The 121,935-nt window shown below is 38.8% G+C and overlaps 13 protein-coding genes and 1 long non-coding RNA gene across 15 annotated transcripts; 9 read left to right on the forward strand and 5 right to left on the reverse strand.

Moving 5' to 3' along the window:
- The first annotated feature begins 7,680 nt into the window (after positions 1 to 7,680).
- On the forward strand, positions 7,681 to 11,976 carry LOC148906280 (uncharacterized). Its single transcript, XM_089038165.1, has 5 exons — positions 7,681 to 8,174; positions 8,355 to 8,431; positions 8,614 to 9,669; positions 9,809 to 10,802; positions 10,977 to 11,976. Exons 1-5 carry the CDS (start codon positions 7,946 to 7,948, stop codon positions 11,879 to 11,881), a joined length of 3,261 nt encoding a protein of 1,086 aa, XP_088894291.1. The 5' UTR covers positions 7,681 to 7,945; the 3' UTR covers positions 11,882 to 11,976.
- Positions 11,977 to 13,477: 1,501 nt separating this feature from the next.
- LOC148906281 (uncharacterized) lies at positions 13,478 to 13,855 on the reverse strand. Its single transcript, XM_089037728.1, has one exon. The coding sequence runs from the start codon at positions 13,853 to 13,855 to the stop codon at positions 13,478 to 13,480; it is 378 nt and encodes a 125-aa protein (XP_088893854.1).
- Positions 13,856 to 14,469: 614 nt separating this feature from the next.
- Positions 14,470 to 18,963, forward strand: LOC148906282 (uncharacterized). 2 transcript variants are annotated; one of them, XM_089037544.1, is made up of 6 exons: positions 14,470 to 15,569; positions 15,909 to 15,981; positions 16,210 to 16,257; positions 16,652 to 16,693; positions 17,103 to 18,004; positions 18,312 to 18,963. In XM_089037544.1, exons 1-6 carry the CDS (start codon positions 14,886 to 14,888, stop codon positions 18,468 to 18,470), a joined length of 1,908 nt encoding a protein of 635 aa, XP_088893670.1. In that variant the 5' UTR covers positions 14,470 to 14,885; the 3' UTR covers positions 18,471 to 18,963. The 2 variants fall into 2 exon arrangements, with proteins under 2 accessions (XP_088893670.1, XP_088893669.1); XM_089037543.1 differs by having other exon boundaries at positions 15,909 to 16,257.
- Positions 17,076 to 21,631, reverse strand: LOC148906283 (uncharacterized). Its single transcript, XM_089037545.1, has one exon. The coding sequence runs from the start codon at positions 20,775 to 20,777 to the stop codon at positions 19,275 to 19,277; it is 1,503 nt and encodes a 500-aa protein (XP_088893671.1). The 5' UTR covers positions 20,778 to 21,631; the 3' UTR covers positions 17,076 to 19,274.
- An 840-nt stretch (positions 21,632 to 22,471) lies between these two features.
- Positions 22,472 to 24,915, forward strand: LOC148906284 (uncharacterized). Its single transcript, XR_016121380.1, has 2 exons — positions 22,472 to 22,630; positions 23,440 to 24,915. It is a non-coding gene; the product is annotated as an uncharacterized LOC148906284 (long non-coding RNA).
- Positions 24,916 to 35,227: 10,312 nt separating this feature from the next.
- On the reverse strand, positions 35,228 to 38,520 carry LOC148906285 (uncharacterized). Its single transcript, XM_089037416.1, has 2 exons — positions 37,719 to 38,520; positions 35,228 to 37,011 (listed from the first exon to the last, which is right to left on the reverse strand). Exons 1-2 carry the CDS (start codon positions 38,518 to 38,520, stop codon positions 35,231 to 35,233), a joined length of 2,583 nt encoding a protein of 860 aa, XP_088893542.1. The 3' UTR covers positions 35,228 to 35,230.
- Positions 38,521 to 41,084: 2,564 nt separating this feature from the next.
- Positions 41,085 to 43,482, forward strand: LOC148906286 (uncharacterized). Its single transcript, XM_089038286.1, has 4 exons — positions 41,085 to 41,148; positions 41,516 to 41,622; positions 41,774 to 41,883; positions 42,034 to 43,482. The coding sequence occupies exons 2-4, from the start codon at positions 41,568 to 41,570 to the stop codon at positions 42,367 to 42,369; spliced, it is 501 nt and encodes a 166-aa protein (XP_088894412.1). The 5' UTR covers positions 41,085 to 41,148; positions 41,516 to 41,567; the 3' UTR covers positions 42,370 to 43,482.
- Positions 43,483 to 46,951: 3,469 nt separating this feature from the next.
- On the forward strand, positions 46,952 to 49,606 carry LOC116307921 (uncharacterized). Its single transcript, XM_089037729.1, has 2 exons — positions 46,952 to 47,211; positions 47,341 to 49,606. The coding sequence occupies exons 1-2, from the start codon at positions 46,952 to 46,954 to the stop codon at positions 49,604 to 49,606; spliced, it is 2,526 nt and encodes an 841-aa protein (XP_088893855.1).
- Positions 49,607 to 49,721: 115 nt separating this feature from the next.
- LOC148906287 (uncharacterized) lies at positions 49,722 to 51,270 on the forward strand. Its single transcript, XM_089037730.1, has 2 exons — positions 49,722 to 50,706; positions 50,798 to 51,270. Exons 1-2 carry the CDS (start codon positions 49,722 to 49,724, stop codon positions 51,268 to 51,270), a joined length of 1,458 nt encoding a protein of 485 aa, XP_088893856.1.
- A 100-nt stretch (positions 51,271 to 51,370) lies between these two features.
- On the forward strand, positions 51,371 to 52,078 carry LOC116307920 (uncharacterized). The gene has a single exon (XM_031718245.2). It carries the CDS (start codon positions 51,371 to 51,373, stop codon positions 52,076 to 52,078), a length of 708 nt encoding a protein of 235 aa, XP_031574105.2.
- Positions 52,079 to 62,615: 10,537 nt separating this feature from the next.
- On the forward strand, positions 62,616 to 64,025 carry LOC116307918 (uncharacterized). The gene has a single exon (XM_031718244.1). It carries the CDS (start codon positions 62,616 to 62,618, stop codon positions 64,023 to 64,025), a length of 1,410 nt encoding a protein of 469 aa, XP_031574104.1.
- A 1,610-nt stretch (positions 64,026 to 65,635) lies between these two features.
- LOC116292174 (uncharacterized) lies at positions 65,636 to 70,448 on the reverse strand. Its single transcript, XM_089037733.1, has 5 exons — positions 68,670 to 70,448; positions 68,157 to 68,289; positions 67,464 to 67,604; positions 66,948 to 67,121; positions 65,636 to 66,693 (listed from the first exon to the last, which is right to left on the reverse strand). Exons 1-5 carry the CDS (start codon positions 70,005 to 70,007, stop codon positions 66,434 to 66,436), a joined length of 2,046 nt encoding a protein of 681 aa, XP_088893859.1. The 5' UTR covers positions 70,008 to 70,448; the 3' UTR covers positions 65,636 to 66,433.
- Positions 70,449 to 78,000: 7,552 nt separating this feature from the next.
- On the reverse strand, positions 78,001 to 79,421 carry LOC116289336 (uncharacterized). The gene is made up of 3 exons (XM_089037734.1): positions 79,201 to 79,421; positions 78,773 to 79,027; positions 78,001 to 78,178 (listed from the first exon to the last, which is right to left on the reverse strand). The coding sequence occupies exons 1-3, from the start codon at positions 79,419 to 79,421 to the stop codon at positions 78,001 to 78,003; spliced, it is 654 nt and encodes a 217-aa protein (XP_088893860.1).
- Positions 79,422 to 90,856: 11,435 nt separating this feature from the next.
- LOC148906288 (uncharacterized) lies at positions 90,857 to 94,962 on the forward strand. Its single transcript, XM_089037735.1, has 5 exons — positions 90,857 to 90,890; positions 91,489 to 92,233; positions 93,435 to 93,748; positions 94,372 to 94,836; positions 94,952 to 94,962. Exons 1-5 carry the CDS (start codon positions 90,857 to 90,859, stop codon positions 94,960 to 94,962), a joined length of 1,569 nt encoding a protein of 522 aa, XP_088893861.1.
- Positions 94,963 to 121,935: the final 26,973 nt, after the last annotated feature.

The raw sequence follows: 121,935 nt of genomic DNA on the forward strand, positions 1-121,935 counted from the left end.
AGTTAATTTTCAAGTTGAGAATCAGAGATTGAATACAAGTACTGCATCAACAATTAACACTAGTACTTCTGACTACGAAAAAGATCCCTTATATCTTCAGATGGTAAAATATTTTAAATACAGACAAAAACTAAGAAAGATTGAAAAGACCGACTACAGTTTGTTTTTTCGAACTAAATGTCTTTATTAAAAGCTTCCCCCTTTGTTGCTAGTCAAAATAGTGTTATTTGTTTGCTTTGGTATAAATGTTTAACTGTTTTGGCAAAAAAAAAAGTCTTTTTGGTTTAAATAAGGGACCGTTCATTTTTTATCATGGAGGGGGGGGGGGGGGGCAGTGAAACTACAGCAAGAGCCCATACAAGAAAAACTAGCCCCCCCTCTATATTGCTGTTGACATCTGCTGCCCCCCTCATGTTCTATACCTGAATGGCCCCTGCTTGTGACATTGCTTCTTCTACATGTGCCTGCCCCCTCTCTATAAGCCAGATTCTTTGACATGCCCCCTACCCAAGATTTCCACCGGCTCCCCTCCCTGATAAAAAATGAATGGTCCCTAAGAACTTATTAAAAACTCACTAATTTTTCTCTGAGTGTTGAATGTACAAGAACATTACATTATCAATTCTGGAACAGAAAGAGTGACGTCATGTATGAACACACAGAACAGAACAAGTTTATTGCTCTTAAATATTAATTACATTTGATGACAATATAAAGAAATTTAAATATAATATAAATGCATAATAAATATTTATAATAAAGAGATTACACTTATTTCTATTCATATCATTTGTGCATATGACATTACAGACTGAGAATAGAGATTAGTTGAGATATTTGTTGAGCCTGGAGGACAATAACAGTGACGTTTTCTAGTTGCCCCCCAGCCTCATATTAGAAAAAGATATGCAGAGAAAATTGACAAATATTTATGTTGGTGACTGATATGTACAGGATAAAGAGATTTTTGATTCATTTACAATCCGATATACAAGATACTTAAAAATATATATTAATATCATATGAATAAAGAAAAAGCAGAATAGAACTCTAGTTGAGATAAATCTTATATTGTACACTAGAAATACTTATAATCTCTGATTTGAAAGATAGTGATCTTTTAATTTTCTTTTAAAGGAAAATGTTTTTAAGTTTTTGATATGCATTAGCAGTGTTTTCCAAAGAACAACAACACTAAATGATACAGTTTGCTATCCTATATTTGTTCTCATTTTTGGTTTATATATGTTTTGGTTACATGTATACCTGGTGTTGTATGAATGCAAGGAGACTACTGGTATTCTGGAACAGAAAGAGTGACATCATGTATGTGAAAGATCTTTATGCTGTGAGATTACTGGGATTCTGGAACAGAAAGAGTGACGTCATGTATGTGAAAGATCTTTATGCTGTGAGATTACTGGGATTCTGGAACAGAAAGAGTGAGGTCATGTATGTGAAAGATCTTTATGCTGTGAGATTACTGGTATTCTGGAACAGAAAGAGTGACGTCATGTATGTGAAAGATCTTTATGCTGTGAGAATACTGGTATTCTGGAACAGAAAGAGTGACATCATGTATGTGAAAGATCTTTATGCTGTGAGATTACTGGTATTCTGGAACAGAAAGAGTGAGGTCATGTATGTGAAAGATCTTTATGCTGTGAGATTACTGGTATTCTGGAACAGAAAGAGTGACGTCATGTATGTGAAAGATCTTTATGCTGTGAGATTACTGGTATTCTGGAACAGAAAGAGTGACGTCATGTATGTGAAAGATCTTTATGTTGTGAGATTACTGGTATTCTGGAACAGAAAGAGTGACGTCATGTATGTGAAAGATCTTTATGTTGTGAGATTACTGGTATTCTGGAACAGAAAGAGTGACGTCATGTGTGTGAAAGATCTTTATGCTGTGAGATTACTGGTATTCTGGAACAGAAAGAGTGAGGTCATGTATGTGAAAGATCTTTATGCTGTGAGAATACTGGTATTCTGGAACAGAAAGAGTGAGGTCATGTATGTGAAAGATCTTTATGCTGTGAGATTACTGGTATTCTGGAACAGAAAGAGTGACGTCATGTATGTGAAAGATCTTTATGCTGTGAGATTACTGGTATTCTGGAACAGAAAGAGTGACGTCATGCATGTGAAAGATCTTTATGCTGTGAGAATACTGGTATTCTGGAACAGAAAGAGTGACGTCATGTATGTGAAAGATCTTTATGCTGTGAGATTACTGGTATTCTGAAGCAGAAAGAGTGAGGTCATGTATGTGAAAGATCTTTATGCTGTGAGATTACTGGTATTCTGGAACAGAAAGAGTGACGTCATGTATGTGGCATATCGAATCCTATCTGAAACCCAGTATTTGTTATAGGGATATAATATGTGTCAAATTTAATGCAAATACCAACGATGCTGCACTTTTACTCACATTTGATTGGGACACAAATATTTAAATTTGGACCAAATTTGCTTTCGTGGCAAATGTTTTGTAAAACCCAGCATTTGTTATAGGGATAAAATATTTGTCAAATCTGATGCAAATACCAATGATGCTACACTTTTACTCACAATTGATTGGGACACAAATATTTAAATTTGGACCAAATTTGCTTTCGTGGCAAATGTTTTGTAAAACCCAGCATTTGTTATAGGGATAAAATATTTGTCAAATCTGATGCAAATACCAATGATGCTACACTTTTACTCACAGTTGATTGGGACACAAATATTTAAATTTGGACCAAATTTGCTTTCGTGGCAAATGTTTTGTAAAACCCAGTATTTGTTACAGAAATAAAATGTTTGTCAAATCTGATGCAAATACCAAGAATGCTACACTTTTACTCACATTTGATTGGGATAAAAAAATTACATTTGGACCAAATTTGGCTTGGAAACAAATTTGTGTCAATTTTAGTATAATAGATTTGCACAACATTTGCTCAGGTACGCAAATCCATTTTTCTATGCAGTGGTCTCTACCGTGAGCTGCCATATTTACCCCCTTCAGATAAGACGCCAGGAACTATTAGGAGTGTAAGACCTAGACAGCCCCCGAGACGTTGGCTAACGTTTCGCTCTTGATTCGCTGTATGCAAGTGTTGTTTGAAAATGAATAAATAAACGAATATATTTCATTCACATGTTGTTTATTACTTTTTTCCTTGAAGTTTGATGGGATACATGTTTCTTAAGATGATTATAAGTTCGACTAAAATGTCTAACAATAAATCGATGCACAAAATTGTCGTTTAACCTCTTATTGTTGCTAAAACGACTTACAATAGCTTTCATGCTGACATTTCTGCAGCGGTTGAGTAAATAATACAAACAGTAGTGTCCACACACGTTAGAATCTAGGCTTTGCAAGCATTTCTGGTTGTATCTCCAGTCTATACTGTTGTTCCTCAAGAAATCTTGAAATGTCGGAACGTATTCTTGAGGCGTGAGTCCATACGAATCAAAAAATTCCCCTATTCGATCTTTGGTAAAATAAAAGGCGCACCAATGTGAGCCAGGCTTTCCTTTCGGGTCGACATTAGCCACAACTGCTGCAGGATATCGCACTATCTGTATCGGCAATAAGTCTGATGGAAAAACACCTTGAAACTGTGATCTCGTAAACGGGTCCTCTTTCAAAACAGCAGCAATTTGTCTGGTATTCATTTATCTGCTCCAGTTGTAAGTGACGGTTCTGTTCGAGTCAATTTCGATCATAGAGTCAAACTCGGCATAGATGATGCAGTTGACGGTACTTGGAAGACCCTCAGCAAACTGAAAACCAATGCGCAGATTCCCTTGCTTTACAGGGGAAACGTGAGGACCCGCTGAAAGATCTGGACTCAGGTCAAAGGCATAGAGAGTGTAACCCTTTGAATAATCTTGCCTGGTGATTTCATTTCCTTGGTTGTGGTACAAAGTACCTGTTCCAGAAAACAGACTCATGTATCCCATGAGATACTGTTCTTTTTCAAAGTTCAGTTGTAATGCCTTGATCGGTTGAGCCTCACCATTGACATAAATCCCAACTTGCGTAGCTTTAAAATGTTGAAAATTGAACGGATTCTTGGTGTAAGCTCCATTGAAGGCGGCGTTTTCTACCAAACCCAAAACAATTCGTTTCGGGATCTGTCCTAGGAATACGTCATCTGGGGTGAAAGACATGTTGCCGCTGGGGATGGATAGTACTTTACATTCCACTCTTCGTATGGGATAGAGGGCTGGTGAATGTTGAAGGGCGGCTGCGTGACCAAGAAACGTGTCTGACGTCACTTTGACTTTTCGAACAAACAGACTTGCATGCGAAATGCTCACTTTGTAATCAGCTCCATCAACAGCAGACAAGAGACAAAAGGCATTCTTGCTTCGATTTAATCGTATTCGCATGGTGACTCCATTTAGCAGTAAACGGTCTTGATAAAACAAATCAGAATGTAGAGGTCCTAGCAATTCTACAGCAGAACTGTCTTTGATAAACTTGTATCGGGTATTCAGCCCGGTATTGTAGCCAGTAGCGACAGGATCCGCCAGATCCATCTTTCCAGCAGTGTCTTTGTAAAACAATTCCGCAGAGAGTTGGGATTTCTTAGTATCAGAACCATAAGTCAATAACGTGCTGATCATAGCTCGATAGGGATTGGTATTGGTAGAATCCGAAATGACTTCGTTCAGGCTGACATCGACTTGACTGAAGAGTGATTGGAGAAAAAGATTGACCGGTCCAACTTCATCGGTGGTAGTATCCAAATCTCCACCATTAGCCTTGGTGACCTTAGCTTTAATGTAGATCCATGCCTGTCTCAAATCTGTGTATTCCTCTCCACTTCCTGATATGCTGAATTCAATAGGACCCGAGTCGGTGACTGTTAGACACAGGAAAGTATTCAACCCATTGTCCCTTTTCAATGTTGGTCTGAACGTGGGGTACCACAAAGAGGTCAAGTTCGGACTTGCTACATTCGTGAAATTTTGACTGTGCCATTAAAAAAAGTTGAAGCCTTGCTTCTTAGCTGATGATGTTCTCTGTTTCTTAGCTGGACGTGAAATGGCAGGATTCCTTTGATTTTTCCTTTTTGTAGTCTTTCTTCCTCCACCGGTTTGACCTGATTTCTGGGCTATCACGTCTTTCATCACTGCTCGGCCAACTTCACCCGCTCTTGTCTTTAAGGAATCGCTTACACTTTGACCGCTCATAACATCTTGAGCTACTCCCAAACTCCCTTTCAGGGCCTGACGGCCAAGAGATTTAGCACCAGTGGTCACGTGAGGCATGGCCCAGCGAAAAAGACCTTTAAGCATAGAGCCCAATCCATACCCTTGTTGTAGGGGTGCTCCATGGAAAGCAGCCAGACTTCCTCCTCGTTGTTGAGCCTGGTTAACATAGTAATTTCTGTAATAATCAGCGCTCGAATGTGGCATGGTTAGTTGAAATAAGGAGACGATCTTTTGAAATGCAACGTAACCAACACTTTTCCGGTTTCAAATGGGACTTTGTCGCCTGTATCTTGCCTTATATTCACTTCGATGGTCTCGAACTGTTTCCTGCTGACTGGTAGATACTGTGGGGTTAGAAAGGACCTACTAACCCGTTCGCCATCTTTTCCTTCGACAGGGACTATTCGTATCAGAGGAACTTGAGAGTCTCCAACTACCAGTGGTTGCACCACATCACAGTAGACGTACAGGTTGTGGAATCCAAGATCCAAGTCTGCTTCTCGTTCAGCCGTAGTGGTTTTTGAAATCACATGATCTTCGGAAAATCCCAACATCTTTCCAAAATCCTAGAAGAATACAGAATAGTCATCCCTCACATGGACTGTGACCTTGCGATTGAGCGTTTCATAAGAGAACCATACCTGATCTTTGTACTTAGTCGCCTTGACCAAATCGTTCATCTTGTCGATAATGCTCTTTAAAGAAGAGTAATGACCTTGGGGCACAATAAACACTTCCACATCCAGTGACTTTCCCTTTCGGATATAAAATCGATTCCAAAACTCCCCGCGAACGTTATTCCAGCTATGGGGATACTGAATCTCTGTCAAGCCCACTTCCCAATCACCCATCAACTGTATGGGTTGAGGGAGATGAACTCGAAACTCTGCTAGCGTGTTGGATGGGAATACATCCATACTGCTGTAAGAAGGAAGCCATACATAGAATTGTGTGTTCTCCATGACGGTAATAATCTTAGTGAGTGCTTTAGCATTAGCAGTGGCTATTTATACTGAAACATAACATCGTTTATATTATATACTTTATTAGATATTCAGAAAGTTACAAATCTTTTACATCACTAGCTGGGACCCAAGAATTAAACTTATCTGGATACCCTTTCCACTTAAGAGCGACTGTCTGTAAGGGTCGAGAACCTGATTTCAGCGACCACTTGGTCAAATTCTTCATACTTTGCCTGAAGATACCCTTGGATGGACCATTTACAAAAATCATATTAAAAGGTTCCAGCGGATTTTTATTTTTGAGAAAATCCCAAAAGAGTGAAATGGTCGCCAAGCGCCGGTTTTCGGCTTCGATAATCGTCCCAAGGATACCCCAAGAACAAATGGTCGCTGTGGCTACAAAATTCGCCCAATCGAGCTGAAACTTTTCACAAACCTAGGATAACATTTCAGCTTTTAAACTAGCTATAAAACTTTGCTGTATCTGGAAGGAATTATTTATTATATGTCGAAATACTAACGGTACTGAAAAATTACCGAAAGAAAGGAGCTATGTTTATCGAGCAAAAGCATCTACTGGTACCTAATTTTCTTGGGAATAAAATTGATTTCCTTAAAGATAAGCTATTAAAGTTAAACTGTACCAAATTTGAAGCTCAAAATCGAAGTATTTCTCAAGTTATTGCTTTTCAAAAACATTGTTTATTTCTTACTGGTTTAAGGGTCAAATGTCAACAAACTACAACTTCAAAGATTCCAGTTAATGCCGGAGTCGAATTGAATGCTTTATTACATGCATGGAAATTGCACTATCAAAAGACCGAGTTTTCATAGCTATCCATTTTACATTCTGTTACTTTTTGAATGCTAGCGCTGTTTTTAGATATTTCTTTCAGTTTAGGTAGTTTTTTGCCGAAAGTTCCCGTCGCTGGCACTGAGTAAAATTAAACAAACACGTAAACATTTACCTGAATTAATTGTCCTTCTGGCGTTACAAGATATCCACCTTCCATTGCATTACTTCTTGCCACTTCTGCCATTCTGAATCTTCAACATTGCTATTGTTCTCAGTACCTTTTATTGATCTACTTTGAATATCTTGGAAAGAGCAAAACAATGGCCTTCTTAAAAGTCACAAACAGATGATGCCTATCTACAGTTTGTCGAGCCATCTAACGTAATTTTAAAATAAGTACACATATGAAGCCCTCGTAAATAATACAAGGTATCTTACAAAGGACACCATTAGTGAATGCTTAGTGAAAGCTATAGATTCGCAGTCCCAGAATTCGTTACGTAACGAATGTAGACATTTACGGCCTTATTAATGTGTAACACAATACCTGAATCGTGCTTGTGTGACAAAACAAACTAGGTATCAAATATATGTTTTCCAGTATTTCGTAACCTTTACTAGTAGTATTGTGGGCTGAATTTCGCAATCACATAGCATGAGTTTGTCTTAGACCAGATAATTTCTTAGACCGGATTTTTGCGAGTATCGCACTCTTTTGGAGAAACTTTTTCCGAGGAATGATATTACTGTTTGCGGCCAGAGTACAGAATATCCTGGTCATCTGGATTTCATTCCGCTTGGGTCCTGTACAAGAGACGTACAGGGTCATCTGCGATCACTGCAACTTGCTGCTGACGAGGGGGTCGAGAGTGAGTTAAAACTTTTGCTAACTCGAGCAGGTAAGTAATTATTCCGAAAAGCTCATATTCTTAGGAAATATAATTTACGCTGCATATATCAAATGAATTTTTCAGGTGTTTTCTGTGTGGACGAGCAGCACAAAATACTAAGTATATGCCCGCGTCATAGAGCTGACTTTGGAATCCGGTGGCGGTCGAGAAGAACGAACTGCGCAGCCCCACAAAGTATTGCTACACACACAGCTAATGCGAAGGGGAGTCACCGCATCAACAGCAAGCAGTCTTGGTTGATCTTGAAGACCACAGGCATACTTATTTCCGTCGGATTACGTAAGTACTAATCCGCTTTAGTCATGAGGTTAGGGTTAGGGTTAGTTCCATGATGTGTGATGTAAATACTGTCAGGAAGGTTGGAGGGAGATATTTAGAACTATGCATGTTTCAATGCTCTTCTACTACAACTATGACTAGCTACACTGGTGCTCATTTTGTTCTAAATCTTTTGGACAGCAATATGCACCAAATGTCGAGAACATGTCAACAACAGAATAGTTGATGAAGACAAGACTTCTGCGGCGTCAATTGAGGTACGGAATTGTAATAAAATTCGTCAAATCTGTGTACCATACTAATGTGATTCCATAGGTCGCAGTTTCCGCTATTTGTGGAGGATTTTTGTCTACAAAAATTTTGACTGGGGGTGAAACGGGAAACCAAATAACTCCAATTAGTATATAAATTGATATTTTCCTAACGACTTCTTCTATAGCAGAGTGCAGAAGCAGTGCATTCCAGTGAGGACAGCGACAGCTCTAACAGCTTAAGCAAGACGTTTTCCAAGCTAAAAATATCAAGTCAGCAACATGATGATACTTTCCTCAGCCCTGAGAGTGGGAGTACTACCTCGAGTGATGATGCTGGTGCTCTTTCTCTAGATGAACCACGTGATAAACTGAATCGGTTTCTGGTTTCTCGGGGAGTTGCGCCCATCACACAACCATGGCTGGAGTTGGAGACTGTAAGTGCCACCACCAAGTGGCGTTATACTGCACGCGCGGTGGAGGTTGTCGCTGCGGTCCTTACAACCATCAGTCCAAATAATGCAGGAGCTCTGTGGCAGGAAATTGAATCTTCGACAGCAATATATAAAGCCCTTGGAATAGAAGAAATTTCTAATTCCTCGAGAGAATATCTCCAGGCCCTTGCAGAGGCATATAACAACGCAGAAAGTTGGGAGAGCAGAAGGCAGGTTCTTTCAATCATGACGGGAATTGCTAACTACAAGACAATAACATACTTCATTCCAACACTCTCCAGATACCGCTATACAATTGCTAACCTGCACCACTTGCAGTTCGGACGTGGAGCCCCAATCCAACATCACCCCACAATCCGAATGCGCGTAAACCGAGGACAACTCGATCACTTTTTATCATTTATCACAAGCCCTCACCTTATACAAGACTTACCATTTGGACAGAAACTGCTAACACTATCAACTGGTAGAAAGATCGAAGTGCCAAACGTTATACGAACTGTGGTACCCCAGCGAATAGTAAAGCAATACAAGGCGTACTGCGACGAAACAAGCTTCGAGCCATTCAGCGACCGCACCATGCTAAGAATCTTATCAGAATGTAAAGCATCTGTTCGTAAGTCCCTCCAGGGCCTGGATTACTTTGCCGCAGATGGTGCTCGAGCTTTTGATGATCTTATACAACTAGTACGCCAAGTAAGCGAGCACAGCCAGTTAGGCAAAGATTGGGAACGCCAGCATATCGACGCGCTGAAAACTGCTAAACTGTATCTAAAGAGCGATTTCAAGGTAGTAAAAACTTAACCACGTGTTCCTGTTATTTCAACCTTAAACTTCTTTAGAAGGATAACTGGTCTATTTTAGATGCATCCAAATTCTAAAATCTGTTGTCCAATATATTAATCATTATTATAAATTCCTTTATTAGGTCCACCTTAGTAATGCAGCAGAAGTTGCAGACCACTGTGTCGTGTACGCTCTGAGTGACAACAAAGAGTCCACACTGTGCGAGAAATGTGATCACAATCATGAGGAGATTTGTCACCAGTGTGAGAGTCTGAAGAACGTCTTGGAAGTTATTTCGAACGCGATATCTGAGGCATCTTACCCTAACGAAGACGAAAAGGATGAAGCAATCTACCTTGCTAATACCGCCATGCTTGCCATACAGTCTTGGAAATGTCACCTTCTACGCTCACTACGTCAAGACCAGGCTCGCCTAGATACCATCGACACTCTAGACAGAAACGCAGTTTTCATAGTCAATGACTGGGCTATGAAATTCCTGCCACAGCGATACCGGGAATCTCAGGCAGACTGGTTTGGCAAGCGTGGCATCTCCTGGCACATCTCCGTTGTTTATAGACGCGTGGAGGGGGTGCTTCAGTGGCAAACTTTTGTCCACGTCGTTCAGTCATGCAGCCAGGGGAGCTCACCGGTAATAGCGATCATCCAGCATGTCCTGTCTACACTCAAGAAGGAATATCCTGAAATCAATGATGCTTATTTACGTCAGGACAATGCTGCTTGCTATCACAGCGCTCCCACTATATTGTCATGCCAAAAGATAACAGCTAGCACTGGGGTAACCATCAAACGAGTGGATTTTAGTGACCCACAGGGTGGCAAAGGAGCTGCTGACCGGTTAGCTGCAACGTGTAAAGGTCACATCCGAGCCTTCATAAATGAGGGAAATGATGTCCTCAACTCGAACGACCTGAAGGATGCACTGCTCTCCCATGGTGGGATAAACGGAGTGCGGGTGGTGGCTCTAGAAGCAATTCCCGAGTTCCCAGAAGTTGAGCAGAGCATTCCTGGAGTGACCAAATTCAATAACTTTGAATTTAGCAAAGACTACATCAGGTGTTGGCGTGCGTACAAGATAGGTGTCGGGAAGAAAATCAAGGTGGAGTCATCAAGCGGTAAGTAAAGCAATGCATCGAAGGTAGAGGGGGCTCTTTAATTATCAGTTTTGGAAGGACGCTTTTTTAAACGATTAAATTAAAAATAAATTAAAAGACAGAATAGAATGAAGCATCTGATTCCCCGGGTAGCGCTTTTACACTAAATAATGTGTTTGTATTTTTACAATGAAGGATCTCATATAGCCTGGTTGGATTCGCCGTTTTCCCCAGGAGATTTCCGAGCACTTGGTGGTAAAACAAAGGCACCGCCAGAGACAAGCGTCTTGCAGGAAAGTGAAGAGGTGAACACACAAGGTGTGAGTCCTAATTCTGGAGTGTTCTGCTGTCCGCAAGAAGGGTGCATTCGAGTGTTTCAGAGGGTGTCTGCTCTCGAAAAGCATCTCTCTCTCGAGAAGCGTGTACGACATGTAGAGAAACACACACTTCTCGATCTCGCCAAGATAGGATACAGTTCCAATCTCGACGAAGGCGTGGGAGTGGTGCCTACTATAACCATCCCAAAACAACAAGGTGCATCGTCGAATGATATCCATAAGGGCTGGGCTCTAAGATCTACTAAAAAATCATATCGTTTCAACGGCAAACAAATATCATATATGAAAGCAAAGTTTCGCATCGGTCAAACAACAGGTCGAAAGCTGAACGCCGACTTAGTTGCGCGAGAGATGCGACGAGCTCGTGACGCAGACGGGAATCGTATGTTCAAGCTGTCAGAATTTTTGACGTTGCATCAAATTGCATCATATTTTTCTCGCCTGAGTGCTGCGTCTCGACAACAAGATCCCGATGAGGCTGACCTTCAAGCAGTCCAGGAGGAGATAAACTTTAGTAGTGTAAGGAAACATATTGAAGAAATTGACCAGCCACAACATCCACTTGTCTACGACCAGTACGACTTGTGCACGATGGATACGGAAGACAAGTTAAAAGACCTCAAGGTGCCTATGCTCCAACACATCTGCGAGCAGCTTGATCTTGACGTACCTCAGCGTCCTGTGCGTCGCAAAGCGCCCTACCTTACACTTTTGAAGGACTTCGTTAGCAAGTGCCCTTGTAAAAAGGACACGAACTGCTAGAGGATTTATTGTTCTTAAGTTTAGTTCTTAACAAGAACTATTCTCGTGATAATCAATGCTACTACAAACGTGTACCGATATGATAGGTAGCTGATGTGGGGGGGGGGGGGGGGGCAGTGTCTGTAGCCTCAACTTTGCACCCCTACTGAAGAATAATTCTTTTTATTGGTCTTTAGATTCATTGGGTTCTGTTTAAAAAAAATCAAATATTAGTAGCTGCGGAAACGATGCATAAAAGGCGTAGATCTTCAACAATATTATATGATACCGGCAGTGGACGAACGGAATCTTAATTGTTCTACCTATGTCTTGCATTAATTCAACAGTCTCGTCATGCTAAAATAAAAATTAGTACAAGGCGTTCCTAGAGCGAGTACAGTTTTAAGATTTGCGTGACGAGTCTAAATTTTGTCACTTGCTCCAATTACTTGCGTTTATCATACATGACTCATTATACTGTAAACATCAAGAACAAAGTAAGACAATGATACAAATTCTTATTGAGATTAAAAATGATAATTTTATATAGTTTGTAAACGTATAGTTAGGAACATTTGTCATAGTAGACATCAAGGCTCGCAGCTAGCAGTTGTCATTGATGATCTAATCAATTCTGACAGGTCAAGGTTTATTTCGATTTCCTTGGCTAACGTGCTGATTTCAGAAATAAAATCTCTACTACCAATAAAATTTACTAGAAAAATTATAAAGAACAATAATTATTTTGAAGATTCAGAATGGCAGAAGTGGCAAGAAGTAATGCAATGGAAGGTGGATATCTTGTAACGCCAGAAGGACAATTAATTCAGGTAAATGTTTACGTGTTTGTTTAATTTTACTCAGTGCCAGCGACGGGAACTTTCGGCAAAAAACTACCTAAACTGAAAGAAATATCTAAAAACAGCGCTAGCATTCAAAAAGTAACAGAATGTAAAATGGATAGCTATGAAAACTCGGTCTTTTGATAGTGCAATTTCCATGCATGTAATAAAGCATTCAATTCGACTCCGGCATTAACTGGAATCTTTGAAGTTGTAGTTTGTTGACATTTGACCCTTAAACCAGTAAGAAATAAACAATGTTTTTGAAAAGCAATAACTTGAGAAATACTTCGATTTTGAGCTTCAAATTTGGTACAGTTTAACTTTAATAGCTTATCTTTAAGGAAATCAATTTTATTCCCAAGAAAATTAGGTACCAGTAGATGCTTTTGCTCGATAAACATAGCTCCTTTCTTTCGGTAATTTTTCAGTACCGTTAGTATTTCGACATATAATAAATAATTCCTTCCAGATACAGCAAAGTTTTATAGCTAGTTTAAAAGCTGAAATGTTATCCTAGGTTTGTGAAAAGTTTCAGCTCGATTGGGCGAATTTTGTAGCCACAGCGACCATTTGTTCTTGGGGTATCCTTGGGACGATTATCGAAGCCGAAAACCGGCGCTTGGCGACCATTTCACTCTTTTGGGATTTTCTCAAAAATAAAAATCCGCTGGAACCTTTTAATATGATTTTTGTAAATGGTCCATCCAAGGGTATCTTCAGGCAAAGTATGAAGAATTTGACCAAGTGGTCGCTGAAATCAGGTTCTCGACCCTTACAGACAGTCGCTCTTAACAAAATACTCTAAGTGATTTTTCACTCTTCGTTTTTTCAATATATGCTCTATTTGATAAACATCATCGTCTTTTTGAACACCTTGAAGTTCTTCTTCATAAAACACACCCCCTAAGACTTCTCCTTGTAGGTCTTTTAGACGATAAACTGGTGGTCGCCTTGGGAGCCTTTCCGATATGATAAATATCTCAGTAGTCCAGTTTGGTAAATAACCTTTGTCAAAGATCTTCTTAGCTTTACTGATTCTGACTTGATCGCCAACTCCAAATTTGTAGCGAATAGGTTCTGTAACGGTTTTTCCATACAAGGTGTGCCAAACCACCGATTCATTCTTCCTGTTGACCTCCACGGGTTTCATTCGAATACTGCGGTGAAAGCTATTGTTGTAAGATTCGAGAAGGTCTGGAAGTACGTCAATGTATCTCCAACACTAGGGAAAAAGCTGCGTTTTACCGAATTTTTCATTTTGTAAAACTTGAGCATTATTTGAAATTTTACCGAATTTTACGGAACAGGAAATATTCCTTGCATTTTACACTCATTTTCCCGCACGTCGGAAAACTTTGGATTTTATGTGTTGTCAAAACTATTGGATAATCCCAAATTTTCCCAAAAATTTTCCCAAGCGGGAATATTGGGATTTTTCTAATTTTTCCAGAGTTTTACACCTGGTAAAATTCCGAGTTTGACACGAATTTTCTGGTAGCGTAAAACTAAAGTATTATTGAAAATTTTACCCGAATTTTGGGGCATTTTATCTATTGGACTATTTTACATTATCCCGTGTTTTGGCTTGAACCGGGATTATTTTAAATTTTACTGGGTTTTCCAACAAATGAAATTTTACCTGGTTTTCCTAAAGGGGAGTTGAATTTATAAAATATGTATATTCACCTTCAATTTTCATTGCTTAGACAAGGTATGAAAAACATTTTTTTCCAGTTTTGCATTACAGTAGCGCAGGTATGGCAAGCCGTTACTGCCAAAAGGGATCGAGATTTTTTTAAGGGGGGTTGAAATTTTTTTCTTTGTCCAGATTAACTTTTTAGCGATCGAAATATATATATACACTGTTCAATTTTTTTATTCCAGCCTCAGTTGCTGCTAGCGAGTTTTTCTGCTTATTCTCGCTAGCGAGTTTTATCGAGGTGGAAATTCTCGCTAGCGAGTTTTTGAACCGAATTCTCGCTAGCGAGTTTTATCGAGGTGGAAATTCTCGCTAGCGAGTTTTATCGAGAAGATTTGCTACACAGGAAGCCCAATAATAAGTTCACTGATGACATTTCATGATTCATTTCGTTAAGCACATGGTTCTGTAATTCAAAAAAATCCTTCTTTGCTTTCTTCGCCTATTTCTTACGTGTTTTACCCTGCTGTTTTTGTTGGCTATGAATCCAACTGTGCGTAAATTGCTGGAAAATATTGCGAAACTAAGCGAGGAGCTACAAAAACCAACTTCGGGTTCACAAGCTGTTCAAGAACGGGAGGTTTCTCAAGCGTTCGGGAGGTCATCTTCACAATCTACTTCATCGCCATCATCGCAAACTAGCAATGCCGCGGCTTCGAGTTCTTTGGCTCAGGGATCCACTTTATTGGCGAGTTCCAGTCAAACCCAGAGATTTAGGCTTGGCTATAACTTTATGAGAAATAAAGGCGGTTCAAAATCAAGACAAAAACATAAAGTCCAAGCAAAGAAGGTGTTTTTGAAAGATGTTGTGTTACTTGGGGGGCCAAAAGATAGTGTAGTACCACGGCAAGGCACCAAAGTTCTCTTGATGGAAAACAAACACATAGTTTCAAGTGTGGAGTTTGACAAGAACTGGGATCATTCGACTGTTGTGGATAAGGTTAAAGGCTTGTTTCCCGACAAGCTTGGTGAATTTGATGAGGTAGAGTTATTGATGCCTGTTCATCACAAGCTTATGGTGCCTCAACTTTCTCCTGGTCAAACTTTAAGTGCCCAGCTAATTCAAAAAGTTTTTAAAGACAAGCCCATCTATGTAAGACCTCCGAAGGAATTACTGGAGATTTACGAAGAACCCCCAAGTAAGAAGAAGTACGAGGAAATTGAGGTAAAGTTAAGCTTAATTTAAAGCCATGAAAAGTCATAGAAAAAGGAATTTGTATTTCTGCTTTATTCTTGAGTTCAACATGGCCATCGATGTGAAAAAGCATCTTTATATTAGTAATGGAGAAAAATTCAGCGTTCTAACGCAAATAAAAAGGAGTGGATTTAGCAAAAGCCATGCACAAATATTTTTAGCTGAAAATATTGGTGTATAATACCTAACTTTCTTGATAGGGGGAGGGGTGGGCTCACATAAACTCTGCCCTTGCCAAAATGATTTTTTTCACTTCCCTCTGCACTTAATTACAATTATCTAATGTTTTTTGCCATTTTTGATTACCAGATTCACAGTAGTGGCGATGAAAAAAATGATGATAAAAAAAGTGATGATGAATTTAAGTACTCTGCATTTCAAGGTGTCCTTAATAATTACTGTATTCCATTAGCCATTGTTACTCCTCATAATTGCAATGCATACAAATTTCCCTCTGCAGCTCATGTAGAAAACGAAAATATTTATTATACTTCAACCTTAGCGGTTGCAATCAGTGTGTTTTTAATAAACCTACCTATCTATATATCCATCCATCTATCTATCTATCAATTTATCAAAACCAATTGCAAAGTAATGTTTCTTTCTTCAGATCAAGCTGAATCAGCAAGGCCTATAAGTGAATCTATTGCAGCAAGTGGTACTGTAATTATTTCAAATTTTACTCAAATATCATTCCAGAACCCTTTGAAATAAGTTTAAGTGCAATCCGTTATTTACTTCAGTTGAGATATCCTTGACCAATATTAGGGTTAGTTTATATTTTCCTCAGAACAATCTGGATTGGCTGTTGAGGAATTAAGAAATGTAACTGGTAATGTAACCATTCATGTTAATCCATTTAAATTCATAATGTTAACGCCAGGAATGGTTTCTAATCAGGTTAGACCCTTAGCTAAATAAGTATGAAATGTAATGATCAGTGCTTGCATTGAGAATTTTTGTTAATATTTCACAATTAAAACTTGGGGTTACTTTGTGTTTAAAATAACTTAGCCCAGTACAAGAAATTTACTTTTTGTTCCTTTTCCCAGATCAAGCTACACTGCATAATGATGAAACCGCTGATAAAAATGGTACTGTATGCACTCATTGCAGAAGTATAAAATTTTTAGTCTATTTAACTAACTGGAGCCAGTCGTACAAAGGCTGAATAAAGTTATCCACCAGATAACTTTATCCAAATGTATAGTATTTGTATAGATTTCATCCACTGGAAAAGGATTTTCAAAGAACGAGCAAAGAGCTATAGGTACTACTAAGTTTGGCAGATTTTGGTCCAAGTCCATTAAGTTTCCAGAATAATTTGTCCTTCTTAACAAAGTAAAAACCTAACTGCAGCCTTTTCATATGACGAAAAGATTTTAGTCAAAACGAGAGAGTATATCTATTTACAATCAAAGTTCTTTCATTCCAGGCAAAAAAAAAACTCATGTACTATATAATATTTTTTTTAAAATGACAAGAATGTTTTTTATTCCTCAGATCAAAGTGAACTGCCCAGCAACCAACACACAAATCACTACCATCATGACTCAGAGACCCCTACCCCATTACCTACTGATGTCAGTTTCTATGATGCAATAATAGAGGAAATCAATAAAAAGGAACTCACTGATCCTGTAGAAATCTTAAGACTTCTACAAACACATCTTGTTAAGGGAAGAGATCTAGATGTTGTTGATGTAAGCAATAGCTCAGAAGGTGCCACAAATTACATTTGTGTAGACCGTGAGAACATTCTGAAGACAACCTTTTCAGAACTAGAATCCATTGAGAATTTTTTGCTAACATTTGAAGTAGACTTCATGGGAGAGTTGGCCAAAGATTTTGGTGGGCCCAGAAAAGAGTGGATCCGTCTTGTAAATGCTGCAATGAAAGACAAGTACTTTGACAAGGGTCTGAGAGAGTACCTTTCTGATGAATATTACTATGTAGGGATTATGCTGGGAGTGGCACTCCTGCAAAATGGCCAATTGCCAACTATTATTCCTGAAGACATGATTAACCAGCTGATATACCCAAGCATCAACAAGTGCATTGTCAACCTACAAAAAGGGCTTAACAAGTTTGGATTGGTTAGAATTTTCCAAAGAAAGCCTGTGTTACTTTATCTCCTCAAACCAAGGAGTGAAACGTTGAATGCAAAAATGTTGATTAAGTTGCTATCTCCAGTTTTTGCCCCAGACGGTTCTACTGCACATTCCAAAGAAAAGGAGGTCTATGCAATTTTTGTGAAGTACATCAGGCAAGTTGCAAGTGGTAGACGGGCACCAGTGATGTTGACTTCCATATTGGCCTTCGTCACTGGAGCAGAAGAGGAGCCAGTTCTTGGTTTTGCCAAGCATCCAAGTATCACATTTGCCCATGGATGGACAAACGACCTGGTAATCTGGCCTTTGTTATTTGCTTCTATTATTTGGAGTTCTTAAACACTATTCATACTTTGAAGTGATGAATGGTGCTTGATGACAATTAAGGTGTCCAAAAATTGGAAAAAGAAAGAAATGGGTTGTATTTTTGATGCGTTGATCCCAATAATTCAGCCAAATAATGTTTCCTAAAAATCTTAGCATATGTTGGGGGGATAGGGCAATTTGGTTAGCATAAGGAAATGCATGTCTACTTGAAATCTTTGGGATGATGATGATAAGACAGTGATATCTAATACCATACATTTTTATTATACTTCAGGCATCAGAAAAGTCTGTCTGTTATATACCAACAGCTCACACCTGTACCAACAACTTAGTCCTTCCCAGAGGACCACTTCTCAAAGTTTTACCTTCTGAAGAGAAGCTGTTTGAACTGTATGATCTAGCCTTTGCCAACAACCATTTTGGTGTCATGTGATTATAAAGATATTTATTCATACAAGAGACTTTTTGCTATTCATGCCATAGTTAATACTTTGCTTTTAAGCATTTATCATTATATATTAATGTTGTGTTCAAGTTAATGGAAATATTCCCATGCCTTGGCTAAGTGGCTAAATTGCTTAATGCACTGAGTGTCAATACCTATTAATAGGCTAGAATTGTTTCCCTAATTACATTGTTTTGTTTACATTGAATTTTCGGATCAAGCAGTTCACTTTATTGATTATTACTGTATGTCTAGAAACAAAAACTGTTTTTAAACAGTTCAAAACAACAAGCATTACATTTATAATATCATATAACACTTTGGGGTTTCAGATTAAATTTTATCATTTTGTTGCTGACATATGTTTTGCTGTTTCACCATGTAGCACTAGATTTAAAAAGATTATTTGTTAAGGAAAAGATAGTTGGCAGTACTTAATAATAGTAAGTAATCATTTTGTGGGAATAAATTTTTATATCTATTTAGAGTATCAATCCTTATTTTACAAGCATCAGAAGGCACATGGTTATGAACACAGCCTAAACAAAGAATCATATTCTTTAGGGAATGACACATGGCCTGAATCTTGAAAAACAGTGTAACGCAATGAATAGGGTTTATCCAGATATTCACTTAAGGTTGGACGTGCGTGTGGAGGGAGGAGGAAGGGGAATAAGATCGATAATCATGGTGTTGATAACGTGAATCAAGAATATTATGCTTTGAAGAATTCCAAACCTTGACAAATCATTATTTCTACTAGCCTTCATACTTGTTTTGCACAACGGCATTCTATTCTAAGGTATCAATGAAAGAACGTGTAGCACAAAAATGATTAATTCCAGAGTCACCATCATCAGTTAATGGATTTACAGTTCTTTCTAATTGTGCCATTTCAATCTCTCCAAGACTAAAGAGACACTCAGGGACAGCAACGTTGTTGACATCAGAAATGTCAAGAGGCATTACAGTGTCATAATCAATTCCATAGCTGTCAATATCAAAGTCCAGCACACTGTCACTAGGGTTTGCTATCATTCCAGAATTCCAGAGAGCAAGTGGTGAACAGTGACTTGCTGTTCGCATGCCATGATAATTCCACTGTTCATTAAATTCGTAAAGTGACCTTGAAATACGGGGGAGATAAACATAGTGGAGAGCAAAGATGTCGATTTCATCATTGGAGTTGAGTATTCTGTGTTGTTCCATGTGTCTGAAAATGGCCATATAGTAATGGTTGACAACACGATTGACCTCCCTCCATAGCCTTTCAATCCTTGTATTGTGCACACTCCTGCCAGTAATAAAACTGCCTCTCCCTGTACCGCGACATGCAACCATGAACCTTGCTACATCCCAGTTCTCCACACCACAGTCACCTCTAACTCGACTAGGAATACCATAATTGTCTACACCTTGTTGAAAAAAATGGAGTGCAGTTTCAGCTAAGTTGTTATTTGCACATTTCAGGAAGATGATTGTTCTACTGTAGCCATCTACACAGCCATGAATTACAAAACGCCAACTGATCAATTTATGATTAGTGTCAATGTGCCATAAACAGTTGGGTGCTGGGACATTGTAAACACGACGTTGTATTGAATTGTTCCTCCTGAACGCCCTACCAACAGGATCAAGGTGGTACAATCGCTCTCTAATCTTCCAACGTTGAACGTACACTCCCCTACTCTTTAGACTTCCACGGATATAGCTTTCTCCTGCTCCTGGAGTGAGTGATGCTACTTCTTTAAGGACCTCATCCAACTCTGAGTTTGTAATCTGTGAGAACGTCCGGTTTAAATTAAATTGCTGTACTCGTCGGTACAGTGTTCGTTCACTAATATTCAAGCAACAAGCTATTTGGGACCATGTCATCCCGGTTTCTCTCAGACTCTCCAGCTGTTGCTTTGTTACTACAAATTTTGGGCGCCCCATGGTCTCCTCGGTGGGAAGCTGGTAGGTTGATTCATGGCTTTCCTCTTCTTTCTCGGCTGAGGATAGCCATTTATGGTAAGAAAAGTCATATAGCTCTTTTACCAGCCGGAGATTTTCACTGTCGGTAGTATTGCTATCTTGGTTGTCGTTATTGTTCTTAAACTCCAAATCATAAATAATTCCTGCCAGGATGCCTAAATAGTATTCCAATTCCCTACGGCGATATTCAAGTAGTAGCAGGTCAGTACAACCTTCCAGTTGCTGCAAAACTTTATCAATACCAACGAAAAACTCCTTTAGTTCTTCTTTGTGCGAGAGCGCCGCCATCTTTGATATATCACTCTGACCCAAGCCCTCCATACGCGCCAGTATCAATGTGGTTAAATGTAATTTAGGCTAAGTTAGACTCGAGGTCAATGACATCTCGCAGTAGCGTTGTCCGGACGCATACCGCTATCTCCGCTGTCAACGCATTTATTACCTCACGCGATCGTTGATCGACTCAGCTAGCAAGTTGTTTATAGCATGTCGCAATCTATCCTAGTCGATCTCTGTGGCCTGTATGAGATATGGATCATAGCTATCATTACGAAATTCGATAAGACGCTACACACGTGATCACGCTAGCTTAATGCCAACCACGCGAACCTTTATTCGCCATCGCTATCTATCGCTAGCACTTGCTATACGACGCTATTACGCTATTACGCTATTACGCTATTACGCTACAACACGAGTTTAATTTCCCGCCCGCCATCCCTACCACTGGTACAGGTAAGTAGAGGTAAGTATTCCATTGACTGATCGCGGTCAATGTGACAGGTGTTCGGTGGGTGGTGACAGGGTGACCATGGTTACCGCTAACTTGTGCCTGGCTCCGCCCATCCCACCGAATATGCACCTAACGCCAAGCTCATCATTAACGATGAGTTTAACGTGTCATTGAAGCATGAAGAAAACTCGCTAGCGAGAATTTCCACCTCGATAAAACTCGCTAGCGAGAATTCGGTTCAAAAACTCGCTAGCGAGAATTTCCACCTCGATAAAACTCGCTAGCGAGAATAAGCAGAAAAACTCGCTAGCAGCAACTGAGGCTGGAATAAAAAAATTGAACAGTGTATATATATATTTCGATCGCTAAAAAGTTAATCTGGACAAAGAAAAAAATTTCAACCCCCCTTAAAAAAATCTCGATCCCTTTTGGCAGTAACGGCTTGCCATACGCAGGTGATATATATATTTTTTTTTTTTTCTGTGACGGAGGCTGAACATAGAACTGCGAGTAATAATCGGCCATATTTTCCCTCTTGAAAACGCACGTAAAATGAGCACTTCGTGATGTTAAATAATAATTTCTCACAAAGCAAAATCAAGGCATAAATTATCTTGCGCTAGAAATCAAAGAAAATGCCCAAGATTCGACCAAATAGGTTGATAATTTCGGATTCCTTCTCGATGTTAAATGTCGAGAAATGTACGAGTAATTCAAAGAAGTGGTTTCTTTTCCCTTAAGTTTGCAAAAATAGCGATAATTCATGCAAATTATCCACAAAGATTTATTTAACTTTTCATGTCCGGCCGACGTGAGGTGGATTTGCTCTCTGCTCGTGAAACACCTTGGGCCGGCCGTGCGGTAAAATCAGGGAAAACTAACCCCGATTAATCACCCCCATTTGTTGCGTTTTACCTGCATTATCCTGTTACGGGATAATTCGAATTTTACCGATGTGTAAAACGCGGAGATAACTTCGCATTTTCCGACACATTTTTCATTTGTATTCCAGGGCTGGAAAAATTGTGTAATCTCTTACGTTTTACCATAGGGATTATGCACATAATATACTAATTATCCCGTGCGGTAAAATCAGGGAAAACTAACCCCGATTAATCACCCCCATTTGTTGCGTTTTACCTGCATTATCCTGTTACGGGATAATTCGAATGTTACCGACGTGTAACTCTCGGTATTTCAACTACACAATTCAGGAATTATCCTGTACTGGGGCTCCCTGTGGTACATACCGCTGAAATGATATTCGCGCCAGCGCGCTTGCACTCGTATATTGAACTATTGACGTTTATAGTTACTAGTTTAATTATTTCGAAATATATAAGCTTTAAAGTTGTCCAAGATCGACCATTATGTCAACAGTATCACGTTCAAGATCTTCACAGAGGCTAAATCGAGCTTTTCGACTGAGTCGTGCCAAATGGTAAGCAAATATTCATTGTATAAGCATAGTTAAGATTTGGCCGATGTTTTTCCAACTTTAAACTAACTCAAAACATTGTAGCTCTCGAAAATGATATCTTAAACAAATGGGATGTTATGAAAGCAATACAAAATTACCGTTGATTAATTTTGGGAATGTTTTTTTTGGAGAGAGAAGGGGGGGGGGGGATTAGTGTCTTTTTAGTCAGATCAAAAAAAGAACTATATACCAACAATACCAAAACAATGTTGCTTCAGAAGTGACAATTATGCCCTCCACCACTCCGACCTCTGGTTACTCCCTCCCCACATTGGCCAATATACTCCTATTTTAAAAAATTAATCTTTGTCGCATCAAATATCCCAAGTAACCAGCCAAGAATGCAGAGAATGTTGGTGTAATTTCTAATCAATCAACTCCACAAATCTCTCAAAACATGGCTGCTTCAGTTAATAATATTGATAATATTGTAGAGCTACAAGTGACTTGCGTTTATCATGATCTAAGTTGATTATGAATAGAAGTAGCCACATCCTCTGCAATCTTCGCTTGATGCTCAAGGCTCTAGGTTGTGACAGCAATTTTTGAAATAGGATGTATATTACACATAACAAAATAAATAATGATCACTTTTAAGAAGTATTGTAAGTATATCCAGTCAAAATCAAGCTCTTGATGAGTTAAAATCTTCTCATGAAACAGCATTTGTAGAGAAACAGTAGTCATGGTTTGATACTAAAAACCTATTGTATAAATGCAGTATATTATTTAATCAAAATAATTAATTATTGTTCACTATTTATTTCCAGGCTTAAAACACAGATCTTTGAAACTAAAGGGAGGAAAACTGCATGTGAGGAAATTAAATACATTATTACAGCTTAATATGGAGGAATATCTGAGCAAGAAATTGGTCGGATAGTAAGACTAGCTTTCCCAAATATTAGGAGAGGAAAGCATTCCTCAGGATACAAGTATTTTTACCAAGACCTTTCTCGGAAAACAGCAGTTGAAAATGACTGTGATGCAGCAGACAATTCCATATATTCATCAGACAATATTCTCAAAGAAGAAAATGAAGAGTTGAGAAAGCAAGTTAAGTATCTAAAAGCAACAAATATAAATAAAACATAATCATATTCAAAAAGAACTCAAAAATACCAAGAAAGAACTTCAAAAAGCACAGAAACAATTGCAAGATCAAAAGCATCGTTATTCATGTAGTGATAGAAACAGGCTTAACAAAAATGTGATAACATCTACACCATCATCAAAAACTGTGAGAGATGATTTCACACAAATCCCATGTCAATTGCTTCTTGATATTGAAATTGCTGACTATAAAAAGTCAAAACATATAGGAAGTGGAGCATTTGGTATGTGTCAGCTTAAGCTCTATCGAAACATTGAGGTGTCAGTGAAGTACTTAAAAGAAAGTTCATACCAAGATTTACTTCATGAAGCCAAAGTTACCAAAGTACTTGAGGGACACCCCAACTTACCAATATTGTTGGGCATAAGCCCAAAAACCACAAGTGAAAAATACCTTGTGACTAAGTTTCATGGGAAAAATTTGAAAGGAATTCCATTATGGTATGTATTATTGAAGGGTAAGAGTTGTGATATTGAACTCAAAGATTTTCAGTTAATCTGCTATGGAGTTGCACGTGGACTTTTACATATGCACATAAAAGGTTATTTGCACAACGACTTGAAACAAGACAATGTGGTCATTGATTTTATTGAGGGAAAACCAACTCCTGTCATAATTGACTTTGGAAAAAGTTGTACCTTATCAGCAGGAAGAACTAAAAATATACCACTAGGAGAAAGAGAGATGTACCTTTAAAAGCACAGCCACATTGCTCCAGAACTGGTTGATGGTTATCATGAACAAACATGTTCTTCTGATGTATATTCTTTTGGCATTCTATTGAGCATGATTACCAAATATGTAGGTCCACATGAAAGTGCTGCAGTCATTGGTCTTGTGGCAGATAAGTGCATTAAGCCAATTCCAAGAACTCGTCCTAATATGGACAATGTTGTAGAAGAACTGAAATGATGTATATGACCAAATATATCACTCATCAATGCTTTTAGGCCTGGCCTTCATTTCAGACATATACACCTATTTCAAAAAAGCATTGTCACAACCAAGAGGCTCAAGCAACAAAACAGGACAGCAGAAAATGTCGGTAATTGAGAGTGCTTTATTCATGTTGCACACAAAATTGTAAAAATACTGTTTAAGTGAAAAATAAAACAATTTTATTTACTACCGATATCTGCAGATAAAAATGAATCAAAACAATACAATGCAAGGGCATATCCAGGATTTTTCATAGGGGGGGTCCCTATATACCAAACTTTTACTATGATGTCATAGCAGTCTGGTCAGATTTGCTCTTTTTTATTGCTTTTGTGGCTTACCATATAACCCCTTAAATACGCCCCTGCAATGCCAAGGAAGAATTATATGTGTATGTTCTAATGAACATAAGGAATATGGTAACAACATTATGTGAATATTATACTAATAATCTTCTAGGTGTTTTTGGCTTCTAAAATGAGAATATAACCAAATTGAATTATCAATTGATAAAATACATAAAATTCAGACTAGGGAAATTAGCTGGTCTTTTAAGCCAGTTTTTACTCAACCTTATTTAGACTTAATATCAAAGTGCACCTAACTCCTGATATAATACTTTCAGTATTGATTCTACAGGAGCTGGTGAATAGTTGAATGCATCTTTAACTTATAAAGGTTTATACTTCCAATATGCAAATGACTGTGTTTTAATTGTAATGCTAAACACTGGCCATTATCAGACACCAAATTAACGGTAAACATTGTAGAAACCATGATTATATTGATAAATGATGCTTTTTGAATAATGTTTTTGTGAACCAGCTTAATTTTGTATATTTATGAAGCCTGCAGTGACTTCACAGCCACATGCATATTGGAAGTATAAACCTTAACTACTTAAAGATGCATCACTTAAATGAAGAAATATTTTACCATTCAACTATTCACTTCATGTAGAATCAATAGTGAAAATTAGGGGTTAGGTGCACTTTAAGTTACACAAGGGATTGCTCAGTTTCATGGCTGATGATGGATGCAAGCATTTATTCACGGATTCCTTCTCTTATATAAATATTTGCTCTTGTGTGCTCATAGCTTTCCCCTAGTATGGTGGTGGGATTTTGCCACTGATCAGCTGTAAACCCACCAAAACTATGAGCTATTTTACCTGGAATGTGTCCAATGTCTTGTGGAGTAATCATACAATCTACAATTAATTGCATTTTTTTGAAGTCCTCATCACTGATCAATGGACGATCCCTCCTTGAGCCAGATATTTTTCATCATGTGTTTTGCTGTTCCAAGGTATAAGTTGTGCATTGGATCGATTACAAAAAATCTTATGCTATCAAAATAATTCAGATCATGAAGAACAGAGTATCTTGCACCATGTTCAGAACATTTTGCTTGTTGGCTTGTAGGGGACGTTTCATGCAGAGTGTCGCGAGCTAAATTCTTGTGTTCATCTGAGGTCCTAGAAGGCCACAAGTCACGGTTAAAGCCAGAAAAATTTAAATGTCCATCTTGATAAAATTTTCTTTTACATCTAGAACAACCCTAATTTGCCATGTGGCCCATAAATCCTCCAATAATAGGCACTTAAGGTGGCTGCCTACTTTTGAACGTTCGAATTGAGCCCACGATGAGAGCGCGCTCAAAAACCGCTGAAATATTTTATTGAAGAACCATACGCGTTTTGAGCTTCAACAGGGCAAAACCCTCAAATTTTGCACTGGACTCTATTTTTTAATGGCTCATTCGAAAAAATTCTCAAAAATCTATGTTATTATCAACATTTTGGAAAAAAAGTTTAAATCAGCAACACATGAAAAAATAGATTTTTGTAGGGATTTTTGTTCGACTTTATGAGATTTTTAATAGCACCAAAACTACAAAATATGATAAATCAATTTATCTTTTTGTCTTTTTGTTGAAAATATCCATGTATTATCGTAGAATGATTGACTAGCCTTCATTCGTGCAATCATATAGTCTAGAAATAACTATGATCTTATGGATCTTAATTTTTTTCTAATCACTTCCGGTGATGCAGTTTTTACTCCAAAAGGTCGTGCGTAGGCTTCCATTAAATGCTGGTTATCTCGGAAACAAGCTCGGGACACCCTATTTTTCTTTCCAGATTTGGAATCAGTATTAAATTTCAATTCGGAAAATCGAAGTTTAAAAAAAAGCTTAAATCAATTTTCAAAAGTAGGCAGTCACCTTAACGTAAATCGCATTTGCTTAAAATTAATACGTCATACGTCTTCGACTGACCAATGGGAAAAGCGTATCATAAACAGCACGTGTTACTTGTCAGACAAAATTGTTGTCGTCAGCCAGACAGTTGTCTACAGTCCATGGCAAAGAACAGTACTTGTGAATATTTGGGTTCAGTTGAATACGTCAATTTAGAGAGAGAAAAAGAAATACAGTGGGTACTACAGTACTTGATAGTTAGCTGATTAATCTCCAGGCAAGGTTGTCATTGTCATTACTTTCTCCTTGTTGTAGTGGATCTTACCCATAGCAAATCGAGAGTGGAACCTCTGAATGGGGATGAAACAGCATGGCCCAAAGGCATCAAAATAATCGCACCATATTTCCAAAGAATTCCCGAATGCATGCCTGTTTGGATGTGCTGCGAACCAATTTACTCTGGCTATGTGAAAAAGGTGTGTTTTACTCTCAGGAAAAAATGAGGGATTGCTCGATCTTACTTTAACACGATGACGAAAATAGAACTGTACTTCGCCTGGTCTTGGGTGACCTTCGTCGCGATCGCCTATACTCATTCGACCTTCTGAACCAGCCCAACTAGCTAGGAAATACGAATTTCTGCAACTTCCTGTGACAGAGTCAAAAGACACTATTTTGGACAGTAATTATTTAGTCATAAATCTATATTTTTAATTAGGAATGCCTCGTGTACACATAGGAATGTAATTCTTTAGTTAACTGTTTGCGTGGAAAATGCGTAAGCAAGAAATAATTTCCGTACGTAATTACATTACAGTGAGTCATGCCTAGGTTTGGCGCTTGTTTACGTAAGTTCGTGTTTGGGACATCCTGTTTGCGCCTAGGGCGTGCAACATTGCATAGGATGTGTAAGGTCTTAAGAATGCAGGTTTTTCCATAAAAATAGGCCCAAACTAAGCTTAAATCAGTGTAGTAAAAGTTCTTGAAGACGTTGCACATATCAAGACAAGGAATTCTCTACGATGTAAAGGTATGAATCTTTGAAGCCTTTTACACTTATACCTAGGATAGATTTAGGACAAATCTATGTTAATATCGTTAACTAGTCGTTATATTTTATAGCTTAGATTTTCTACATATTTGTTAAGCATTCGTTTCATGTTGTAGTAATTCTAGTCGCATTAGCGCGTAATTTAGTACAAAGTTATTCACGCAGTAGTAATTTAGTAATCACGCTGAGTGTATCTTGTCTTTTAAACTCTTTAAAACGTTTACTATAGGATCGCTACCGCCTTACTCGCTTGTTTAACCTTTTTACTACGATAAATAGCCTTAACTGCGGGATAAAAGACCTTTTCTTTCCAACCTTTAATTTGTTCGCTACTTAAACTCTACACTCAAGGTCATTGTCGCGACCGCGTGTTCAGTAAACCGTGTAATTCTTAGTTTGTCATAAACAAAGGTTAAAATACTTACCTAAAGCCATAGTTAACCTCTAGTCAATTTTTCCTATTGCTTTTTCCATTGGTTTAGTTCATTTTAAATGGTTTACCGACTTGTACATTAAACTTTGCAACCTAGTAATTTTCACTCGCGTATTGTAAACACTGCTAATCAGTATGCAATATTCAAATTACCTGTGACGTAATTTACGTGTTTCCGTTTCTAGTTATATCTAGCAAAACTGTATTTTATTCATAACTTTTTAGCTATTTAGATAAGCTACAAATTTATTTTATCTCATTGTAAATATTTTTCTTATTTTCATTAGAGATATCCTGTAATCTCGTTCCCGTTTTTTTTCATGTATTGTAAAGTTGTGTGAATTTTTCAATAAATTCTTTTGTCAAAACCACTTGCAATCTGATTCATAGCTGAGCGCCTTGCCGCCGGTTACATTTTTGGTGTCAGAAGTGGGATTGCAAGAAAGTTGACATTAGTAGTTACTGATTATTTACCAACGGGAACGAGACTGAAATCATGGCAGAAGAAGCTGTGGCTGCACTCACAGAGCAATTGGCTGCACTCAAGGCACAGCTGGATGGCATGCAGGCTGAAGGAGGACCCCCTGCCCAACCTGTTTTTGCACCAGTGGTAAAAGTGACAGTGCCAAGGGAGAAGAAGCTGAGGAAGTATGCTGGTGGCAGAGACGACAAAGTGCTTGAAGACTGGATAGCGGATGCACAGAGGTCTGTGGCTGCCCAGAAGTTAACTGGTCAAGAGGCGGTGGATTTCCTGTACCATAGCTTAGAAGGTGCGGCTCGAGATGAAGTTCGACTAAGGCCTGTGGATGACTGGACAGACCCGGAGGGTTTCTTCAGGATTCTGAGAGACGTCTTCGGAGAGAAGCTCACCAAGACCCAGCTTCTCCAGAGGTTTTTCGCCAGAAAACAAGGTGACAGGGAGCCCATCCAGGACTTTGCCCATGCCCTGATGTCAATGGCGGAGCACATAACCAGAGTACACGTAGGAGCCCTGGAAAACAAGGACCAGAACCTCAGAGACACATTCGTTGAGAACTTGCGTGACAACCTGTTGCGCAGGGATCTCAAGCGCTATATCAGAGAACATCCCGAGAAGACCTTCAACGAGGTGAGGCAAGAGGCCTATTGTAGCTCGGAAGACACAGATAGAGGAGCACATCGCCATGCAGCGGCCAAGGAGGTGTTGGTGGAGAGCAACCAAGTAAATGCCATCCAAGAGCTTACAGCAGGACAGAAGGCCCTGGTGGAGAGGCTCATGCAGCAACAAAAATTGCTGGATGAGCAGCAGAAGCTGCTAACCCAACTTACCATGAAGTTAGCAAGCCCATCACCACCACGAAGTCCCCCACGTGGTCCGAGGAGATGTTACAACTGCCACGAGCTTGGACATCTTCGGCCGAACTGCCCAAAGCCCCTGAAAGACAAGGCACCAGCAGCACCACAGAAGGAGTCAAACTCCAGCTCTCCACGGCAGTGAGCCACGCCGTGGAGAGGAACTGTAGTGGCTCTAACTCTCTTTTTCAGAACGAAAAGTTTGTCGGGACAAGTCCCACAGTGGTGGCGAGGATTGGCGGAGTACCTGTGAAAAGCTTAGTGGATACGGGCTCCATGGTTACCCTCATCACCGAGTCGTTCTACAGGGAGAAGCTACAGCCAACCCTAGGAGACCTACACCCTGAAACAAGATTACTGCAGCTGCGAGGAGCTAACGGTTTGGACATCCCTTACATTGGATATATCGTCGCTACAGTAGAGATCGGAGGAGTGGTGGTCCCTGGGTGCGGCATCTTCATCACGAAGGACACAGCAGCCACTACAGTAATGCAGAGGAGGGTACCTGGCCTACTGGGAACCAACGTTCTTGGGCAGGTGCCCCAATACCAACAGATCCTGCAAGATGAAGAGAAGAAGAGTAAACGTAAAACTGGGTTCGTGAAAGTAGCCGGCTCAGACAAAGTCTGGGTCCCTGCTTTCACAGAATCTGATATCTTGGTCACAGGCCCATCATGGGGCACTGATGCTGTGATCGAACCCCTTGGTGTACCAGTAGAAGGAAACCTCACCGTGGCCAGTACTCTCGTGGATACTACCAAGACGTGTTACTATGTCAGAGTTGCCAACCAGACGGCAAAGGACATATGGCTAAAGCCGAGGACGCGGATTGGAATTGTGCGAGAGGGAGAGATGGTCAAGAGAGGAGAGCAGTTGGAGTTCCTACACGAGAATAACATGGTGACAGTGTGCTGTAACCTTAGTGCTGACCCTCAGATGCCACCCCAACGGGAAGCTGTGGGCAAAGTACGTTGGCAAAGGATACAGACACCCCCTCACGGGATTACCCTGGAACATTTCCCCGGGACGGAACTTCAGAGGGAGAAAGCTCTCCAGATGTTCGAAAGAAATGAAGAGGTGTTCGCTTCATGTAAGGAGGACCTTGGCTGTACAAAGACAACATATCATCGCATCTACACAGACGATGATGTGCCTGTCACAGAGCGTTACAGAAGGATTCCTCCAAACCAATACCAGGAGGTGCAACAGCATCTACAAGACTTGCTAGAAAAAGGAGTGATATGTTCAAGTGAGAGTAACTATGCCTCCCCAATAGTGCTTGTACGAAAGAAGTCTGGAGCCTTGAGGATGTGCGTCGACTACCGGAAGCTGAACCAGAAAACCAAGCGTGATCAGTACCCCCTACCAAGGATAGAGGAATCACTGGAGGCACTGCGTGGCGCAAAGTACTTTTCCACCATAGATCTGGCATCAGCCTACAATCAAGTTGAAGTCCATCCTGATGATCAGCACAAGACTGCGTTCACAACGCCCATGGGTTTGTTTCAGTACACTCGGATGCCGTTTGGACTACAGAATGCCCCAGCGACCTTCCAAAGGTTGATGCAAGGAGTCTTCCGAGAGGACATACTTCGCACCCTGATGGTCTACCTGGACGACATCATAGTCTTCTCATCCACCATTGAAGAACATCTTGAGCGGTTGGAAACGGTATTCAGTAAGCTGAAGCATCATGGATTAAAGGTTGAACCAGCCAAGTGTCAACTCTTCAGAGATCGGGTGTCCTACCTGGGGCACGTGGTCTCTGCTGACGGTGTCGAGACAGACCTTGAAAAGACAAAGACAGTTAACGAGTGGCCAGTCCCCCAGACAGTACGCGATGTGCGATCATTCCTTGGTTTCGCGTCATACTACAGAAGATTTGTCCCCAAGTTCGCTCAAATGGCAGGCCCGCTGCACAAGTTAGTTGCTGAGCTTGGGAGCGGAGGAAGTAACAAGACCACCCGGAAGCAGATTGGCGTACTGTGGACAGAAGAGTGCCAAAAGAGCTTCAACAAGTTAAAGAATCTACTAACCTCAGCACCAGTGCTGGCCTACCCGGACTACACCAAGCCCTTCATCCTAGAGACGGATGCGTCCAACGAAGGATTGGGAGCCGTGCTGTCCCAAGAACAGGACGGAAGAGTCAAAGTGATCGCTTATGCCAGCCGAGGCCTGAGAGGTGGAGAGCGAAACATGGAGAACTACTCATCGAGGAAGCTGGAACTACTAGCCTTGAAGTGGGCTGTATGTGAGAAGTTCAGGGAGTACCTGCTGGGATCGAAGTTTGTCGTCTACACAGACAACAACCCGCTGACATACCTACAGTCAAAGAGTAAGCTGAAAGCTGTGGAGCAGAGGTGGGCTGCAGAGTTAGCAAACTTCAACTTCACCATCAAGTATCGCCCTGGACGTCACAATCAGAATGCAGATGCTCTAAGTCGCATCAACCGAGATGAAGAACCAACCACAGTTGAAGTAAGAAGCACCCTAGCCTACTCTACCAATACTACAGACCTACCAGAAGAGGTACGTCAACATTTGATGGTATCAGCAGCGTTCATAAGCAACACAGAGACAAGTGCGCTGGAGGAGCAAGCAACCTCATTCCCAACCACACCTCTCACAGAGATCCAACGACTACAGCAGGAGGACCCATGCATCAGTCGTCTCCTCCACTACCGAAACCTTGGACGTCGGCCAAGTAAAAGGCAAAGCCAACAAGAGACAAGGGATACAAGGAAGTTGCTTAGTCACTGGAACAGGATTGAGGAAAGCCATGGAGTTCTCTACCGCCGTACAGGAGTCGGACAGGGAAGTGAGCTTCGGTTACTGCTACTCCCCACATCAATGAAATCACAAGTACTGAAGGGTGCGCACGATCAATGTGAACATCAAGGACAAGACAGGACAGAACAGCTCTTGAGGAAAAGATGTTGGTGGCCCGGTATGCAAGGAGATGTGAAGCAATGGATCTCAAATTGTGAAAGATGTGTCATTGCCAAAGGATCCTACCTTCCAGTCAAGACGCCGATGGGCAGCCTACTAGCTACTAGGCCATTGGAAGTGCTAGCGATGGATTTTACCTTGCTTGAGCCTGCAACAGATGGAAGAGAAAATGTCCTCGTGTTAACAGATGTGTTCACAAAGTTTACAATTGCTGTACCTACCCGTGATCAGAAAGCTACAACCGTAGTCAAGACCCTGATTAAAGAATGGTTCCTTGTGTATGGAATCCCCCAAAGAATACACTCTGACCAAGGCAAGTCATTTGAGGCAGAACTAGTCAAGGAGTTGTGTGCAGTGTATGGAATTAAGAAGTCAAGGACAACCCCCTATCATCCTCAAGGAAATGGGCAGTGCGAAAGATTCAACCGTACACTACATGAGCTTCTAAGAACTCTACCAGCAGAAAAGAAAAGAAGGTGGCCTGAACACCTGAAAGAGTTATGTTACGCCTATAATGCTACGCCACATGCAACGACTAGATACTCACCCTTCTACCTGATGTTTGGTAGAGATGCAAAGCTACCTCTGGACATTCTACTTCCTGATGATGACAGACAAGTGACAGTAGACAACCAGCAATGGATTACCAAGCACCAGACTCGTCTACGAGAAGCTTATACCACTGTGACACAAAACTTGAAGGAAGCTGCTACCGTCAGAAAGAAGATCCATGACCAGAAGGGCAGAGCACTGGCCGAACCACTACAAGTTGGAGAGCGAGTACTCCTTCGCAACCGTAAAGTCAGAGGAAGAAACAAGATTCAAGATAAATGGGACAACCAAGTGTACAAAATCGTCGAACGAAGAGACAACAATACATATGTCGTTGAAAGAGCTGATGGACATGGAGGAGATAAAGTTGTTAGTCAAGGAGAAATGCAAGTGTGTCCAAGACCAATGCTGGAGATACGAGGACGACACAAGCAAGCTGACAGGTCTAGACAAACATGTACTGCATCGCCAGAATCATCAGATGAAGAAGAAGACATTGGGGAAATGACAATCGCCTTTCAACCAATGACAGAACCAGCTGAACCTGATGATGATGATAATAGTGATGATGCGTCTAAGGAAGAACTGGCTGCACCTGTACTCCGACGTTCCACAAGGACAACGGCAGGCCAACACAGCAACCTCTATAATCTTCCAAGATCCGCACTTCAGCACTGACGAGTCCACCTGCGTATCATTGTTCCTGAATTTGCTCGAGGACGAAGCAAACAAAAAGGAGGGGCAAGTGTGACAGAGTCAAAAGACACTATTTTGGACAGTAATTATTTAGTCATAAATCTATATTTTTAATTAGGAATGCCTCGTGTACACATAGGAATGTAATTCTTTAGTTAACTGTTTGCGTGGAAAATGCGTAAGCAAGAAATAATTTCCGTACGTAATTACATTACAGTGAGTCATGCCTAGGTTTGGCGCTTGTTTACGTAAGTTCGTGTTTGGGACATCCTGTTTGCGCCTAGGGCGTGCAACATTGCATAGGATGTGTAAGGTCTTAAGAATGCAGGTTTTTCCATAAAAATAGGCCCAAACTAAGCTTAAATCAGTGTAGTAAAAGTTCTTGAAGACGTTGCACATATCAAGACAAGGAATTCTCTACGATGTAAAGGTATGAATCTTTGAAGCCTTTTACACTTATACCTAGGATAGATTTAGGACAAATCTATGTTAATATCGTTAACTAGTCGTTATATTTTATAGCTTAGATTTTCTACATATTTGTTAAGCATTCGTTTCATGTTGTAGTAATTCTAGTCGCATTAGCGCGTAATTTAGTACAAAGTTATTCACGCAGTAGTAATTTAGTAATCACGCTGAGTGTATCTTGTCTTTTAAACTCTTTAAAACGTTTACTATAGGATCGCTACCGCCTTACTCGCTTGTTTAACCTTTTTACTACGATAAATAGCCTTAACTGCGGGATAAAAGACCTTTTCTTTCCAACCTTTAATTTGTTCGCTACTTAAACTCTACACTCAAGGTCATTGTCGCGACCGCGTGTTCAGTAAACCGTGTAATTCTTAGTTTGTCATAAACAAAGGTTAAAATACTTACCTAAAGCCATAGTTAACCTCTAGTCAATTTTTCCTATTGCTTTTTCCATTGGTTTAGTTCATTTTAAATGGTTTACCGACTTGTACATTAAACTTTGCAACCTAGTAATTTTCACTCGCGTATTGTAAACACTGCTAATCAGTATGCAATATTCAAATTACCTGTGACGTAATTTACGTATTTCCGTTTCTAGTTATATCTAGCAAAACTGTATTTTATTCATAACTTTTTAGCTATTTAGATAAGCTACAAATTTATTTTATCTCATTGTAAATATTTTTCTTGTTTTCATTAGAGATATCCTGTAATCTCGTTCCCGTTTTTTTTCATGTATTGTAAAGTTGTGTGAATTTTTCAATAAATTCTTTTGTCAAAACCACTTGCAATCTGATTCATAGCTGAGCGCCTTGCCGCCGGTTACATTCCTTTGCTCATAGAACCAAATAATGTGGAGCCAATTTTGACGGATCCAAACTTAGCAACTGTGTAGGGAATATCCAGGATGTCATTTTCAGTAAGTCCCAATAGTTTTGCATAGACGACTTTAAGGTATCTCAAGTCGTCACTGTCTATAGTATGGTCCTTGATAGGAGGCAGTTCTTCCAAGATAGAACTACGGGTCCAGTCGCAACTTTGGAGCTCGGTTACAGGCGTCGTTCTCTCCATTTGAAAAGCACTCTGAGCCACAATTGGATCAAGTGTGGTTTTTAGAGAGCCCACCATCTTACTCTCACTGAAGAACTCTTTGAATTCTTCTTCGTAATCGGAGGGAAAAGTAAAAGATTTGGGCTTGATTTGCGCCAAAAATTTTCTCATCAGCTGCACTTCTAACGATTTGTTGTTGGTTGTGTATGCCCCAAGGACTCCATTATACCTTTCAAAACTGTAACACCAGAACCCATGGAATGGGCCATAGTCCAGCAAGCATTCTCCCAGATGGCCATGCAAATGCATATTTGGTGTTATGAAATTGGACCCATATAAATCTTCTGCCTTTTTAAGGAACTGTATCAAAACATCATCTCCTTCTTCAATTTCCCCTGTTGTGATACATTTCTTGCTCAGTATTTTGCATGCTTTGGCAAACAGTTTCCAGCAATCCAGATGTTTATCTGGAAGTATTCCTTGAAGAGCATTGAGTGAGTATACCACAACCCAGTTTTGCCATTGATCAGCTGTAAATCCACTAAAATTGTTGGCAATTTTACCCGGGATTCTGCCAATATCTTGGGGAACTACCATTGAGTCTACTCTTTCTTGTATAATTTGAAGCTCATTTTGGCCCAAGAGAGGTGCATCTGGGTTGCACCAAACTTTTTTGAATATGTGCTTTGCTGTTCCCAAGTACAGGTTGTGCATCGGGTCTATAACAAAATATCTGATACAGTCAAAGTACTCTAAGTCCTGCAGCACTGAATATCGGGCACCATGCTTGGAGCACACTGATTGTTGCATGGTTGGTGTCACCTCAAACAAAGAATCTTTTGCCAAGACTTTGTGTTCTGCAGAAGTTCTCTTTTGCCACTCTGACCGATCAAATCCTGAAAAATCTAAATTTCCATCTATATAGAAATTTTTCTTGCATCTTGAGCAACCCTGGTTTGCCATGTGTCCCATGAAACCACCAATTTTTCTTATGGCTGGAATGTCACAAGTGACACAAACCAAACCTACTTTTATTGGTTTTTTCAAGAGACTTCCTGCAACTGAGAAGCGAATGTTAGTGTTCCAGAGTTGTTTAAGTTCTTCAACCAATGGTTTAAGGAATGTATTTGCTGTGAGCTTTGGCTCACTTGGTCCTGGAAGAATCCCTGCTATTATGACATTTTCCAGCTTATATCTCTCATGTCTAGGTAAATCCATTACCACAAGATATATAACGCCGACAGATCCAGGAGAATGCTTGTGTGGCTGAAACCAGTCAACATTCAGCATCAGGCCAAGACTGTTTACAGATGACAAGAAACCAGATGTTGCTAGCTCTTTCCACACATTCCCATCATAAATGTCAGTTTTAATATCTATGTTTGCAGGCCTTGCGGTATGCCTCCACTTTTGACATTCTTTCCAAAATCCTGGCTTCTTTAGAAGATCCTGAAGACATCCAATTAAGGATTGATATGGATATACCATTCTTGGATAAAATCTAGTTTTACCTCCACTTCTAACGGTTTTTAGAAGGAACTCTCCACAAGGACCTAAAAATGGTAAGTTTAAGATTTACTAAATTTTATAGTTTTTATTATATTTTTAGAAAACACATTGTTTAAGCATATGTTCGTGCCAGACTGTTGCCAGTTACCAAGAGTGGATTCAGGGAGTTCAAAAGGGGGCTAAAGTCCCCCCCCCCCCCCCCCCCCTTCAGCAGAAAAAAAGATGCTTTTTTATATTGTTTTTCCTTGTGTTGATGGAAGAAAGTCAATTAGCCCCTCCTAAACTCAATTAGCCCCCACTAAGATTTTGGCAGGATCCGCCCTTGGTTACAGTACAGCAGTATAACAGTGTTCAAATCAAAAAGTGACAATTGTAGTAGGGGAACATAATGAGGCTAATTCTCAAAACACCCTAAAAGAAAAATCAAGAAAACACTGCCAAAAACATATGACATGGGTCAACATGGCATGATATCATTAACACATGAATATTATATAAATATATAGATAGATCAAGGTTAGCTATGTTCTGTCCTCTGATAAAACACTCCTGAAGCTGTAGAACATTCAAAGGGTTATTATATAACTTTTTCCATGTGCTTAACAGCTCCAGTCATGTTTTGTCAGAGCAAAGAACATAGCTAACCCTAATCTATTCATTAAATCAGTTCTACATAACAAAACACTACTGTGTTTCCTTCATGAATTATTAATTATGAGTTTTTTAAACTAAGTTTGCAATTTTGGTTTACCTCTTCTACCTCTGTGTGGGTGATCAGGCCATGGTACATAATTGCACCTGGCAGACACACAGTTACCACTTCTAGTTTCAATGCAGTCCTTCAAGTTATAGAGGGACTTGCATTTGGGGCAAACCACAAATTTCTTGAAGGTGTCCTCAGTGACCCCAATGAATTTCTTCAATTTGTACACAGAACCAGGAAAAAGCTTTTCAAGAGTAGATATCGTTGTATCAAATGTCCCAATGAGCCAAAAGAACTTGCAGAGGAACTTTATGAGCACACTGACTGCACTATCAGATATCCCAAAATTGCTTTGCCATGTTGTTATAAATAATGCCAACCATAGAACTAATGCATTTATCTTGGTGCTCAAAGCTGATGTAGATGTTTCCTCTTGTGGGACTTCTGAATGGTCATCTCCTGTATCGTTATTTATATTGTCAGGCTCTAGGTCTTCCATTATATCGTCATCTGATTCCATACAGCTGTCAACATCTTCATCATCCCAAGTCTCAGTTGGTGGTGGTTGTGTCATTTCTTGACTGCCTGCAGGATCCTCTTGAATATCTTCCTCATTATCGTCACTATCAAAAAAGCTGACATCTTCTTCCTCAAACCTCCTTTTTTCAATTAATTCGCTAAACTGTTTTGTGATGTTTGGAGGTAACTCCATATCTATTGTGCCTCCATCAGCTGGTTCACTATCAATTGGTAACCCACATTCCTTCACATGAAACCTTGACCAGGAGTAAGAAAAAGATTTGCCACACTTTGGACATGTTTTTCTACGTCTCTTCTGGGCTCTTTCCATGATTGTTATTGTAAATCAAACCAGCCTGCATTTAACATGAAAAAGTAAATAATGAGACTATATCTAGCTAGATAGGCAGCCTAAGTGACTTACAAATGAATGAACAGCACATTAATAAGGAACTTGAATATTGATGAAATATTAATTTGCTCAGTTGCATTAACTTGCCAATAAAGCAAAAAAAAAAAAAATTATCATGGCCGTTGATTAAATTAAATAATGTATAGTCGGTGGTATTCATCAATGAGGCAGTGTTACTCTACAAGATATACAGTAAAATGAAGATTAATTTCTGGTATTATAACTAAACTTAATAAATAATTATAAAGGAAAGACAATAGGACAAATTATAAAGATATATAATTGCATATGTAGTTAGCATAATTTTAGCCTTGAATATACTTGAATGTATAGTGTCTTATGCCAGATTGGAACTATAGACTGAATCATTTTTTATCCTTCGAATTTTAACTTTTCTCTGATATTCAAGTCTAAAATTAATACTAAAGCAATTATACCCATAAATATAACATAATTATACCCCTCAGGCTCAGTGATTATGGTTAATATTATTTTACCTCGCCACTTGAAGACTCGCAGCTCGCGAAATACTCCACCAATAATCACTCTGCCTTTTATGAATAAAAGCTCTGCTATCCCCAAAATATTGATCTGGACTTTTTTTAAAGCATATTAACACAGATGTAATGTTAGTAGTAGTAGTGGCATAACCATGGAGACATAACATTAATTACATAACTCTGATCTTTGAGTTGAAAATGTGATTTTTTTCTCCTGTAATTAAGTTAATGTTCAATTATTTAATGTCATTTTATTCAAGGGACTGTCGTAATTGAGGAAACCTGTGGCGGTATCCCTTACCTTATGTTTGCATATAAATTAAATTACATAAGTTTATAAATTCTAAAGAAAAATGAAATACTTACCCCCTAAAGAACTCCTGTCGATTCAAATACTAAAAAAAAAGTTCGTTGTATTTATTTTCATTAATTTTGATAGATTAAATAACCAATCAAAATAAAGATTTTATCTGTATTGCGGATGACATTCTGGAATAGCCAATCACACAAGCTGTTATATCAGTTGTTGTGTACATAATTATCCAATCCTGATCCAATTTCGATCCGGTTCTAAACTCGTTTTAACTATTTCAAACCGGTTCTAAACTCTTTTCAAACCAGTTCAGTTCTGATCGAGTTCGTTCTTCAGAAGTTCAGCTTCGTAGACCACTAAAGTTTAGTCTTATTAGAACGCGAAAAATTCGATTCCGTTATTTCTGGTTATTTAGTTGTATTACTAAAATGAATAGAAACGCAGGAGAGTTTCGACAGTTATTGAAATCCATTCAAGAAGTTGGTGGAAAAGTAGACAGTGTAAAGGGAAATGTCGATGTCCTTGATGGAAACGCGGCACTGTTTTCCGATGAAGTCTTCTCGAAAATTAGCGAAATGGAGAATAGGTTAGTCAAAAAGATGGATGATTCTTTGAACGCGATCATGACCCGGCTAGACGCATTAGAAGAGAAGGTAAAGGAAAATTCTGCTTCACGTAGCGGTTCTGGTTTAACGCCTGACAGTTCTCGTAAAAGAAAAATACAGAGAAACCCCGACTTATCGGTAAGTATGCTTAATCTAAGTTAGCTTAATCGACTCAAATTTATCAAATGGCGTAAAATCAAGGCAGATTTATATTTTTTAAATATTTTTGAATTAAAACGTATTTAAGAATGTTTTTTTATTCAGCTCCTAGATGCACTTTTGATCAAAAAAAAAAGAGAGAGAGAAATTTGCAAACCAACTACTTGGATTTTCCCGCGTTTTTTTACCCGCGAAAGTTTTTTTCCTTTGAATTAAAAAGTCACCAAGATTGCTTTTACATTTCTTTCTGTACTTTATGTTTTTTTATTTGCCCTTTTAATATATTTATAAGCGAGAAATTTACAAGGTATTTAACTCGAGTTTCGAATTTCCTCGGTTTTTCCCTTGTGCATGTCTGGTGAAAATGCAAGTTTGAAAGATGCGCCAATTGTGGCAGGTCACGTGACTCTAAAAGCGAAAGTGCACGAAGTCGAATCTCTATTACATTACAATGTTTTGATTTCTCTAAATAATCATTTGAAGTATTTTCCTTCGACATTAAAAAAAAAAAGAAATGTAAGTATTTTAACGCCAACAACATGCAAAAAAGTCATATATGTGTATATATAAACGAAAAAATACATAGAAAATTTACCTGTTCTTTTTTTTTTTTGCAGCATTCAACTGAGTGGTTTGTGAACTTTGATATACATCCCCTATAAGCCTTTTCATAGTTTACGAATCGATTCCACTGCACATGCGATTTTATCCCGAATTTCTCACCTTCTGTCTTAAACCTATTGTTCTTAATTAAACATAAGGTGAGAAATTCGGGATAAATTCGCATGCGCAGTGGAATCGATTCTTAAACTATGAAAAGGCTTATTGGAAGCGTTTAGCCTTTAAATTACTAATTTTGTTTTCGCATTTTTGATTTGACTTTGATTTTTGAATTTAATGACTTTTAAACCTAGCATCATGTGCGCAGCAAGCTAATTTCATTAGATTTGGAATGGGACACCTCAAAGAAGTAAGTAATAATGAAATTTAACGAAAGATTGAAGGAGTATCATTATCAAGGATAAATTATTATCTTTTACTTCTTTTAATTTGGCCCTAACCCAAGGGCTGATCCAGAGGGGGGGGATAAAGGGGGGCTGAAGGCCGACCACCCCCCCCCCCCCTTCAGCAGAAAAAAACGATATTTTTTATATTGTTTTTCGTTGTGTTGACGGTAGAAACTCAATTAGCCCACCCAATACTTACTTAGCCCCCCCCCCCCCCCCCCCCCCCCCTTAAAATTTTGGCTGGATCCACCCTTTAAGCAATCATGGTTTACAATTTAAATGCACTACCTTTAGACTCGACATTGAATAACTTTAAGTTTATATTGATAGAGAAACCGATCCTGTTAACTTGGCTATATCTGAAAAATTGCTAAAGGAGGTGATGGAAGTGGAGACAGTGAGAGGCGATACGTCCATCACTCCCAGAAGAATAAATGGTATGGCCCTGAAAGTTATTCTCTTATTTTGAGGAGAACATAACACATATTATTACATATGTAAAATGTTCACTTACTACCATAGAATTATTAAAGTTTTTTAAATATTGAGAGCGAGATATTTAATTTATTATGATCATACTTCTAACAGATGCTATATCGGCGACTTATCAAACCGCCAGGAAGCGCGGAAAGCGGCAGGAAAGTGGGGCTGACGAGGCTTATAAAAAACGACAAAGAAAAAACCAAAGAATAGATAGAGTAAGTAACAACCGAATTTTATTCGCAAGTAGTAACGTATATTGAAGGGATTTTAGAGGACACTTTTTTTATACTAAGGAATGATTTATCTAAACGAGCTTGAACCTATTTCATCATTCTTTTTCTCTTTTCATTTACCTCTTCTGACAGAAATTAAGACGTCGCCTGGCAGCAGCGACAGAACAGGAAAAGAACGGCGACTTGGGTACCGGACTACATTCTTCCCTCGTTTCATCGGAGGAGTCGGATGATGAAGCCCTGGACCTGAGGCCCATCCCCTGGAGATGTCCCCGGCTCTCAACCTTTTTCCAGTCTCTCGATGATAGGTGGAAGAGTAACCTCACAAGCTATCAGAGGCGGCAGATCGTCGAAAGACAGACTGGGCCGCCTAGCACCAGAGATTATGCTATTGTTCCACAAAGATTGCGTAAGTGGACTATAGGGCCCCATGAAGATGATGTGCTAGCCGAACCCTTTTCCCTATAAAGTGCTACTAGTATATGAAATCGCACGATCTGGAGTACAATTCGGAATTACTAGGCACGAGTGGTGTTTTCAAAGTCTTCAAAATTGAACGAGCCTTTACGAGCCTTTACGAGAATTTAGGCGAGTTCAATTTGATAACTTTCAAAACATCACGAGTATCTATAAATTCCGAATTGTACGTTTTATTTTTTTTGTGTAAAGTATTTTTAAACGATTTTGCGCGAGTTTGTCTCTGTCTTTTGACACAAACACATCCGGTAGGCAGCCAATCAGCGCTCGCGTTATATGTAAATATTTTTTAATTACGTATAAAATACTTGGAATGAGTTCATATACACCCCTTTTTCAAAAAAGGTAATTGGGGAAGGTGCATTCTGCATGTTTTTTACTAATTTTGTATTTTAAGCAATATTTCAAAGCCGACAATGAGGAATGGACAGGATTTGAAGTGCAAGCAATTAGTTGCTTGGAACTAATTGCGCGGACTCTATATCCCGTCCAGTCCGATATTGGAGGCTATAAAATGACACATCATGCTCATTTATTATTGAATTCAGTCCTTTTACAGGATTTTACTAGGTTTCAAGTAACATCATGTGACCCAAATATAGACCATTGATTGACTGGTTTCCTCATGACTTATTATGCATGTGTAAATAATGTCAACACTGTGTATTTCAGGCTTGGTATACAACACATTTTAAAACATGCAAGAAAATCTTCTCCAAATTTTTTTGAAATAGCTGTATAATAGTTCACACTGCATCCGGATTGGCGCGGCATTCTGCATTCTAAAATAAATATTAGAATGGGTAACAAAATTTTTAAAAATGAAATTTTTACTGCACGGTAAAACGTGATTACCTTTCTCGATTTGGGGCATAAATATAGGTTTTGTTGGCTGTGATGCTGGCTGTGATGCTGGCTCTGATTTGAAAGCATGCCTTTTCAGTATTTTAATAAGCAATATATTTGTGATTTTTAGAGACTTTGACTTATTTGTATATTTTGAATACTACAGTTGTGTTGTAATTCCACTAGGGAAAACATTACTTTATTTGATGACATGTAAAAATAAGACGTCATTTTTTAAAATAAAAGACATTAATTCTATGGATAACATATATTGTTTTCCCCAATAATCCTAAAAAGAAAAATCCCGGATAACCAGAATTTTACGTCAATTATACCCTCCTGTAAAAGGCAGGAAATCTCAGAAATTTCCTTAATTATCCTGAAACGAAAAATCCCGGATAACTAGAATTTTACGTCAATTATATCCTCCTGTAAAACGCAAGAAAACTCGGAGTTCTTCTGAATATTCATGAAAAGGAAAATCCTGCAAAATCTTAGTTTTACGTCAATTTTACAAAAGGAAAACGCTGGAAAACGCTACATTTTACCACATTTTACGTAACCGGAAAATTCTGGATAACTCAAATTTTACAACAACTTTACAGCGTCGGTAAAATTCCCGATAATAGGACGTTTACCGGAATTTTACTGTCAGGAAAATTCCCGTAAAACTCGAGTTTTCCTTTTCGTAAAATATCCGATAATTCAGGATTATGTTGCATTTTGTGGTAATTTTACAGGTGGTAAAACGCGACTGTTTTTCCAGTGCAAGTGTTTTTGAAGGTAAAGTATTTCCACATTTTAGTCTTTAATGTACGGTTCCAGCGCTCTATCACCGAAGCTTTCTTATCACTATGTGTGACAAAAAAGTGGACATCATTTTTCTTGAAATAGTTTTGGACAAGACGATTAAGAAACTCTGTTCCTTTGTCGGTCTGAAACTTCTTGGGAATCCTTCCAGCCTTGAAGATCTTAACTAGACCATCCAATATATCTTTCCCCGACTTGGTCTTTAGAGGAATAGCCCAGGCGTACTTGCTAAACATATCGATGCATGTCAGCAGGTACTTGTATCCATCGTTGTATTTACTTAGAGAACTCAAGTCCACTAAATCAGCTTGGAATTGGGAGTCTATTCCACATACGATCACTCTATTGGTAGGAAATCTTCGACGAGCAGGCTGATGTAACGTGTACACTTCTTGTCTCTTTAACCAGTCTCTTATTTGCTTACGATTGATCTTTTTGTATCCCTTTTCTCTCGCGGCACGGAAAACAGCATCCACCCCCGAAAAACTTCCCGCGCTTCGAAGATCGTAGTAGATCTGGTTGAGGACTTTGTCCATCGCAAAACTCTGAGTTTTTGACTACAATCGTTCCTCCACAGCACGCTAAGATGCAGCGTATGCGATTAAATAACCGTTCAATACCGATTTGATAGGATGGTGGAAAACAACCCATGTCTTTACCCCTTGGAGTCAGACAAAAAATGATTCTCGATATGAAAGCAGTAACATTTATTTAATTCTTCATAGCATTTACAAACTCACTGAATAGTTCTGAAGATAGTTCACGAGTATTCTGTTTGACATCACACATGTCATTTACAAAGTTCACAATCGGTCTGTTATATTTATCGGGAAATGACATATCACTTGCTATCATCATTGCTACACTAGAGTTCATGCTTGGTAGGTTGGAAACAAAGGCTTCCCATTCTGAGGACATAGACACATCCACCAGCTTGACAAGATCTGCACACACATCTTGCATCATGTTTAAATCGATCACATTTTTAACATCGTCAAAGTAAAAAGTCCACAAATCATGATCACTGGTCATCAAACATATATGAAGGCGCTGACTTGGCCAATCGTTTTCGCATCCTTCACACTCTTTTGTCACCTTCTTCATCATTTCTCTCCGGCAGAGTTCGACATAAAATAACTCAAGGACGTATCGAATCTTGGCTCTGGCAACCATCTCCACTTCATCACTGACAATCACAACCACGGCATTGTCGACACAAGAGATACTTTGAGCTATCGTACTGGACATCTTGATGTCGATATTCACCATCAACTTGTTCGTGGATATTCCAAAGTGGACAGCGATAAGAATCCCGCACCAAGCAAAAGATCAGAGGAATAATCGTAAGCAGCATGAGCAGCCACCACATGAGAAATGATCGTTGTAGTCGAGTGCTGGGGTTCTTATATATTTCTAAACAATTGTTGATGTCATCGGAGAACGTCACTTAATACATGCCTACGATCTTGACGGTGTCTTTGACTTTCTTTCGTAGATCAGGGGTGTGAGGAGATTGGATCGCTCCGCAACCATGATTCGAGTCCAATTTTTGTGGTACAGGATAATCTAAATGGTGACATGTTCGCCATAATTTTATCATTTACTACTTTAAGGATCACATTCTTTAGGGCCAAGTCAAAATTGACTTCTATCTTTTCATCTTCCGTTAGCATCAGACACTCGCTGTTACTAGTTTTATCTTTATAGCCACAACACTGATTTTCATCAATTTGGTGGATCTGTTTACAATTTTTATCCGTACACTTTTTGTGGAGGAAAAATGCCTTGCGGATGTCTTTTTCGGGACTAGTGAAAATTTCTCCAGTCTTGAGAATCCTGTATTGGTAGCTGGGGCTTGAAAACATGGAAAAATTGCATACCCTGAGAAACAGTTTTCTCACAGTACACCCACCATCAATCTCGGGGATGTAGCAGCATCTTGATTTGGAGTATTGGAAGAATACATCCCACGATATGATAATGGGATGGTTGTCAAACAAAGGATTGATGGTCTGGGATGCCACGTCACTAGCCAGCTCTTGGAGGTAGATTTTCTTGTCAGATACTGAGAAGGCATGGCTCTTAACGTGGTTTATTTCCTGCATCAGTTTTATCATCTTTCCACTGTCGTTATTATCGTACAGTTCGTGGAGGTAGTTTCTCAGGAATGGTTTTAAGTACTCGGGGTTTTCTAAACCATGTTCATACTTCATGAAAGAGTCAAAAGCTTCTAACAATATTGGCAAGGGAAGTTCTCTTTGCATACGAAACCAGGCTTTCTGAAAGGTCTTTTGCCAAAAGGACTCGTCTGCTTTCCAATGGATTAGTTCATCAAGAGTGACCTTTCTTCCCTTGGTTCTTTCAATCTCGTCTATCCTTTCTTTGTTGGCAATGTCCTCACAGCATTGAAAGAATAAAAATCTGAAAAATATCTGTAGCTCCCTGATCATCCCTGTTTCATCCTGGTGTTTTTCAAGTTTTGTGTTTTCCATTTGTTTCACGAGATTTGCTATTGCTTTTTGTCCTGTTCTGCGTTTGAACAGCATAGGGTTAAGAATACGGCCACTTCTCAACTTCATGGTTTAGGTCTCTTGATCGGTAACTACGTGATATCGTAAGGGCAAGGAGGAGAGGAAGAATGATAAAGATTGCTCCTTTCAACATATAATTACTTGCGGTTCAGGCGCAATGCTAATAAATTGTAACGTCATACATTTCAACCTGTTCAGGCGGACCAATAGAAATCTATTTCAATTCAGGCGCAATGCAAATGAGTTCAGGCGCCATCTTGACGTCATTTCCTGCTTATCAAATGGACCAATCAGGACCGCGAACGGTTCAGGCGCAATTCAGGCGCAATTCAGGCGCAAAAACCGGGGTAATTATCGACCTATAACACTACTGACTCTTAACTAGTATGAGACCTGGCGAAAGAACTAGTACATCTCCTTCGAGAGTTAAAGTAACAATTCCAATCTTTAGTGGTGACCCATTACAGTATCCTATCTGGCACAGCTCTTTCAAAGCTCACGTTGATGTAAAGGACTGGGATGCAGATACAAAACTGAATCTTCTCAACCAATACGTTTCTGGAGGACCCAAGCAAGTCGTGGAGCACTACCTACTTATTGGCACTGAGGATGCCTATGTTAAAGCTAAATCGGTGCTGCACGAAAGGTATGGCAACCCAAATGTCGTAAGTTCGGCATTCCTGAGCAAGCTGGAGAAGTGGCCAAAGATAAACCCCAGAGATGCGGGTGGTCTGAGAGAGTTCTCAGACTTCCTTGAATAAGTTGTCGCTGCCAGAGAAAATATTCAGAGTCTCGCAATCCTGGATTTCGTGAAAGAAAATGTGAAGCTGATCGCTAATCTGCCATACCACGTCGAGAGTAAGTGGAGAGAGGTGATAACGACATGGAGAATTAAGAACGGTGAATCTAGTTATCCAACCTTCTTGAAGTTTGCAGATTTCGTCAGAGACACCGCTGACAGGGCCAATATACCGGAGCTAGAGGACTTGTCTAAGTTGACGAGTAAGCCTAAGTTGGTAAAGGGTCCAGGTATACAAGCTCTAGCAACTTCAGCGTCCACCTACAAACAACAGCCGCGAAGAGAGCCGACAAAAGATCAAGTGATCAAGCTCGAGAAGGACCTCAAGAAAGGGACTGCAGAAAGAAAAGACCAAAAGACTTGTTTGTACTGTAGCAAAGAGCATCATCTTAATGACTGTAAAGACTTCCGAGAAAAACCCTTTTCAGTGAGAAAGAACTTTTTCTTTAAAAGAAAACTATGTTTGGGTTGCACCCATGGCAACCATCAAATCAAGGATTGTGAAAACCTGCCAACTTGCAAGCAGTGTAGAGGAGCCCACCTGACCTGTCTGCACCAGGAGGAAAAACCGGAAGATAAAGGAGACAGCAAGTGTACTAGCGTGTGCGGCATCAAGCATCAGTATGGAACTTACAACAGTATGATTGTTCCGGTTTGGGTACGACCTCAAGCGGACCCATCCAAGGAGATTCTTCAATACGCAGTGCTGGATGATCAGTCGAACGTCAGTTTTATCTCCAGAAGTTTGTATAACCGCCTAGGCCTTCAGGGAACTCCTGCAACATTGTGTTTAACGACTATGCAAGACGCCGATGTACCCGAAGAAACCAATCGAGTCAGTGGAGTGGAAGTGCTTGATTATTACAAGGAGCATATTATCAAGCTGCCTACCCTGTACACCTGGAAGAAAATATCAGCCGATACCTCTCAGATCTCTAAACCTGAGGTTGCTCTAGAATGGGACCATCTTGTAAAGATCGCTGAAGATATCATCCCTTACCAACCAGGTGTTGAGATATCTCTACTCATAGGAAGTAACCGTCCGCAAGCCATCCGCCCTCGAGAGATATGTGCGGGAGGTGAGGACGAGCCCTATGGTCAGAGGTCCTTGCTTGGTTGGGGCATAGTTGGTCAAGTCTGTAAGTCAAGACAAGAAATCCAAGGTAAAGTGTGCAACAAGATCTCTCAGATGCGCAGTCACTTCGTAGTGCCTCCTAAGGCGAAAGAAGTTGTTGCAACCGACGTATTGAAAGTGCTGGAGGCCGACTTCCAACAAACAAGTACAAGGTCAAAACCCCTCTCGGTTGAAGACAGAAGGTTCCTGCGACTACTGGAAGATGGGATATGTAAACTTGACAACGGACATTATCAAATGCCACTTCCTCTTAGGACAGAAGGAATTAGTCTTCCTTATAACCGCCCTCTAGCAGAAAGGAGATGGAGACAGCTCAACTCAAGATTTAAGAAGAATCCACAGTTCCTAGAAGACTACAAGGAGTTCATGAAGGACGTCATCCTCTCATGTGCAGAAAAGGTCCCCAAAGAACGTCTCAACGTTCGAGACGGAAGGGTCAACTATGTTCCTCATACAGGCGTGTATAATGCAAGGAAGCCTGGACAGATAAGAGTAGTTTTTGACTGCTCGGCACGTTACGAGGGAGTTTCTCTCAACGATTGTCTGCTCCAAGGCCCAGACCAGCTGAATGGTCTATTGGGTGTGCTATGCCGTTTTCGAGAAGAGAAAGTCGCGTTCACCATGGACATCAAGGGAATGTTCCACCAGTTTTTTGTGTCAGAGCAACACAGGGACCTGCTAAGGTTCCTTTGGTGGGAAGATGCAAATCAAGAGAAAGAAGTCACTGAGTACAGAATGAAGGTGCATTTATTTGGTGCCGCAAGTTCCCCTGGTTGCGCCAATTTCGGCCTAAGGAGAGCAGCAGATGATGGTGAAGAGGAGTTCGGATCTGAGGCAGCAACACTCATTCGAGAAGACTTCTATGTAGACGACTGCCTCAAGTCGACCCCTACAGCACAAGATGCCGTGAAGCTGATTAAGTCATGCCAAGCAGTATGCGCCAAAGCAGGCTTGCGCTTGCACAAGATCACTAGCAACAATAAGGAAGTTCTACAGGCTGTTCCTGCGGAAGATCGTACAAAGAACACTAGAGAAATCGACTTGAAGGTCGACCCTTTACCTATCGAACGAGCTTTGGGTGTAGCGTGGTGTGTGGAAGATGTTTGAACTAAAAGATAGGCCATTTACGCGTCGCGGTGTGTTGTCAACTGTGTGTTCGATCTACGATCCAATTGGCTACGTAGCCCCGGTTATCCTAGAAGGAAAGAAGATTCTTCAACAGATGTGCAGGGATAGGCAAGACTGGGACAGTCCTATTCCAGAATCACTGCGACCATCGTGGGAAAAGTGGCGTACCGAGATAACAGATCTAGAAAGCTTGAAGGTACCAAGATGCTTCAAGCCAGCCGGCTTTGACGAGATAAAGTCAGTAGAAGTCCATCACTTCAGTGATGCTAGCGTAGAGGGATATGGACAGTGCTCATACCTTCGAACTGTTAATCAAGAGAACCATGCTCATTGTTTTTTCATAGTGGGTAAAGCGAGAGTCACGCCGTTAAAGCAAAACACTATTCCGAGACTAGAGTTGGCAGCAGCAACAACATCTGCAAGGATGGGTGAATTCCTGCGTGCTGAGTTGTCTTACCCAAAGCTAGATGAATACTACTGGACTGACAGCAGAGTCGTCCTTGGTTACGTGAAAAATGAAGCACGAAGATTCCATGTTTATGTGGCAAATCGAGTTCAGCAGATTAGAGAGAAGACTGACCCCAACGCTTGGATGTACGTGGAAACGAGTCAGAACCCCGCAGATGACGCCTCACGTGGTTTGACAGCTCGTCAGCTGCTGAACGGTTCACGCTGGTTGACAGGGCCTAAGTTCCTGTGGGAAGACGGTCCCTTTAAAGTTAAGCAAACAGAAGATCACCCGATAAGTGAATCGGATCCCGAGGTAAAGCAAGGAAAGGTTCTCTTAACCAAGACACAAGACCCACCAAGCCACCTGGAACTGAACAGACTGAGTCACATTTCATCATGGTTTAAAGCAAAGAAGGTTGTCGCCTTGTGTCTCCAGCTGTTGGCCAAGATCCAAAGCCGAAGGATAAAGAATGATAATGAGGCCAAAGAAGATGTCTCAAAAGCACTACGAACAACATCGATAACCCCGTTACTTCTTAAAGAAGCGGAGAAAGTGATCATCAGAAGTGTTCAACGTGAATACTTCCCAGAAGAACTCGGAGCCTTGAGTAACCTGAGTAGATGGAGTGGTGAAACAGAGAGGAGTCTTATAAAGAGGAAAAAGACAGTCCTGCGGAAGTCAAAGTTCCATTTATAAGTTAAACCCCTACATCGACCAAGATGGGCTGATCCAGGTTGGAGGTCGTATTGCCTGTGCTGACGTTACTGAAGAAGTGCGCCATCCCATTCTCCTTCCCAGAAAGTGTTATGTGACAACTATACTCATCCGTTACTATCACGAGAAGGTCAACCATATGGGTCGTAATACCACCCATAACGAACTGCGCCAAAGAGGTTATTGGATCGTCGGTGGATCATCAGCTGTAGCGAATATTATTTCTCAGTGCGTGACCTGTCGCAGGCAGCGTCGACCACTTGAGCAACAACAAATGGCAAGCCTTCCCAAAGACAGAGTTGAACAGGCTCTGCCCTTCAGTTACTGCGCAGTGGACTATTTCGGTCCTTTTGTTGTCAAAGAGAGAAGGAGCAAAGGTAAAACGATATGGAGTGCTGTTCACGTGCCTAGCATCAACAGGAGTGCATCTCGAGACTGCAAACAGTTTGGACACGTCTTCATTCATCAACGCCCTTAGACGATTTCTGGCCCGTCGCGGCCCCGTGAGACAGATAAGATGTGATGAAGGAACCAATTTTGTTGGGGCCCGAAATGAGCTCAAGGCAGCACTCGCGGAAATGAACCAAGAGAGAGTAGCAGAGTACCTACTTGGACAAGACTGTGAATGGATTTGCTTTCGAATGAACACCCCACATTCCAGCCACATGGGCGGATCCTGGGAACGCCTAATTGGAACCGTGCGAAGAGCCTTGGAACCCGTTCTCAGAAACCATTCCCAACAGCTGGACGATGAGTCTCTAAGAACTGTCATGACAGAAGTGGAAAACATCGTGAACTCAAGATCCTTGACAGCTCATAATCTGTGTGACTCAGATGCACCAGAGCCCTTGACACCTGGTCACCTTCTGACTATGAAACCTAAGTTACTGATGCCTCCTCCAGGAGAGTTCCAGAAAGCAGATGTTTACAGCAAACAACGTTGGAGGAGAGTACAGTATCTTATCAACGAGTTCTGGTTAAGATGGCGAAGAGAATTCCTGCACACCCTTCAAGAGCGTGAGAAGTGGGTCAATCCAAAACGAGACCTCACTGTGGGAGATATTGTGATTGTGAAGGACGGAGACTTGGCACGAAACAAGTGGCCTCTTGCGAAAGTGGTACAGACCCAAGTCTCAGAGGATGGTCACGTGAGAAAGGTTAAACTCCTTATAGCTGACGGAGCTCTCAACAACAAAGGCAAGCGCCTACACCTCCCTTCCTATCTGGACAGACCAATTCACAAGTTGGTTCTTCTTCTTCCTGCCGAAAGCTGCCAAGAAGACTAAACAGGAGATTACCGGGAATTCCCAGCCGAGGAGCCTTGGTTTACTTTTCAGACATTGAACTTTGTTAACATGGAACATTACGTTGAACTTTAGATTTCTCATGTTGTGATTATTAGCGAGCGCATTATTTACATATTTTAGTAACTGTTAGCCACAGTTAGGGGAGCCATGTTGCCACAGGCGGGTCCCCTGTGTCAAGTGCGACGCCGCGCGGTATGTCCAGCGGTCGCGCGTATAAGCATACGTTGGGACTACGTTGTTCGCCCAGATAGAACGATTACTGTCTTGTTATCTAACAGTAAAGAGTAGTTTTTTTGGGTTAAATTGATGTAAATGCGATCTATAAGCTATTAAAACGGTTTGAATTAGAACAAGAGTAACTTTGAATCGAAACTCCATCCCCAAGTGGCGATGGCAGCCACAACTGTTATGCACTTCTTTCGTGTTATGTGCAGCTCCCTGAGTAATCCTCTCACTGCTGATAGAGATGGAAGGTCGCCAGGGAGAAGATTGAAATGCTTTGCAATCATTTCAACACATTCTCTTGCGTACGTTAAATTATAAATTATGATTTGGGCTTTAATATAAACTTTCATCCATTCTGGCATACACACAGGACGTCTGTTTTCAAAAGAGCGTCAACGGAGCTGTCCAGACAGTTGAAACTGAGTTATCAACTTAGAAACGAAGTTATAGGATACCCGCTCTTGCCTAGCTGTAGCAGCTATAGACCCTGTAGTGATATAACTCAATATTATTTGAATTCGAGTTTTCATGGGATAGGAGGCTCCATGAAGAAATGATCCTCCTTCAAAATTCACTTTCCAAGACATTTTGATGTAAGCTGACTGAGATAATTATTGAGTTCATTGTATCATTGCCAACAATCAGATTCATTTAAAACGAAAACAGCAATGTCAGCAATCAAGAGAAAGTGTTTTACAATTGGACAAATTCTTTAATGAGAACTTTAAATTAATGCCGAGTATAAGTAGCGTGGCTCATCATAACTCACTCAGTTGTGCGCAAACATTCATAGGACGAACGCAATATCTTGTTATGTCGCAGCGAACCTGTGTGAAGTGCCGCCTTCATGGCAAGATTAGCGTTTTGCGCGGACATAAACGAAATTGTCCTTTTACGCATTGCTGTTGCAATAAGTGTGCGTCTCATGACAACGCCAAAGAAATGAGAGACGTACAATCCAAAGAAACTACTAATTTGACTACAAGTGAAACTGTACGCATGTCAGCCCAAAACCCTTCCCATAAATGGCTCAAAAAGACGTTCTTCCCCTTAGAAATTGAAGTACAAACTCTTCATAAATGCCACACTGAAGCAGAAAAACGACAAGGTACGTAGAAATTCATATGCATTTGTGTAATATAATTCGTTGCTTAAAAAAGTGCTGTTATTTTTATAGAGAAGAGACATAACAGGACGGAGCAACACAGGTCATTTTACACGGCCCTCAACACTTATACTTCTGAAATTGTCAAGGCGGAACCAACTCTTTTGCCTCTCCAAGTGTTGAGGGGATCAATCAAAATGAACCAACAGAACATACCCACTGGTACGTGTATAGAGACAGTCCAAATGTCTGCTGATATGACAAAAGAACACACAGCATCGGCCAATACAGCGGAAAGAAGATTCTTGGACAACTTGATTAAATTGAAAGAAGTACTACCCGACGCCAGTGTCAATTCCTTGCCGCAGCTCTAAGGGAAAGGAATAATGACATTGACTATCAATTTTATTCTGACTAGCAGCAACACAGAAACAAAGGGAGTGGAATATTCAGAAACGTCAAGTATTGCAGCGATGTCCGAAGAGCTTGAAAGGGGAAAGATGGCAGACCTCACATCAGTTTCTGTTGATTGCGATACTTTGACAAGTATTCTCGAAAATGTGAAGAGCGTTGAAGCGAAACAAGCTCAAGCACCAAAAAACTACCAAATGTTCCCAATCCAAAATCTCTGGCCCTGAGTGCGCCAACAACCAGCCAGTCATTTACATCGCAAAGATGTTGCACTTCATGCGGAAATTCTGCAGAGCCTGGAGATAACTTTTGCTCATTCTGTGGTAAACTGTTATCAAAAAACTACGACCGATTGTAAAATGAAAAATCTAATGAATATGTTCATTATGAAACGGGATAAAAAATATATTTAGAATTGATGGTCTCTTGTGTATCCTTTTAGAATGCATTCAGTTAATCCGTGAAACTTTAGTAATACAAAATTGCACAAAATTGTACAAAAGCCTCTGGTTTCTATTGTTTAACTTGCACTATTTAGTACAAAATAGTAATTTGTGTTTCACGGATTAACTGAATGCACTCTAATTTTTGAGTCCTAATTACTCTGATAAATTTGCTTGAAATAAAACTGGATAAAAACATATTTGTATTGGTCTCTTGTGTATTCCTTGTTGTGTCATAAACTGTTCTGGCTTAGTGATAGCGACTATTAGTATCTAAATAGCGACTATTTATTAGTAACTAGTTTGATTGTATTTCACATTTCAAGTGTTTTTGCTCTACTGCACGAAATTCATAACTGTTTACGTGAGTTTGGTGTACGTTATGATATCATCAATTGTAGAAATTAGAGTGCTTACACTATGTCCATGAAATAAAATCTAAATAGTTACTACCTAATAGTTTTTATTTAGTGACTATTAGTCACTATCACTCATCTGGAACGGCTTTATTAACAATACACAAGGGAAGCAAATGCTCAAGACAATAGTAAGATAATACTTTATTTAATAGAGGCACACTTCATTGTTTCGACATAAAGTCATAGTTGGTACATCGATTCCCATGAAAGCGTTTATAATACCTATTAACATGCTTTGTTGTAATGCTTCAGGGGTTTTGCGGCAAAGAGACTTCGCTAGCCCAAATGCCATTTCAATTGGATTTCAATCAAAGTCGTAGCTATATGCAGGTAGTTTAACAAAAGTTATGTTCTTATTGGCAAGGATTCTGGCTAAATTAGCTTCATTGTGTGTGCTGGGATTGTAACATACAAATAAACGTATTCCATGGTACAGGAGGAAGAAGTTGATTTTCGATGACTTCATTTATTAAGATAGTATTGAAGTTCTTTTCAACAGAAATGGCTTGAATCAAGCCTTCGGTGTACCCACATAAAACAACCACTGAATATTTTGGTATGGCCGGAGATTTGCTTCGGGATGAAGCCAAAGGGAATCCAGATTCTGCGCGCCCATATTCGCGTTGATCAGTCTCTGATGTAAATGTTTCATCAAAAAAAATATATCCTTGATGGATCAATGGTCAAACGCCAACGTATATATTCTCGACGGCATTGTAAAACATAAGGCGTATATCGTTCTTTGGCAACGTGAATGCATTTTTCTCTTGTTACGTTAAGCGTTCTTATGATACCCTGGACAGCAGAGCAAGACGGTAGTTGATTTTGATGGAGGTTGAAATCTTGTGCGATCATTTGGATACATTCGTGTAAATACATGGTTGGATATATAGTAATAAAAAAAGGGCCTCAATGTAAACTTCCATCCAAATCGGAATAGAATGTGGCCTTCCTTTGTTAAACGTACGAGGATCGTATCATGCATTTCGATGGAACTGGGACACCAATTTTGCCACGCAGTTATAGGATACTTTTTCTATCCTCGAAGTTTGAGCGAGAGAACCTGTGTTAATGTAGGCCAGGATGATTTGCACTCTTTTCTGGAACGGAAATGCAGCTCCATTTTCCAATACACTTCCTTTGACATTAATTTTCCAAGACATAGCTAGAATGCCGCGACTTCGTCTTTCAGTTTCTTTACATAATGACCCAATGGAATTCAGCTTATATTTAATCCAATTTTAAAAGACACGCTTTTTTCGTTAAGCGTTATTCATCCTCTTTTGCATGCACTTTCGGAACAAAGGGTTTACTTTCATGGGAATAAAATTGGCCGCTGTGTGATATAACTCCATGCCGTTTCATTCATATGGTAAGCACCTGGTTGCCTGAAACAACAAGTGATTTAAACCTGACTTCCAGTTACTTGTCTTGATGTAAGTACTGAAGAAGCTATGGCTTCGAGAACCGGCATGAAATGCAAGCTTCATGGGAAGTATAGCATATTAAGAGGTTACAACAGAAACTGCCCGTATCAACATTGCTGCTGTAAACTTTGTACTTTGCAAGCGAAGCAAAAGGAACTTCGTGAGGAGAACAATCCTACTAGTTCTGTCGGAAATATTAGGACATTTGTCTCTCCAGCATCCACTCTATCTTTGCCGCTCGAAAGCAGCATGGCCGGCGGGAAAGCAGTACCTTTTCCTGAAATGTCTGCTCAAGATTGGTACAACTGGCAAATTTAGAGACCGAAAACTGGAATATTCGAAAAAGCCGCACTGCAGCTGAAAAACGACAAGGTATAGCTACTGTTACAGTAAGAAGTCGCTGATGCAATGAAGAGTACTTAATTCAGACAAAAAAACTCACAAAAAGGCATTTTTATCTTGCAGAGGAAAGACAAAGGAGAATTGAGTAACACCAGGAACGTTAAAACAGAGTAAACACCTTTTCATCGGATATTATAAAGGCAGACGCAAACATTCGCCTTTGCAGGTTTTGAAAATGTCAATCCAACTTCATCAGCAAAGTGAGGCGAAAGAACAGGATTGTAGTGTCTGGGATACCTGTGGTTAATATTATCATGTTGGGATCCCTGTGTGTAAAAGAGAGGACCGCCATTAAAAGCACGTTGCGACAACGTTCTCTGTGTGTTAGTAGTCTTTCAAATCTGGTTCAATCCGAAAAGAAATTACGACAAGGATAAAAACTCCAAAAAATAACTCTTAATGATGCCGAGCCTGCCCCATTCACTTCCAAAGCAGAACAGCGTGGAGGCTTCATTCACAGATAATATAGTAGAGCTTACAGATATATGTCCTGATATAGACGTGACCAGAATTGCAACAATGTTGAAGGAAGAGAATCTACCTCGCGGGAGTCGTAAGTAGAATTATCGAGTTAACTAAGGAAGAAGATGATGAGATTGTAGAAGTTGATGCTCTTCAAAAGGTATACGAAGAGAAAGAAGAAGAAGTAAAAGAAAGGGTGAGAGAATTGAGCTCTGTACCAGTGGATACTAATACTCTGAGAAATATTCTATCAACCGTGGCAGCTCGAGAAAACAAAACCCACTGTTTTGTCCTTTAATAGACAAGATCCTGCTCGTCAAATCTGCACCACAAAGTTCAATTCCAAATCCTTGGCATTGAGTATGTATCAATCTACCGATTGCCCGAGTCGTAGCAGAGAAGTCTCATGTATGAATATAATTGAACATGGAAAATTCAATTTTTGACCATTTTGTGGCAGCATTTTGCATCCAAATTATCGTCGATTGTAGAGTTAATGTTTTATATCGAGACAATAAAGTATGGCTATATTAATAAAGTCCGATTCAATCAAGCAAAAGAATAAGACCGGTGTAAGATTAAAATATTTCACAGGTTTGTAAAAACCCCTATAATAAAATGCTATGATTTTTATGTCGAAACAATAAAGTATGCCTGTATTAAATAAAATATTACCTTGCTATTGTCTTGAGTATTTGGTTTCCCTTGTGTATCGTTACTAAAGCCGTTCCAGTTCAGTGATGACTAACATTCACTAAATAAAAACTATTAGGTAGTAACCATTTAGATTCTATTTCATGGACATAGTGTAAGCACAAAAATAGTCATATATATAATTGCACAAAAGCTATTAGCCCTTATTTCAAAGCCGAGTGGTAGTGATAAAAAATGCATAGTAAGAAATACCCATTAAAAATATGAGCTCCACCCATTGTTACATCATATTGCCAAATCTATGCTAAGTGCTTTTATCATAAAGCATTTTAACTCCCATGATGGACAGTTATCAGAGTCGTAATTAAGATTTTTGTTCTCTTTATCACTATTGAAAGATTAGGAATTCAACCAATCCCGTTATCAGAATTGTCACACTGCAGGATGTTCAGTTTGCATCATAAACACCTAAAACGCTATAAATGATAGCGGTAATCATAGGCAGTCATGTAGGCCAAGACAAAACAGTATTTAGAACTGGCGGCAGGTTATGACTCAGGATGGACGATGACTACCGGATTTGCCTAATTTATCTTACTTCTATTACCTTTTTTGCTTCACAGTCTTATTTCTGCCATTAGGGACCTTAAGATCCAGGACGGTAACGAGGACGACGGCGTACCGGAAGGGATATTTAGCTATTGTGAATGCGCACTGAGTCAAATGACGTAAATTCTTGTTTCCCCCGTCGTCGCATCGGCAACGGCAATCCTGGTGTTTTGGAGTTGTGGCAACAACGCCAGTAGTTTTCAAACCTCTTTTCATCGTAAATAATCAAAAAGCCATTCGAAAATGTCTTCATCATCGGCATTCAGCCGTCCAAAATCCTCGTAGGTATCGGGGTTTTTTTTTTGGTTTTATCTTACTGGCCAAATGAATTGTAAAGTCAGTTTTCTATGACAAGTAAGACTTAATTATTTGTTTGGTGTGGTGTTACTATACGTCAGTAAAAGTCACAATAGGCTAGAATGTGTGTGGTTTTGTTTTATATATGTAAACAGATTACAATGGGTTGTGTTATCGTATTCGTATAAAGCTTATATTAAAAAAACAAAAGTTTAATAATGTCTTAAAAGAAGACGCTGTTCCATCCATCCACAAGAAACAAGACGAAGAACCAAGCAAGTCATCAATGCTTCTAGTAGCTCCACGAGAGGGCATCGCCAGGTAAGTATGTCATGTTCTTTTTTGCTTAACTCGATCTGTTTTCAGCTCACAAGTTTTGTAATTATTGTCCAAGTAGATCGTAAGATATTGCTGAAGGAAACAATTGATCGAAATAACCATGTGCCGGGTACTGAGCAAGACCCACGACGACGCCAGAAGACAATACAACAACATGTTGCTCTAGTAACAGTGAACCAGCCGACTTATCTACTCCTGTAGAACAGCCTGTAAGTTCGTTTGTTGCAAATAAAGTATTAGTTCTCAGGATCAAAACTTGTTTACCGATCCTAAAAACATAATTTTTCTTCCTTTGTAGTTTCATGATGCTTCCTGTCAAACACCAGAGTGTTTGGGCTGCAAGAAATTGTCCAGTCATAATCGGCAGCTCCGAAACAAGATCATCGACCTAAAAAAGAAAATAGAAGATCAGCAAACTAAAATTCGGGAGCTAAAAGGTTTGAAACTTATGTCCATAGTATTATTATTTTGTCTCGGTATTGAAGCAAGGTTTTATTCACATACACAGTACCTGTAACTGAAAGTTCTGGCATGACAGCCACTTCAGAGAACGTGACCACCGAGGAACCTGTTCATGATGAAACCATAGCCGTGGAGAGTGAGGGCGAGGACGATGATATGATTCTCGAAGAAGAACCACAGATTTCTTCTCCAGAGTATAAATTGTTCTCGGAAACCGAAACTGAAACGGAGACAGATATGGCGGATGCAGAAACAACTCAAGATGATGAAAAACCACAAGTCATAAAGTAAGTTAGGTTCACCAACGAGAAAATAGAAAAGAGCAAAAAGAAAATAGCTATTTGATATTATGTGCCTAATATGTGTTCTTAGGTGTACCACTCTACACAATCTGTTTCCAGAAAAGGATTTGTGCTCTTCGTAATAACTATTTCGAGAGCTATAATAAACTCTTGAATGAACGTATTTGTAAAGCCTGGCCAACATATATTAATTTTGTATTCACTTATGTTATAGAACCAAGGATTCTGACAATTTGAGATCACAGCCAAAGTTTATAGTGTTCCTGTCTAGGCTGCTCCTGCTTTTCAATATATGCCCTGCATGCAAGACTGAGAAGCCCTTCGTAGAGTCCACTGCCCTTGGAACAATGGTCCAGATTACCACCATATGTGTCAACCCCCATTATCCATCACCAAGGAATACCTGGGAAAGCCAGCCTAACATGACAGCAACCAAGATGTCAGCCATGAATTTCTTGCTTTGCTTTTCGATCTTGGTTTCAGGGGCCTCTCCATCAAAAGTCATTCAAGTCTATAAGAACATGGGCCTGGCTTGCATTACCCTAAAGACTTACATCAAGCACCAAGCTGTGAGTACATGTACGTGTGACTGTATTTTGTCTGGGTATTGCCTTTCTAAGTGCATATTAGAAAATAATGCTAATGCGAATAAGTACATAACTTCTAACAGCTGCTTCTAATTACTACTACTGCTACTACTAACTAGTTATGCTCACATATGTAATTACATAATATAAATAACCAATTTGAAAGCTTCTTTCACTTTTTTTGACAGACGAAATTGTTTCCCACAATCCATTTGTACTGGGAAAAATATCAGCAAGACATGTTCGCCAAGCTGAAAGAAACAGGGCAGCCATTTATTATTGCTGGAGATGGGCGCCACGATAGTATGGGCCATAGTGCCAAGTACTGTGCATATACCATTTTCTGTTGTACTGTTCCCCTTATGTTTGACTTCTCATTAACTCAGGTACTAAATGATTATGCATAAAAACAATAATAATTTGCAAACATTCCAGAAATTTAGTTATTCAATTGCATTCAGGTTTTTTCGTAAGTGGAACAAGGGACTGTCCACACACAGGGGTGGGGAGGGCCTTAAAAAGAGGTATACTTGTAACAAAAAACCTTGGTAATGTTGGCTAACAAATTCAGGGACTTCTTTTGTCTTAAGGTGGATGGTTCTTCTTTTTTTCCTTGATAATTTGTCTGTTCCTTACACTTTTTTGTTTTTATATTAGAGAAATGTTGCAGGTAACAGCCAAGCAATGGAGCCCCTTGCATTTAGAAAATGCATGGAAAGCCTTGTGGCATCTGGACTTGCTTTCGAAACCTTTATCACAGATCGCCATACGTCCATTGCAAAATTCATGAGGAAAATTTTAAGAACATCAAACACTTCTTTGATCTGTGGCATCTGCAAAAGAGTTGAGTATTTGGAATCATATTAAAAGGAATATTGCTTAATGTTTGCCAGCATGTCAAAGCAGAGTTCAAAACAAAGTTATGAGAAAGGATTTACAGTTATTATGCATCTATTATGCAATTTTATCTTGTTCCAAATATCATAAAACTTATTGCTATTTTTATTTTCTTTAGAGGTACACAAAGTCCTAACTAAGATCAGCAAGGAGAAAGATGGGGAATGTCTGTCCGACTGGATCAAGCCTTGCGAAAATCACCTGCTGTGGAGTACCACGTCCACGCCATCTGGAGATGGGGAATTGATATGGGCCAAATTTGTTTCATTTTTGTCCCATATCATCAACAAGCATTCTGACCTAGAAAATGACAAATTTAATGAGTGTGCACATGAGGAGCTAATAGGGGATAGAAGATGGCTTGAAGAGGTATGTATGTGATTGCTAATTAAAGCAAAACCAGGGTTATTCATGGTGAGTTCAAAGAGAATGCTTTCTCCCTCTAACCCAATAAAACGTTTGCCTATATCACTACTCCATTTTCAAAGGTCTTTGAATGAATTTCAAAATGTCCTCAACAATCTTGTAATATTATTTTTGCTGATGCAATGTCTTTTTCTGTAGATACACAGGTTTACGACAAAGTGTGTTTCGTCTTAACGAAACCCTCAATGATGAAGGGCATCAAGAAGGCATCACCATTGGCCCAGACAAGTTGTTTAGAGGGTTTTCACTCTGTTGTAAACCAGTATGCACCAAAAATGACAGCCTACTCTTATCAAGGGATGTACTGCAGGTAAATCATCAATGAATTATACATTTCTAAGTAAGGTACTCTGGGTACTTTGTGTGCCCTTGGAGTTAATGATCATGACATAATGAATATAAATATGTCTGTACAATGCATAGTGCAAATAAAGTCAAGCTCGCAATCATAATGTAAGGCACAAAAGTGTGACTGGTGACAGCGTATTTGCATGCTTTTTCATCTGGGTGAATATCCAATCAGCATCAGAAAAACAATAAAACCATGCTAATACAACAGTGGTCACACTTTAGAGCCTAGCACTTGTAAAAGCAGTCAATACAAAGTACATTAAAGTTAATTTTTTTAAATCTTGAAATTGTTTTTTCCAGGCACATAATTGCAGCTGTCCATTTAAACTACAACTTTCAACGTGATGTCCGACACAGCGAAGATGGGACAGAACAAGTTAGGATAGTTTATCCCAAATTCAAAAACGGCGAAAAAACTGTTCGCAGTGTTAGAGTAAAGCCAAATCATAGTATAAAGACGGTATACCTACTAGCTCTGAAATATTTGACCTTAACTTACTGTAGTATTATGCATGTTATCTATGTATTATGTTATGTTATTTACCTATTAGGTTACCAGTGGTATAAGCTGCAAAGCTTCATGGGATACGTTCTGGTAAGAGACGCCATCTTGATTAAAGGCTTGTTGTTCACTCGCTAGTCTTTTAGTTTACATAATATTACATGGTGGCAGCGGGTTCTCGAACCTCAAAATCATAATGCCAGAGACAGATGAACAAGCGACATCGCATCCTCGTCCTCCAATGGCAAATACTATTCCTCCACCAGAGAAATTCTCCGGAGCAAACTCACCACAACAATCGGATTTGTGGCAAAAATGGCTTCGCCGTTTTGAAAGATATCGCCTCGCCTCTGGCCTCAAACATAAACCCGACATCGAGCAAGTGAGTACTTTGTTATATTCAATGGGTGAATGTGCCGATGATATCCTTCAAACGATCAATATTGATGAAGAGAAAGCGACTTACGAAGAAGTCAAAACTGCCCTCAACAAATATTACGAAGTCCGTCGTAACGTGCTTGTCGAGCGTGCGAAATTCAACAAACGAGTCCAGCAGCAAGGAGAGTCTATTGACACATTCATACAGGATTTATACAAGCTAGCTGATGACTGTGAGTATGGTACACTAAAGAAAGAGCTTATTCGTGATCGAATTATTGTTGGTGTGATCGACGACACACTCTCTGACCGACTTCAAGCCAAGACAAAGCTAACCTTAGAAGAAACTGTACAACTAAGTAGACAGGCAGAGGCAAGAAAACAAAGCAAAGAAGTTGTACGTGGAAATACACAGCCTAGCACTGGCAATAACACTGTCAACTATATTAAACGTCCTACTCAAAACAACAGACCAAATCCTAGAAACGAAGCAAAAGGTGAAACTAAGCAGTCCAAGAAAACCGCCCCACCTTCCTCATGTTGTCCATGGTGTGGTAACCGTCAGCGCCATGACCGTAAACAGTGTCCAGCTAAAGATGCTGCATGCTTAAAATGCAAGAAAAGGGGACATTTCCAGTCAGTCTGCCGCAGCCAAAGCAATCCAAAACCAAAAGTGAATGAAATCGAAGATGATGATTCAGATATGCCCTTTCTAGGAGAAGTACTAGGAGAAATAAAAGGTGGAGAAAATTCCTGGATTGTTCAAGTGGGAATAAATAACGTCACTCGTTGCAAGTTGGACACAGGAGCAGCAGTCTCTGTCGTCAGTGATTCATTACCTTGGATAAAGCAACAGCCATTGGAGCCTGTGAGACAATCGCTCATGGGTCCAGGGGGGACACGCCTTACTGTTGTTGGATCCTTCCTAGCAACTATCAAGTACAGACAAAGCAAGATACAAGAGCGAGTCTATGTCATAAAGAACCAGTCGTGCTCTCTCCTCAGCAGACAGGCTTGTGTAAACCTCGGTCTTATCAGACGACTAGATGTGGAAGTTGAAGAGCTGAACACAGAAGCGCCTAACTTTAGAGCTGAATTCCCTCAACTATTCACAGGCCTGGGTAAACTCCAGACCGAATGTCACATCACTCTTCAAGATGATACAAAACCATTCTGCCTGTATATATGGAAAGCCATGACTGTCTTCGTTGGTTATTTTTTCAGTTAGATGGTGCATATGTACTGATGTATGGTACTTGTGTGGGTGTCCAGGGTAGTTCTTTTATTGTGTGTGGCGAATTTCATATGATATCCGGTAATTTTTACGTCATATGCGATACCTGATACTTTGTATTGAGTGCCAGTATCCATTTCTACCGTGCAATTTCAACGTTTTAGGGTTTTTATTTAGTTGTATTTGGTGCCTTCAACATTTAATTTAGGTGGTCAAGCCTTCATGTAAGGTGACTAACCCCATAAGCTTCGGTGCCTACCGTAGTATACGCGGTTTCCAATTCACCACATTCAGCGCCTACTTAGTTGTGTTCAGTACCTATCTCATCGTGATTGACTCTTCTTTCCTTATGTTCTCTACCTATCTCGCTGTATTCGGTTCTTTTGCCCTCATATTCTGCTAATTTCGCATCATAAATAGCGCCTATCTAGTTATATTCGGTATTCGTCTCCATATATTTGGTGCTACTATCTTGATTGTTGGTGCCAGCTCCATTATATTCGGTCGAAAGTTGGCATTATATTATGTGAGCCAGTATTTTTGGTCAGCTGTATTCCCTTAAAAATTCGTTGCCAGGCTCAGTTGATTCTTACTGCACGATAAAGTCTGGGAAGAGAATTCCGAGAGCCATCAGTATTTTCGGTCATCGGACTGTCACAAAAAGATCATGCTTCGTTTTAAAAGTCCAAAATGGCGAATGCTATGTTATCTGTATTGAAGAAACTTAACCTCGAACATCTAGCGGAACGTTTTGAGTGCGAGAAAATTACTCCAGATATTGTTTACAAGCTTTCCTTGCATGATTTAAGGAATCTAGGTTTGCAAAACAGAGATGAAATAATGGCCCTGAGAATGGAATGCAATGTATTTGGATCAAAAAAACCTCATCAAGTAAACGAATGTGGTCCGCCAATTTACGAAATTCCCAAGTCTGTCCTGGAATGTTATTTGGAAGAAAACTTTTCTATTGGTGAAATTGCCAAAATCATGACCTTGTCAGAAAGTACAATTTATCGTAGGATGAGAAAATATGGACTTAGCAAATTAAGTTTTTCTGATATCACAGATGAAGAGCTTGATGATCACATCGATAAAATCACTCGAGAATTTCCGCACTGTGGCGAGGGAATGCTAAAACAGTTTCTTTCTGAAAGAGGTGTCAAAGTACAAAGATCTCGGCTGAGGGAAAGTATCAATAGGGTGGACAGGGTGGGTGTTGAGTCACGAAAAAAAGGAAGACTTCAAAGAAGAGTCTACAATGTTTCTGCTCCAAATAGCCTTTGGCATGTTGACACCAACCATAAACTAATAAGATGGAATTTTATAATTGTTGGTGGCATTGATGGGTTCAGCAGGATGCCTGTTATGCTTAAATGTACAGACAACAATAAAGCAGTGACTGTTCTCGAATGCTTCCTCAAGGCAGTACATGAATATGGAATCCCAAGCAGAGTGCGCACTGATATGGGTCAAGAGAATATTGGTATTGCTGATTTTATGATTGAAGCAAAGGGTTCAGACCGTGGCAGCATTATAACAGGGAAAAGCACTCACAATCAACGCATTGAAAGACTATGGAGAGATGTTTTTGAGGGTGTATTGAGTTATTATTACAATTTGTTTTATTTCATGGAGGACAACAACATCCTTAATCCTCTTAGTGAAGTACATCTTTTAGCCCTGCACTACATTTACATGCCTAAAATCAGTGACAAACTAGAAATGTGGAGGAATGCATGGTCTCGACATCGCATGAGAACAACAAGGTCAAGCCCTATGCGGATGTGGTTAGCTGGCCAAATGAAGGATAATAACATTGATAACAATTTGACCATCCATGATATCGTTAGCTATGGTGTTGAGGGAATTGTGAGGGAAAATGAGTCAAATCAAGGTGAGGATCAACCACTTTTACTCCCATTGCACTTTGGAATTGATGAAGAATGTCAAAGAGAACTTGAGTCTCAATATTATAGCTCATTTAACTATGGGATTGAAGATTTCAAGATAGCACTTGAAATAATTAAGAAACATGTCAAAACTACTCCATAAAGATGAAAATCTAAAATGCTAACAAACTGTCAATTGAACTGTAACAAATTAACAAGTTAAAGTTATATTTGCACTTTTTCATTGTGATATAAATTTATGTCCAGTGACAAAATTAATATCTCTCATGGTGTAGCATTTTGCGATGGACATAAATTTAATGTCAATCAATAAAATTCAAAAGCATCTCAAACATATATACTGTATCTGAAACTGCCATGATGTCACTGCCTTCATGAGACTTTATATCCCTAGTCACTGTTACTTTGAAATCCAACCAAATTGTCCAAAAATGAACATTTTCAGCATAAATAAGAGATCAGTGCAAAAGTGCAAATATAAAGATGATTCATTTACACATTACCAAAGTATGCATTTGAAAAGGCAAGATCATATAGATAGAACAACTGCTCTGTAGGTGGTAAGGGAACATCATGTGATGGGTGTGGGAGCTTCAAACAAGCTATACATGTATTTGCAGAAGGTATAAAAGAACTTGTAGCCTCAACAAATGTTACATTGGGGTGGATCACAAAACCCAAAACTGGCTCTTGATCAGCACCTGTCGTAAACTGAAGGATGTGTGCAAGTGTGACACCATTTCTACGTCCACCTGTGAAGAAAAAAGATAAAAATTAATATTTAGCGCAGGAAAGGAAAAATGAAATTGTTCTCATATTAAGATTATTACTGTACATTCTCCAGTGCTTTGAGGGTTTTCTCAATTCTCCAGTTTTCCTCCCTCCATAAAAATCAAATTCTAAATTCCAATTGGAATCCAGTTAAAGAAGAGCCACTCTGTGAAATCCACAGTTAATCCCACTGTTTATTTTCATTCTTTATTTCTCTCTCTCTTTCTTTACTTACTTGCAGTTTCCCTCAGATATTTTATGAATTGACTGTACACAGCATTTTCATAATTTCTCTTATTCGATCCTACTTCACTGAAGAGTGGCTGCAGTAAGCTTGTTATACCTCTAACTGTTAGGGGACTTGGAGGTCCAGGTTTAAGAAGGTGAAGAAAAACAGGCAACTTGTTAGCTACCTAAAGAACCAAAACATGTTATTTTTTTAATATTTGATTAAAAGCTAAAATAGTTGATAGAGCACAGTCATTAAATCCATATAATAAGATCAATGCAATAATAAATGGATCAATGCAATAATACATGGATGTAAAGGTTCTAGTTGTTGGATAAAGACTATTAGGCATGAAACAAACACTAAAATGACAAGCAGAAATAACATTGATTTTACTTCATAGATAGACTTTCACATAAATCTTTACAAGCAGTAATTGCATGCATTCCAATTGGCTGCTTCACACTCTATTGTCAACTTTATTAACACATTCCACAGAAATTACTCAATAACCATGTCAACCTACCTGGTAAACTCCCACTTTCTTGAGTCCACTTTGCAGCTCCTCCAAGCAGGGGCCTGGTGCATTATTTAAAAAGATATCCTCCAACATTTCCAGGCTGATGAATCTAGGAAGGTTACCATTCTGGATAATACTTAGCCCTGAAATTGAAATAAAATCAGCAATATGTAACTTGGAATTTTTTAAAGTCATTTGCATTTAATTAATTTGAAAAATAATAAAAACCTATAAAATTTTATGATTTGTGAAAGTAAGGCAAAGTGAAACAATAATGACAGCAAAGAACTACCTAAGTGGTAATATTTACCGTTATTCCTACCACAGTTATGAATAATAATTATTAACAAATAAACAATGCTTTAAGGGAAGATGGACAAAGTTTTTTTAATGCTGAAATTTTCTTTCTTTCTCCTCTCCCTCTTTCTTTCTTTCTTCATTTTTTTACTTTTCACTGATACTAAGCTATAGATAATACATTCTCTAGCTTAGTATCAGTGAAAGTAAAAAAAATGAAGAAATAAAGAAAGAGAGAGAGAAAGAAAGACAGAAAGAAAGAAGGAAGGAAAGAAATATACAGGGATTTATTGCATGTTAAAGATGTACTGTTGTATAATAGTTAAAACCTAAGCAAGTCATACCACAATAATTATAATTTTTTGGTTACTATAATTTATCATTGTTTAGCAACTTACCCAGTATTATCCCAATAGTGACATACTTGTCCCTCATGAGTTCCCTCAAACCATTTTCAAAGTATGTGTCTTTGATCTCGTTAAGGACAAGACGGAAAAACTCTTTTCGTGGCCCACCATAATCTTGTGCCTCCTACATTGTATTTGAAAAACACAAATAATCATATTATGATCATAACTTGACCATTTTCTCAACAGACTAAAACCCCATTCACACCTAAACGTGTTTAGTTAAACTATGTTTTTTTATTAGAAAAAAATTGAAACTAGAAACCTACAATATAATGAAACTTTCTAAAATATTATCAGAGCAAGACAAAGGATAGCTTACATGCATTATTTCACCAAATTTTGTGAAGTGTTCATAGATAGTTTTTCAAACCTGTTTAGTTAAACCACTTTAAAACATGTTTAAGCCTCGGTGTGAATGGGATATAAGACACATTTGTTTAGCCTTAAGATAGTTTGTTTGCATCAATGGATAAAAATGAAACTGCTAAAATTAAATGTTACCTCATTGTAAAATTGCACTTCAAGAGTCTTTCTGTAGTCTGTCAGGGTGCTTATTTCATCTAGACCAGTTTCCAGAATGTTTTGGCGATCTACCATGATGAAATTAGTTTCACCCTCCTGTACCTCTTGGGCACTTTGCACTTCTAGTTCTCTACCAGTAACCATGAATTTTTGCAGGCACCTGAGGATTTCTGCTGGGTTGTGCACATCATTATCAATGCAGTACTTATGCACTTTAAGTGCTACCTCATCCACCGTCTCATTTAAAAGGGTACCAGAGGGACTTGAGGAGACTGCAGAGACAGCAGTTGAGGAAGTAAATCTATCAGCTGGAGAAGTCTGTGTATTTGGTTGATGAACCACAGTGGGAGAGGTAGATGAACGAACTGTTAGTGTTGTTGGAGCTTGAAGAGCTGGGGTGGTCTCACTGACAGCAGTTAAGTCAACAACATTGTTGGTTGTGGAAGTACTGTAAGAACTTCTCTCAAATGTAGGCTGCTCAAGAACTTGATCATCATCAGATCCAATATCTTCTGTACACTCCCACAGGTGCTTCCTGAGTACTCTAACTTGAAACTCTTTGTTGCATCTCGAGCATTTTTCCATTAAAGTAGACTCGGGACTTTCTTCCACAAGTGGCTTGGTAGAGAGAGACTTCTGGATTGGAACGAGATAGATCTTCCCCTGTCCTCCCCCTAGATTTGCTCTCAAAGCTTTTGCTGACCATTTGCAGTTTATCAGAGTTAGATCCCTACAATTGGGTAGGCATTGTTTCATTTCAAAACCTCCACAGGAACGCAAGGCGGAGAAACCCAAAGGCTCTCCAGTGGTCTGATCTTTCACGTCAGATGTGATTTTATCGACCACTTCACTTTCATCGTCTTCAACATCCAGCTTAATCTTCTTCAAACCCAAACCTGCTTTGTATAGGATTTGTTTCTCTACTGAAGTAGGGGTTTTAGTGGCAAATCTGTCAGCCAAGCACACAAACTGGACGGTCCAACTCTTTGAGGTACTTGTCTTCTTCCTCTTGTTATCTCTGCCATCTCCATCAGTCGATCTCCCTAATCTGCGCCTAATATTAATATTACGAGGGTTAAACAGGGCTAATCGTTCTTCTCGGGCAGTTCTTGATGAACAACCACTTGTACTGGGAGATCCTGATGCCTGATGTTCTTTACAAAGATCACGTAGCCGAATGCGGTCTCCGATGGTGGTAACTCCAAGGCGAATAAGCTCGCTGTCCGACGCCGAAAAAACTGTCTCAGGGTCCACTCTTTCCGACTTAAATCTCTCTATTAGCGTTCCCAGATTCAATTTTGAAAGAATTCCTTCCATATTAACTAGTTCACAGAGTAGTAAATCGACTACTAATACATGTAAAGAGAAGGAATAAATACAGATTATGCGTTTTTGGCGGGACTTTTAAAACGAAGCATGATCTTTTTGTGACAGTCCGATGACCGAAAATACTGATGGCTCTCGGAATTCTCTTCCCAGACTTTATCGTGCAGTAAGAATCAACTGAGCCTGGTAACGATTTTTTAAGGGAATACAGCTGACCAAAAATACTGGCTCACATAATATAATGCCAACTTTCGACCGAATATAATGGAGCTGGCACCAACAATCAAGATAGTAGCACCAAATATATGGAGACGAATACCGAATATAACTAGATAGGCGCTATTTATGATGCGAAATTAGCAGAATATGAGGGCAAAAGAACCGAATACAGCGAGATAGGTAGAGAACATAAGGAACAGTTCCATGGCAAGATGGCGGTAGGACGTGCTGTACTTAGATGCGTCCTCATATACCTTATTCCCTTCACTATCTTACACAATTATGGATGGAAACGAAACCTTTACTTATTTGATAGCTGTATCTACAGGTTTTCAGAAGGAATTACTAAGCAGAGTTCTGATAGCGATGGTTTTTGCTGTCAAATGTCCATGTGTGAACTTCACAATAGACGCCATTTTGAGCTCCTACGAGCGCCTTCTCGGAAATATTATGGACGTCGAATAAGTAGATACCCGAACAGCCAATCTACATTCCAGCTCATTCGACTGTTAATAAGTTGGGATATAAACTTGAATCCTGGCCCAAGTTCCGTAAAACCAAAGTGCAATATCTGCTCTAGAACCATCGCCCGAAATCATCGGTCGCTCGACTGCAATTCATGTAGAGGTAAATCTCACATCAAGTGTGGTAAAGTTACACCGAAACTATTCAAACAGTTGCAAAGAAATGACCCGATGATATGGTCATGTCCCGAATGCATTAGTAAGCCTACTGTAGGATGTGATGTGGATTTGTCAGCCCTTCCTTTTACCTCCGTGTCGGATTTGTCATCCTTCACCGATGAACAAGCTGCTCAAGCCGATGCCACCCAGTATGATCAAGAAATTCAGCAAGATCTATCAGATCTGGTAAAACAACTAGAAGCCAGCTCAAACAAGGATTTAAGAGTAGCACACTTAAATATATGTAGTCTGAGGAATAAGATCGAGGAGCTTAAATGTTTACAACTTCTGTGCAGATTTGAAGTGATAGCGATCACCGAAACTCATCTTGACAAATCTGTCCCCGATACAGCGATAGATATTCCTGGAATGAAGTTTGTGAGACTAGATCGGAAAGGACGTAGAGGTGGAGGATGTATACTTTATTACGCGGAACACTTACAAGCAATTCATCGCAAGGATCTATCTACAACTGGAGTAGAGGCGGTCTGGTTGCAAGTCAAATTCCCAAGTACTTCTGTTCTGTTTTCAGTGATATACAGACCACCAGATGCGAGTCAATTCTTCGACCTCATCGTATCCCCTTTGGAAAAGGCTTGGTTAAAAACATCTAATATAGTCCTATTGGGGGATTTTAACTGTGATTTTAAAGAAGATTCTGGGCTAAATATTAACACCGAAAAACTACGTTCCATTTTCGAGATGTTTAATATGCAGAATGTCGTAGTGGAAAACACAAGAATCACTTCAACATCACGTTCTTTAATCGATCTTATTGTTACGACAAGAAAAGATCTCATTAGTACCAGTGGAGTTTTCCCTTTGGGCATTTCAGATCACAACTTAATATATGCGACAATGAGACTGAAGAACAAAAGACCGCCACCAAAATACATCAAGACAAGGGACTACAAGAATCTTAACTTGGATAATTTTAGAAATGACATTGAAACTGCGCCATTTCATATCGCCTCAGTTTTTAACGATCCAGATGATGTTTTGTGGGCTTGGCAGAAACTGTTTACTAATATTTGTGATGAACACACTCCTTGGAAAGAGGTAAAGATTAGAAGCAAGTCTGCACCGTGGATAACGAATGACATTCGTTTTAAAATCAACCGAAGATACAAGCTGTTTAAAGCGGCTATATCTACGAGATCTCCTGAGTTGTGGAAGGAGTACAGGAAGGCTCGGAACGAAGTTACTTCAGCCTTAAGGAAAGCCAAAGCAACCTATTTTAATCAGATGTTCAATAAAGTCAAAAAATCAAGTGCTTACTGGAATTTAATTAATAAGGCCACAAATCGCACAGTCTGCAAAAGTAAAATTGGCCCTCTCAAAAAAGATGATGGTACTCTCGTATTGACAGACAAGGAGAAAGCTCAGCTGATGAATTCTTATTTTGCTACGATTGGGGAAAACTTAGTAAATACGCTACCAGCATCTGAAGATAACTGTCAACATGATGACGTAGTACTGCAGCATCAACCATCACCATTAGCGATGACATTAATTTCTCACCGCACAGTCCATGAAAAGATCAGTAAACTTAAAGCTAACAAGTCAACCGGACCTGATGGTATCTCACCCAAGATTCTTAAACTTGCGGGAAACGCCATAGTTCCATCACTTGTTGACATTTACAGATATAGCATTGACCACACGACAGTTTTCACGGCTTGGAAGACCGCAAGGCTGACACCAATCTTTAAAAAGGACGATGAAACTGACTGTGGTAACTATCGGCCCGTCTCTTTACTTAGTGTCCCGAGTAAGATCTTGGAAAGTGAGGTTAACGACAGACTGGTGCAGCATGTCTTTAAGAACAATAATCTAATCTCAGAAAGGCAATGGGCATATCGTGCTGGATATTCAACAGAACTGTTGTTGGTTCATTTGACGGAGATGTGGAGAAAGGCCGTAGACTCGGGTAAGGTCGTGGCAGTAGCCTTTATCGATTTCAAAAAGGCGTTCGATAGCGTTTCGCACGACATCTTGGGGCGTAAACTGGAAAATAATTTCGGCATCAAAGGTGGCCTATTAGAGTGGATGAAGAGTTATCTAGAAGGAAGACAGCAATTTACTGTGTTGAATGGAGTTACATCTGAACTGCTGCCAGTGTCTACCGGAATTCCTCAAGGATCCGTGTTAGGTCCAACACTCTTTACACTATTTGCTAACGATTTACCATCTGTTGTTGTCTCAGGATCGTCGTATATGTATGCAGATGACACAACAATTTTCTGTATCGGCGAATCTGCAGATATTGCTGTCTCTCATCTCAATAAAGCCTTACGAGAAGTTTATAGCTGGTGCTTGGTCAACCGTTTAACACCACATCCAGGAAAAAGCGAAGTGATGATAATTAGCAGGAAGACCATTACTGGACCGTTAGCTCCTGTGCTTCTGGGCAACTCAGTTTTACGATACGTTTCAGAAACGCGTCTTCTGGGTATGACTGTGGACGACAAGCTTAGTTGGGTACCACATGCGTTGGAACTAAAGAAGAACTTTGTCAACAAATTAGAACTGCTAAAACGTTCAAGATTTCTACCTAAGGATATCTTACGGAACTTCTACTTTAGAGTAATTTTGCCCTCTGTAAAATATGGCTTAGTTTTATGGGGTTCGTGCTGTAATTCAGAAATTTTCAATTCCATTGAGAGATTACATTGTAGGGCAGATAGGATTATCTTCAATTTACCCAAAGATATGGCGTCATCTGATGTACTTGCATTTGACAAATGGACAACAATTAAGTTAGATTATAAATTAGAAATATTTAAGATTTTTCATAAAGCAAGCAATCGTAGTCTACCAGAATCTTTATCAGAAAGTATTTTTATAAAGCGCAATGGTAAATATTCTTTACGCGGAAATGAAACTCTCGCAATTCCAAGGTTTGAAAGCAGATTTTTAAAGGACTCATTGGTGTATCGAGGCTCAGTTCTATGGAATCTAATAATTTGTAATATTGATAAGGTAACACATTCAAATTTTAAGGACATCAAAGTACAGCTCAGTGCCAAGGACTATTTTATAAATTTCAATTTTGACTCTACTGCCTCGACGTCTCGCTTTAGAAAAAAGGACTTTGTATATATGTAACATTATTTTATTATGGAGTGAATGTAACTGCGCGGGCTGTTGGACTCGCTATGGGTGGCGGGTGCTGTTCAGATGAGGTGAATGCCTATTGACACGGTGTTCACCGCATTTGTCTGTGTTTTCTGCCCCTGGCGTGTCTAATAGCTTGCGCAGTTTGTGTATGTGAATGTGTGTGAGAATTATATATAAGATATTTAAAGTTATCTAAGTTAATTAGCTATTTTTACAGATTCATACTTATATTATATTTTATTTATTTCATTTATTTTATGCACGACCCCACAAGCTTTTAGCTTTAAATTTTATCGTGTTTAAATAAAGGTATTCTATTCTATTCTATTCTAAAGAAGAGTCAATCACGATGAGATAGGTACCGAACACAACTAAGTAGGCGCTGAATGTGGTGAATTGGAAACCGCGTATACTACGGTAGGCACCGAAGCTTATGGGGTTAGTCACCTTACATGAAGGCTTGACCACCTAAATTAAATGTTGAAGGCACCAAATACAACTAAATAAAAACCCTAAAACGTTGAAATTGCACGGTAGAAATGGATACTGGCACTCAATACAAAGTATCAGGTATCGCATATGACGTAAAAATTACCGGATATCATATGAAATTCACCACACACAATAAAAGAACTACCCTGGACACCCACACAAGTACCATACATCAGTACATATGCACCATCTAACTGAAAAAATAACCAACGAAGACAGTCATGGCTTTCCATATGTATACACCAAGGAAAATCCCTCATCCTTTAATGCCAAAGAGCAAACAAGAAATCAAAAACATGTTGGAGCAGGGAGTCATCTCACCTGTGACTTGCCCAACACAGTGGTGCTCGGGAATGGTACCCGTACCCAAGTCTAATGGAAGAGTACGAATATGTGTAGACCTCACTCAACTTAACAAAGCAGTTCAACGTGAAATACACCCTATGCCCTCAGTCGACGAAAGTCTTGCAAAGCTAGGACAGGGTAAAGTTTTTAGCAAGTTAGATGCTAACAGTGGCTTCTGGCAAATTCCTCTCGATGAAGAGTCAAAGCTACTCACAACGTTCATTACGCCCTTCGGTCGATATTGCTTCAACCGGCTTCCCTTCGGGATCAGCTCAGCCCCAGAGATCTTCCAAAGGATAATATCCAGCACACTTGCACACTTGAAGGTTTAACAGGAGTTATTTGTCAACTGGATGATGTCCTTATACATGGAATTGACCAGAAAGAACATAACAAAAGAGTAAGAGCAGCATTGTCCCGTCTACAAGAAGCAGGTCTTACTTTGAATGAGAAGTGCGAATTTTCTAAGACATCCATCAAATTTCTTGGCCACATCATCGATAGCAACGGTCTCCATGTCGACCCTGAGAAGACTATAGTCACCTCAAAGTTTCCAAAACCATCAAATGTTACAGAGTTGCAAAGGTTTATGGGTATGGTAAACCACCTGGGGAAGTTCATCCCAGATCTAGCCAGCATCAATGAGCCCTTACGACAGCTTCTACACAAGAACAGCGCATGGCGATGGGGAGTAGAACAGGAAAAGGCTTTCCAAAAGATAAAAGAATTGCTACAATCTCCAACTGTACTTGCTCATTATGATCCACTTCGCCCGACCATCATTGCTGCAGATGCCTCAGCAACAGGAATCGGTGCGGTACTACTCGAGGTACAAAAGAATGGAGATCGTCGTCCAATCTGTTTTGCCTCACGCTCACTCAACGAGGCAGAACGACGCTATGCCATCATAGAGAAAGAAGCACTGGCCACCACATGGGCCTGCGAGAAGTTCTCTCAGTATGTAACCGGTCTACGATTCATTGTTGAAACAGATCACAAACCTCTCACCACACTCCTTAACTCAAAGGAACTGTTAAAGATGCCTGCTCGCATTCAGCGATTTCGTCTAAGACTTATGAGATACAATCCTCAAGTAGTGTATGTGCCGGGCAAATGCCAAGTCACAGCCGATGCCTTATCTCGTGCCCCGGTTGGCCAATCACAACCACTAGATGACCAGCTGGCCAGTGAAGTAGAATCTTTCACTGTAAACACAGTTCATGTTCTGCCAGCTACACCACATCATCTAAAGGAAATATCTGATGCTCAGAAAGCAGATGAAGAGTGTGCGATCATACGAAAGTACTGCACAGAAGGCTGGCCTGCCTACATGCCACATACCCCGCTACTCCGACCTTACTGGAAAGCAAGAGGAAATCTCTCTATCGTCAATGACCTACTGTTATATGGTGAACGTCTGGTGATCCCTCGTAGCAAAAGACTGGAAATGCTGGACAGTATACACACCGGTCACCTTGGAATAACCAAGTGCCGTGCCAGAGCGTGCCAATCAGTGTGGTGGCCAGGGATACACAATAGTATTGAAGATATGGTTACAAGGTGCCGCACATGTGCGAAACATCGTCCCGAACAGAGAGAACCTCTTCTACCTTCTTCATTTCCATCTCGTCCCATTTCCATCTGAGTCACAAGCTCACCCAAGTATCCTCAGGCAAATGGGGAGTCAGAACGCACTGTTCACACAGCGAAGGACCTACTCCGAAAGAATGAAGATCCTTACATCTCTCTTCTTACATACAGATCTACACCTCTTCAGAATGGCTTATCTCCTTCAGAGCTGTTGATGGGCCGCAGATTACGCACACAGCTACCGGTACTTCCCAGCACATTGAAACCAAAGTCGCAAGACTTGGAAGCAGTCAGGCAAAAGGAAGAATCTTACCGAAGTAATCAGAAAAGGAACTTTGACATTCGCCATGATGCCAAAGACTTAACCCAGCTGCAAGAAGGGGAGAACGTATGGGTGCGAGATCAGAAGCGAGGGGCAAAAGTACTGTCAAAAACACAACACCCAAGGTCTTATCTGGTCAGTACGGAGAAAGGAGTCCTGCGCCATAATCGCTCGGCATTGGTAAGCCTCAGCCAGACCGATCCACCTCCACCTGGATCTCTACCTCCAACAACACTGCCTGTGTTAAATGCTCCAACAGAGCCTTCTACAAGTGTCAAGAGACCAACCGACCAACCTTCGCCTACAACTGAAGTTGCTGTTCAACCAGAATCACCCCAGCAGAATGGACCAACTGAAAGCGCTCAGCCGAATCTCGTCACTACTCGTGTTGGCAGAGTTGTTCGTCCACCTCAACGCCTGGATTTGTGAATGTTGAACATTGACTGAACTTGAACACTATAACCTTCTATGAACATATTAACGCTATAATTGATCAATAGCATTTATAGCTTGCGGGGGGATGTAGTATTATGCATGTTATCTATGTATTATGTTATGTTATTTACCTATTGGGTTACCTGTGGTATAAGCTGCAAAGCTCCATGGGATACGTTCTGGTAAGAGACGCCATCTTGATTAAAGGCTTGTTGTTCACTCGCTAGTCTTTTAGTTTACATAATATTACACTTACATGTATTTCTTATCTTTGTTTTGTTAACAGATTACATTGAAGACATTTACACAACTTTTATTGAGGCCAATCAACAGAAGAAGTTGCCAGCAGCCGTAGAAGAACTGGAGGCCATGACACCAGCGCACATGAATACTATGTTGGAGAAGCAATCTAGAAATGGAGCATTGCAGTTGTAGGAAAAAAGGAAGTCAATGGTGGTGCAAGAGGTCTCTGGAACTGAACCAGGTATATTTTATTGGTATTATAGTATTCAGGTCAAATAAAATATTTTCATTTAGCAATAGGCTGTGGTATTACTGAAGATATTTTTTATTTGCTCTAAAGAAGTTTGACTTTTTTATGTTTCAGTGGGTGAGGCTGTCCCAGTCAACAGAACTGTACCAGCAGAGAAGTAACCCAGACGTTGCCGATTATGCAAAAACCTGATAAAGAACCACAAATTTGTTCTCGACTGTCCAAAAAACAGAAGAAATACCATTACATGATATTTATATTTTTATGTTGTAGAAATTTTCTAATTTAATCATCCATTTCCTCAACCTCATCTTCAAACTCAACAAAACATTCATCGCTGTCTTTAGGTTGAAACTTGCTTCTTATTGCATGATAGGCACATGTAGGAAGTGGTATTTTGTTCTTTCCAACACGATCATAAACCAGATGTATAAATTCTCTGTAAGCAACACTTCTCATGAACCTAAAAAAAAGAAACAAGTCGATGAATGAATATTATGAATTATTATGAATATTATGGAAATTCTTATTTCTATAAATAATGTCTGCAAGGAATGTTTTTATAATATTGTTCATGTTTAGACATAATAATGATGAGGATGACAAAGCAATAGTCACAAAAGAAAACTTGGAATTAGAGACTAGAAATGTGTATTAGTCAAATTTCTATTACACAGGTTTTGAAAATAATGATAAAGACATCTTTAACTAGAGAGCTAGCCAGCACCTTCCTCTTGATAGTAGAAAAATAATAAGCACTTTTTCCTCAGAAAAATAGAGAAACTGTTTACACTGTTCTGAAACACTTAGTCCAAAAATATTTGATCACAGGCATGGCAACTTATGGTGTAAACAGGTCACAGAGGTATATATAAAGCTAGCAAAAGCACACTGAGGATAAGGGACAACAAAATGAGCTCATAAAACAAAGCTACTCAAGGTCACAAACAATAAAATTTAGCTAATATCTGAATTCTTTATACTATCGGTACAAGTATGACAAGCTATAGCCTGAACTTCTTGCTAGATTATCTACAATCAAAGAATCTTGACTTACTTTTCTTCCGAACCGGTTTGTCGATAACTTCTCCCATCTATTGTTCTGTATTTTCCGGCGGATAGCCTGAGTGACCATCTATCCAAACAAACAGTTTGAAATGCTGGATGAAGTGTTATGCAGTTCGGTGGCGTCTGCATTTCCTCGAGCACCCACTCGTCGGAAAGAGCACCGCTGCATTTTTCCATGTCTTTACAACAGTAGAACTCGTTCGCATTCTGTAGGAAGGCTGTAGAGCATTTTCCACAAGAGCACCTACAAATTTCACAGCAAAAATTATCGATCATCACACCTAGTGCAATCGTGATCTTTACAGAAATAACGAAGACACGGAATTCGGTTACGATACATGTATATCTTACCAGTTGCTAAGTTCTTCTTTCCCCGCTAAACGGTGTTTCAAACTTTCTAATCTATGTTCTTTCTACTCCTGTCTTTTCTTATATTCTTTAAGCCACTCTTCGTCGGCCATGGGCTCCTTTGAATACGGCTGAACCACATCATCAATCTCCTCATCTTCATCGTTGCTCAACAAGTTGTCCGACGCTTGATTCTCGTTATCAACATCGTAGTATCCCGGAATATAGTTAAATTCTGAGTCATCGTCAGAGAAAGAGCATTCGTCGGATGAAGAAGAAGTCGTAGACATTTTCGATTCAGTTTTTACAGCAAATAAATTCTAATAATCTCAAGATCAACAGGCAAAGCACACAGTAGTGGCTTCAAGACAACAATCACAGTACCCGGGTTACTCCTGCTACATCATAGGTGCCAGTCCCCAACCGCGCTCGGCCGAAATTGCCATTTTAGTAAAATTCCAACATTCTTACGAGAAAAAAATACAAAGACGCGTAATTTTCTTTTTTTTTTTTTTTTTTTTTTTGGTGATTCTTTAAGCTCATGCATTATACTTTTCGTCCAAAAAGTAAAAAAAAAAAAAAATGGGCGATAGGCACTTTAAAGAGAAAAGAGATCTTAATGAGAAAATGGGCTCAAGCAAGAGACAATGAATTTAAGTACTTTGAGCCTGAGAACAAGGAGTTTGTATCGATACCACCAATAACGGAGATCGATATCCCACAGATAACCTTATTGCTGTCGAAATTTGAAATGGAGGCCAGAAAAAAAGATGGCACCGAATACCGCCATGAAGTGTTATACACTCTGTTCTGTGGCTTAAATCGGATAGTGGGAGAGAAGAACCCAAACCTGAATTTATTTCGTTCCCCCGAGCTTTAGCCTTTCCAAAAAGCATTGGATGGTCGGCTGAAAGAACTACAGTCAAAGCAGCAGCCTTTCCAAAAGCAAGCAAATGCCATATCTGTCATGGAGGAGGAAGATATGTGTAAGAAAGGTGTACTTGGAACACATTCTCCAGATGTTGTAATCAACGCATTAATGTTGCTCTCAGGAAAATTATTTATCTTGAGAGGTGGACGAGAACAACGTGATTTATCTCATGATCAGTTTATCTTTGAAGAACAGCAGGACGGCTCAATGATGGTAATCTTTAAAGAAAAAGTGTCAAAGACCAACCAAGGCGGCCTTAAAAGAAGAAAGGTAGCAAGAAAGGAAGTGAAACATCTAGAGGATCCATCAAAGGAAAGATCATTCACATTTATCTACAATTTCTATGTGAGTAAATGGTGAGTATTTATCGATCTATGATTAAATGGTAATAGGAATATATTATACAATTGCACATAATATATATTATATTATTTTGCAGCCCAGAGAATATTCCAGTGCCAGCCTTTTATCTACGTCCAAACGCTAAGTGGAGCTACGGCAGCGAGGTATGGTTTGAAAAAAGTCCCATGGGCCACAATACAATTAGCAAGCGGTTCAAGAAGATGTGTAAAGATGCTAGGCTAGAAGGAAATCTTTTCAAATCATTCTGGGCGTGCGACTGGCATTACAAGAATGTACAAAGTTGGCCTACCAGAAAAGCTAATAATGCAAAGAAGTGGCCACCGGTCCGTCGAAGGTGTAAGAACATACCAGCGAGAAGATCCAAATGATATTATATCGTATCCAATTCACTTATTACAGCAGCTACAGATGAATGCAGCTCCCAAGAAAATGTGCAGACCAAGGATCAGATCGATGATGATATCTTGCTCGTGGAAGCTTGTAAAGAGGTGGAAAAAATCGAAGCGACAGCAATTAATTTGGGTGGCATTAATGTGCAAGGAGCGAATTTAACCAATTTTAGCATAAACATTAAAGTAACGTTCAATTGGAAAAATTAAACATTTATTATTACAATCAGTTCTAAACAAGACGTGTGTAAAATCAATAAAGTGGTTGAACCTCAGACGACATCGAGAGATTCCTGACAGAGTTCGACGACGTATTCCAAGGGATCGGATGCTTCAAAGAGAAAGATACGGGAGAGAGCATGCAGGTCAAGCTTGAGATGGACCCAGACGCGACACCCATAAACGCGACAACCAACAAAGAGAGGTTGAAGCATGTATTTGCGACATACGGGACACCAAGGAGGATAGAAAGCGACAATGGACCACCATTCAACTCAAGAGACTTTGAAGACTTCGCAAGGAAAGAAAGAATTTCAACATCACAAGGTAACACCATTACACCCTAGAGCGAACGGAGAAGCTGAAAGGTCAATGCAGATGCTGAATAAAACAGAACAAATAGCGCACCTACAAGTCAAAGATAAACTAGAAAGTCAGAACGCAATTCAAAGCTTGGATGGACCCTCTCTGGACCTGTGAACTCTAACAGGCAAATAAAGGGAAATGGAACTACAAACCTGTTATCTACTCATATACTCAGAAAAGATGCAAGTTCCTTAATCGAAAGTGACGCAGTATTGGAAACACCCCCTTGTCCACAGTTTTGGGACGTTGAAATGGTTGGTACGTGTATGTTAAAAGGAAGCAATCCAAGTTTCAAGCAACCTATCCAAGATATTGAAATCATGGATGGAATCTATCAAGTGAAGTTACCGTCCATAGAGGGACACTTTATGATCCCTGACAATCACAGCACATCAGTTAAACGTCTACATTCATTGATTACACGACTTCGTAAGGAACCAGAAACTTTGAAACAATATGATGAAGTAATCAAGGATCAAATTGAGAAAGGAGTGGTAGAAAGAGTTACAGACACGAATGACGGAGAAAAAGTAGGGCACGTTCACTACCTACCCAATCGAGAAGTAATGCGATCAGATCGATCCACTACAAAACTTCGTGTTGTCTATGATGCTTCTAGCAAAGGAACCAAAAATGTTGGTCCAAGTCTCAATGACTGTCTTTATACTGGCCAAAGTCTTACACCACTGTTATTTGACATCCTTCTCAGATTTAGAACACATAGACTAGCAATCACTGCAGACATCGAAAAGGCCTTCCTGAACATCAGCATTTCTCCAGAACACAGAATTCAGATTCTTGTGGGTGAATAACATAGAAGATGAAGATACAGCAATTGAAGTTTTTCGTTTTACTCGTTTGGTGTTTGGACTTACATCAAGCCCTGACATCTTGAATGCTACTATACGTCACCATTTGGATTAGTATGCTCAACAGGATCCAGGATTTGTAAAGGAAGTTGTCAAATCCTTGTACGTTGATGATTATACATCATGATTATACATCATGATGATCTCAAATCTGCATCTGAACTAGCCCTCAAGGTAAAACAGAGAATGCTGGAAGGAGGATTCAACATGAGGAAGTTCACAAGTAATTCTACAGAACTGATTCAAGAGCTTCAGCACATTGAACTGTTTAGCAAGAGTTTAAATCCTACAGACACTAACACTGAATGCCAAATGTTAGGACTGACTTGGAACACTGACAAGGATGAAATCGTTATGAAAGTCGATAAAGTGACTGAAGACTTATTGGATTCAACTCAGATCACAAAAAGGATCATCTTGAGTACAGTTGCAAAATTCTATGATCCTTTAGGAATTGTATCACCTGTTGTTCTTTTACTGAAGATTCTATTCCAAGAGGTCTGTAAGAGACAATTCAATTGGGATGAACCACTTCCCAAGGATATGGTTAGGAACTTTAATTTGATTATTTCTGACTTGAACAAGTCACAAGCAGTTAAGCTCAGCAGATGTTATGTAGATCCTACCATGTCAAAGAAGGAAATAATATCTGCACAGTTACATGCATTTGGAGATGCATCAAAAAGAGCTTATGGATCTACTGTCTATCTACGAATCGAGTATCCTTATGGAGTTCATTGTAGTCTTATTGCTTCTAAAACAAGAGTTGCTCCTATGAATGAACAAACCATTCCACGATTAGAACTCCAAGCTAGTCTTGTAACAGCTCGATTAGCAGATCAGATTAAGAAATTATTGGAAAGTGTATTACCTATTGATGAACTTGAGTTATGGTCAGACTCCGCGGTTGTATTACACTGGATAAAGAACGGAGCAAAGAAACAGAAACAGTATGTACAAAACAGAATCAAGGAGATTAGACAATTGACACGAGCTGAATGGTGGAGATATTGTCCAACACAAGATAATCCAGCAGACCTTGCCTTCGGAGGATTGGAATCGATTTTGCTGGGCCGGTATACGTTAAGGACATCTATGCTGGTGGACAATTGAATAAAGCGTACATAGTGTTATACACTTGTGCATCAAGTAGAGCTATTCATTTGGATTTGGTACCTGATTTGAGCGCAGAATCATTGATAAGAAGTCTCCAGAGATTCATCGGAAGACGTGGAACACCAATATTCATTTTATCAGACAATGGCAAGACATTTAAGGACAGAAAACTCAAAAAGTTTGTGTGTGAAAAGAATATCGAATGGAAGTACAATGTCGAGCGAGCCCCATGGTGGGGAGGTTTCTTCAAGCGATTAGTACAATCAGTCAAGAGACCCTTGAGGAAACAATTTCATCGTGAAAAACTTAATTACGAAGAGTTTCTCACAACGTTGATAGAAATTGAAGGAGTTCTGAATTCAAGACCCCTTACTTATGTTTATGACGAGATCGACGAAGTCTTAGCACCATCACACCTGGTCATAGGAAGACGTCTTATGTCACAATCAGACAAGTCACACGTAATCACTGACGATAGAGTGGTCGATGGACCAAAGGATCTCAACAAAAGAAGTTTATATTTAAAGAAACAAACATGCCATGCTTATTGACTTCGGGAAGGCCAAGCTATAAATGTAATAAAGACAGGTGAGTACATCCTCTCTTTTGAAAGTTTTTTCCACTTAGGATTATTAACCATATTACTCCAATTTTTAATTTGTAGTTCATTTTTAGTATTCTTTGAAAGACTGTATTCTTTGAAAGTATTCTTTGAAAGAATGATATTTTGTTACCTTACAACACACATAGTTGTTCCATGATTATAAGTTTATTATTTTTATGTAAGAGTCAGTATACTAGTAATGAGTGACAGAAACACATCGTTGATACCATGCTTGTATAGAGCAGTTTCCGCATGACTATAAATTGTTATTGCCTTATTTCGAAGTAATAATAAAACTACTCTTAGAGTGGTTTTCATAAACCCGTGAAACAAAGTGTATCTAATAAAGTGTAATAGTCAAATGACAACAAAAGAACACAATGGTATTAGAGTGTACTAAAGTGTATTAGACTAAAGTGTATTTCACGGGTTTATGAAAACCGCTCTACTATATGGATGGCAACAATGTTGAAATTAGTGTGAAATAATAGATAACAGCCATTGTTTTGGTTTTCAAATTTGGCATTTTTTGCCACTAGAGGTCTTAATACTAATAGACCCCTTATTAGCTCAGGCTTTCAGGGCTGGATTTATGATATACCATTTAGTAGTTCTTTCTAACACTAAGAAGTACTAATTAGGTCTTATGAAACAATGTGTGGTTCCAGAAATTATCCATACCCTACCCACAAAGGAATTTTGAATTTTGAAAGAGAAAGAACAAAGTTACAGAGTTTGTATGGAAGAAAATTGGAATTTCCAGGGGGAGGGGGAGGGTCTTTTTTGGGTTGTCTTGATTTGGGTTTCCTGCATTTCCTGCTACTGGGTACATCATTACCTTTCTACAAAATGAAGCAAGTGGTTGCACACTGTTTCTCTGGTATATTCGGGTAATGAACTTAGGAGTGCTTGTCCAAATGTGATAATCAACTTCACCATTTTGGAATACTGGTACTAGGTAGGTGCTATTAATATAGGTATAGAACAAGCGCTCAACTGGACCAACCTGTATAATTTCTTCAACCTTCATTATCCCCTCCTCTGCTGTATTTGTACTTTTTATCTTGATGATATCCAGTTGAGAGACTTTGGGGACTTCTTTATATTGATCAAACAGTGCAACATTTTTAGATGTTTGCAGAATATTTGGTACCACTTAATTCTGCAGTCTCTCTGCGTAAGTGCCGTTGGATGTCTGATATTACAGCCACTGAGCAAGCGTTTTGTGAAACCTTGCCAAGAAGCACTCCATATTTAATGGCATGCCTCATCCTTACATCTGGAATGTCTTTGAAGTCTGTCAACAGGTCATTTGCAGACTGTAGGGATGCTTCTTTCAAATAAAATGGTGTTCCGTTCTGTAATATCTCAATTTTGAATTGATACTTGGGTTTTTCTTCATAACTTGAAAGTGCCCCATTCTTCTGCTTGTACCAATGCAGAAAGTCCCGTATGCTCTCTCTAGAAGCATACGTTTTTTCAATCCCTCGAGAATAATGTTTTTGTTGTTTGCGCCGTCGTATCATTCTTTCAAACAGTTCACATGAATAGTTGTCCAAGCTGGACTGTCGGTTTATCTGAGATGCTGCATGAGCTGAGTATTCTAAATTTTCAGTACAAAATTCTAGTCCATAGTATTCCTCTCCCATAACTGCATGAGCCCATAGTAGGTTATTCAATCTTACAATGTTTTCTTCTGACCAACCAGAAATTTTGAGTTCGTTATAATACAGCATTTGGACAGCTTGACAAAGAAGCATAAAACAATCATATGCATTTGATGGTATCTTCTCAGATAAAACCTCTCTTGCAATTTCACTGAATCTGAAGGGAAAATATACATGTTTACAAAATTAAATCAGTTCATGTCTTATTAGATAGTTTATATTAGCTACTTCTCAGAGTGCAGGCTCAATACTGAGAAATAGTTAAGTCTCACGAGAAAAAAACAAACAAATAAAAAAATAACCAATAATCTTGCTTGAGCATGCGCTCTGAGCTTTTGTGCATAGCTTGATGTGTGCATAAACACAAAATATAGCATGGCTGACTATATAAATAATAAATTATTTATTTATAATAAATGTGTCAGGTGATAGATACATTCATATAAATTTAGCATTTTTTTCAAAACTACTACCCATTATTTTGTTGCTTACTTTTTGAACTCATTTGATTTCCAACTACCTAACTTATTTGTTAGGCTTTGTAGCTTTGCAACTCCTCTTGCCCGTTCTTCTCGGGGCCAAGGTATGGCTTCTAGTGCATTTCCAAAATCTTTTCGATCAATAAGACCACCAAGGGCTGGATCCCTGTCATTTATGGGTGTACCTGCATCATCCCCTAGCTCTGCCCATATTTTGTTTATAAACTCCCTCTTGAGCATATTGAATCTTAGATGCATTCTGTCTATTACCATATCTTTCACTGGATCAAATTTATAATTCAAATTCCAGTAACGCCACTTTATAATTGTAGTGTTTTCCGCTGCATGACTGTTGTGGCATTTTCTATTTTTTCTCCATGCTCCAGATAATATTGTGGAGATTTTGGTTGAGCTGGATGCCTATATCGCACTCCAAAGTTCCCATAGCATTAGTGTCGTTTGGATGGAATGTATGTGCCAAGGACTTGACAAATACGGCAACCAGATTTACCTCCTATAAAGAAAAAGAAAAGCAGTACTTTGTGAAAAACTGAATAGTAATTCAAGCATTAAATATTGTTTGCTATTTTTATACCTGGAAAATGGAGGTAAAAAAATTAAATTTTCAAATGAGGCACATTTTTTTCAATCCATACAATGCCCATGCAATTACACTCAATGACACACATATAAATCCCATCATTGTTAATAAAAAAAACATTTCTTTCTTAAGAGGGAATTTATTATATTGTATTGTCAGATCCAACTTACAAAGAGAAGGAAGTTACTCTATAGTATTACATGTAGGATCACCCTCCTTCATAGAAAATATTTCATGAAATTGAAAAACAATTCAAAAGATTTTGAGAGACATATTGCTCCGATTTTCAAATACCTCAAAGTCAGTTAATAAAACTTAGCTGTGCCTCGTTTTTTTTTTTCAACTCCATTTTCAGTGTTTGGACATCCAAGGAAGAACTCTCTCGCATGCTTAAAATATTGCATAAAAAGTAGTTACTGTACAACTTACCACCAGCATTTCCTGGTGCCCTTTTAAGTCTGTAGTTCCAGCCAAGAGCAGCATTCTGACTTGATATTGGCCAGGTTGTATAACAATGTCATTCTTTAAGATTATTTCATTTTCGATGTTGACAGTTATCCCATTGATGTACAGGTCTTTTACCTCATCTATTAATGGCTTTAAGAAGGTATCAAGCTTATGTGATATCCCTTCCAAATTTCTTCCTTTAAAATTATCTCTCTCCCTACGGTATTCTTTTTTTTTTTTTTTTTTTTTCCAAAATGGCATCTCCAGAAGTATTGATAAGTACTTCATAATAAAAGCAATTCAATCTTGTAGACCTTCTTCCTTCAAATCGATGGGTTTTTTTGGATTTGTAGTGGAGGTAGTTGTGCAACTAGGTGAATAAATCGGCTAAAGAGATCAAACTATTGTCTCTGATATTTTTTTTCCTTGGCTCTCTAATAGAGTTCTGCATAGAATGCACAGGGTTTTCTGGAAAAACATGGTTGATACCGCTGATTGTGGACGAACACAAGGTTAGTTATGATATGCAGAGGTTTCATTCACAGTGTTAAAAACGCGCCAAAAATCGCATATCGCGGGCTCAACGCCAGCGGCTTCCATTCGCAAAAGATGAAAGTTCCTCAGTTATAAATAAAATTTCATTCAAACGATTACCAAACTGATTTTTTTGTCACAATCAAAATGACGGATAAAAGCAGAGGCAATTTAATTTAGGTCTAATTTTTCTCAGAAATATTTCTGATGACGATTTAGTTATTTTTTTAAATCCCCATCCATTTCCCATTCAATCCCACCTTTGAATTGAATTAATGTGTGTTAATAGGGGCAGATCTATGAAGGTTAAGGGGGTGCCTCTTCATCCTCATATTTTTAGTATGGCTGTGTATGTTTAATATTCTGAATAAACTTAGACAAATAGTTTTATGAGCTAGCTAGATTCACCCCCGACTAATGCCTTTTTAATATTATTTCGCTTCCAGTTTGAGACAGTCTCTGAATTGAAAATGCTTTTGAACAATCAGGAGATGATGCAATTCATGAAAGTGCCAGCAAAGTATGTTCTGTTGCTGAAGCAAGCTTTAAGAACTATGCAAGGTTTGTTTTTGTTAAGTTCACTGAAGCAGAATATTATTCAGAAAGGTTATAAGAATATGTCTCTTAAACAGAACACTTTTCTTGTATTAAGGGAGTTGTCAGAAATTACCAGGTGGAGGGGGGTGGAATTTTGAAATGAAGTGATGAAAATTTAATGACCCTCCCAAAGTAAAGGATCGAAATATGTTGACCCTACCCTATGCCACTCTCTCTAATGTTTCGTGACCTTCCTTCATCACTCTGTCTAATGTTCCGTGACCCTCCTTTTTGGTGGCATATTTTTAGTGACCCTCCCTTTTTAGTATCTTAAAAAGTAATGCCCCTACCCATGTTTCCACCCTCTCCCCCCAGCTAATTTCTGAAAAGTCTCAAACCAGGTATTCTTATTTTTTTATTGATTAATAATTAATTATCTATCATCATCATAAGTATTATACTGTCATCAGCATCATTATTAGTATGTTCATAATTATGCTGCCTTTATAAGCAAAAAAGTGAAGAAAAAAAACAAAGTGACACAATATATTGATAAGATTATTACCTGTCAAAAGCCGACAGACAACCCTGAATTACTGAATCTAGTCAATAGACAAATACATAGGCATTCAAACACATGCCGTAAAAACACAAAAAGTGAATGTAGATTTAGCTATCCTCAACCTCCAATGGCGGAGACTATGATACTCTATCCTCTAGGCACTGATGTGCCTCAAAACGAAATAAAAATACACAAAGAGACATGGAAGTTTATCAAAAAACATCTAGATGATATGAAAGAAGGTGAACACAATTCATTTGATCAGTTACTACTTGATCTTAATATCACTAAAGAAAACTATTTACTAGCAATAAGTTCATCAATTAATACTCCTATGGTATTCTTGAAAAGGGATCCTAATGAATTGCGTATAAACAATTACAACCCTGCTTGTCTTGGTGCATGGTGAACTAATATGGAAATACAGTATGTTCTAGATGTTTATGCATGTGCTGTGTATATAGTGAATTACATATCAAAAGGTCAGAAAGGCATGAGTGAACTCTTACGAGAGGCTTGTACTGAAGCAAGAAAAGGAAATCTTAGCATTAAGTAACAAGTTAGAGATATTGGAAGTAAATTTGTAAATAATGTTGAAATCAGTGCACAAGAAGCAGTGTATATTGTATTGCAATTACCTATGCGAAAAGCATCTAGACAGGTAATATTTATCAATACTTCACCACCTGATGAAAGAGTGGAGCTTTTAAAACCAATGAACGATATTAAAGATATGGATGATGAATGTGAAGAGATATATACAAGTGGTTTACTGAAAAGATATTGTAAAAGTCCAGTTAAACAGGAACATCTGACACTTGCAAACTGGGCGGCATGGAATGATTGTAGTGGAAAACCATATGTAAAAGAAGGAAATGAGGTAGATGTTGATGGTCTCCCATTAGAAAATTTTATTGATGATAATCAGAATGATGATGATAATAAACTAAGAATGAATGCTTCTAGTGATACTTAAAAAAAAGAAGTAAAGCAAGAATAATTAGAAGTGTGTAGTTTAATAAGCAATCTGATCCAGAGAAACACTATCGTGTATTATTAATACTGTTTACTCCATGGCGGAATGAAAACACTGACCTACTTGGTATTTGTTCTTCTTATCAAGAACGCTGTATGCTACTTCAAAACGAAATCAGTGAACAAATGGAACAGTATGCTGTATGCAATGAAGATTTTAATGACATACAACAACGAGTATAATAGAAGATACATATGATTCTATAGCACCATGTACACAAAGTGTTGAACAGCAAGACCTGGCTGAAGGTAATCAGGATTTACATCCTGACTTTAATGAAAGAAAAAATTTATCACATGGTTTAGGAATACCATCAGTTGACAAACACTGAACCTTTCCTTATGAATGAATTACAAGATGATGAATACAGACATATGGTACAAATGTTAAACAAAGAACAGAAAGAATTCTTCTATCATGTCCTACATCTTATAAAAACATCAGATGAACCATTTTACTGTTTCTTAAGTGGAGGTGCAGGTGTAGGTAAATCCCATGTTACTAAAACCTTGTATAAGGCAGTACTGAAGTATTACAAGAGCAGAGCTAGTGTTAACTTTGCTGAAACAAAAGTGTTAATGTTAGCACCTACTGGTAAAGCAGCATATAATATCAAAGGCAATACTATACATAGTGCATAGTGCATGCATATCTCGACTCTTTTTCTTGCCAAGGATTATACATAAAATTCCAACACCACTAGGGTATGGACAGAACCGGAAGAAACTACGGTGCACTCTTTTCTCGCGCCAACTGTGACTTTTCCGACAATATGCAAATTAGAGACACTAAACAACTTGCCAGTGAAGTTAGGATAACCTACTGGACTCTGTAGGAATCGAATTTAGTATACTGTTCTGTATATTTCTTAATGAAATCTGACTAGTTATTTGTAAAGAAACACGGACTGTCGACTGGTACTGATAGATGGTATTTTCGGAAATCGGTTGAATAAAACAAGCCAACGCCACGGTTGCCAATTTAATTTCTCGATAACTCCGATAAATGGAGCAACGGAAAAGAACTTTTCGTGTTGAAGGTAAGTATATTAATGTTTTCTTTTATTTGTTTAGACCAGATTTGAAAACAATGATGTTTCAAGGGAATCTATTTCGAGAAGTCTTTTGTCACGCAATCGCCAAACAATGATTTCTGCATATTTAAAGAGTCAAAATAAAAGCTTTCGCAAAAAACGCACAATTATTTCCCCAAAATAAAAAATACATTTTACAAAAGAGCAGTGTCCCAATAGTTGTTGACTGTAATCTCATAAGATTTGGAAGGATGGCACATACGGAAACTCGCAGTTTTCGAGATGCACTGACAAGCATTGTAACTCAGTGCCCTTTGCTTTTTATTGTGTTAAATGATTCAGAGTTGTTCGATTTTTATGAAACTACTCTTAATTGAGCAAATAAGAGTTATACTTTTGGCAGAAAGTATTAGAAGGCTATTTGGATCAATAGTTTTGATACACGGACCAAGCGAAAGTAAGCAATTTTCAGCCATCTTTTGGCAGCGAAAATCGTCCTGGAGCTCAAACCGATTTTTCCCTTTTTCTCGAAGACAAAAAAGTATTTTCCAAAACTAACCATGCAGCGTTTCGTACTTCATCATACACTACTAAATCCCAAAAGTAGAGCGAATTGATGTTGGTGAGAAAACCAGAAATGATAATAGTGAGTTGTATGTCCAAGGTATTGAGCCTACATGGACCCCTATCAAACCTGTTACTACACAGTTTGCTGTAGCTAGAAATAGAACTGTACAAGTTGTCAGAAAACAATTTCCACTGAGACCTGCTGCTGCTAAAACTATTCATAGATCACAAGGTGATACTGAAACTAGAATAGTAGTTAACTTTGAAACTAGAAGAGCAATACCCCATATACATTACGTAGGCGTTAGCAAAGTTACAACTATAGAAAGTTTACACATCTCTGACCTTTGCGAGATTAAAATAGCTGTTAATCCTGAAGTCCAGAAAGAAATGGAACGACTAAGGACTATAGGCCAACTTGATCTATGTATATCTCCTATTTACAATGCAGAACCAATCTCTCTTAAGTTATGTTGCCTAAATGCGAGATCGTTGCACAAGCATGTCAATGATATCCGTAACGATTTAAACTATTCAAGTACTGACTTGAGTATATTCTTTGAAACAAGATTCAGTGATATTGATAGTAATCACCTGTATCAAATTGACTACACTTTATTTCGAAATGATGAAATGTCAACAACAAATACAAGACCATATTGTGGTACTGCTATCTATAGTCGAATAGATTACTATCCTGGATATCCACAAATCCATAATAGAAATAATATTGAAATTACAATCTCCAGATTCATGATTCTTCCCAATATATCAATTATTGGAATTTACACCTTTTGCTGTTCATTAACAGAAAATGTACATTCATGTGTGCCAATAGTTGTATCAATAACGTGTAATGTACTTTTATCAACACCAAAAGTAACATCATTAGCGCGGATCAACTTTCAATAACAATAATTGAATATGCGTGTACATTCATAGGCATCAATGGACAATCAATAGCGCGTTTGTACATTCATATGCGCGAATTGTATTTTCTTGTGCGCGAAACTCAATTTCAATTAAACCAAAATGACAAACAATTGCATTTATGGACAATCATTTACCAAAAAGTGAAAATTCATTAGTGCTATTAGCATAACCATTGACAATCTATAACGCGCTTGGAAAATCATGAGGGTGAACGTTATATTCTATAGCGTGGTTCGACAAACATTTGCATGATTCGAATAAACAATAAGAGAAATAAAACAATCATTAGCGATTTTTTTTAATCACTTTAAAACATATAAAAAACTCAGGATGGAGGCTGCCTAGGAGAATAGCAATTAGCTCACTTAAAGCAGCAAATGAAAGCCGACATCAGCCGTCCAGAGATCCAACAACATACGAACTATCGGGCTAAGGCAAGACGACAAGGGATTGCTCTAGGTCACTACAGAAAGCAGTTGCTAATGGAAGGGTTCCAGAGAAATGTGGCAACCATCACTATCGCTAAATGTGATCAGTGGTTCAGATATATGCAGACGTATTTACCACGATGTATAAATGGCGAAGAAATTGAAGGCTAAAATAGTTTTTTAAAAAAATCGCTAATGATTGTTTTATTTCTCTTATTGTTCATTCGAATCATGCAAATGTTTGTCGAACGACGCTATAGAATATAACGTTCACCCTCATGATTGTCCAAGCGCGTTATAGATTGTCAATGGTTATGCTAATAGCACTAATGAATTTTCACTTTTGGGTAAATGATTGTCCATAAATGCAATTGTTTGTCATTTTGGTTTAATTGAAATTGAATTTCGCGCACAAGAAAATACATTCCGCGCATATGAATGTACAAACGCGCTATTGATTGTCCACTGATGCCTATGAATGTACACGCATATTCAATTATCGTTATTGAAAGTTGATCCACGCTAATGATGTTACTTGTGGTGTTGATGAAAGTACATTACACGTTATTGATACAACTATTGGCACAAATGAATGTACATTTTCTGTTAATGAACGGCAAAAGGTGTATAGGTCTCCTAGAATACCTGTTAGTCAACTCTGTCAAGATTTAAGACATGAAATACAATTATTATCATCCCAGTATGCAATATTCATCGGTGACTTCAATGTTAACTGGTTTAATGAGGTCCAACAATCACCTCTCTATAATTTATTCATTAAACATAATCGTTACAGACAACTAGTATCATGTTATACCACAGATAACAAGACTGTGATAGATCATATATACACAAATTTGCCTGATCCTCAAATAACATTTAATGTCTTGGAAACATATTTTTCTGATCATAAGTCAATTTATGCATTGCTAAATTGTTTTATATTATATTTTTCTTAATTATATACATGAAAATAGTAATCGTTATTGATAAGGTATTCGGTCTACATATACCATGCTATCATAAATAGTGACTAGTGGTAAGTAAGAGAAATAGAAATATTTTAAGCTAGTTGCTATGGGAGACGCAATTATCTTTCAATTCTTCTCTAAAATGATCCTATCAATTCTTGTGTGACTTAATTTCTCAACATCTTTAGTAAGTTGTTAATTCCATACCAATAACAACACTCAATCAAAACACTTCTATACAAAGAAAGTTATTAAATCCTTTCCATTTCAGTTATTTGTAGTTCCATTATACCTGTAAGTAGATTTTTAACTCTTAATAAAGTTGAATTTAATTTTTCTTATCTTGACGATTTTTTTAAGTGGTATTAGCTTTGCTAATATATGTTAATGATTAGTTTTGTTATCATAGGTCTTGTGACCATATATCACATTACTTGTCACGTGCGCTATTATATAAAGGTTCAAAACATAGGGCAAGGGCTTTCATTGAAATTCAATGAAAGTCCGAGCCCGTAGTTTTGAAATGGTTTAATAACCAGCCATGCCCCAATTCTATTGTTTTAATGGAAGACAATTTGTAATTATCAGTTTTTGGATTTGTGAGAGCGTGGCCATTCGATGTCAATGATATCGATGTTTGTGAGCTTTTGAATAGCTTGTTAATGACCAACATGGAATGTTTAAAAGTTGTGAGAAAATTACATCTAAGATTTTTGGATGCACGAACATGGTTATGCAATCTTGTAACGACGATTTTGAAAATCATGAGAAATAATTCAGTTTGCTGTGGACGTTGGTGTCGCAAGATGTTTGAGCTTGAGGACGAAGACTATGAATTGTTTATTACTCCACAACCTTCTTCGAGCCAAGAATTGCCAATCTTTGAAGTGAATGATATAGAAAAACTAAAGCGAAATATGCGACTTGGTAACTCTGAGGGCTGTAATGATACAGCCAACCCGGGAGTGATATCTAAACCCTTGGAAAATATGTCGATTCAAGAATTGAATAAGAACCTTTCGTTATTCATAATGGAAGCAAGAAAAGCTAATGGTAATAAATATCCTCCAAATACGCTCCACGGTATTATAGCTGCTATACAACATCATATGAAACAAGAAGGGCATGTTGTGAGTTTCTTTAATGATACCGAATTTTCACAACTCAGGTCAAGTTTAGATGCTGCCATGAAGGAATCTGCCTCTGAAGGGTTAGGAAACTGGAAGAAGCAAGCGGAAATTATTACGTTAGAGGAAGAAGAAAAACTTTGGAGTGAAGGCATTTTAGGTCACTCAGAACCACAACAACTGCTTGACACCATCGTTTACTTATTGGGCATTCATTTTGCTCTTCGAGGCGGTCGGGAACACAGACGACTTAGAAGAACAAATTCCCAGATAACCACTGGTTATGACAGAAAAAGTGGCTTGAAGTTTCTTGAATACCATGAGGACATATCAAAAACGAATGCAGGCGGATTAAAAGATCGTAAGGTGAAGGGCAAAGTTACTCGAGCGTACGAAAACAAGAGAAATCCAGAAAGATGTGTGGTATGGCTATACGAGAAATATCTGAGATTGTGGTAAGAAAATGCATATGCTTAACATTTTGTTAACAATGATTTATCTCGTTTAATTATACTACGAAGTGCATATCTAGATTGATTGTTTGATTTTTATTGGTATTTTGTTCATTTGAAGCCCCGAACATAAAACTGGTGAAAGTGATGCGCTGTACTTGACTCCCCTAAAACGCAGAAAACCTGACTGTTGGTATAGTTCGGTGCCGGTAGGGCACAACAAACTGACTTCGACTGTGAAGCGACTGTGTGATACCAGTGGTTTGTCAGGATACCGAACAAATCATTCCTTACATGCCACGGCTGCGACCCGTATATTTGATGTTGGTGTTGATGAACAGCTAATTTGCGAAAAGACAGGCAAGTTGGGCAATGCCTGTTGCATTCCAACGTGTTTCTTAGATATTAGTTTCATTTGTTTGTACTAGAAAGAGCTACATCAAGCCCTTCGAGATTTTATGAAGCCGTGAAAGAAATCGTATTATTCGAAGCGTAATAGCCATAAATATAAAAAACGAAAACAATGGAATGGAATGAGCGAGAAATGAAACTTTTTTCCACTAACATCCATTTCAAAGTTTTGTTATGTTATTGATGTGCATGTTAGCTAACGAAATGAACGTTTGCTAAGTTTGAAATTTAATTTGATTTAGCTCATCGTAGTAGTGCCGTACGAGCATACAAACGCACTTCTACGAATCAAGAAGTAATGGTGTCCCATATCTTGTATGGCTGTGCGGAGGAGAAAACAAAGAAGGTCAAGATGGAAGATCAGAAGCGAGAAGTTCTGAAGTCTCAATCAGATGAGCTGAAGCTGAGACGTTTGGATGAGATCAAAGGGAAGTTCAATATTAACATAATTTTTTTCTGATCAGAGTGCAAGACTACAAAATTAAGAAACCTTGATGAAGTGTTGTTAATTACCAAGTTATTTTTTGTTGTTTAAGTTGATTAAAACTATTTACATATTGTTATTGTTTTCTTTTTCTTTTTTCTTTTTTTTTTTTTTTTCCAGTTTCGCGATAACAGCGAAACTGAATTCAAAACCCGGGACAGGTCTTGAATTTTAAATTCAAAACCTGGCCCGGGTTTTGAATTCAGCCCCGCTCTCCCCTGCTGATAATCAAAGCCGCCCCCGACTTTAAGAATGTAGGTCTTACTCTGGGTTTCAAAACCTACATAAAACAATAGAATTGGGGCGTGGCTGGTTATTAAACTGCATTAGCACGTTGTATCGGTTCGTAGCTGTTAGCTAATAATCGTATATCCTTCATATCTATATTATAGTTTTTATAGTCATATTATCGTCGTTATTCAGCCCAAATGGCTTCACGCAAAGCAAAGTGTCCGGGCTGCCACGAACTCAAATCTAACCACTCATTCGAGATGCCAGGAAAGAACTGCGTGTTATGACATAACTTGTTACCAGCCCCCCCCCCCCCCCCCCCCACATGTATACATACGGGATATTCACCCAGATACGTTATTGAGTAAAGCATGGCGGACGATCACCAAATGTTTTAATTGTTTGAAGTATATTTTAGCCTTTCATCGGTCACAACATTGGCGACGAGGAAAACAAACCGGAAGAAAACAAAGGTAAATTATTCTTCTCGACATCCTAACAGTTGGATTCGACGAAAACAAAAGAAAAAATCGCTCGTAAAGCAACGAAAGAGTGTATACAGCGAAGACAACGAGACTACAAATGGCCGACGAAGCACATGGAGCCCAAGATATCACCCAAGCACCGACGATACACGTCATTACCGAGACAAGGAACCTTAAAACTCAACCTTTTATCGCCCCAGAAGAAGCCAATGCAATCGGAAGAGAGTGGGAAGACTGGCTAGAAGACATAGAAAGAGAGTTTAGATTCTTCAAAATAACTGACCCAGTCGACAAAAAAGATGCACTTATCATATATGGAGGTAAGCAAATCGCAAGATTAGAAAAGAGCCTTCCTGATCCAGATGACGGAAATTGCTACGATAAATTGAAAACAAAGCTCAATAACCATTTTGTGCCGAAACAAAACAAACACCATGCCAGATATCAATTCCTCAAGATGAAACCTACAACCCACGAGTCCATAACAGCCTACACAGCTCAACTCAGAGAGAAAGCCCAGAAATGCGAGTTTGGAGAAGTGCAGGATGAGAGAATACTAGAGCACATCATCCAAACAATCGACGATAAAACTCTGATACAGAAAACTATCAGTAAAAAATGGAATTTAACCCAATTCCTACAAGAAGCAAGCCAGATAGAGGACGTGAACCGTCAGGTAAGAGAAATGAAAACAGAACAGAGAGCAGGAGAGAACATCGCCAAAATGGAGAGCAGGAAACCTTCCAACTACAGACCACAGCGAACCAGACCAAACAACCGGGAACAGAACCAGCCTAAAGAAAAGAGCGGACAGAGTAAATGTCGAAATTGTGGATACGAACACAACAAACAGGATCACTGCCCCGCCTTCGGAAAACGATGCAACAAGTGTAACAAATGGAACCATTTCGCCACAGTGTGCCAATCTTCCAGTAACAAGACACATTACCAACCCAAACAAAGAAACCATGGGAAGGAGTATACCAGCAAGAAGAGGATAAAAAGGACAGAAGAAAAAGAAGAATCAACCAGTTCAGATGACGAATATTTTGAGAAAGCTGTTAAGTCAAGCCTGACTGCGAGAAAGGTCAGCGACACAGAAAATGACAAGAAAACAATCACAGTAAGACTAGATGACGTGGACATGAAAGCAGAACCAGATAGTGGAGCAGACGTTAATCTGATGGACGAACACCAGTTCAAAACTCTCACCAACAGAACCAAGAACAATATAAATGTATCAAATATATTTTCCAACTATTCTTTCCCTTTAAAGCACATAAATCACAAAATAACTTGTTGCCATGGTAACTACGATATTCTAAAACTCCCTAGAGTAGCTCATGTTGAGCTTACTGAATACCTTGTCTATCATTTTGAAATGATTGCATATACATTTCAGGCCTTATAATAAACTTGAATAGCTGGAATATTAGTATTATCTAAATTTCGATTTTAATTGAGTGACGTCATAATATCACGTGATTTCAGCACTAAAGCTACTCTTCTGACATTGCTATCACTGAAAACCATAAAGCAGAGGGTGCAAGCTTTCCAAAAATGTATGATAGCATTTGTCCCCCTGACTGTTACCGAAGACCTTATTTTTGGGGGCCTGGCCCATGGACTATTAGCAAGGGCACTAGGACACCGAATGTGGTTGGATTTCTATAGGTTTTTTTTCCCCCTTTCGATTATTTGAATCGAATTAAACGTATATACTTGTACTTATCTTGTGTCCGTGTTCCTTCGCTGTCATAATGCAGACGTTTTCTTCCAAAGGTCAAACGGTTTGAATAGCCGATGAGCGTTACTTCTTTAACGGCCGTTCCGTACTTGGCTCTGTTTGTACTATACCAACAACAACGCGACCGCGCGATGCTCCTTACGTCAGTAATATTCAACCGTCCAGAGTTAATATGGTTAATCAAATTCACCTTAAGTTCCATATAGAGCCCCGGGGTAGGCTACTAGCCTGCTTGCCATTGTTCTCTCGTCTGCTCGCTTAATCCAATTATTTTGAAAGGTGGGGTGGCAGTGTGTTTACACAGCGATGACAGATGCAGCACCAACGCTACTGTACGAACCGCTGCCGAGCCTAGACATTAGCCTAGGCTAGTAGCCTACCCCGGGGCTCTGTATGGAACTTAAGGTGAATTTGATTAACCATATCAACTCTGGACGGTTGAATATTACTGACGTAAGGAGCATCGCGCGGTCGCGTTGTTGTTGGTATAGTACAAACAGAGCCAAGTACGGAACGGCCGTTAAAGAAGTAACGCTCATCGGCTATTCAAACCGTTTGACCTTTGGAAGAAAACGTCTGCATTATGACAGCGAAGGAACACGGACACAAGATAAGTACAAGTATATACGTTTAATTTAATTCAAATAATCGAAAGGAAAAAAAAAACCTATAGAAATCCAACCAAATTCGGTGTCCTAGTGCCCTTGGTATTAGGATACGTTTACGACCACTATGCGCACAAACTTAAATTACGCGCTGGCATAACACAAACAAAGTATACATTTTCTGAAAGCTGAATAAATATAGTTTATGAAGAAATTTTCAAAATACGATTTTTTTAATTGTTGTTCACGTTATTGTCCTCGAAGCGAAATTTGACCATGCCTCATTGAAAAGGTTAACGGACACGTACATTTTAAGCTATGTTTGCGAAAAATGGCTTAACATACTCAGGAGATAATAAGCTCAAAAAGGGTGTCCCAGATTTTTGATATCTGTTTTCTATCTCTCGCTATTTTTGATCGAAGTTCAGCGATCTTTTGGAGTGTTATTTAGAGTAAAAAGCGTCATAACTTTGGAAAGAAATTAAATTTCAAAATTCGGAGACACCCTTTTTTGGATCATGAGTTACTTTATAAACTCTCCAAATTTTAAAAAAATCGAATGAAATCCAAGGGACTTTTAGCTTTTTGAAGTTGAGGTTTTAGCGGCAAAAAAGATTCGAGAAAAACGCATTTCTTTGTTTGGAGCCGGAAGGTGCAGGGAGCCACGATGGTGTTGGCCAAAACACCTTGAGCCTTCCATTTTGTCATCACTTGTCAAATTATCTGGTGTTCTGGACGATCGCAATGCGGGATCTTTTTACAAGGACAAAGAAGCATGACAGATGTGCATATATTAAGCGACGGTACATTTCCGGTCTTGATAAAGTCACGAATTCGATTTTTCTCAAAATTTTGGCTTTTCCAAACATATGAAAGATAAAGGTTTAAAATTACGAAATTTTTTTTTAAAAACTTTTTTCGAGCAATTCGTCATTTTTCGTATCCTAATACCTTAACTACAACTCAAAGACAAGTAATCGTAACACTATTAGAAAAACCTGACAAAGATGTTAGATTTATAGAAAACTGGCGTCCAATTAGTCTCATAAACGTTGACGTAAAGGTATGTAGTAAAGCACTCAGTGAAAGAATGATGAAATTACTACCAAAATTAATTCATCCGAACCAAGCCGCCTTTGTAAAAGGGCGAAATATTGAAGAGCCTTTGAGGTATATTGCTGATTTGTTTGAATTTGCTGCAGAAAATGATGCCTCTTATGTACTTTTCGCTGCAGATTTTCAGAAAGCTTTCGACTCAGTAGAGCATAATTTTATTTTTGCAACTCTAGAACATTTCGGTTTTGGTGAAAATTTCATACAGTGGATTAGAGTTTTGTTGGCAGATATCAAAAGCTGTATTCAAAATAATGGAAATGTTACAGATTTCTTTGTATTAGAGAGAGGTACGAAGCAAGGTGACCCTATTTCACCTTACTTGTTTATTTTGGTGATAGAAGTAATGGCAGAGCTAGTTCGAAGTAATTGTGATATACATGGAGTTAAGTTACAGAGGAATTCACTGGAAGAGATAAAATTGGCTTTGTTTGCAGACGATGCATCCTTTACATTAAAGGATATTCCATCGCTAAAAAATACCCTGGAAATATTAAACCATTTTGGAAAATTTTCTTCTTTCGAATTAAATCTAGAAAAATCAGAAGTAGGATGGATTGGTCAAGTGAAAGATATTGATTTGCTGCCCTCTACAATAGAAAAGAAGGTAAACTTACATAATGAAGGTATATAAATCTTGGGCGTATATTTTTCTCACAACCAGGAATGGATGGAAGTAAATAACTTTGATAGAGGTTTTGAAAAATTTAAAGCTACACTAAATATGAGACAAAGAAATTTAACTGTATATGGTAAGGCGACACGGCTAAAAAACCGCTGATTGGCTAATTTAATTCTCAACTAAGAGTGCGCAATATGGTTTACCGCTGAATTTATCGCAGGCGCCCTGACAAAATGGCGGACGAGGAAGGGATTCCTGTCGAGCATTTTTCCTTCCGAAAATCGCAGTTTTTATCTCAAAGACCTTGATTATATGCCATAGTTTATCAAGAAAACGACACAGATGAGAAACACGATGTCTGGTAAATGGTAAATTGTCAAGTTTTTAGTCTAATTTGGACAAAATCAAGTCATCGAGTAAGCTTACTTGGATAAAAAGACAGAGAAGGAATATGATTATTGTTTTCCTGTTCCAAGTCTATTTCAAGATTCTGAACTTGAAAAGCTCATCGATTGTCAAATTAATCAAGTAAATATAGTCATGAATGCTGTAAATTTTAAAAATCGCAATAAAAGCTATAGATGAACAAGCTTTACTCCGATCATGATGTAAAATACGTTACTTATAAATTCTGGAACTCGCAAATTTTAGACAAATTTCAATAACGTGAGGCAACACCCTAGATATGCCTTCGTTTGGGGATTTCACAGACAAAAAACACAACAACAACAACGTAAAAAGCAGAAGAAAAGAAAAAAGGAAAACAAATTACTCGGCAACCACTTATTATTAAGAAGATTTTGAATACAGACTGAAGTTGCTTTAAAAGGCTAGTTTAATCACCTCCTGGTTTACAATTAAATATTTTCATCGCTATTTAAAGGAATTAAATGCAAATTAGAGTGTATATTAGATTCTCTCTATTCATATTACTTTCATTTCAGTTCAATAATTCATCATATTATTATAAATAAAAAAATCATAATATCATAATAATACTGATTATGTCTAGTGTGGAAGTACACTCCTTTGATTAAAAAGAGAAAATATTTTTTCAAGTGCTATATCTGTAAAGTGGAAGTAAGGTTGTGTATAACAGTGAGCTATTGAATTGTATAGTTTGGCTAAGGTCTTGTTCTGTTTTAAACCTCACAGGTGAATACCAAAACCAAAGGTTGTCTTTTAAAAGTGCTTCCAAAGTTAATGTGGCATTTATAGTCAATGTCAAAAATGATTTTCCCCCTCAATTTCTAGCTTTTCAAGGTTTTTCCAGTGATATCCCAAACCTGCTATATATACATAATAATGTATTTCTCTATATAGGTACTTTGCAGCACTGTAAATAGAAAAGTATTTCTGAATTATTTTTGTCTTTGGTCATTATGTGTAAAAGCCTTCATTATTTAGACAGCAGAAGCCTTGCCATGTGCTGATTCGTAAGGCTCACTTCATGGAAGCTAAAAGAAGGCCTGCATCCCATAATCTACGCTTGGTATGGAAAACACCTACAGGAGAAAGAATGGATACCCGTACCCTTGCTAAAGTTCTTCGAAGAACGTAAACTTCTCAAATACACAGCCCACAAAGCCATACTTTGCCACAGCAGTTACACCAAATGGTTACCGGAAGACAACCCCACGGCGAGGATAGTGATAGGGAAGTTCACCCAAGGAGCAAAAGAAAGTGAAAAGCATATGCAGCGCCGCCTAATAACAGACGAAGGCAAGCTAAGTTTCCTCATAAAGCGCGCACATGAGCAAGGCACCATAGTATCCACGAAGAAATGGGATTACTTCGAAGAAGGCAAAGGAGAGCATAAATGGAATACGCTTTGTTACTATCAAGACCATCGTCCGCAGTATTATCATCTACGCGCCAGCATGCTCGCCTACGCGCATATCAGCCTCTTAGCCATGCTTCTGAGACTCGACAAAGAGGACGTTCCGCGCGTAGCTACGGATTCCTTGTACATCAAACCGCACAAATTAGAAAAGATAAAGGAATTCTACACCAAAGACGAGATAGCAGAAAGCGGGCAATGGCGCGTCAAAGACGAAGAAATTAAAGCCTGGCGGGAAAGGGTAGAATATCACGGAAAGCATACCCAAGGCCGCGCAGAAACAAGGAACCACTACCCTCGGTTGCAGACCCCATTTCTTACAAATGCTTCTCTTACCTCTACGGTAGGGGCGGCAGCGGCAAGACAACCCGCGTACTTAATCTCTTCCCAAGCCTAAAAGTGTTCTTCAATAACTAGTTATATACCAAATGTTTATTATCGCATTTACATGTACCTGGAACTGAAAACATGGACTACCCTTTCTCACATAACGACCACCAGATAAACTCTGACGTTGCAAATAACTCGTCTTGTGCCGTGAATGAACATGGTTTTCTACAACAACGAAAGACCCAACACCAAGAAGTGCTAATTACACACCTCAACATCAACAGTATTCAAAACAAATTCGATAAATTTCAACTATTAAACATCGTTCTGCAATCTCAGGCTATGTGAAACTAAAATTGATTCATCCTATAAAAATGATCAATTTCAAATACATGGATACCAAATGTACAGAAACGATAGAAGGAAAGGTGGTGGTGGGTTATGTTCAGGATTATGTTTCAAAATTGACAAAATAGACAACACAACCATGTGAAGTTCTGAATTGATTTATCCTATCTCTAAAACCAATTCTCCTCTGCCACTACATGAAGAAGAAATACTCATGATCTGGTTGATTGAAAAACTTAATGCACTTGGTGGAAGAGTCAATAAGGTGAATTGTGCTGATCTGTATATTCGTTTGTAAGAATACGTTTGATAATATGGTATATATTTCATATTTCGGCAAACAACTAACTGGCTCTCATTATTACCCCCCTTAATCACATGCATGGCAATTTCCAGAATTTTTATCTATAGAATAACAATTCGTAATAATTAATGATTTATAAGTTTTCCTAAGTTCAAACAACGCTTTACATTCAATATTTTAACAATATTAACAATTTTAACAATATGAATATCAACATTCAATAAACAATACATATTTATAAGTCATCATAATTCATTAAATAAATTCATTAAAAATAAGAAAAAGTGAAAATAGAAATTTTATTTTAGTGGAAATAACAAGAGTGAATGATTAAAGGTAAAAGAAGTTTTCGAGGAAGAAGGTGAACAATTCAACTTTATCATGGTTTATTACCTTGCTTTTATTGTAAATACCCATTCTGGAAATTTACAAAAATTGAAAACAAATGAAAATAACGTAGACTTCAAGAGAACCAGAAATCGCAGAAACTAATGAATGAGCTGCCCAAAAGTATGTGGAAAACAATCCTTGCCATAAGGAAATGCGAGTAATATATGTTGGGCAACATGAACAGTAGCCAATTAAACCAGAGTAAAAGCCCAAGAAGGAGAATATAGAGAATATTTCATGGGTAAAGCCAACATAAACACATGATAGCTTCAGATAAAATGAGGTAGGCCATGGTAAGTAGAAAGTGCACCAAAGACGTACAAAAAGTAGCTACAAGTATGGAATTTATGTGAAAGTACCCACGGTTGAAATCCAACAGGCAAAGTTAAAATATCTTGAAAACGAAATATATGATAGTAGGAAGCAAATTGAGTCATTGCATACGATTTATGGAGCGTTGCACTCGTACTAGCCTATTGCAATGTTTATGTATTATGAAATGTTCATTTGTCAACTAGAATTAGGTTTTTTTTAATTGTTATCGTGATTTATACTAAGTAGCCTTATGCTGCTCTTTTCATTTTACGTGCATCTTTGAATTAATGAAAGAATAAAGCCACAAGCTCGAAATTGATCTTGTTCAGTGTTGGTATAAATCGTAACCGTAAGATACACCTCACACGTTTGCCCTCGCTTCAAATACACTCACAGTAAACAAGAAATTTTAGTCCATGCATTTGTTTCTTCCAAGATTGATAATTATAATAGTCTTCTGTATGGCCTTCCCAAATGTTTAACATCAAAAATCCAATCAGTACAAAACGCTTCTGCTAGACTCCTAACCTTATCCCGAAAATCTGATCACGTCACGCCTATCCTCATCAACTTACACTGGCTACCTGTATCTGAGCGAATTCAATTCAAGATTCTTCTCCTTACATTCAGAGCAATACCCCATTTGGCTCCATCCTACATTTCTGACATTACTCCACTTTATAAACCACCAAGATTACTTCGATCTTCTCCTGGCGTCTTATTAAAACAGAATAACTACAATCTGAAAACATATGGTCATCTTTCCTCTGTCAGTGCTCCTGAACTATGGAACTCTCTGCCGCCTCCGTTAAGAAACCCTTTAGATCTCACCTCTTTTAAATCATCTTTAAAAACATTTCTTTTTTAAGCAAGCTTCCGATTTGTAAATTATTCTTTTAGACATATTTTTCATTTTTTATTTCTTCTTTTTCCAATATATAACAGCATACATATATAAGCGTATAGATCAGGATTAAGTATATGCGGCTATACAAGCATATTATTATATTATATAATAAAATCAAAAAGAAACAAAAGGCATCATTACTACATTCAGTACAGTCAATTAAAAAAATCAAAATACATTTAAAGCCTGTGCATCAAGAGTGGCATGGAATGTGGTGCCCTTTCTTTAGCTATTGCACCTGCTCAGTACAAAGAAATTGATCCAAGTTGTACTGATATGCATATTCAGGAGCGTTGAGCATGCGCATTAGAGGCATACAAATGAACACGTGCGAATAGATGCGAGAGTTCTGTTGTTAAGAATTACAAGGAATAAACCCAAGATAGAACCCAACAATATTGCCTCATGTCTCATAACATGGTGTCATAAGTCTGAGAAAACTCCCCAAGATGGCTTCAAGTGGAGTTGAAACCCCAACGATGCGCTGGGATGGCGAAAACCTCCGAGAAGAGTGGCGACGTTTCAAACAACATGCCGAATTAATGTTCACTGGCCCACTCAAACCAAGAAATGAAGCAGAGAAATGCAGCTATCTGCTAATATGGGCAGGCCAAAAGCGCAGGGACATCTTCAACACATGGTCAGACATCACAGAGGAAGATAAAGGTAAACTTCAGACATATTATGATCGATTCGAACAACATGTCAGTCCCCAATCCAACCCAGTATTTGCAAGATACAAATTCCATAAACGGGTCCAAAAACCAGGTGAGCCAATAGAAGAATTTATTACTGACATTCAAAAGCTAGTCAAAGATTGCGAATTTAAAGAAGAAAACGAAATGCTCCGCGATAGGATCGTCATCGGCACATGAGTAGAAAAAATAAGAGAAACTTTTCGACGAAGGCGCCAAGCTAACTCTGCAAAAAGCCATCAGCATCGCGAAATCGCACGAATCCTCATGGAAAGAGTTGGAAACGATGGCAAGCGGAATTCAAGAAGATATTCCTGTACAAATGCACGTCGTACGCCAACAAGCAAGAAATTCCATCGGTCAAAATCCACAGAATCCAAGATGGCGTCCGAAAACACAGGAACCCCAAGCCCAGCAAGGCGTGAAACCACAGGGATCCCAAGAAAACTACAGACGCGCACCACAAGAATACCAAAGCACGAAATGCTACAATTGTGGAGGAACCCATAACGGATAAGAAAGATGCCCGGCAAAAGGACAGTTTTGCCATTACTGTAACAAACTGAACCACTTCGCACAGGTCTGCAGACAGAAAAAACAAGTAAGCCAAATTGAAAGCCACGATGAAGACCAGGACCAGTTCGACTCCCTGACATTCCTGTCCATTAAATTAGACATAAATCACATTACTGAGGACGCATTATCCAAGCAGTCGATATTTGTGACAGTCGACGTGGAACTACCCCAGCAAAAGCAGCTTCAGACGAAACTCAGAGCCAAAGTTGACACAGGGGCTCAAGGGAACATCTTGCCAATCAGACTATATCGTCAAATGTTTCCTGAGAACATCGATAACCACACCCAATTGCCTAAAGGAGGAGTCCTCGGAAAATCAAAAACAATCTTAACAGCATACGATGGAACAAGAATTCATCACTATGGTAATGTGAAAATTCCATGTAAATTCAAGAACAAAGAAACAAGAGCAACCTTCTACGTTACAGATGCCCCTGGAAATGCAATAATCGGCCTACCAACATGCCAGAAGCTCAACCTCATCAAATTCAACTACGGAATCAGCAAACAAGTTCAAGACCACGTCACAGACAAAAAGCCCATCACAGACAAGAAAGACCTGGTCCAGCAATTTCCAGAGTGCTTCGATGGAATCGGAAAATTCGAAGGAGAATATAAGATCATACTAGACCCCACTATACCACCAGTAGTCCATCCACCAAGAAAGGTACCACTAAGTATGAAAGATGACATCAAAGCAGAGCTAGAAGAAATGGAAAAGAACAAAATCATCACCAAAATCAAGGAAGGAGAACCAACAGTATGGGTGAATAGTTTGGTCTACCGGCGTAAAAGCAACGGTCGACTACGAATATGCCTAGATCCAAAAGACTTGAACAGAGCTATCTTACGAGAACACCATGTTACCCCAACATTGGAGGAGTTACTACCCAAGCTGAGCGGAGCAAAGACATTCTCCATCGTTGATGCCAAATGTGGATATTGGAACATTGTCTTAGATAAGGCGTCCAGCTATCTAACTACCTTTAATTCTCCCTTCGGGCGATACAAGTTCAATAGAATGCCCTTTGGTTTGAAGATGTCACAGGATGTGTTTCAGACGAAAATCGATCAGACCTTTGAAGGATGTCCAGGTGTGGTAGGAATTGCAGATGATATCGTCGTCTTCGGAAAAACAGAAGACGACCACGACAACAACATGTACGGAATGATCCAGCAATGCAGAGAAACAGGACTCAAACTAAACCCCGACAAATGCGTGATCAAGCAGAAGGAAATCAAATTCTACGGCATCATTTGTGGCCAAGAAGGAGTCCGCCCAGACCCAGATAAAGTCTCAGCAATTAAGCAGATGAAACCACCATGCAACAGACAAGAGTTACAAACCTTCTTAGGTCTTGCTAACTACATGGGCCCATTCATCCCAAACCTGAGCAGCCACACAGCGCCTCTGCGAGAACTCCTCAAAGAAAAGAACGAATTCAAGTGGAGCTCTTCACACCAAGCGTCTTTCGATAACGTAAAAGATAGCATCAGTGACGAGACAACCCTGACCTACTTCAACACTGCAAAAGAAACAACCTTACAGGTCGATGCGTCACTAAAAGGCATCGGGGCTGTTCTCCTCCAAGACAACAAACCTGTTGCTTTTGCCAGCAAAGCTCTTACGGACACACAATCCAGATATGCAAATATCGAACGAGAACTGTTAGCAGTTGTTTATGGCTGTGAACGACGTAAAAACCAAAATTAACCCCCCTTTTTTATTGCGCTATTGAAAAATATGAATCATTTTCTATCGATTTAGCAAAAAAAAAAAAAGAATTATAATGGGAACATTAGTTTTTAAATTGCGTTTAAAAATAGTTATTTTTAGCTTTAAATTAGACAAGAGGCTGGGAGCGAGTCACGTTCGAGTGACGTCATTAGTTGTGTATCGGTCTCACTGGAAACAAAAGTTGTTGCTTGTGGTTCATTCACGCTGTGATCTTTATACTGTAGTTACTTCATAACTTCTTGAAAATAACGTCAAGTGAATCGCAAACTTCGTCTTCATCTTCCGGGGAAGACATAGAGTCAGCAAGTTCTGAAACTAACGAGATAGAGAATGTTTTTATGCCTTATATTGACGACCCGCTTGCAGACGACAAATGGAGCGATGGCGAAGAAAATGAAGATGCAGATGGCTTAACTCCTGCCGTGTTAGAAAGGAGATACAATGGAACGGACCTTGGAGAAAATTTGTAAGTTAAAAAGATATTGAGTGGTCAATTTAGTGGCTTTTTAATGATTTATTAACAGGGTTTTGACTTTGCTCGATCGTTCTGTGATCGTCCTAAAAGTTATAAAACACAAGCTAAATCCTATGTTTTGTATTACATGCATCCTGCTGGTGTAGATTATTCACTATTTGACTTTCCTTCAGGTCTGAATGTCAAAACTGCAATACTTCATATTTGGACTCATTGGAGTATCGGTGTTGCAAGGAGGTTCAGCCTGTGCTCAACTTGCTATCCTTTGAAGGCAGAGTAGATACCGTCAGTATAACTCGACACCCTGATTTTTTAGCTATGACTAACCCCACTGTTCTTAAAAATGTTGTGCCTTTATTCAAAAACAAAGAAGGAAAACGATATGGTCGTTTGGACGGACGTCGTTCAATACTTATAAGCTATCGTTCTTCTAAAACACCACAACATATAAATGTTCATTACATGGCTTTCATGTACCCTTGAAAATGTTGTCCACATGAAGAAAATCATTCAGTAAATAAACAGTTAGTAATTTGTTGATATGATCATAGTTTCGATTTGCACCCAAATGTTTCAATTCAAAATATACTTTTAAAAAGCATAGCATTCCTGGAGTGACATTAAGTTTTGTTCTTTTGTGTAACTTTTGTTATGTTTATCACAATAAATAGCAGTATGTATGAACATGCATTGATTAAATGCACAGTCATTACAATAAATAAGTAATAAACAGCTTTATTCAGGCATAAATTGTGGTTTTTCCTTGTTTCATTAACATTGTAACATTATCAGAATATTATCACAACATTTGCTATTGCACTAAGTTTTTGGAGTATAAAAAATATTTATTTGGTTGATGGCAAGGGGTAAGGCAAAAGGGAAACAGTCTACACATTTGCACACCTACTTGAAAAAGGATTAATTTTCAACATGCCAGTTATGAAAACAACATCTACAGTGCTTCACGTGATATTCGACGATGTACTTTGTTATCTTGAACCATTGCCATTACCGGTATATGTAATTCTAATAAAAATTTATATGCACATTACAGTATAACACTCAACCTGACCAGATAATGTAATATTATTGCATCTTTTAGTACATTGTTTTGTTGAAGCTCACATGTTGATGGTGAGCATACTTTGCAAAGAATGTAAATCCATTATCACTGGTAACACATTAAAAGTCACACTGTAACAAAACTTGAAATGATTTATTGATTTAACTAGCTTTGTTCACATCTTTTACAGACTTCTCAGAGCAACTGCTTATAGAAGGCTTATTCGATGGATATGTGGATATTTAGGATGGCAAAACTCCAGGCCTCTTTCGGCATGTGTGTACCACCATGTCAGAACAACTATGAGGTCACATAATATCACAGGATATGTGACTTCAAGAGAAAGAAACACTAGATAATTAAATTAATTATTGTTATACTAAAATGTTCACTTTGGATGACATTTTGTTTTGGAATGGCCTTTCCTTGGCTTTTTACGAGTTGCACAATGTGGTACTTATTTCTTTGCCGAGGTTACTTTGCTGCAGGGGGAGCTAGTTGTTTTTCTCCTGGTTTTTTTGCTTTAAAAGAAAAAAAGACAATATAGAAAACAATACGTAGAAAGTCAAAAAATATTTTACAGTATATTTACTATATACCTAGTTATTTATTACAAATCATGTATTGATTTTAGATTTATTTTTTATTATATTTGATATGAAAAGATGACATCTGATAAAATTATCTGTTACAGTACCTTCAGGAGGTAAGCGATGCTTTAGCCCCATAAAAGTTTATGACTAAGTGTCCATATACAAATTATAATAAACTATCAAGAACTTTAAATTGAATTCGTGACAAAATTTCGCTATTAAAAAAAGAATGAATTTCAACTCGTGTTTCAACTGAAATATCCCAGCTTTCGAACTTGAATTTAAGGGCAAATTCAGATCATGTCATATATCAAACTAAAAAAAAACAACAAATAAAACAAGCAAAATGATTAAAAGTACGGTCTTTCTAATTTTCTTGTTCGTCAAAACTCTCATCATCTAACATGAAATCTACATGCCATGTAAACAAAAAAGTGAAACTGATCGTCTCGCCCTCTTAAGGCCCTGTTTACACGTCGAAACTTATAGCTGAAACTTGTGTGCAACAGCGTTACGAGACGGGTTTCAAGGGGGTGTTACACTACGCAACTTACGCTTCGTGAAACTTTGGTTGTGTGAAAGTTTCATGAAAAGTAGAACTACTTTCTACTTCTGCAACCGAAACTTGTGTCGCGAACAAGTTTCAGAACAAAATTGCGGCGTGTAACACCCCCGTGAAAGTTGTTGAGTCGTTAGATCGAATTTAGTTTCATTCTCTTTAGATTGTTTCACTGGTAAACAGCCAGGCGAAGTTTTTTCGTTTATATACTCTGTCTGTTGCGGCTGCCTATTGCTAACATTTATTTGACTTCTATAGCCTTTTTTGAAAGATGATTTCAGAACTTCTCGTAGTGCCTAATCTCAAAAATCGGCCTAGGTGTCTTAACCCCAAGCCGTTAGATGGTTCGTCATTCTTTTTAGACCGTTTAATACAGGTAAACAGGCAGGCGAAGTTTCTCTTTCTTTTGATCTTTAATCATGAAACACAGCGGTAATTTGGAACTCCAAAAGGGTCTTTTTGTTCATTTAACAGGATTTTTTTTTTTCTTTTCATTTTAAAGCCACCCTGTGGATCCATGGATATTTTTTTGGATCCCCTTAAGAAATGTCAATAAACCAAGGTAAAATCATTTTCCACAGCTTCCTGGAAAATTTTCCTTGCCTCCCCCTAAAATCTAAAGGATTCCCCCCCCCCCCCCCCCCCCCCCCCCACTATATAAATTATGAACTGTCCCTTTGAACGACTGCAAAAGAATCCATAATAGCCAGCTGGGGGGGGGGGGGGGGGGGGGAGGAGCGGGAGGAGGAAAAACAGAGCCTGCAAGCACTCTATTGTTTAAGAAATACACTCCTTCGTATTGACTGATTTAACATAAATGGAAAAGGTCGAATTTAGGTCAAATTTAGCCAGTCTGCGTCAAGGTAAACACTGTCAAAGCCCTGAAACATTTTTCAGGCATATCAATATTCCCGCTCTTCTTTAAAACTGGATTACTTCTTTTCTTGTACATTTAATTCCCCCAATGCTTCAATTTTTACTTTTTTCTAGAAAATCCCCAGAAGCCATGATCACTTTACCTGCCAAACTGCACACATCTGCATTGCATTTTTCCTAATCAAATGAAAATTGCTAAAGTCATTCCCCTTTATAAGGGAGGTGACAAATCCCTACTATCTAATTATAGACCGATCTCCCTTCTCTTGACTTTTTCAAAAATATTTGAAAAAAATATCTGATACTCTGAAGATGCTCCGCTGTGACATCGTTGCGATTTGGATGTAGACCCTTTCTTGTTTATCTGTCAGAATCGTGAAAAAGTCAGAAGGCAAGTTGAACCAAAGATTGGTCTCATTTCTGTAGCCACAAGAAAAAGTTAATCGGTTGATCAGAGCACTTATATAGAGATTTCCATCACTCATCCTGAACCTCAAGCAAGTGAACACTCTGATCCCGAATCTAAAGCAAGTCAACACTCTGATCCTGAACCTCAAACAAGTCAACACTCTGATCCCGAACCTCTAACAAGTCAACACTCTTATCCTAAAACTACAAAAACTCAACACTTTGATCCTCTAAATTTACAAGAACCACGGGTAAAACAAGCCAGGCTTCAATGTTTGGGTTAAGAAAACTGTACAGAGATGAAATAGGAAAGACCATGAACAAGAAATGGAGAGAGCATCAGTCTGGACTTTTGATAGGTGATGCTGCAAAGCTAAAAAGTGCTGCTTCTCATCAAAAGTCCTCAACTATTAAGAGGAATGTGGACAGAATTACTGCGGATATTGAGGAACTTGGAAAGATGGACAGAGAGTTCGTGGATGTTAATGATGTAAATACAAGGAAACATTTGGAGGCAAAAAGAAAATTCTTAATGTCAGACCTCAAGAAAGCCAATGAAGCTGCCAGAAAGAACATCAAAAAAGCTAAAAATAGTTAGTTAAGGTGGCTTGATTGGATAATTTCGGCAGTAAAGAGTAGTAAAACAAAACCACCAACGCTGACTAGCGCCTGGGATTTAAATGCGATTTTCGTGAAAACGTGTTCATTCGAAAATTCTATCCTTCTCTTAAAACCTGGGAATGTTTTATCTTAATTCTTGTGATTTGTTTGTGTCCACGTAATTGCACTTCGCAGTTGAAAGGTAGCTCGCCGAAATTATCAAATCAAGCCACCTTAACCGATGTTGCAAAATCATTAGTGTGTCTGTAAATATCATTTGTTTATAATACATCGCTTGATTTTCATATTCATTATTAAAAAATGTTTTAAAGTGATAGATTATTGATAGATTCCTCGTTAATCTTTTTTTTTTTTTTAAATCCTATCAATAAACAATGATAATTGTTATATTTATGTTTGTTCCTTTTTTGAGGCTAGCTTACGTTGCATCCGGTGCTTTTGTTTCATGGTTGCTCTATAAATAAACCAGATTGAACAAAAGTACCGGATTGCTACCACTGGACATGAAAGCTAATGACGTGCTAATCCTTGTTTGTTTTGTTGTGGATTTGTAGAGGCATGTACGAGCATTAGTTGGCAAGGCACAAACAGAGTACATCTTCACTACAGCACTAAGTCCAATCTTTAAGTTCTTTATGAAGTCCAGTAAAGCAAAATAATTAGTAACATCTCCAAAAACCCATTCAACAGATGCTCTTACACTACTCATTGCAGAATTGTAATTTGTTTGAATGTGGGTTAGTCTTGGACCTTTAAATGGTGATTGAAGATGGACGCTAATAGGATGGGCAAGGTCTTCAAATAAACACAGTGGGTTGCCAAGGGGAGAGAGGGCATGTCCTTGACGAGGAATGGAGCGAGCACCGGAGAGAGGAATTTTAGGATGGAAACATGGCGTCTTCTGTGAAACTTTACGAGTGTGATACCTGGCGCTTATTTGTTAAACGGTAAGTTTAATTTTATGTTGCCTTTTGTTTGTCACAACTATGCTTTAATAAACAAAGCCTGTTACTATAAGTCCGAATATTTCAGTTACTTTTTAGTGTGGAAGAGTATATTTCCCAAGGAAAAGATGGAGATATTATTGATCCAGATCCAAACCAAATATTCACAAATAGAAAGTTAAGCAAAGAAGGAAATCTACAACGGCGCTGCTTGTTGCTGTTGCGTCAACGTTCAGGTTTCTCTTGAGACGTTTATTTATAACTGGTTCCGTCCTTGGTGAAGGAGCTGCCCGTTTTCTTGGTGAAGTACGCCAGTTAAGCTTCGTAGGGAAGACTTCATTGCATCTTTTCAAAGACATTTTCCCACCATATCCTTTTTGGATCTTGCTGGGGTCGAAGTGCAATGAGCATACTTCAATGTTGTTTACGATGAAATTTTTGCCAAGATCTCTTCTGATCTTCGCAAACCAAACCTTCTTTAAAGGTGCTTCTTTTGGGAAACTAAAAAAAACACTTTTTCTCCGTTTGGACCAGTAGTTGTAGTTCCCTTTTTAGGGCAAAGATGAACGAAGCATTTTATGTTCAATCGCGAAACCATGTTAATTATGTGGCTAGCAGAGTCCTAAAATGCATGGCTCCGGTGCTTGCTCCATTCCTAGTCCGAGCGGCCGCCATTTTTATGACATTGGTGTATGCCACTGTCATGTCTCCTTCAGACAACTGGACCATATAATGCATACATATGCCTCTAGACAGGGAATAACTGTTTAACTTAGAGTTTTACTCTAAAGTTTGTGGATATTTCCCTGAATTTTCTTCATCGGCGCCAATATTTGATATTCCGGATTCCTGTGGTGTTTTACGATCGAATTCTGATGGTTCAAATGTGTTCAGAAAATCGTTAATTTTGAACCATTTTTCTATTAATTCTGCAAACCTTTTTATCAATAAAAGCTTATTCATAGTTAATGAGCGTTTTTGAGTGGTTTTTTGGTCTTTGGAGTATTTTTTGGCAGTTTTCAGAAAGGTATGCAACTTCCAGCCGCTAGCCGCCGAGTGACATCCAAAAAAACCCTCCCCAAAAAAACACTTCTCTTTAGTTTAAAAACTTCTTTTGGCACCTGTTTAAGGTGATGTTGTACAACATAACCAAGTTTGAAAGCAATCTGTTTAAGGTGATGTTGTACAACATAACCAAGTTTGAAAGCAATCGGTTAAGTTTTTCCCCATGAAAAGTCTTGATGAACCAACGAAACATCCTTTCTCCCTATGATCTGTTATTAAAGAGGACCAGCATTGTGCAAAACGAGTCCTCATTAATCTCCCCTCGAGATTTTTGTCAAAGTCATGTCTTGGTTTTATTTATAAGAAAAGTTTCAACTTTCCGATTTTCGGTAAATTCGATTTGGAAAACACTTGAATCGATATGAGTTTGTGGGTCTTCTTAATCAAAGAAAAAACACTCTGTAGTGTGTAAAAGGCAATGTTATATCAATATTATTATTATGTGCAAATATTATTTATTCCCAATTATAGAAAACTGAGCACATTCCAAGCACAAATCCTACTATGTTAATAGAGCGGTTACACTACGAGCGTGCTGCTGTCATGGAGATAATCGTTTTAGGACGTCACATCGGGATTGCTATAAAAAATGGATTACTAAAACCTTTTATGAATGACCAAGATCTTTTATATTGTATATTTAAAATATAACGCGCGCTCTGATTGGTCAATTACCGTTTTATATAACTTAACATAGATCATGAGGAAATGACGTCAGCAACGCAAGCAATGTTTTGTTTGTTTCTCGTTTTTTATTATTTCTTTTGAGTTAATCGTTAGTTAAATCTTAGTTATTTTATAAAAGAGATAGAAAAATCCCCTTCCTTGTGCTATGTTGAGTTATACAGGCACTTGGGAAATTTCGTGAGCCCTCGAGAAGTGCCGTACTCGTAGTACTGCTCTCGGACTTACGCAATTTCCCGCGTGCTTGTATAACTCAACATAGCACGCGCGCTCGTTTTCTATCTCTTCATTTGAGTCAATTGATTGTGTAAAAAAATGTATTACTGATATCACGCTTTTAATCATTTCTGTGTACGTCCAAGACCACGGCCTGTCGAGCCACCCGGAGGGAAGGGGGCTCTTTTATATGGAAGGACGGGAATCTGGTACCTTAGATGATACGAATGTGAAGACTCAGTCTTTAAATTCAAAATACACAAAATTCCGAATTCAATATTTTTGAGTTGGTACCTTTTAGGGGTGAAAATCATGTTTTGATGTAACCGAAGAGCAATGGAATTGTACAAAAAGAACTGGAGTAAAATTGTCCTTTAAATGCTCTTTTAATGGTTGATAATTCATCACCATACTAACAATTCCTCTGTACATTTCCAGTTCCATTCATCAAGTTATTCAGCTCTTGAACACTGCAAAAAGAAGCTCCTTTAAAATGAATCGTGGAGATATATCACTGAAACATCTTCCTTCAATCAGTTCATTTATGTTTTAACACATTGAATTCATAGAAGTAAGAAACCAAGCTGAGTTGACAGATGTTTTAAGCCTGAGAGAGATTCCTCCGCTGAGCATGTCTACTGATGTTTGTTCGCCATGAAGTTAGCAGAGATACAGTGTAATCGGATTGATGGTGAAGAATTGAACTTGGCAAGTTCGAAAAACTAGTACAATTGGACAATTCGCGCAGTTTTGCCCTTGAAGTAAAAAAGGAAAGGTATTATTACAGTACACTGCGTATCAGTAATCCAGATGCCATTGTTATACTGATGGGCGTGGAGAAGTATTTTGAAGAAAGATGGAGTCATATGGAAAGTGATTATATCTTTTGTGGCTTTGGAGTTGCAGATGCCAAACGCCTTTCCTGCGATCGTTGGTTGAGCGATAATTTAATTGAACCTTTCTTTACAAAATTTAACAGAAATACAGACATCATTTCTTCGTCTTCACAGAAGTTATGAAGGACCCTGATATGTTCTGGTCACTTTTCATTCAGAGCTATCATCCAGGTGTTAAGTTTGTCCATTTCGCCTTGAACATTGCAAAGTCCATAACCAGCACAACAATTACAAACGGAAACCACTGGATTTATGTAGTCATTAATTGTGACACTTGGGGTGTTCCAGATAACTTGAGGGCTTGTTTTGACACCTTCTTTGAGTTTTTGAGTGGATGTGTCTCTACAGATGTGGAAGTTTATGCAAATTCCATCGCAGCACACCAGTCACTTACACGTCTGTGGGACAAAATTCAGCTCTTTATATCCACTGCAAACCTGCAAGAATCTATGTTGGGCCACAGTAATTCTTGTTTCAGCTGGTGTTGTTCTTGAAACTGAGGTTTGGGGAAAAATGATTCTAAAGCACAAGATATATGACTAAATGTGGGTGCTGTGTTTTTGTCGTTGCTGAGAAACCCATCCAAGGAATGTATAAATGTAACAGCACTCCTCATGTCATGGTTGACAGATCAAGTCTTTGAAGAGGTTGAATTCGACACATTGAAGAAACATAAAAAAAACACAGTTGTCAACCAGCTCATCCGCGTATGACATCGAGTTTCCTCCATTACAACCATTTCAGTCCAGCACAACCAAGAAGCACCGAACCACACAGCCACCATCCTTCCAGACCAGCTCAATAAAGGAACATCACACAGCCCAGCCATCATCCAAGTCCAGCATAGACTATGCAGCCACCCGAAACCAGCGCACCAAAGAAGCATCATACTACACAGCCACCCAAGACGAGCCCACCAAAGAAGCATCACACTACGCAACCATCATCCAAGACCACTACACAACCATCCGAGTATGACATCAACTTTCCTCCATTGCAGAAAGACCAGACAAGCAGTCACCCAAAGAACCGTGTTGTAACTTGTAAATGAAATAATGGTAAGTGCGAAAAAACTGTTTGCATAAGAAAAAAGTAAACATGGTCTAACATAAAAATAATGAAAAATTCATAGGGCTTTAATTTTCAAAGTAAAAAAATGGCGCAACATCTTGAAAACCCGTTTAATAAAACTGATTAAGATATATGACAAAGAAAATCGCACAATTTGGCTAAAAAGGACATTTAGGAAGACATCAGAACCTAGTAAAGGAAACCATGGTGAATTCATATAGATTCAGTGATCTTTCGGTTAAATGCCTTTTTATACTTATGTTTTTAGATGTAAAGAAGGCATTGAAACCAAATTGCAAAGATATACCAGGCAGCGTGCACAAAGGGTACACATCAATGAATCTGCCCCTCCTGGCACAAACGACCTACCTTTCCCAGAGCTATCCAAGAGCTTTTACAAGCATGTTGTGCCAAATAAATCTAAAAACGCCTGCGAGGAAATGTCTAGAAAAGCCGAATCTTCAAATGTTGGCACAAACGATCTGGCTTTCCCTAAAGTGTTGAAGAACTTTTACGGAATATGGCAGATGTTCAAAGGGGAGCCCACATAAAAAGTACACGTCAATACGTTTTCTACTTACGGCACAAACGATCTGAAATTCCCTGCTCTCTCCAGGGGTTTTCATAAGAAACGAGAACCACCCACCGTGATACCTGAGGAGTGTGGCAGGGATACACGTGCACAGGAGGTACATTCACTTCCTTGTCTCTCAGGAGAATGGCTTAAGAGAAGAGGCGTTGTAGTGAAAAAGAATAAAGGTAGAAAGAAGACAGTGTCTGTCAAAGGAGACATTCTAGAAAGAATTAGGACTTTAGAAAAAGCAACAGAAACTGCAACAACCCTTAAAGCTAAATCAGCAATTTCAAACATGATTGAGGTTGGACGATATATGTTCGAGATATGGGCCCAAAATTGCTACCCAGAAAATTGGGAAATTTTTCCAGAAAACTAATCAAAGACGTAAAATGATGTCCTCCGAGATATTAAGAAAACTTCAGCTATACTTCAACGTAACACAAGTGTATATTAGAGGTACAGTGTATATATTGGAGGATAGAGGCCAAGATCTCTTAGGTGTTACGCGTCGTCTGGAGGAAATTGCAACTAAGCGTTTCGACAAGCAGATCAACAATGTCATCAAGAGCAGGTAAAATGTTAGATGTTAAAAATAAGTCTGCTGTGAGATCAGCTAAAGATGAGATTGATTACAAATTATCTCAATTTGAAGAGCTGGAACAAAACAGCATTTGTTGTTAGGAATGAAATGCCAAAAGAGCAACAAAGTCGACTATGGAGAAGGACCATTTTCAAAAGAAAACAGAAAGTTAGGACATTGAAGCATAAAACAAGAGGAAGAATGCTTAAGGCTGATATTTCTCCTGAACTGAAATTTGTTTTGGAAGAAATATTCTCACATGGCCGTAATAATATGCTTAGTGGAGTCAAAAGTCATCCAAGGTTGACAACGGATATTATGTATAGAACAAAAGACAATGTCCCATATATGCCACAAGAAAGGGATATTTTACTGGAAATTACTCCTCCTGGTTTTGGTATATCTTTAAAATCCTGCTACAATTATACTGAATTATACAAAGAAAAAACATTCCGCAAAACGTCATCATGCAGGTCAAGATGTGAACGCTCATATTTTTTTAAGTCGCCCTCCGAGAACAGGTGTTTCAAAACAAATTATAAACCTCAACTTGACAACAAAAAACATAAATTTGTTACTAGAAAGTGCAGAAAGCTGTAAAGAAGACCGTATTGTAGATTCAAAGGATGCAAAAACAATAATGTGTGGTGACATTCAACTGGTTAAAAACCATGGAAAAAGTTGGAAAGCTATTACATATGAGGACCATACATTTGGTCAAAGCCGGACCAACACAGTGTATCCAATGACACACCTCTTTTTAGATATGACTGAAAACACACACAAAAAAGTAAGGATCATCCCTCAACAATCGAAGTAACGAGAACTGGGTTCCCTGTTGTATTAGTGAACATTGCATTGACAGTAACGGAGACCACATTTCGTGCCTTGAATGAGCTTTTATACCTCTTAACAAAGCCAGAGCTGGATAACGTTTTCAGAAACCCCAGAACAGGAAAGCTGAAGTCCTTTTTCGCATTTTCGGACATGGAGAAGATCCAGATAGTCTTCTAACACAAGTGTGCCTAGCACGAATTTTATTCATCTTAAATTTACGTAAAATAAGTCAGTAATCACTTGCTGAATACCAGGAAAATGAAAGGGTACACGCAAGTGAAAACGTTGCCTCATCCAGGCATGGTGCTTTTAGCAGTAAACAGCTATTTCCAGAAGCTGATCCAGGTAGTGCAAGCATCTTCAAAATATGGAAAAGATGGCTTCAGATGTAAAACAATGTGTATCTAATGCTCCTATCGGTAGACATTTTCTCCATTGCTACAGAGGAATTAAAGATAATGGATCTTTAATGATGAAGAAAGACTTAAGGACTTTATGAAACTGTAGGAAGAAAGGAAAAAGATTGTGAATGGAACTATGGACTGAAAACTCTAAATCCGCAGTTTCAAGCACTGGTCACCATTCCGGGTTTGTCTACTCATTTTAATAGGAGATACATTGATCAATATAAATTAATTATGGATTGTGAACTAACAACTTGATGAAAAAATATATATTCCACGACCATTTACGCTGATAAGAGAGTTGACATAATTGAGCAACAGCCTCTTCCCGACTACGTCAGGTGGTTAGAGTCTGGAGTAGAATTACATTATTTATCATTCGAAAAAACGTGCCTTTTATACACTAAGTGCAACATAAGGACACCACAGATGTTTTTTGCCCAGTAAATTATTAAACTCATCTTATGTCATCAACAACAATCCCTCCACAAGACGTTCTGTAGAGCTTGGCCATTCATTCGTGGAATCCAGTTAAGGAAGTTGAAGAGTACTTTCACTCACAGAGGCTAAAAGAAAATAAGGCATACGAAAAGAGCATCAACAGGGAAACATGGAGAAGCCATCCCCTATTCAAGAAGTCAGTAGCAGATTTACAGCAGATGTGCAAGAGCAAAGCGCTACCTGACAAGGGATTGAAACATTACCTGGTCGAGAGATTGGCTCTTGAAGCTGTACATGACTACAAGAAACCAAAGCATTTTCAGCCATATTTTGCAGGGCTTACTTCCTTACCGTCGTCCGCTGTAGAATTTCAAAAATTACCGATTCCAGCCATCACGAATATCTTGGGGAGCTATGCAATATCCGCATCTGGTAACAAAAGTGAATTGGAGCTGCGTCTTTTTCTATGTCGTCATGGTCGCTCTTATCGTGCTGCACACAAAGAAGTAGAAGAAATAAAAACCATTGCCAATGCAAAAAATAATAATTTCCGAAATGGTGAAAGATCACATTCTGAAAATTGATGACATAAGACGTACAAGAAAAGTACAAGAAAAATCATTTATCAGGGTTCCTGATGGTGTACTTTACATTAGTGACCTCCGCAAGCTCTTAAAGTCACTCTATAGCTATCTAAATCAGGGGAGGTAATATCGGCCTGATAAAAGCACTTGCAAGCCTAGTGTTTAAATGGAAACAGTCAATGCCTCTGATGGGTGTGAGAACTTCTTTGAAATAGGCAGACGACTAAAAATATGTTGAACAAAAGAGGAAATAGGTGATTCTGGGAGGCAACCAGGCTGGTAAGTAGCAGAGGTGCAGAGCTCATCAACTGACAATTGAACTGTTGATGTGATGTACGTTTGTGAGCCTGACGCTATATACAATATTGATGTGACATCACTTCTTGCTTCAGCAAAACTGAAAGAAGCCCCATTAAGGTGTAGTAAGAGTGGGGGCATGAAGTGGCTGTACATTCACCCGTCCCCTATCCCTACCTTTTTCATTTTACGTTTAAACCAGTTTGTAACTTACAAACTGACTGGTGATGTGTACCTTATA

This window comes from Actinia tenebrosa, unplaced genomic scaffold (assembly GCF_029948245.1).
Source record: "Actinia tenebrosa isolate PJP-AT-01 unplaced genomic scaffold, QUT_ActTen_1.0 PGA_scaffold5__44_contigs__length_20552954, whole genome shotgun sequence".
NCBI classification, from domain to species: domain Eukaryota; kingdom Metazoa; phylum Cnidaria; class Anthozoa; order Actiniaria; family Actiniidae; genus Actinia; species Actinia tenebrosa.

Excerpts from the sequence above, each read along its gene's own strand:
- LOC148906283 (XM_089037545.1), bottom strand. The coding sequence starts at position 20,777 with ATGGAGGGCTTGGGTCAGAGTGATATATCAAAGATGGCGGCGCTCTCG.
- LOC116289336 (XM_089037734.1), bottom strand. The coding sequence starts at position 79,421 with ATGTCTACGACTTCTTCTTCATCCGACGAATGCTCTTTCTCTGACGAT. Across the intron at positions 79,028-79,200 it reads GAATATAAGAAAAGACAGGA|GTGCTCTTGTGGAAAATGCT; the intron begins GTAGAAAGAACA and ends TGAAATTTGTAG. Across the intron at positions 78,179-78,772 it reads CAAACCGGTTCGGAAGAAAA|GTTCATGAGAAGTGTTGCTT; the intron begins GTAAGTCAAGAT and ends TCTTTTTTTTAG.
- LOC148906288 (XM_089037735.1), top strand. The coding sequence starts at position 90,857 with ATGGAGCAACGGAAAAGAACTTTTCGTGTTGAAG. Across the intron at positions 92,234-93,434 it reads CCCAATATATCAATTATTGG|GGTGTATAGGTCTCCTAGAA; the intron begins AATTTACACCTT and ends TGAACGGCAAAA. Across the intron at positions 93,749-94,371 it reads AATTTATGCATTGCTAAATT|TTTTTGGATTTGTGAGAGCG; the intron begins GTTTTATATTAT and ends TGTAATTATCAG.
- LOC148906285 (XM_089037416.1), bottom strand. The coding sequence starts at position 38,520 with ATGGAAAGAGCCCAGAAGAGACGTAGAAAAACATGTCCAAAGTGTGGC. Across the intron at positions 37,012-37,718 it reads CCCACACAGAGGTAGAAGAG|GTCCTTGTGGAGAGTTCCTT; the intron begins GTAAACCAAAAT and ends TACCATTTTTAG.
- LOC148906287 (XM_089037730.1), top strand. The coding sequence starts at position 49,722 with ATGTGCAGGGATAGGCAAGACTGGGACAGTCCTATTCCAGAATCACTG. Across the intron at positions 50,707-50,797 it reads TAACCTGAGTAGATGGAGTG|ATGGGCTGATCCAGGTTGGA; the intron begins GTGAAACAGAGA and ends ACATCGACCAAG.
- LOC148906280 (XM_089038165.1), top strand. The coding sequence starts at position 7,946 with ATGAATTTTTCAGGTGTTTTCTGTGTGGACGAGCAGCACAAAATACTA. Across the intron at positions 8,175-8,354 it reads ACTTATTTCCGTCGGATTAC|CAATATGCACCAAATGTCGA; the intron begins GTAAGTACTAAT and ends TCTTTTGGACAG. Across the intron at positions 8,432-8,613 it reads CTTCTGCGGCGTCAATTGAG|CAGAGTGCAGAAGCAGTGCA; the intron begins GTACGGAATTGT and ends CTTCTTCTATAG.
- LOC148906282 (XM_089037543.1), top strand. The coding sequence starts at position 14,886 with ATGAATCCAACTGTGCGTAAATTGCTGGAAAATATTGCGAAACTAAGC. Across the intron at positions 16,694-17,102 it reads TGAAACCGCTGATAAAAATG|ATCAAAGTGAACTGCCCAGC; the intron begins GTACTGTATGCA and ends TTTATTCCTCAG. Across the intron at positions 18,005-18,311 it reads ATGGATGGACAAACGACCTG|GCATCAGAAAAGTCTGTCTG; the intron begins GTAATCTGGCCT and ends ATTATACTTCAG.
- LOC116307921 (XM_089037729.1), top strand. The coding sequence starts at position 46,952 with ATGAGACCTGGCGAAAGAACTAGTACATCTCCTTCGAGAGTTAAAGTA. Across the intron at positions 47,212-47,340 it reads AAATCGGTGCTGCACGAAAG|AGAAAATATTCAGAGTCTCG; the intron begins GTATGGCAACCC and ends TGTCGCTGCCAG.
- LOC148906286 (XM_089038286.1), top strand. The coding sequence starts at position 41,568 with ATGGAAGTGGAGACAGTGAGAGGCGATACGTCCATCACTCCCAGAAGA. Across the intron at positions 41,623-41,773 it reads CACTCCCAGAAGAATAAATG|ATGCTATATCGGCGACTTAT; the intron begins GTATGGCCCTGA and ends TACTTCTAACAG. Across the intron at positions 41,884-42,033 it reads AAAACCAAAGAATAGATAGA|AAATTAAGACGTCGCCTGGC; the intron begins GTAAGTAACAAC and ends CTCTTCTGACAG.
- LOC148906281 (XM_089037728.1), bottom strand. The coding sequence starts at position 13,855 with ATGAAACCCGTGGAGGTCAACAGGAAGAATGAATCGGTGGTTTGGCAC.
- LOC116292174 (XM_089037733.1), bottom strand. The coding sequence starts at position 70,007 with ATGGAAGGAATTCTTTCAAAATTGAATCTGGGAACGCTAATAGAGAGA. Across the intron at positions 67,122-67,463 it reads AGTGGGAGTTTACCAGGTAG|CTAACAAGTTGCCTGTTTTT; the intron begins GTTGACATGGTT and ends TTCTTTAGGTAG. Across the intron at positions 66,694-66,947 it reads ATATCTGAGGGAAACTGCAA|GTGGACGTAGAAATGGTGTC; the intron begins GTAAGTAAAGAA and ends TTTTCTTCACAG.
- LOC116307918 (XM_031718244.1), top strand. The coding sequence starts at position 62,616 with ATGCCAGAGACAGATGAACAAGCGACATCGCATCCTCGTCCTCCAATG.
- LOC116307920 (XM_031718245.2), top strand. The coding sequence starts at position 51,371 with ATGAACCAAGAGAGAGTAGCAGAGTACCTACTTGGACAAGACTGTGAA.